The sequence below is a fragment of the Mytilus californianus genome, unplaced genomic scaffold (assembly GCF_021869535.1).
Source record: "Mytilus californianus isolate M0D057914Y unplaced genomic scaffold, xbMytCali1.0.p SCAF_1, whole genome shotgun sequence".
Taxonomy (NCBI): Eukaryota; Metazoa; Mollusca; class Bivalvia; order Mytilida; family Mytilidae; genus Mytilus; species Mytilus californianus.
Window position 1 is genome coordinate 34,930,558 of NW_026262581.1, and position 124,359 is coordinate 35,054,916.

Below are 124,359 nucleotides of genomic sequence, written 5' to 3' on the forward strand. Positions count from 1 at the left end.
AATTTTATTACACAAGGAAAACGTGTTTCAGAGTAATGAAATGTTTCTGAAAGTAATCCGACATGCATGTATTAATTAAGAAAAGGTATTTAGGAATAAAGAATGCAATGACTGTGCCAACACGTTTCTACATTAAGAAACACTTGATTCTTTTGCAATTCACCTGAATAATTAAAAGAAATACCAGGTGCTAGTTTCTATAATTAAATAAAAATAAGGTCTATACATTTTATATGTTTCTATGAAGCCTAATATGTTTTGTCTTGATATATAAGTGAACAATTTATCTCACCAGTGGCGGATCCAGGGGGAGTTGATGGCGTAAGCGCCCCTTTTTAGTCGCAAAAAAATAATTATATCATGTTTTTTCACGATTTATATGATTTTATAGCATAAAATAGTCCAATTAAAAAAAAAATCTAATGTTTTTTTTTTTAATTACGCCCCTTTCACAAATCTTGGATCCGTCCTGGCATTATTGAATGGGATATTAAAGAAGTGCAAAGTTGAATACAACTTTATTTTGAATCAAAACAAGGTCAGGTAAGGTGTTGCTGAAAAAGTATAGGAATAGTTTAACTGGACTTCAGATTGGGATCAGGGGCAGATTCAGGCGGGGGCGAGGCGGCTGTGCGCCCCCTATAATTTGTAAAGCATGGGTTGTCCTCAGCTTAATAAAGAATATTTCGATAATTTTACCTCAAAAAAATTTTCGCCTCGATTCCGCTCGGTCAAAATTGAAGTTTGCGCCCCCCCCCCCCTAACCTAAAATCCTGGATCCGCCCCTGGGGATGGGAACAAGATTGAATTTGTTTTTGATATCCTCGCCGGACGGGGCGTTAAGTGTTATCCTTATCCGTCTTCCGTAGTAAGTAGGTCCCAAAATTAGTTTCAGTTCTCTAACTTTAGTTTGCCTCAACCAAATGTTATGAAACTTATATACAATGCTTATTACCACAAAACATAGATCAAGTTCGAATTTGGGTTGTGTAACTTTTACAGTTCTCTAGATATGTCCCTGTATAACATAATATGAAAGTGGGGGCATCATCTGTGTCCCAATGACACATTCTCAATTAATTTTTCAAATGTTAAATAGTGCCAGTTTAGAAATTGGAACCACAAGGCCTAGGTTAGTGGATATATATATATATATATTTGAATAATTTAATTTTATTGATTTTTCATTTCTTAGGGTTTTTTTTCAGTATACAGATATGGATCGTAAACTGGTCATAGTAAACATACACGCACCTGTCCTAAGTCAGGAAGCCTGTTGTTCAGTGGTTGTCGTTTGTTGGTGTGTTTCATAAGTGATTCTTGTTTCTCGTTTTTTTTTCTTCATAAGATTAGACCGTTGGTTTTCCTGTTTGAATTGTTTTGCACTAGTCATTTTGGGGCCCTTTATAGCTGTTCAGTGTGAGCCAAGGCTCCGTGTTGAAGGCCGTTCTTTGACCTATAATTGTTTACTTTTTACACATTGTGACTTGGATGGAGAGTTGTCTCATCGGCACTCAAACCACATCTTCTTATTTATAAGTATTGGTGCCAACGTCAACAAGTTAATCCAAATACCCACAAAATACGAAAAAAACAAATAAAATTACAATTATCAAAAAAATATATATCTGTTAACCTTAGTCCTTATGGTCTAACCCGAGATAAATATATTAATGTCAATATATACTGACTGACTTTAAAAACGCAACACTCATTTTGTTGATTTTTTTTTACCAAATCATGGTTGACCCTCATACAGCTACTATTAATACTTAAAATACTTCCTTCTCTTAAGAAAAAATCAACATCTGACTTACCTGTGGTTATTGAACATACCGGATTTTTGAAGTCGCACGAATTTCTTAAAGCGAAATTTGGAACCCATAAAAGATTTTTTCAGTTTGTTTTGCTTCGTGAAACAGTTCTTTCAATCCTGGGCCACACTTAAATCAGTTTAAAAATGTTGCATCTCCATATTGCCAAGACTGAGGAATAAAAAACTTATCAGCCCATAAGAATACTGCAAACAGGAAAACGTGAACGTGCTGCAACCATACAGTTTGACTTCAGAAACTCGTCTTACTGTCCTTCCGACAACGATACAGATAGACGGGATTTGTTACTGACCATCAATGACCAGATCAACATGTAGTGACAATGCAACGTCAATAGAATTTGATTACGCAACGTCATTTGCGAGACGTGTTTACGGCCACAACGTCAACTGCTTATCAAATTGCTGAATGCCATTGCGCACAGATTCATGCCATAAACGTTTCCCATAAACTGAACTGCCAAAGAATCGACTGTCGGACTGAAGAAAAACATTTAAAGCCTTGAAGTTTCCACTGCATAATTGCCAAAACCCATTGTAATAAGAAGGTGTAAAACAGAACCCAAAACATGTGGAACAGAATTGGTTGATCTTTCTTACAATCATTTTTGCGTTTGTTACAGGCAGTCATTGCTTTTGACGGTCCCACATTCATTAAAAGATTTAAAAAGAATAATCTAGTATTGCGTTTCTAAAGTCGGTCAGTATATTAATATGCCTCAGGTCTTATTGAGTGTGTATAGCATGCATTCAACTAAATCAGAATTTATAACAAAGGTTAATAGTCATACTTGTGTTGATGAGTTGCAAGTATTGTTGATATATAACCCACACCGCCTTCTATGTTGTGGCCATGGAAGGAGAAACAACAATATTTTAAAATTGGTATGAATCACTTCATGCAGACTTGTCATTACAAATTATAGTTATTTCCCTTTTTCCATTAATGAAAACACGAGTAAACATTCAAAAATTAACTTGCCTGCTTTACAGAATATGAATAAAATTTTTACGTTGAAAGTCTTTGGAATCAAGATATCAATCAATGGTATCGCATAAAACTTAACATTTATCAATTATCAATGAAAATGAAACCCTATATGTAGTGTTATATGACCACCTTACAATGATTGTAAATGCCAAATACAGTGATGGGCTCTGTGGCAGAGTGATCTAAGTAGTCGAACTATTTGATCACTAGTCTGTCAATACTGAGGTTGTGAGTTCGAGCCCAGCATGTGGCAGATGCGTTCGACTCCAATTCTTAATCATCTAGAATAGTCAGTTTGAAAAGTGACCTTCAAAGAAAACTTGATGAATGAACGAACCATGAAAATGAGGTTAAAGTCAGATGAACCATGTTAGATGGACATGTTAACCTAAAAATCTTTCAAATGACCATTATTTATAAGAACTGGGAGCTGACCTAACCAATAAAAATTTCATGCTGAAAAAAAAATTTTCTTTCAGCAATGATATGTGCACTCTGACAGCTATGTTGCTCCTCAGATCTCTCAATTTTCACTTTCTGTTGTAGAAATCAACCTTCCACATGCTTAGAAGCTCTCTTTTTTAATTGTTAAGATCCATGTCAATTTACCTTTTGGCATTTTTGTCATATAGCTCTTTAATTGTTTCGGTACTTATACATCCCTCGGATTTCAAATGTTTGGCATTGAGCGTTCTTGATGAAGGTAAATCCAGAAAAGCGTTTCGGACGCATGAAATTATTAAACGTGTTTTTTTCAATTTTTTACCAAGGCACATTAATTATTCTGACTTTTTGCAAACTAGTCCTTGCTTCTACTCCTATATGCCACATGCTTAGCAGAGAAGCAGTTAATACCATTTTCAAAATTTAGTTTGACCAGCCACAGAACCAATCAAGGACCTCCTGCACTGAAAATGAGGACACTAATATGAGACCACTGAGGTAGTTCCTGCTAATCAGGCAATATATTAACAATAACAAAAAAATATTGCACATTTATTCATATACTACCACATCACATTTGAAAAAAAAAGTCATAACTTAAATATCTTATAATAAAGTATTATAAGAAAGTTCAGTAGGAAATCGCCTTAAAAAACAAGAGCTATTTGTCAAGCCATCTGGACTATGAGATGATCTTTGTTGTTGGTACAGCTATTTACATAAAGTACCAGTATTCGTTTCTTGGTGGTTGATGTGGTTTGTTGTACTGTCAACTATTTTTGATAATCATCTGTTATCCTTTTCATGTACCAATGAAAGAACCTTAGTGAGCGCGCTCACATACCCCACGTCCCCACATTGTCATTGGAGAAATAAAATAAGTGTAAGAAAAAAAATTGTATCAGAAAAAAAAATTGAATCATAATTTCCTGTAAATATGCACATCTACGTAGTATGCCCTTATTATCTGAAAAGGTTTCATGAAATTCTGTTGTGTGGTTTGAGAGGAGTTGCGATGACAAAAGGTTGCAGTAGTATATTGGGCAAATAAGTTCAAAGGGGCGTAACTCCTAGAAAAAAAATTGAATCGTAATTTCCTGTCAATATGCATAACTACATAGTATGTCCTTATTATCTAAAAAGGTTTCGTGAAATTCTGTTGTGTGGTTTGAGAGGAGTTGCGATGACAAGAAATAGGACTGACGGACGGACAGACGGACGGACGGACGGACAGACGGGTCAAAAACATTATACCCTCCGCAACTCGTTGCGTGGGGTATAAAAATATATTAAAGTATTATTCCATATTGGTATTATTTTAGTAGATTTTTCTATATGAATTAGATTTTGAATATCATCTTACGAGGAGTGACATTGACTGCGCTAAATGTCACATGCTTTTACATGTATTATCATGGTAAATTGTTTGATGTTCAATTTGTTTTGGTAAATAATTGTCATTGAAAACATTTTTTTTCTGGGATATGGAATAAACCATTAATTGTATAATATTCAATCTAAGGTCACTTACAGAGATGTTTTGTTTAGGGTTGTGGTTTTTACTACTGTGATTGTCTTGGTGTCATTTGGGGATTTTGACACTGGCTCTCAACTTTAAAGTGAACTTGTTATTTCAAAATAAAGGATTAAAGATCTGTTGAAATAGATAAGAATGAAAATATTAATAATTTTTTTTTAAGTACATTAAAAAATCAGGTGGAATGAAACCCTAAGCACATAGAAAGAAAGAAAATTAAATAATTCACAAATATTATGTTAGGCAATGGCATAATAAAAAAAACTTTTATGGCACGGCCTGAAAAAGTATTTGAAAAAAAATTCTCAATCAAAAACAATTATCACATGGATATGAGACATATCTTTTTTCCCTCCATTTGTTCCAAGTGATTTGTAAAGATCTTTCAAACTTACATTAAAAAATGACATGTCCCCCCCTCCACCCCATCATATACTGCACATTTGAAATGCCTCAATATTGAGCATATCCATATGGCTGTGTCTGGTATATCTGACTGGTATATGGTTGTGTCTGGTACCCAGGTCTTGCACTAGGATATCTTGAACTTCCAGAACTTGTACTCCTTTGTCGAGGATTAGACCGGGCTATATGCTGTTGTAGGACAGGTAGTCCTCCATCTTTGACCAGCTGTTGTAAAGCTTGAAAGTGAAGCTTCGTGATTATCTGCAACTCTTCGAAAACTGAAAAGTAACAAAAAGCTCTTTACACATATACAAATTGTTCATTGCATTTATGCTCTACAGGAGAAATATATTATTCAGAAATGTTTAAAGTTATTGAGTATGTCATAAAAACTTTTAAGATTCAGTTAATACGTAAACAACAATGAAAGTTTGATAACTCATAATATGCATCCCTTATAGGGAAGGTTGAGCTCTCACAGTACATGCATCTTTGCTAGACAAGGGTTATGATCCAGTCCCCTCCTCTCCACCTTTGGCGGATTAAGCGAACATTTGTGAATACAATGCTGCGCCACCTACTGGTAGATAAAAGTCACGCCCATTCCGATTACATTATTTTTTACCAATGGCAGCACTTGAACTCTCTTCATTGTGGAGGTTTTAAAAATTGTTGTTTCTAGTGTTTACGAATATAGTGAAGCAGGAACTAAAAACATACATTGACCTTTCAACATTTATGTGAGAAACATACCCTAGGAACTCCAATTAGTTGATTGACAACTTTAAACTTGTCACTAAATATCGTCCTATGAAAAAGAAGAAGATGTTTTTGGACAATCAGCACGTGGTGATTGTTTATTAAAGTTTTCTACATTTACACGTGATAATGTTAAAGGTGCTTTTTGATTGGATGCAACCAGTTACAACTGCGACAAATGGAAATCATTACCTCCTGGATCTGATATTCTATCTTAATCCGCCAAGGGTGGAGAGGAGGGGTCTTGATCGTAACCCTTGGGGCTTGGCTAGCGAAGATGGAGTACATGTTTAACTGCCACATTCTTTATGGGTTTGTCCAAATCCAGGAGCCTGGTATTCCAGTGGCAGATTGGTCTCTGCTATTATTTTGTTTGGTTTAATGTTATGAGAGTAAATCAGGCTGTTCGCTTTCTCTTTTCAATTGTTTCATATTTTGTTATGCCAGGACCTTTTATTTCTTACTGTATGTAAAGGGTTTGCTAATTGTTGAAGCCCATACAGTTAAGTGTAGTTGTTAACACTCATGTCCTTTGGTCTTTGGTGAAGAGTTGTCTCATTGCTAATCATAACATATCTGCTTATTTTTATACTGTAAATTGAGAATATTTTGCAAAAATTGAGACAGGATATATAGGTTTCTCAAAAAATAAAAACTCTGAATTTCAAATTTTTTGACAGTATTATTTGTATGTACCATTTTTTTGAAATTCCTGAATTAGATTCGCATTCTAGTCCATCCACCAACAATCTCACTAATAAATGCATGTACAAATTTGTGAACTTACATAAGGCAATTCACCTAAGCACAAACCCGTTTATTTACTGACAATCTATGTAAAACATCACTCATACATGTTGTAAAGTAAATAAAAATCAAGTCAATGCAATGAATCTAGTACTTTGTATAAAATAATAATTTTTTTTTGCTTTATAAAAAACATACTAATCTGAAAATGTCATATTACCTTTGTAAGTTTATTATTATATAGTAAAGAGTTAATAAGTCAGGGATGGATGGATGGCAGTTTTACATCCAGTGGCAAATCAAATGCATATTTAGGATGAGAACAAATTAGTGCCATATGAATATGAACTTTGCTTTGTAATAGACCGACAAGCCTGCAAATACCAATTTCACATAGTTTGGTTTCACCAGGCTGCAAACCAACGACCTTACAGACTCCAGGTGAACACAATACCACGAGACCGCTGAGGCGGTTATAATAAGTCAGAGAAAGCAATGCGTAAATGTTGCACCTTACCTTTACTAGCATATACTTTCTCATCCTGTGTATGTAATACTATGTTCTGTAAGCAGTGAACCATGGCACCAGTAGCAATGACTCGATCTTGTAATGATAAAGTGGTAAAATAGTCAAAATCTACCTCAAATGGGTTCATAGGTGATGGGTAGGTACACAGCTTGACAAGTTCTGCTATAATATCCCAGATATGTATGTCTGTAAAAGAAAGAAATCCAAAAAGATTAACTGGATCTGCTATTAGGTCCAAGATGTGTATGTCTGTACTTTAATTTAGGAGAGACTTATGGCAATGCATGTTGTACTCAAGAATAGGGACAGGGATACAGTTCTTTGACAACTTTTGCATAAAATATGTCAGATAGATATTTTACTTAGAGGAAAATACCTGCTAAGATTTGTTCTAGAACTGACTGAAAACATCAGCTATGTATGCCAGAAAAGGACAACAGAATAAGTAGGTAGTTGAGTATTTTCACACATTCTGTTATAACTCAGATATGATTTCAAAAGGAAAAGAGGACAGGGAAGCAGTCTGGTTATCTCAGATATTTATGCTGTATTCTAGTATCACAAAAAGGATAAACATATATTCTTCAAACTCTGAATGATTTTGGTAATCTTCAATTACTTCTTTTACAAAGATGTCTATGAATAAACAAGCAATTTTGGTTAAATTATTGATGTTTTACATGGAAATGTCATATTTATGTTATCATGGTAACTATCTAATGAGACTGTGTTTATATTATTGTTCTTTTATATATAAAAAAGATTGAAAGTAAGTAAAGGCACTCAAAAAGTAAAATATAAAGCCTAGAGGTTAAAAAATTTACCATAGGAATTCCATTTGTTTGTTGATTTCAGACGTAATGGGCTGTCTTTCTCTTGTGTGGAATCATTGGTCAATCTGATAAGTCTTTGATGGTTAGATCTGACCCAAACATATGGACAACTGTATCTAGCATAACCAGCTATCAAAAATAAGGTTGTGTCACTCTGGAAAGAAAATTTGCAGTTAATTTCATGGAAGATGACTAAATAAAATTGTTTAAACCGTTTAAATTATCTCTATATTATGCTAACACTATGCCATCTCCTTAATCTCCTTCCATGGTCATGAGGTAGAGTACTAGCCTCTATCAGAAGGTTGTAATCTCAATCCCTAAAATTTGCTGCTTCTTATAAAAACCTTGACATATCAATATAAATTAAAGCAAAAGCTGGTAGGCTAGGAGCAGAATAATGTGTCGGAGTAGATAAATTTGTCTTCCAAATAGCTTACCTTATTCGATAGTATGTCAAAAACCTGACAAAGTGTGTCAGTCTAGTACAAAGCAGGGTAAATTCATATCTCAATAAAATGTTCATTCTTATGTTGTGCTGTAACACCACAGTCCCAGGTTAATAGGGGGAGGGTTGAACGCTCACAAACATGTTTAATCCAACCACATTCATGTCCTGTCCCAAGTCAAGAGCCTGTAATTCAGTGTTTGTCCTTGGTTCATGTCTGTTATATTTGTTTTTAGTTTATTGAATTGTATAAATTAGGTCGTTAGTTTTCTTGTTTGAATTGTTTCATATTTTTCATGTCGTGGCCTTTTATTGCTGTTTATACGGTATGGGTTTTTCTCTTTGTTGAAGGCTGTATGGTGAACTATAATTGCTTTTATCTTCATCATAAGAACTCTGGTGACACTGAGTAGTTGTCTCATTGGATGTCATACTACATCCGTTTTTTTTTACACTGTAATATCATCTTACATCAACATTGCTCTCTTTATCACTAGGTGAGGCTGGCGGTAATCCAATCCCTTTTGGTGCATTTAAATTCAGGTTCATCTGAGATCTAAGGGATATCAACAAGGAACGTCTGAAAATATCAATCTTATTTAGTCTTGCTATTTTTTTTTGTTCTCTAATCAAATCTTATTTTAGCATGCTATGGATTCATTTATTTTTGTGGGTACCATATTTTGTGGATAGAGGGAAAACATTATTTTCATGAATATTTGATTTCTTGGTTTTGCCAAAGTCTGCATACAAGTTTATGAAAAATTTTTATTTCATTGAAGAATTATATTCATGGTTCACCACTGTGTATCATCGCCACCGGAAATTGGGTACTAACGAAGCGGAGAGAAATGGAAAAAAAAAGTAAACAAGGTAAGAATTCATTCAATTTAAAGCATTTCTACTGATTTGACGAGGGTACCGCTTAAGAAATGATTTTCTGATATATAATTCTTTAAATTATTAGGCCAATAAGTACAAAATTAAGACAATATTTTGTGTTATACTCCAAAGCTTGCCACTTAGTACCTGAAAATTTCGAGGTCGATTGTCCTCTGTCGCCCCATTGGCAAGATATTCAACTGTTTTTCATTATTTTTCCAGACACGTTTTTAGATTATGATAGTGTGACATCATATTGACTGAAATTTGTTGTCATAAAGATGTTTTTAAAGAATATGGACCAAAACATTGTTTGTTTATTGTACGGCGAATTGCAGGACGTTGTACGGCGAATTGCAAAATAACAACTTTTGTCTGTACGGCGTCTTGCAATATATTGTAATTTAAAGATGAAATTAATCATTGTTTAGATAATATCAAGTGACTATATTTTGGCTGTATCAAAGCTTTACCGGCTTAGAAATATACAAAATAAACTACTTATCAAATATTATAAAATATATGCCGTTAATTTCGTTCAGAAGTCGTCGTTGCGTACCTCTATTTGACTTTGTGTTTTTAAAGACAAATAGGTTTTTTTCAACCATATTATCCTAAATACATTCATATATTGTTATAATGCTAACGACTGTTGTCTTATTTGTTGTCAGGGTGAAATTTTGTAAGTTCAATAAAAAAAAAAACGACCATTCATCCTTTGTTGGTGCTGTTTTTTTTTTAAATATAAACAGTGGAGATGTTGTATGATTGAAAATAAGATAACTATCCACCAGGGTCAAATAAAGTGTATGTTAGAAATTATATGCTATTGTTTGGCCGTCAACAACGAAAAATCGTACCTTATAGTCGGCTATAAAAAAAACAGACATGAAAATTGTGGAAGGATTCAACAAGAAAACTAATGGCCTAACTCATAACAAAACAATTTAAGAAAAACAACAAATATGATAGAGATGAACCAACGACAACCACCAAACTACAGGCTCGTGACCTTGGACAGACACATAAAGAATGTGCTGGGTTAAATAGATCTAGGAAGATGTGGTATGAGTGCCAATGAGACAACTCTCCATCCAAGTCACAATTTATAAAAGTAAACCATTATAGGTCAAGGTACGGTCTTCAACATTGTTTATTGTTTATTTTTTAAATTTCTGAAATGAATAATTTGTTAAAAGAAAAGTGAGGAAAATACTTGGTTTTCATTGAAAATTAGGAGAAATAAATCATGAATTGTGTTTCGAATTAATTTTCTTGTTTCTTATTGAAAATAAGATTGTACTTTTTTTTTAGTTTAAGTAAATTCAATTAATCTTTTTATTTACAGGGAAAAAATAATAAAAGACTGTTGCTAAGGCTGTTTGGCCTAAACTTAAATGAGTAGATGGAGGGGTAGTGAAAAGGAGTGAATTCGTCCAAATTTTCATTGTTACAGTAGTACATTTTCATGATTACTATGTATAATATTTCTCAGTAAATTTTAATGTGATATTGTGCCAATTAAAATTATATAATTAATACAAGTAAGATTTGCATTTGCCTTAAAAGATATAGCAGTACGTGATTATTTGTTTTCAAACACACCTTCTCTGTTTTGAAACTTATAAAGGTATGGATCTCAGCCTATCTGTTTGGTTGAATATAAATGTGAATTCATAGAGTTTCAAAATCAACAGTAAGCCCTATTTTTTTGTGTGTGTAAATAATCTAATCTTTAGATAGATGCTAAAATTAAAATCATTTTTCTTAATAAGAAGAAAAAAGTGCAACTTAAGCACGCCTGAATGTAAAAAGGTGTACCCGACTTATTCGTTCACGATAAGAATTTACCAATTTCGGTATTTTAACAAAACTGTTTAGGAGGGCAAATAAATTAAATGCTATCAAATCAACATTTAAATTTACGTGGATTTTTCCAAAAGAATTTATGAGTATGCACCATCAGGATTCAAAAATATTTCAACCTGTCCTTATTAGATTGATTGATGGTTGGTTGCTTAACGTCCAGTGGCAAATATTTCATGCATATTCAGGACGATGTCCTTATTAGATGTTATTTCATTATAATTCTTTAAACTTACAAGTCGAAGATGCTACCTTTTGTGAATTGTATTAATAAGTATATAATATTAAGATGACAACCAAAAAACTTCATACAAGGTCATCTTTATTCTCAAGTAGAAAGTTTATATAAATAGTTTATGCCGTAGCCACAGCCGGATTTGTATCCCTTGTATCAGATTCTTCTTTCATTCTTTCCAAAAATGATTAATCTAAGGTTAATATTTTTTTTAAATTCAAACAGTGTTAGCCGTCGAGCTTGTTCATATCTAACTATATAGAGATGAAGTTTTTTTTTTGGAAAATTTATTCTAATATATTGGCTGTATCTGCCTTTTACAAATAAGACGATAACATTAATTGAAAAAGGAGACGTGGAATGGTTTTCACTGAGAGGACTTTCAAACAAAGTCCAAATGAAATAGATTTGACCAACTATTGGTTACTATACACTTCACAATGAACAAAACCCATACCGTATCAAAATTGCTGATTTATGACAAAATCATAAACAAATATGTCAGGCAGCAACTTACGACAGCCGCTATATTACATGTTCCTGACCAGGGACAGACACATATATATATTGAGGCGGGGTTAAACATGTTTGTGAGCACTCAAACCTCCCTTAACATGGTGCCGTGGTGTAGCAATACAACATTTTTTTTGCAGAGAATGATAATTCATTTATATTTCATTTTATCTGAAAGTTGAAAGAGAATTCATTCACTTTAAGGGTTCTAAATATTCAATGCGGAAAAATTCTCCTGCCCTTACCTCCTTCCTTCCCTCCACCCACAACCCATCCCTGAAATGTTCATCACTTATATGCAAATGCTGACTAATGTTGTACGGTTAAAACATTTGGTTGAGAACAGAAACGACAGCTTTAGCTTTTTTCATTTATAAAAGGGCACAACTCAAGAACGGTAACAGTGACGCTACCCAATTTATAACTTGATCTGTGTTTTGTGGTGATTAGCATTTCGTGTAAGTTTTAAAACATTTGGTTATGGCATACTAAAGTTAGAGGACGGAAACCAATTTTTGGGACTTTCTGGACGGACGGAAGAGAAGGATCGGACGGACATGGGTAACATTTAACGCTACGTCAGGGGCAAAACAACAGGTCAGTAAAACAGTGACATGCCTTTCCGAAAGTTACAACATTTGCCAGCTTTTGTATATGCCGTATTCATATTGTATACATCAGGTATGTAAAAGATGTAATAGGACTGTGTTCAAGCCTTATATTGTGTATACATCTTAAATGGTGTCAAGCGAATTGTATTTTATCAAATGCATAATTAGATATTTGAACCTAATACTTTATTTTCTTTAAAAAGACGGCAAATAAATATTTTGAAATTAGCAAGTTGCTATACAGTTGAAAAGTTGCCATACAGTAAATTTGTCAACATGAGCAAGTTGCCGTACCCTAGACTTTATTTTTTATGGTCTATATTCTTTAAAAACCATCATTTTGACAACAAATTTCAGTAAATATGATGCCACACTATAATAATCTAAAAAAGTGTCTGGAAAAATAATGAAAAACAGTTGAATATCTTGCCAATGGGGCGACAGAGGACGATCGAACTCGTAATTTTCAGGTACTAAGTGGCAAGTTCTTGAGTATAACACAAAATCTTGTCTTAATTTTGTACTTATCGGCCTAATAATTTAAAGAATTATATATCAGAAAATCATTTCTTAAGCGGTACCCTCGTCAAATCAGTAGAAATGCTTTAAATTGAATGAATTCTTACCTTGTTTACTTTTTTTTTCCATTTCTCTCCGCTTCGTTAGTACCCAATTTCCGGTGGCGATGATACACAGTGTTCACATACCCATGAAAATCAGTATCCACGAATAATAAAGAATCCACAGTACCTTATAATGCTGATTCTTTTATTGCACAAGTAAAATATTCTATTGTTCTCTATTCCTATCTGATTGAAATACAAATATTGTGTCCATGTCTGTTTTCCGATACTGTGCTACTCTTTATAAATTAAAACCTTTGGTGAGCAAGCTCACATACCATGGCCCCCGTGTAAATTATGATTTTTACCTCAAAATCAAATATGGATCTTCCTCTCATTAAATGTGAATATATATGTTAGTAAAGTTGTTATCTTATTTTTAGAATTTGATTAGGCATCAGAAAACCCTTTTTTTGCACAAATTTGGTCTACTTTTAGTCATTATGAACCTCAACCTTAGACTGAATGACCTTAAAATTAAAAGGGATCATTCCTATTGTATGTGACTATATATCTGAGTAATGTTGCAATCCCATTAGAAGCTTTTGATTGAACATCCAGAAACAACTTTTTTGCACAAATTTCTTTCTACTTTTAGTAACTTTGATCTTCTACTTAGAGGTGGTAATCTCAAAATCAATAGAGATGTATTCCTCTCATCATATGTGAAATATATACAAGTAGTTGCAATCCAATATGAAGTTTTTAATTTAACATCCAGAAATAAATGTTTTGCACAAATTTCAGTCTACATTCAGTAACTTGAACCTTGACCTTGTAGGTGGTAGCATCAAAATCAAAGGGATCTTCATCTCATTATATAACCATATATTCAAGTAACATTGCAATCCAGTATATATGTAGTTTTTTATTAAACATCTGGAAGGACTTTTGGTCTAATTTAAGTAGCATTGACCTTGACCTCAAAATCTGTATGGATCTTCCTCTTATTACATGTGACTACATATTCAAATTAGGTTGCAATCAGATTTGAAATATTTGAATATTAACATCCAGAAACAAAAATGAAACACTTAACTGGTCAAACCTATATACCCCTGCATGAGGTATACATAAAGATCTTGAATCAACATTTTTCCCACCTTGTAAGCTTAGCTTGGACAAAGGATCTGCATTTAAATCAGATTGTCTCTATTCTACCATATATAACAAAACAACTATGAAATGACAAATCATATTTTGAAAGACACTTATAAATGCAGCCAAGAGCTTCACAAATCTAACATAACTTCTTGGTTCTCATTTGTTAAAAAATTATTAGAAGTTTTTGAAATTAAACAAGAAGTAAAACATTTTGGACAATATAAATTTTTAAATATATCTACCAAATTAATTCACACTAAATATATAAACAATTGTATGGATAGCCAAAAAAATGCTTCTGATGGAAAATTGTTCAATTATTTGAAATTTAAACAAAATTTTGGCCATGAAAATTATCTCTCTTTGATTAAGAACTTTGATTTTAGAAGAGCTATTTGTAAATTACGTATATCTGCTCATCAGCTTCAAATAGAATTTTGCCGTTTTTCAAATATTCCACGAAATGAAAGAATTTGGAAAAAATGCTCCTCTGGCTGTATTGAAGATGAAATCCATTTTTTAACTTCATGTGAAAAATTTAACTCTGATAGAGATGCTCTCTTTGACTTTGTATGCCATAAAATGCCAAACTTTACTTTACTGGACAACCAGCAAAAATTCATATATTTATTGAGCTGTGAAGACAATCAGGTACTTAATGCTGTTGGAAAATTTATTCAAGTCAATATGAGTTAGATGTATTTATTTCTCATATAAATATATTATATACTTTAAACCAAGGGCTTTTTTACAGTCTAATTGTATTGTAATTGTGTATTTAAATTCTATGTATCTATGCTAATCAATGTTCTTTTTCCTTATACATGTATTCTCTATATGCCCCTTGTGGGCCCTTAATTGGTAATAAAATATATCTTATCTTATCTTATCTATATTCTACCATAACAAAACAAACATGAAATGGCAAATCATCATGATCATATTGTTCAGTTAATATTAAATCCTGAAAAGTAGGTGACTTAGAAAAACCAAACATGATTTGTTCATTATTCTTTTTGTTTATCTTTAATGTCATAAATGTTTAGCCTGTAGTTGGCTGTCAAAATTAATTTAAATGTAAATGCTGTGCACTGCACAGAACGTTGTGATGTTATGGAGGTTAGATACTTATAACATATTGTTACTAATGCCTGGATGAGGTATATAAATATGTCACTTATTCCTTTCAGCTTTCAAATTTATTAAATGTAAACAAAACTTATGAGTTATTTTAAGCCAGTGATATGCACAGTTTGACAAAAAGCAATTCAGTTCAAGGATATTATACAGCTAATTAAAAAAATAAATGTAATTTAACATAAACAAATTTTTCAATGAAGAGTTATTTCCCTTTCTACATATTTTATGATTAAATTGAAAACAATGATTTTGTTTAATATAACATCTTTTTTTCAAATAGTTCAGTCGTGAAAATCATTAAATAAAAATGAATAGCCTTAGATATAAGAAGATGTGGTATGAGTGCCAATGAGACAAATCTCCATCCAAGTCACAATTTATAAAAGTAAACCATTATAGGTCAAAGTACGGTCTTCAATACGTAGCCTTGGCTCACACCGCACAACAAGCTATAAAGGGCCCCAAAAATTACTCATATTTTTTTCAAGGAGCATGTATATCTAAATTTTGATTTAATCTTCAGTTTCCTAGTATACCTTTTGACTGCAAAGACATTTGGCTTGAACAGTTAATGGAAATACCAGGATAATTAAGTAGCACAAAAGTTTGACAGAATGATTCAGACATTTTTAAGAAGAGACTCAGCTCATAGGATTTTGGGTATTCCAGATATAAAATTTATGCTGGACCAAAAAATAACAGAATAAAGGACTTGTAACTAAATATATCATTTAATTTCATTTCCCTGCAAGATTTACCTAGAAATGGCTGTTTGGGGAGAATTTTTCTGTTCAAACATTAGTCTACTATTTTCTATTGAAATTTTTTATTTGTTTATGAAAGAAAAAAAGGATTAAAAAATGGATTTTTTTCCAAGAATTTAAGTTATTTTTAATTTTTAAGGGGGTGGGGGAGGTTCATTAACCCTGTATAAATTCTGTTAATGCATTGTCTTTTGCAACTTTATCATATCATTAATATGACTGATACAATTATTTAAGTCATGTCAAAAGTGGCAAACCACCAGTTCATTCTCCTAGATCAAAAACGCTTCTCATCATTATCCTTAATTAATCAAGACATTTTACTAATATATTAATTGAGAACCACACTTACTTCAAAGAATAAAGTATGTAGTTCATAATAAGACAAACCATTCACACCCAGATAACAAGAAATATTCTCAATGAAACAGTAGCCTGTAAGACAAATGACCGCAGCTGACCTTTATAACTATGATCCATCAATTAAAATGGCACATCATAACTACCTTAAAAGAGATCCAAAAAATTTCATCCTTGTCACCCTGCCACATTCTTTATGTGCCTGACCCAAGCCAGGAGCCTGTAGTTCAGTGGTTGTTGTTGGTTCAATTTTTGTCATATTTGTTTTTTGTAAATCGTTTTTTATTAATTAGTTAGTTTTCTGGGTTGAATTGTTCACATTTTTCATGTGGGGCATTTTAAAGCAGTCTATATGGTATGGGTTTTTCTCATTGCTGAAGGCGGTATGGTTGTCTATAACTGCTTACATCCACTTCATTTGAACTCTGGTGGATAGTTGTCTCATTGGCAATTATACCACATCTCCTTATTTTTATATAACATCAATTATATGTAGCTAAATTGATTTTATGGACATATGTTCAACTGTTGAAAAATGTCTAACATATTATAATAAACTCTTTAATATTCAAATTCCACTAAGGTTTTAACTGTTTTCTGATGTTTACCCAATGAGTAAAACAAAAAAATATAGAATATTGGACCTGTATCTATTTCATGCATTCATACAGCCATTTAATGCACATTACCAAGGGCATGCACATATTTCAAGAACAGAATATAAAATTCACATTATGGATATTTGTCTCTGAATGACAATCAAGCTAATTGTTGGTTATTGTGGGTGTTGCACTTTAAAATCTCTCTCATGGTGTGTGATATTCAATACAGAGTAAAACATCTGAATATAATTGTAACATAAAAATCACCAACAATAAACTAAATGAATGAAGGTCATACTGTATCATAGAGATTCCCTCATTTCCAATTTTGAAAGGGGGGACATAATTTCTGAAAATGGAATATATACAGGAAACATAAAGAAATGTGCACGATTTTATGCAAACAATTGATTTTTTTTCCATCGAAGGGGGGCAAACACCCAGTATGACCCTCCTTCCCCATGAATCTGCCACTGGAGTAATTAATTACTAAAACACTTTGTGTGTACCTTAGAACCATTGTGTAATCAATCACTGAATCAGCATGAGTTAATTACTGATCTTATCATCTATTACTCTGATCTATTGTTAAGGGGTCTCATTGTGGAATTCTGTAATCATGTAGAGTATTTACCATGTTATCAAAAGACACCAATCACAGTCAGAAAGGATCCTCATGGGTACAATTATGTGTATGGATAACCATAGAAATATAAGCTTTATGGCTTTTATACCTAGGGGATAACTGACCAACATATTAAAGTACATCATGAATTTAGCAAAGATGACAAATTGCCAAAGCTGACCAAGATGTTTTGAATATTTTGTAGGTTCTTTTTTTTTCAATATTCTGTAATACTGCAATGAAAAACCATGTATAATTGATTAACAGAGTACTTCAAAGGTTTAAGTTAAATAGCATTTGTCATATATTACAATGTTACTTCAAGGGGAAATATAACAAATTATCATAGCCAAATTATATCTAAATTGGAAATTCCAAACTTATACAAAAGAAATCATTCAAATTTGATGTCACAAATCATGTAATCTTCTGTTAGATCTTGATTATCATGTTGGTCATCTAGACTCCAGCATGTTTAAATTCTTTTACAATTGTCAAAATTAATAAATATAATTGGCGTTCATTTTGTTCATTTCGTCTCCTACTAAAAGTCAGTTTAAACTGTGGATGAGAAAGATATGGGAAAAAGATTACTTCTACAAAACATTTCACTGTGAAAATAAGATAGGCGTCTTGCAAACTATATTCTTCATCAAGGAAAATACTTTTTTTCAAATAAAGTTTAACAATATACTAAAAAAATTATATAAACAAGGCCATTTCAGTATATAGTTCTTCCCTTTTATCTTGTCAAAAATTACAAAAGTAAACTTTAAAACTCTTTGATGGCTTACTGCTTTTTCTAATAAACACAGTCAGATGATATTCATTAATTCGGATCAAGTCTTTTATGTATTGTAATATTAGCACATTAGAATCATTGAAGTAAAAGGTTCTAGCAGACCTTTAAAAATGTTTATTATTTCAAACTTATACAATTTACTCCAACTGTGAACCAATTGTTATCGCATCACCAGTTTGATAACATTATTTGCAGTTGTCTATTTTTTTTTGCAGTGATTACATAATATAGTAGACATTCTCACCTGTGTTAAACCTTAGTGAGGGCAAACTTATTTAAGTTTTGTATGGGTTTTTTGTTTTTTTTCTATAATCATATACATGTATACTATGACTGCAGTTTCTTGACATTATTTGGCATTTAACTACTGGTGTGGTTTCTTTTAAGAGAGAGATTTTATGTTAGGAAAAATTAGCAGCTTTTAACATTTTGATGATCAATTCTATTCATAAAATAATTTCTGTGCAGAACTTTAATTAATGTGGCAAAAAAAGGACCCCAACTCCTCATTCAAAGTAAGGGAAAAATAGGAAGTAGGTGTCTGGCATTTTGAAAAGGGCTCACACATTACTTCTAATCACTTTTGAGTGGTTGAATTCTTCCTGTAAAGAAGTTTTTGAGAAAAGTTCATTCAACATATTCAAAAACTCAAAGTGTCTGCAAACAGGAAGTAGGTATCTGATATATTTGAAAAGTGTTCACTACTTTCAACTGATCACTGTTGAACTGCTGACCAAGTCTAGGTTAGTCTATAAAAAGGTATATACTATGAAATTTAGAGCGAGGGCGAGAAGTTGTAAGTATGTGCTAAATATGAATAAACTCATCATAGATACGGATTAAAAAGCGAGGACGAGAAGTTGTAAGTATGTGCTAAATATGAATAAACTCATCATTATATAAGATACGGATTAAAATTTTGTATGCCACACCAAGTTTCATCTACAAAAGACTCATCAGTGACGCTCAAATAAAACAAGAGTGCACACGCTGTAATGTCTTGCCTGCTTTACTGATCATTGATTTTATGTTGATTGTCCTAAATATAAAGCTTTACTTCAAGTATCACATAAACTTAACATGATCCAAGAAAATGAGGCCAAGGTCAGATAAACCAAAACCAGAAATACATTTACTCCTTACAATCATTCCATACACAAAATATAGTTGACCTATTGCTTATAGTTTCTAAGAAACAAACTGAACAAGGAAAATTTAACATTGACCAATGAACCATGAAAATGAGGTCAAGGTCAGATGAACCATGCCAGACAGACATGTACACCTTACAATCAATTTATGCATTAAATATAGTTGACCTATTGCTTACAGTATCTAAGAAACAAACTTAACTATGAAAATGAGGGCAAGGTCAGATGATACCTGCCAGACAGACATATACACCTTACAATCATTCAATACACCAAATATAGTTGACCTATTGCTTATAGTTTAAGAAAAAACAGACCAAAACACAAAAACGTAACACTGAGCAATGAACTGTGAAAATGAGGTCAAGGTCAAATAAAACCTGCCAGACTGACATGTACATCATAAAATATTTCCATACACCAAATATAGTTGACCTGTTGGATATAGTATTAGAAAATAAATAGGGAATGTGTCCATGGGACACAGATGATGCCCCGGCAGTTATAAAGGGACATTACTGAAGAAAAGTAAAAGTGATGCTACCCAAATTTGTACTTGATCTGAGTTTTGTGGTAATAAGTATTGTGTATAAGTCTCATAACATTTGGTTGTGGCTAACTTAAGTTAGAGAACAGAAACGAAAAATTCAGCAAATTTTCCATTTGTAAATAGGCATAACTCAAGAACGGTAAAAGTGATACCACCAAAATTCAAACTTGATCTGTATTTTATGGTAATAAGCATTGTGTAAGTTTCCTAACATTTGGTAGAGGCAAACTAAAGTTAGAGATTGGAAACCAAAAATTCAGCAATTTTTATGTTTAGAAAGGGGCATAACTCAAGAACGGTATAAGTGACGACACCCAATTTCGAACTTGGTCTGCATTATGTGGTAATTAGCATTCTGTTTAACTTTCATAACATTTTGGTTGAGGCAAACTAAATTTAGAGAACGGGAACGAAAAAAATCAGTAATTTTTATGTTTAGAAAGGGGCATAACTCAACAACGGTAAAAGTGATGCCACCCAATTTTGAACTTGATCTGTATAATGTGGTAATAAGCATTGTGTATAAGTTTCATAACATTTGATTGAGGCAAACTAAAGTTAGAGAACGGAAACGAAAAATTCAGCAATTTTTATGTTTAGAAAGGGGCAAAACTCAAGAACGGTAAAAGTGACGCCACCTAATTTCAAACTTGATCTGTATTCTATGGTAATAAGCATTGTGTATAAGTTTCATAACATTTGGTGGAGGCAAACTAAAGTAAGAGAACGGAAACGAAAAATTCAGCAACTTTTATGTTTAGAAAGGGGCATAACTCAAGAACGGTAAAAATGACGCCACCCAATTTCAAACTTGATCTGTATTTTATAGTAATGAGCATTGTGTATAAGTTTCATAACATTTGGTTGAGGCAAACTAAAGTTAAAGAACGGAAACCAACTTTGGGACGTACGGAGGGACAGACGTACAGATGGACAAGGGTAAAACTTAATGCCCCCTCCGCTACGACATGGGCATAAAAAGACCAAAACACAAAAACTTAACTTTAACCACTGAACCATGAAAATGAGGTCAAGGTCAGATGACACCTGCCAGTTGGACATGTACACCTTACAATCAATCCATACACCAAACATAATGGACCTATTGCTTATAGTATCTGATATATGGACTTGACCATGAAAACTTAACCTTGCTCACTGATCCATAAAATGAGGTCGAGGTCAGATGAAAACTGTCTGACAGGCATGAGGACATTGCAAAGGTACGCGCATACTTAATATAGTTATCCTATTACTCATAATAAGAGAGAAATTAACATTACAAAAAATTAACTTTTTTTCAAGATATATAAGTCACTGAAACTTGAAAATGAGGTCAAGGACAATGGACATATGACAGATGGAAACTTCATAACATAAGGCATCTATATACAAAGTATGAAGCATCCAAGTCTTCCAGCTTCTAAAATATAAAGCTTTTAAGTAGTTAGTTTACGATGCCGCTGCCATTGCTGCATGAACGAGGGGATTGCTATATAGCCCCAACTTTTAAAGATTATTTACCATATATTGGTGCAAAATCAAAATATTATTTTCCTTTACCTTATACCTATCAATAAAAATTAGTACACGTAGAAAAATTATTGCACTTAACTAAAGAAAAACATTTCTTCTTCATTTCAACACTGATTAGTCTTTTGTAGATGACACACTGGACTGGCATACAAAATTATAAGCCTGGTATCATTGATTAGTGTTTTCACCCATGCTGATTTTAAGAATATGTGATTATTTTCAGAATTAATAAAAGAACAGAATTCCAATGTCCCCTGTGTTTCCAAGGGGCATAACTCTTTTAAAAATATTTCATTGGCACTTATTTTCGAAATTATCCACAGCATTGCTGATATAAACCTTTGATATAAATTTGATAAATCTGGCAAGAATTGTACACATGAGAGCGCTAACAATTCAATTTTCCATATAATTAATATTCAAGGAGCATAACTATTTTAAAAACGATTGATCGGCACTGATTTTCCAACCTATGTTATAAGTTTTATTAAAATCTGGCAAGAATTGTTCACGTGAGAGGGCTAACAAGACTGGATGGACGGATGGATGCCAGGTATTTCTATGTTGCGCAGATGACAAAAAAAGAGGTGATCTTTTGCTCACAGAAATCTCTGCCAGCAGCAACTGAGAGATGATGATTTTGTTCAGTGGTCTAAAAAATTCCATTAAAATTTCAATTTTATTTCAAAAATGGGTTCTCTATAAAATTCAGAAGTGAAAGTGTTATAAATATCTCGAAACCAAAATATTTTGAATCAAGTACTTTAACTAAACTCTGGAACAGTAAAAGTGAAAACATCGAAAATTCCAACTTAACCGGTTAAGTCTTGTGTCATAAGTAGGTACTAAAGTCATGAGGGAAGAGTTGAATAAGGTATAATAAACTTTTTACCCACTTAAAGGTTGTAAAATAACTGGTAAACAAGCTGCACTAAAATAACCATTTACCAACCTCCTTAATAATAGTGTCCAATTCACTTCAAATGTTTAAGTCAAGATGTCTTAAAGATATTAGCTTCTCACCTTTTAATACTTTTTAATACTTTTCTTTAATTTTTTGTAACTTGTCTGGTTTTTTTCCATTGAGGCTGTTATTTATTAAAAAGATTTGGCAAGCAACGCTCATATTTCTCAAGATTTATAATGAAACTAACTGTAAAGTGGATTTGTTTGCAAGTTGTTATTGTTGTGTTTTTAATGCAGTAACTTTGCATGTAGGAATTAAATTGCCCATAGAATAATGATTGTGCCCTCCACATCAATATCATAATCTGTGTACAGTTTATTTGCCCTGGAGATATTTTAATGCATTTTATATATGTGATTGTGAATTAAGATAATTTTCAACCTATACATATCGATTCTACCACTGCAATGAGTGTGACACGATATTTATCCCATTGAGACAGTTAAATTTTCAAATTTAAAACACAAGACCTCGCAGAGCGTTTTGAATATCTAAAATTTAACTGTTGAGAGTGAATAAATATCGTATTTCACAAGATTTGGTGGTGGAATCTGTTTCTTTTATAATTCTTATACAATATGCAGGCAAACTTATTCCTTCTTTTCAAATGATCTCCAAAAAGATGTTTTCTTTCTATGTGACGTCATCAGAAAAAGAAATTCAGAGGAAAGCAAGAAAATTTATAATCGAATTTTGACCAACAAATAACTGAGATCAAACGAACCACACATTGATTAAATAAACATAATCAACAGGTCATCGCAGGAAAAGGATAAATCAGGTAAGAATTAGAGAATATACACGTGTACAGCACATCTCAAATACATTTCTGACCAAATGTTTATTGAGTTCTTGTTACTTCTGTCATTCATATGAATGTAAGCTAAAAGTAATCTAAAAGTAATCATGATTACACCTGATTTTTACATTGCAATCAATTAAATTACGATTACTTGTAATAAGAAATTGCTTGATTACTGATTACATGTGATTACATTTGTACAGTGAAAAATGTAATCGATTACAGCTGATTACGATTACCCCATGCCTGCTCCTGTGACACTTTTCATACAATATAAGATTCAATTCTACTCATACAATTTGTAAGTAAGATAATCAAGGGACATTGGTTACTGACAAATATTTCAATCTTGCATGCTTATTCTTGTTTTTAAATACTGATGATGCTTTATAATTCATTGGCTACCAAAAAAGACTTCATTTGTAAAAATATCTTTATTTTAATTTTCAACAGCAAACTTTCATCTAGTTTAAATCATTTTAAATGTTTGAGTCAGGGTGGTTTCATTACAAAACAGCCTAAATGGTTATAGCATCTCTGATCTAGACATCCTTAATGTCTTTTGAAAAACTGTGTTATGTTTGACAACGAAAAATTTCTTCAAACTTTTATTGATGTATTAATAGGTACTTCAATGAGCTGCATGATCATCTTCATTTATTTCCTTACTTTGATTTTTCTGTTTTCTTTAACATCATAATGTTTTGGGTGTAGTTTAGTTGTTTCAATTAGATGTGCAACAGCTGAAGATGAGGCTGTCTTTATTGATTTCAAACATGTTGAAATGAATATAACATATAAAATTAAAGAACCTTAGTGAGCCCCGCTCACATACCCCACGTCCCCACATTGTCATTGGAGAAATAAAATATGTGTAAGAAAAAAAAATTGTATAAGAGAAAAAAAGGAATCATAATTTCCTGTCAATATGCACATCTACATAGTATGTCCTCATTATCTACAAAGTTTCATGAAATTATGTTGTGTGGTTTCAGAGGAGTTGCGATGACAAACTATTGCAGAAGTACATTGAAGCAAAATTGTTCAAAGTGGCGTAACTCCTAGAAAAAAAATTGAACCGTAATTTCCTGTCGATATGCACATCTACATAGTATGTCCTTATTATCTAAAAAGGTTTCATGAAATTCTGTTGTGTGGTATCTGAGGAGTTGCGATGACAAACTGTTGCAGTAGTACATTGAAGCACATAAGTTCAAAGGGGCGTAACTCCTAGAAAAAAAATTGAACCGTAATTTCCTGTCGATATGCACATCTACATAGTTTGTCCTTATTATCTAAAAAGGTTTCATGAAATTCTGTTGTGTGGTATCTGAGGAGTTGCGATGACAAACTGTTGCAGTAGTACATTGAAGCACATAAGTTCAAAGGGACGTAACTCCTAGAAAAAAAATTGAACCGTAATTTCCTGTCGATATGCACATCTACATAGTATGTCCTTATTATCTAAAAAGGTTTCATGAAATTCTGTTGTGTGGTATCAGAGGAGTTGCGATGACAAACTGTTGCAGTAGTACATTGAAGCAAATAAGTTCAAAGGGGCGTAACTCCTAGAAAAAAAATTGAACCGTAATTTCCTGTCGATATGCACATCTACATAGTATGTCCTTATTATCTAAAAATTTTCATGAAATTCTGTTGTGTGGTATCAGAGGACTTGCGATGACAAACTGTTGCAGTAGTACATTAAAGTAAATAAGTTCAAAGGGGTGTAACTCCTAGAAAAAAAATTGAATCACAATTTTCTGTCGATATGCACAACTACATAGTATGTCCTTATTATCTAAAAAGGTTTCGTGAAATTCTGTTGTGTGGTTTGAGAGGAGTTGCGATGACAAGAAACAGGACTGACGGACTGACGGACTGACGGACTGACAGACTGACGGACTGACGGACGGATGGGTCAAAAACATTATACCCACCGCAACTCGTTGCGTGGGGTATAATTAAGCTTTATATAGAGTAGACTTTTTATATCACAAACATCTGTATTGTTTGTGTTAGAAAAACACACAAAAATGAAATTTTGATATTGTATGTTGACCTCCAGATATCTTTTTTGTTTTTGGGTAGCTGTCTCATTGATGTATACCCCATATCTATTCATATGTTTAAAAAATATTCATTATAGACATTTTGTGCAGGAGTTAAATCTGTGCTTCCAACAATAAGAAACTAATTCTGAAACTATTGATGAGGGGGATATTTGGAGAATTTTAAGTGATGCTGAAATAAACGAAAATTAACCCCCACCCCACACACACAAGTTTTTCTTCACTCGGGGGGTGAGGAGGCACTTCCTATATACAAGGTGATAGGATGTGCTGCTGGAATAGGTCACAATATCCAGCTTGCAAATATGTGAATAGGTAGGGAAAACTATCAGAAATATATAATAAGGTCAATAAAGTTCCCATTACTTATATGAAAAGCCCTGTAATTTCTTCACAGCCGAAAGTTTCGCTGTAAGTAAACATTAATAAGGAATCTGAGACTCAGATCTGAGCTCTGAACAAAGGTGATATTGTCTCGATTTTGCCAGAATATGATTCTAGTTCGCTCCTGGACCCAGAAACCTAACCAATATGGGAAAAGGTTACATTTTTACCTACACAATATTTGAAAAGGTATACATTTTTAAAATCTGAATTATATGAAAAGGGTGGGGTAACAGAACCCCAGTGGCACCCCCTATCAATTGAGTATTGAAGTGATATCTAGCTACAATGTACTTATTTCATTTTACAAGTAGAATTTTTTAGATTAAATTATGGCAAGAAACAAAAGAATCTCAACCTAATTTAAAATAATGATTTTTTATTGTGGCATAGAGAGTAAATTAACACAATAGCTATTGATATGATTGTTCTTTCATTGCTCAGACATCAAAATGAAATTAAAACATCATGATACATGATATTTCTTTTAAATCCCCCTTTGGTATACTTCCTACTGATTAGACACCCTGGATAATTAACCAATTCATTTGATTCTGAAATAACAAACTTTACTTCCTGGTTGGCTTCTCCATCAGGAAACAAATAAAACAACATTTAATAGAAGCTGGCAGAGAATACAGTAGCCAATGACAATCAATAGAAATAAGACAATTTAAAGTATGATGTAGAATTAAAGCAAACATTGGTAAAACATTAAGAAATAAAGGTCTGATTGAAACACAGAAGCAGCAGCTTAGTTAATAAAAGATTTCATCTGATACATATTACATATTAGTAGTTAGAAACTATATGGTATTGATTATTGAGTAGAACATGTAAGTCTATGTCTATCCTTAACAATCAACAATGTTCAAAAATTTCCCCATTGGGTGTTTGTTAAACATGGCAGTTGATTCAAAATGAAGTATTTACAGTTGAAAAGGGGGCAAGCCCAGGTGAAATTTTTTTTTCTAACAGACCTTTTGAAAAAGTGTTCAGAGTCTAATGGACTTTTATGTTTTTTTAAACAGGTAATTTTAAAATGCTCTCTTCTTTTTCCCTATTTCCTTCACATTATAAACAGATAATAAATCTTTTAACTTTTAACTTCATACAATAAATGTAACAGCTAAAATATTTTTTATACTTCATTACAGTAATTTTATATGATACTAGTAATGTATGATGTGTGCAATTGAACCTAGCAGTGACAGTTAGATGATCTCTGTCTGATACACTGGTCCTATTTTTTGAAGAAAAAAAATATTCACATCTAACTTTTTATGCTTTTAAATCTCAATTACTTCCTAACTACTTGAACTATATTAGTTAAGTATTGCTGAATGCATTCATCTTTCAAACTCTATACAAATTTATAAAACTTAATGGTTAGGCCAAAAAAAAACCAAAATGGTTCTTCTATGTTAAACTCATTGAATGCCACGTAGAAATGGTACAAAGCAGAACATCAACAAAAAAAAGCATCTGACAGCTAGAGATGAACTGTCTAACAGATGATAAAATTTATACACTGATATGTTACCTCAAATCAATGCTGCTTGAAAGACAACAATTTACATGTAATACATACACACAAAACTAATGAACTAACTTTAGGAACAAATTTATGATGGAAGTAAAGAGCTGTTGAAAATTGTTGAAATCTATTGAAGCTGATCAGCAAATTCTGATGGGGACCAGTGGAAATCTGGAGTAATATATAAAGTACTTAAATGAGAAAAATGTTGTATCAGTAACAGGGTACAACAAACCCTACACAAATTTCAATAGCTCTGATATGATTTGAAGCAGTATGATAGTGAATTTTCACAAATTTATTCCTCACACACACACAGCTTTTGACAATGTTCATAATACCAAAGATTCTTAATACAAGTATTACTGAGAACAAAAATCTTCCATCAAGTTATGTACTTGTTATTACATGAATACCTTACAAGATTTTAATGATAAAGGTTTTCTTAACATCTTGTAATGAGTAACACTCATGCCAAGTATCATTGATATACATCAAGTGGATCAAAAGTTATGATTGTCTGAAGACAGTTATTTTACCTTGTCAGAATATGATGAAACTATACATTGGACACACCCAATGGAGATGTGTATCAACAATAATGCTAATGAAAATTTGAAAAAAAGACTGAATATTTGGTTGAGTTGTAATGGACAAAAACAAATAAAAGAACGGTCAGAGTGACTCTACCCAAATTTGTACTTGATCTGAGTTTTGTGGTGATAAGTATTGTGTATAAGTTTCATAACATTTGGTTGAGGCAAACTTAAGTTAGAGGACGGAAACGAAAAATTCAGTAATTTTTCCCTTTGTAAAGGGGCATAACTCTAGAACCGTAAAATTGACACCACCAAAATTCAAACTTGATCTGTATTTTGTAGTAATACGAATTGTGTATAAGTTTCATAGCATTTGGTTGAGGCTAACTTTAGTAAAAGAACGGAAACAAAAAAATCAGCAATTTTCCCATTTGTGAAGGGGCATAACTCTAGAACAGTTAAAGTGACACCACCAAAATTCAAATCGGTATTTTGTGGTAATAATCATTGTGTAAAAGTTTCATAGCATTTAGTTGAGGCTAACTTAAGTAAAAGAACGGAAACAAAAAATTCAGCAATTTTTCCATTGTAAAGGGGCATAACTCTAGAACGGTTGAAGTGACACCACCAAAATTCAAACTTGATCTGTATTTTGTGGTAATAAGCATTGTGTATAAGTTTCATAACATTTGGTTGAGGCAAACTAAAGTTAGAGAACAGAAACGAAAAATTCAGCAATTTTTCCATTTGTAAAGGGGCGATTACTCTAGAACGGTTAAAGGGGCGATTACTCTAGAATGGTTTAAGTGACGCCACCAAAATTCAAACTTGATCTGTGTTTTGTGGTAATAAGCATTTTCTATAAGTTTCATAACATTTGGTTGAGGCAAACTAAAGTTAGAGAACGGAATAAAAAATTCAGCAATTTTTCCATTGTAAAGGGGCATAACTCTAGAACGGTTGAAGTGACACCACCAAAATTCAAACTTGATCTGTGTTTTGTGGTAATAAGCATTGTGTATAAGTTTCATAACATTTGGTTGAGGCAAACTAAAGTTAGAGAACGGAATAAAAAATTCAGCAATTTTTCCATACGTAAAGGGGCGATTACTCTAGAACGGTTTAAGTGACGCCACCAAAATTCAAACTTGATCTGTGTTTTGTGGTAATAAGCATTTTCTATAAGTTTCATAACATTTGGTTGAGGCAAACTAAAGTTAGAGAACGGAAACCAACTTTTGGACGTACGTAAGTATGGACGGACAAGGGTAAAACTTAATGCCCCCTCCACTACAGCTGGGGCTTAAAAATAAATATGTTGTAACAGGACAGAGTTGTTAAAGAAAACAGTCTGTTGAGTCCCTTAAACACAACACATTTTTCTTTTGACCTATTTTTTTTTATTGTCCTTCCTTAACTGGTACTCAACTATATTCTTTATTTTATTTCACAGTACAAAAGTCAAAACCAAGTTGTTTAGAAAACTGTCCTATTTGGGAAAAATAAATAGGGAATGTGTCCATGGGACACAAATGGTGCCCCCGCTTGCATATAACGGTATAAAGGTACATAACTCAAGAACGGTAAAAGTGACACTACCCAAATTTGTACTTGATCTGAGTTTTCTGATTATAAGCATTGTGTATAAGTTTCGTAACATTTGGTTGAGGCAAACTAAAGTTAGACAACAGAAACAAAAAATTCAACAATTATTCCATTTGTAAATGGGCATAACTCTAGAACGGTAAAAGTGATGCCACCAAAATTCAAACTTCATCTGTGTTATACGTTTCATGACATTTGGTTGAGGCAAACTCAAGTTAGAGAACGGAAATAAAAATTCAGCATTTTTTTCATTTGTAAAGGGGCATAACTCTAGAATGGTAAAAGTGACACCACCAAAACTCAAACTTAGTCTGTGTTTTGTGGTAATAAGCATTTTGTATAAGTTTCATGACATTTGGTTGAGGCAAACTTAAGTTAAAGAACGAAAACGAAGAAAATTCAGCAATTTTTCCATTTGTAAAGGGGCATAACACTAGAACGGTAAAAGTGACGCCACCAAAATTCAAACTTAATCTGTGTCTTGTGGTAATAAGCATTGTGTATAAGTTTCATAACATTTGGTTGAGGCAAACTTAAGTTAGAGAACAGATCCCTACTTTGGAACGTATGGACGTACAGACGGACAAGGGTAAAACTTAATGCCCCCTCCAATACGGTGGGGGCATAAAAATTACATAGGCAAATCATATAAATGATGGGTTTCTATTTTTATATACTTCTAGTAAACAGCAAACACAAGACATACACACACAATGTTACAAAATGAAGGAAAACAATTCACCATTTCAGAATCTAATGCATTCTGGGTAATATTTTCAAACATGTACACTAAATCATTATGATTGGTTGAAAACATCCAAAACAATGGAAATTCAACCAATGAGTTTACCCATAGTCGTTTAGATTCTGAAACATTTAGATTGCAACATTAAAACCTTACTTGTCATAAGGTAGTTGTTGAGAGGTAAAACTTCTACTTGGATCTGCAACTTGATCCTCCATCACACTATTTCTTCGAGAATCTGTGTTATATACACGGTGTTGAGTCTGAAAGGAAAATCAAATTGATTATGAGCACTGAGAGGGTTGAAAAATTGCTTTCATTTTACATCATGAACTTATAATTGAAAATTGTATTGTGTTAAGTTCATAAGATACAGTAGCAAGAGCAGATAATGCATCCAAATTTTATGCGTTGTTTCCATGATGTTGCTGTTGATAATAAGAATAAAAAATTCACGGAAAATCACTAATGTCTTCAAATTGGCTATGTGAATTTTAAATTTTGTTACTATTTACAAAGGAAAACAAACATGCTGTATATTTAAGGATGTTCGCTCCTCTTGTTTTTGAATTTTTGCAAGATATTCGGAATCCTCTAGTTTTATCCATGTAAAGCCATTAAAAAATTTTGCCCGCTAACCACACTTTTCTTTTCAAAATTTGATTCATACATATTGTTTAAAATGCCATATTTGAAAATATTATAAAATCCTGGTTATGTTTTTGCTTAGTTTTTGAAAGAAAAAAGGTGCCAATGTTAAATGCATGAAAAATCTAGAGAGAATCATTTCCCACCAAATTTTCTAGGTCTTATATCTCGAAAACAAGCACACACAGACCCTTCATTTTTTTATGCTTTTTTAGTTCATTTATTTATATACTATCAATTTATAACAGTCTTTTTAAAAGCTTGTTATTTTGAAATAAAGTAGCAAACATCCTTAAGCACAACAAACCTACTGTAGGGCATAAAATTTAAAGCAAATGAATACTGTTAACTTTTTTATCGTCAATAAATTTGATATACAGCAGGATATCTGCATAACAATTTTGCATTAGGAATATATTCTGACATAATGTTTCACCATAAAGGGAAATTGTGTCTCTGGCATTTACAAACAAGGTTTTCCAGGCTATTTCTTGCTAAAAAAAAGCTCCTTCAGGTGCAGCTTGATACGACCGCAGAGGTCAACCCTGAACACTTCAACAGGTGGGGCAATTACAGACTCTACATTCAAGCTTGATACAGCTCTGACCTTGGATTGTGATTTAATATTTGATACAGCATAGGTTTCTGACACAGAATGAATGTGGTTAAAAAACTGAAATTGGACTTGTTCCTATTATGGTCCAATATCCAAAATCTAAATACTTGGTTAGATTCAGCATATCCAAGTACACCAAGAATTTAATTATATTTATTGAATATTTATTCATTTATAAATATACAATAATAGCTAAGTTTTCAAAGGGGTTTGCTTCATCAAAAAAAATATATATAGCATTCTGAAAATTAATCAATACAGAATAACAAACAAACCTACAACAAAGTTCTTAAAAAAATGAAAAATAAATTTCCAAAATATCATCGTTCCTCATTAATACAAAGTCTTTAAAAAATCTATAAAACTTACCTCTAATTATTTTTCAAAATATCTAATAATGAACAGTAAATTTCAAACTATATTTATACATAATTTCTTCTCTAAAATTAGATTTGATGCTGTATCTACTTTTAACTATGACTCAACTTACAATTTCTATTAATTGTGCAATACATCTCTTGAATTTGGATTCTGTTTAATATTTGACATAGCATAGTTTCTGACAAAGAATGGATGTGGTCTAAGTACTGAAATAATTTGAAATTGGACATGTACCTATTATGGTCCAATATCCAACATCTAAATACATAGATTACATAGAATCAGCATATCAAAGAACCCCAATTGCAAGATTTCAATTTTTGATGAAATCTACCCTTCCCTAGATTTTCCATCAAACATGATGGAATTTTGTGATGGAAAAAATGCCATCACATTCCATCATGTTGATGGAGTATTGGAACAACTTTCCATCAACTTTCCATCAATGCTGGAAAATGGTTGATGGAAAAGGTTTGATGGAATTTGTGTTCATGATGATGGAAAATTGATGGCATAATTTCCATCTGATGGAGAATTGATGGTATTTTTGCCATCTGATGGATAATTGATGGTATTTTTGCCATCTGATGGAAAACTGATGGTAATTTTGCTATCAGATGGAAAACCAATGGAATGTTTCCATTACATGTAAAATGCATGGAAACTTGATGGAGAATTGACCATCAGATGGAATTTGATGGATGAGTAAGGAGAATGTCTTTAGAAAATCTTTCCATTTATGGCATTTTCTGTGATTTAATAAAACAATATTTGTTCTCTGTCGTCTATAGGTAGTCCTGTTACATGTGTGTATCTTTTCGTTCATTGTCCCATTGAACTTGCTGTCCTTAAAGTTGAATTTGTTGATGGCAAATTCTGCAAAATAAAAGTAAAAGAATTTGTACAGATATAAAGTTAGTTAGTTACATTTGTTGTCAATTCTGAAATTATGAAATGAAAATAACACTTTTTGAAAAGATTTGTATTAATGTGTCACTTGCAGGGTCAATTTCTAAGAGTGTCAAATCCTTCTAGAAATTTAATATTCAGAGGTGGATTAAGGAAAGGGGGGCTCCCCCTTTCTGAGCTTTAGAGCTACATAACTTATTGCATAGAAGTTTTATAAGTCTTACTCCTAATGTTGACTTAATTGCCACCCTGGTTCAGCAGCTGATATATAACTGTACAATACATTAAACCTCATGTCAGTACTAAATTATCATCATTATAATTTTTTGTTTAATATTTGTTTTTCATAATCATTGTACTATAACATAATGGGTCTTGCCCCTGTTTTATATCATACTTTTGGTGGGTAGTGTATATACTATACATGTATATATAAAGATATATTATTTTACCATTTGTGGATATATAAATGTCATATTGTCACTGTCAGTCACACCACAGATCTCTAATTTTATAGCAAAATTACTTTTTCAGAAGTACTATCATGACTATTTTATTAAAAAAATAATGTTTTAAAATGATACAAAATATGACTCATGTCCTACACAATTTTATGATATGTATATGCATATTTTTTGTGTCATTTGGTCTCTTGTGGAGAGTTGTCTCATTGGCAAGCATACCACATCTTCTTATTAATACTTTTTATAAATCTATGACCTTCTTTTTTTCTTGACTCTTAAAAGTTAATAAAACACTTTAAATGTCACTACTTTGAACTAAAAGAGCATGCACATATATTCAAAATTGTGGAAATTCTAATACATTGTACTTACCAAAAGATATAATCCAAAATATGTTTACACCCGAGATGTCCCAAAAATATATATAGGCGGTGCTCCTATCATTGGCGGTAACACTACACAGTTTTGTACATACACATGGCGACACGAAACACAATCGGAAATCCATTTTACGATATCAAATGTTTCAAAACGGAGTGGAAAATATCGTGCGCCACGTGCATGACGTGGGCGCTTACATTTGTCACTCTATGCGCCATTTCTGGTCGAAAAGGGCAATTGGCACAAGGCGGACGTCCTTCCCGATCACTGTGTTTAATAGCTTATTTAAATGGCTGTCAAGTTCCCATTAAAAAAAATTGACTTGTATTTATTTTAATGTCAGATCCTTAAACTCCCATCAAAATTAGATACTAGTACTTACTACTAGCAAATTTGTTGGCCATTTTTAATGGCTGCTTAGATTGTTAAATTACCAATCAAAATGGTTCCCTTCCCCACCCCCTCCTCCTCATGTTCACTAATACCCTTAAGCATTTCATTGTCTTATTTCAATAATTGTATTTAGATACACATTGTTCACCATGGCTTAACGATTCTCGCTGTTCAGTTTCAAATATTATAAGGCCTAAAATAAAATATTGTCTGTTTCCCCAATCCTTAACGACCCTGCAAAAAAGGGTCCGACTCATAAAATTTTATTGTCAAAACTAAGACTAAGTCAAATATTATTTTATTCAGTTCCAATTTTCAGGCTTGCCAGATCGACTGATATTGTTCCAGCTTTTTGGAAAAAATAAAATTATTTCCCTACCTACCTACCCACACCTGGCTTGGCGGTGTCGGGATTGGGGAAACAAACAATATATTAATTTTGGCTTAATAAAAATCAGATATAAAGGATACATGTTAAGTTCTTCTCCTTTCTGTAATTAAATTTGCTGTCTCTGTACTTCCAACTAGTACTGCTGAGTAAAGGTAACTGGAATCTGCATGAAATCTGTTTACTATCAAAGTTGGCAGCTCCATTTTAAAATCATTAAATCCCCTAAAAGTAAAAAAAAAATCCACAAAGAATCGATTGTTCAAGACGTTTTGAAGCAATAAATTCAATAGAAATATTATTGCATGTTTATACAGTACATTGGAAGCCATTTGGAATCAAATTAATTACCCTCCCCCTTTTTTTTTCCCCTGAAGATTAAAAACCGGCGACTTATTATTTTCACCAAATAACCATTCACACAACTCAATATTTTTTTACATGTCTACCAGTTATGCCTGTTATGTGACAAGATTATTCATTGTCAAAAACTCATGTTAAAAATAAATATATCATTTTCAGTTTATGATTTCAGACTTTCTGATGTTGATTTGCTCAAATAAAAACAATAAAAAAATCATAGTTCCTCAATAAATTATAATTTATAATCATAATATACACATTTTGAATTAAATTTTTAATGCACTTATCTGAAAACATCTGCATCTGATTTTCCAGCATCGGACTTTCAAGTTTGATCTCCATATCAGCGTAATCACATTTTAATGACGTATTTCTCAAGTGCGCTAACGTCGAAGTGACAATCTCGCCCCATGTTATATCGACCAGAAGTTGATCCGTTCCCGTACCGGTATTATGAAATTAGATCAAGGGTGTCGCATAAAAATATTACAACTGGCCAGTTTTAAATAAAACAAAAAAAACAACGTTAATCTAATCAGCACAGGGTGCATGCGGATGAATTATTGGCCGCATTATCGAGAACGGTATTTTCTAGGGTCGAACTGTTCAGTACAATTACAAAAAACATGTGGTCATGATTTGCTTACATTTTACACAAGTTGAGAAACCTATGTTTCACGATGTCGATCATTGATCTGATAATTAATAGAAACGCACTTATGTGAACTTGGGAGAAAATCAGAAACGCCCCAGCTTGTCTGGCAAAACAGTCGTTGGCGTTTCTCGAGTTCCCTGCCGTTTATATCGCGAAAATCTCGGCATTTTTCTTACTTTGAAATACGATCAAACTGAAATTCGTAATTCTTCCATGAACAGGAAGTTCAGCTAGCTGTGTAAACTGTAAAATTAAGTGACCCATTAAGTGCATGGCTTCACCTGACAGCTTTGGTGTCAAACACATTGTTAATTAAACACCAATAATCTTTGCTTTATGTCAAAAACAATTTGTCTATTTCAAAAATGTTTGCCAAAAAAAAAAAATGAGTTACTTCCCCTATTTTATCACCTTTTCACAATATATTTCGTTAATTTATGGGTTTTTTTCCGTAATTAAATAAATATAAAACAAATTGAATGCAAATGCATATTAGAATATTTCTTTGAATTATTTTTAACCTGAAAACACTTAAAATATAAATATTTTGGAAATTGTTTTTTTCATCTTCACCTCCATTCATTGATCTATCAAGTGCATTAAAATAATAATTCAAATTGGTTTATTGTAAGTTTGCATAAAATACCAAAGATGAGTAACTAACAGGATAAAGATAAAAAAAAAAGTAACTAACAGGAAAACTTATATGAAATTCATAAGCCACTAAATATTTCATTTCTGCTGCAGTGTGAACATGTTATTAGTCACTATTAATGACCCCGAGATTTTTATAAAGCTAAACATAAAAAATTGTGCCAAAAGTTTAGAATTTAATTACTCCCCTTCAACTGAAACTTGATTTTACCTTAGTTCCTGAGTTTTATTTTAGTTTAATTGCCCTTTTTTCAATAACATTTTACGAATAAAATTGTCATTTTTCTGACTAGAGCACCCTGCCCTGTTTAAATATGGCTAGAACACTATCTTCATGTGAATGTGAATATATATATATATTTAACAAACAATAGTTAATTTCAGTCCCAAAGATTTTCTTTTTTATTTGGTTGAATTTGTAATACAGATTATATTTTTTCTTAAGACCCAATACCAGGAATCATCCAGGACTTTTTTTTTTTTTTTTTTCCATACAGATAGAATTTGTAAATGTCCTGAAAGTTGGATGAATGATGATCGAAAAGTCCTGATATATTCTGGTTTATATAATATGATTTTTGAAAGTCTTGAGATATCCTGAGAATTCACCCAGTTTTAAGCTGCTTGATTTGAAAGTCCTGACATTTTCTGGAATTCTCCCATTAAGTTTTTTCCTAAAAAAAGGACTTATAGCCTAACAGGATATTTTCAGAGATATCCTTATTATAAAAGTTGTCAGGATTTATTTCTGCAAGGGTTGTATACATCATTTGATGGAAAATGTAAAAATAAAAGTATTGGTTACAGAACAGTCATATAAATAGTGACAAAAAGTAATTTTAACAAAAAATAATATGTCACACTTAATAAGTTTACACTGGTTGAAATAAAAACCAAAGTATTCTTGAAATCCTTTTTGAAATAATTGTTTCAATATATCATAAGTGTATTGCACAGTTTAGGAAATTGTTTGTTGCAACTTTCTAGCAAACAAACTCTTTCTTGCAACATTGCAGCAAAATACTGCAACTTTCTCACGAACAAATATTATTGCAGTAACATTGAGAGATTATGTTACAGGTTACAGCTGCAACAACATGTAACTTTCTTGCTAGTACTTCTTGTAAACAAACTTGTTTGCTCCAATATAATAGAAAACTTTTTACTTCAGTAAGGGATGTTAAATTTTCAGACACAATTTTGCTGAAATTTTCTAAGTTTTTTTCCATCAAGCAAAATGACAGAGTTTAAATACCATCACACTTTCCATCAACAAAATATTCTAAGTCCAAATTCCATCTCACTTTCCATCAAAGAAAATGTTAAAGTCCAATTTCCATCAAACTTCCTTCATTTCCATCCTATTTTCCATCATATGGAATAAATGCCATCAGATTTTCCATCAGAGGGTAAAAATGCCATCCAATTTTCCATCAGGGGTTAAAGATGCCATCAATTTTTCCATTTAAAGAATGCGGATGGAAATAAAATTCCTAATTTCCATCATCCTTTGATGGATTATTTTGGTTTAGGATGGAATTCCATCAAGTATCACCAACTTTCCATCAATTGTCCATCAAGTGTTGATGGAAAATGAAGAAATTGATGGAAGATCTAGGGAAGGGAAACAAAGTTTAATTTTGGACCCTTTGGACCTCAATGTGAATCAATTTTGAAACAGAGCCCAAAATCAAAAATCTAATTACACTGTTAGATTCAGCATACCAAAGAACCCCATATATTCAATTTGTGTTGAAATCAAACACAGTTTAATTTTGGACACCGATTTGGACCATCTTGAAAACTGGGCCCAAAAATTAAAAATCTAAATACATGTTTAGATTCAGCATATCAAAGAACCCCTTGAATTTAATTTTTGTTATAATCAAACTTAGTTGGACCCTTTGGGCCTCATTGGGGACCAATTTGAAAACCGATCCCAAAATCGAAATTCTAAATACACTGTTAGTTTCAGCATATAAAAGATCTTAGGCCTAAGAATTCATTTTTTTTTTTTAATCAAACAAAATTTAATTTTGGACCCTTTGGACCATAATGTGAACCAATTTGAAAACAGGCCCCACAATTAAATATCTAAATACACAATTAGATTCGGCATATCAAAGAACCCACATAATTCAATTTTTCATGAAATCAAACAAAGTTTAATTTTAGACCCTTTGGACCTCAATATGTACCACTCCAAAGAGGGGCCCCAAATTCCAAAAACGTGGTTAGATTCAGCATATTAAAGAACCCCAAGAATTCAAGACTTTGAATTAAACCACATAGAAGTAGGTCAAGAAATAAGCAATTTATACAAAGTATTAGAAAAGTATTGTTTTTGGTCCCTTTTTCCTAGACAGTTAGGGCCATAATCCCCAAAATCAATCCTTACCTTCCTTATTTTGGTATGGAACCTTGTTGTACAATTTCATAGAAATCCATAAACTGATACTCAAGTTATTGTCCGGAAACCAGAAAATCATAATTTTTTGTGCCCCTTTTTGGTCCCTATAATTCATAAACGAATTGGGCCATGACCCCCAAAAACAATCCCAACATTTCTTTTGAGGTATGGAACTTTGTGGTACAACTTCATAGAGATCCATACACTTATACACAAGTTATTGTCCTGAAACAAGAAAAAAACTTGTTTTTGGCCCCTTTTTTGGCCCTTAATTCCTTTACAGTTAGAACAACAACCCCCAAAATCAATCCCAACCTTCCTTTTGTGGTATGGAACCTTGTGGTAACATTTCATAGAGATCCATACACTTATTCTCAAGTTATTGTCTGGAAATCAACTGCCTTCTGACAAGGACGATAACGCCATAACATAATAAAAATTTTGCGGCCGTAAAAAATGAGCAAATATACCCCATTTTTTCATTCGCAATCGACTTAATGTACTACTTTAAGAATGTTACACAAAATATCAAAAATAGAAGGAAAAAACCAACGATTCAATTTTTTATATGCATTTGTAATAACAATAACATTGTTTTAATACAGGTTTTTATTGCAAATAATTTGATGATTACACACACATTTTATATCATTCAGCCTTCATTTCAGTGACTTAGGCTGAGTGAAAATATCTCTTTCCATTTGAAAGTTGTCTTATTTTTTGGAATAGTGTTGAATAAACTGTTGACACAGAGATATGTCTCGACTGTTGCATTTGGCAAAAGATTAAGGAAAAGACAGCAACATTACTAATTAATTCAAAGTTGCTGGACAATGACAAAGAGGGCACACGTCAAAATGATCTTCAAACTGAGATGTTCTAATATTGATGCAACATTGTAGAAAATATCATTGTCTATCATAAGTAGTTCCTATCAAACTACCAAAAAGCAGAAAACTAAACACTGAAAATTGGTAGTTAATTGAAAGTCACTGGACCATGACCTACAATGTATGTGGGTAGGATTGGACTAGGTCCTCAAAAATTTTGTATGTACTGATAGTAATGCAACTCTATAGAAAATATCATTGATCTAGCACAAGTAGTTCCTATTAAACTGACTTAAGCAGAAAACTTAACATTGAAAATTTGCTAATTAATTCAAAGTCCATGACCTAGTGATATGTGTTGTGTTGTGAGCATGAACATGAAATCATATTTTTTCTCTATGCATGATAAGAGAATATTAATTTTTTTGTTGAATAAAAAGCCTTGTCTATCAACTTGTACTTGATAATAAATAAAGTTAGAGTGCTATTATCATTATTGTTTTTGGACAAAGACAAAAACAGGTAGATATTTAAAAAATAAATGGGGAATGTGTCCATGGGACACAGATGATGCCCCCGCTTGCATATCATATAAAGTTATAAAGGGACATAACTGAAGAACGGTAAAAGTGACGCTACCCAAATCTGTTATTGATCTGAGTTTTTTAGTAATAAGTATTGTGTATAAATTTCATAACATTTAGTTGAGGCAAACTTAAGTTTGAGAACGGAAACAAAAAATTCAGCAACTTTTCCTTTTGTAAAGGGGCATAACTCTAGAACAGTAAAAGTGACACCACCAAAAATCAAACTTGATCTGTATTTTGTGGTAATAAGCATTGTGTATAATTTACATAACATTCGGTTGAGGCAAACTTAAGTTAGGGAACGAATACGTAAATTCAGCAATTTTTCCTTTTGTAAAGGGGCATAACACTAGAACCGTTAAAGTGACACTACCAAAATTCAAACTTGATCTGTGTTTTGTGGTAATAACGTACGTACGGACGGACAAGGGTAAATCTTAATGCCCCCTCCGCTACGGCGGGGGCATAAAAAAGTAAATGCTTTTTGAATAGAATAAATTGCTTCGCTGAGCACAGCTGGATATGACCACAGAGGTCCAACCCTGAACAGTTGAGGCAAAAATGGACACAATATTCGTGCTTGATACAGGTCTGAATTTGGATTGTAATTAAATATTTGACACATAATAGGTTTCTGACACAGAATAACTGTAGTCAAAGAACTTAGAATTGGTTATATGATTTGAATTTATATTTAATTTTTTGCTTTTGTGCAATACACTTTGCTGTTGCGAATTGCCCCCCCCCCCCCCCCCAAAATAAATAAAAATTACCCCCCCTTTTTTTTTGCTTTAGTGCAATACACTATGCCGTTGCGTATTGACCCCCCCACTTTTTTTTTGCAAAAAAAATAATATTTGAAGAATTTTTCTTTTTTATTTCGAAATCTGAAATGAGAAAAAATTGACCCCCCAACAATTTCTTTTTACCCCCCCCCCATTTTTTTTCTTCACCTCTCCCCCCCTCTTTTTCCCCCCCAAAAAATTCTTTCCCTCAAGATATGGTCATAATCTCAATTCAAATTTCCAATAGAGTTTGCAACCATAATTACCCATTTAAATACATCATAAAAGTCTTAAAATAGAAAATGACATACATAATCATGGCTAAAATTAATATTCCTTAATAGTAACTTCTAAAAATAAATTGACAGCTAATCATCTCAAGACAATACAACATTTCTTTATACATAATTTAAAAGCAGTGTAAGGGAGGTAATCAAAAGATTGTGTTTGGATTACCTCCCTTACACTGCTTTTAAATTGTCTTTAGTAATTGTCCATTAACCAGGAAACCCTTGTTTTTCACCCTTTTTTGCCCCTAATTCCTAATCGGTTTGAGCCATAACCCCCCAAAGCAAATCCTAACCATCACTTTGTGGTATGGAAACTATTGGTATAATTTCAGAGAGATCCATACACCGTTCCACCAGTTATTGTCTGGAAACTAGAAAAATGCTTATTTGGGCCCCTTTTGGCCCCTCATTCCTAAACTGTTAGGACCATAACCCCCAAAATCAATCCCAACCTTCCTTTTGTTGTTATAAACCATGTGTTTAAATTTCATAGATTTCTTTTTAATTATACTAAAGTTATTGTCCGGAAACCAAATGTCTTCGTACGACGCTGACAACGATGACGAAGACGTGATACCAATATACGACCGCAGTCGTATAAAAATATGACTATGGAAAAAGAGGTTTATAATCATTTACAGATTGGTGTTGATTGCTGTTAATTCAAACATTTAATATAATACATTTCTGTACTCTTTGTAAGCTTCACATCATAACTAACAAGCCAGACACGATACTATTTGAGGACAATATTCTTAAGTTAAATTTGATCCATTTAACAGAGATAAAACTAACCATACAACACAGACCTAATCTTCAAGGCAAAATGACAATATAAGTCGTCAAACATTTTAATATTGCTAAAACTTTGCAGGCCACACAGACTTCCTAACCAAGTGATGCATGTTGCCATCAAAATTGTATTGGCATACAATCTGACAATGTTCATTAACAGCTGGACTTTTTTTAAATGCAAAATATATCAGTTATTTTGACCATTAAATTAGTTCAAATAAAAGCAAACCTTGAACATTTTATTGGAGCCTTGACTTAAAAATTTGATTTTTTTTTCAAACAGCTGACACAATATAAGGACAACATCCTAAAATCTATTTAGGCCAACTTTACTATCTTGAACATCAAGTATGAACTAATGAGAAGAAATAATCTGATAATAAATCTTCAGCAGTTTGCAATTGGTTTAAAAATAAAATAATTTCATATTTATTCATCTTTTATTTAGATGTATATACAACAACAAAAAACATGATATTTAAAAACGTTTAATCTGTCATTTTTTCCAATTATTTATATATCATACAAAAATTCATTTGAGTCATCTTCTTTTCAATTTCATTTACTAAATTGGGAAACTTGATATGAACAGTGAAAATGTCTCTCAAGAGACTGCTCATTTACTGGGTCAGAAATCTGACATTTATAAGAGAAATTCTGACATATTATTGTTTGCTGCAAATCTGCAACAGATGTGAATGAAAAAAAAGACAATTGAATATGCTGTACATCTGCAACATATAAGAATATGAAACTACAAAAAAATCAAAATCCTATATCCTAGATGGTTTATTTTGTACACTGAAAACCCTTATTTTTTCCCCTAAACATCATTCCAATGTAACAATAAAGTAGTCTGGGATTGTGTTACTATAATTGAATCATAGGTTTAACTAGTCGTGGATCAATGATACCTATGCCTGATTTGTATAAATACATGTACAGAACAAATAAGGTGTTTGATAAAAATCACTCTTGCTGGCAGCTGGTGTTGAGTGAATCACTATTACAGAGGATGCATATAATCGTTGGTGGTTCGGAGCGAAAAAAAACTCCATAACAGCATTCAAATACAAAACTAAATACCATAAATTGGAATTTTTTTGTTTATTCGGCTGTTTGGCACCTGAGACATGTGAGACAAAAGTGCCAAAATTAAACACACCAAAATTAAAAAAACATTCATCAAAATAATCAGCTTAATGAGGCCACAATTAAAAATATTTCAGTTTGCCCAAACCCGACCCATGATGACTGGGTGTGGGTAGGTAGGTAGGCAAATTCTTTTTTTTATATCAGAATTTGCATGAAAATACTAAAACAGTATATCTTTTTTTCCCATCAAACCTTTGTAGAGACAATCAAAAGCCATGAAAAACTGTCTGCCATTTTCACATGTTTTACTTCTTTACAGGGATGTCACTAGGTTTTGAAGTAGCAGGATTAATAATTAAAGTAGCAGGCAAGGATTGCAGACGTAATAGACGTCCGGTGCGACGAGCTTGATCGTCACCCATCACGGCGAGGGTTTTTTTTTCTAAAATGGTGCAAAAATCCTGCATTCTGGGGGCTCCTGAACTCTAATTTAGTCCTAATCAAACACCATTTTTTTTTTAATGATGATAAGGTCATGAAGGTAAATGAGCAGCAAGATGGTCATATTTTCTATAAAGTTGATCACATAAATATTATTATCACTATAACAAGACTTTCAGCTAACAAGTAGTTGAAGTTGTTTGAGGAAAATGATGAAGGCATGACTCTGTAAGACATGGTGATCATTCAGGAAAAGATTCAAATTTGATCTTATTAGTTGAAAATATTTTTAGTTTAACTGTAGACATGCAATTATTCAAATAATTCGAACCCATAGACAACATTTTTTTTAATTTCTCAGTATTAATAATTTCACATACTTATTACAATAAATCAAATGATGAATTGGACTGTTGCAGGCAAAAAGGTGAGTCTTTAAGGATGTACTTTGGTGAAATTAGAAAAATGTAGAATTTAAAATTGATACTATAAGTAAGAAGACTTCAAGAGCATTTAAGTTAAGAAGCAAACTAATGGAAAGGGAAGAAATCTACAATCTGCTTAAATTTTGGTATATGACCTTTTATGAGTTATTAATTGAAGTATTATATATGGAAAAAAAATGGGGGTCATGGGGCAAAATATTTTACCCTGTATCGTAGGAAAAAACCAGAGTCCAAACATCTGACAGAAATTCCAAAACCTGACCTAAGTACATCCTTAAATGCATAATCATGCAGGGCTCACACTACTTCAGAATCATAGGGAGAAGTGACTTCTCTTTTTGAAACTGATAGGGAGAAGTGGTGAGATTTGAAAGAGAAGTGCTCCTTTGCACACTGTGCTACAATGTTTGGTTTTTACTACCTATAGTACAAAGGGTCATATGTAAATAATGTTCTTTTTATATTGTTCAATTCATATCTGAGTATACAATTAAAGTAAAAGTTCAAATTCAAAGTTGTTTAAGTTTAGGTTCTTGCGAGAAACTACCAACTAAAAAGATTTTTTTTTATGACAAAAAGATAAAGAAATTATGATATATAAATCACAATTCAATTAAAAAACTATCTTGTTTATCATGTTTATGAAATTCAGTGTTTCTCATCAAAAGATATACAAAGTTAAGCTGGGCCATATATATTGATATTAGTATTATAGTCCCAGAGTTAATTAAGCAAGTTTAATCAATATTTTGAAACAATCCATATATATGGAATTATATACATTAATCAAGTAAATCTAACAAATAGTCTGTTAATGCGTGTGGAATGCGTAATTTTTCCATTTGGGACCAATTTCCTTGTCAGCTGTTCCATTCATGTGTACGTAGTTATTATTGTAAAAATACGGATTTCGGTCATAGCTGGTCCGTTTCCGCTCCGTAGTTAGAAAACAGTTAATGGCGGACGAAGAAAATTTACAAAAATAAACGAAGTAACAAACTTATTTTGTCGCCGAAAGTTAGATTGATGTACGATCTCGTGTAACAAGTACCGGAAGTGAATGAAGTGATAAAAAGTTGTCTTTTTATTAAATAATCTGCTTCACACTATAAAGTCAATGCTTAAATCTCTGTTCTTCAGAAAATGAATCGTTTATGTCTGAATTTCTTTAATTATCAATGTTTCATCGACTTGGTAAAAAATGAAAACTTTGTGAAAATATTATTTTTGACAATTTTGAAGTAGCCGGCGCCAAAGCAGAACCGTTCGTTAAATCAGAAGATAAAAACCGAGAACATCGAATATCGATTAACTGCGTCTCTTACACGCTTTCTTTTAATCTTATTCACAGTTACTTTCAAACGCAAAAACGACGAACATTAAGTTTTATACGATGACGGAGCGGACACGAAAAAGTTCCGAAAAAAAAAAATCTTCAAAAAAAACGGCAAAAAAGGAATTTGAGTCGGCGGTTTTTTTTTGGGTCGGTCGCGTTTGGGAAAACATACAATATTTTTATTTTGGCCCGATTATAGCAAATGAAAATTAAAATATGAGATTGACACAAAAAGCCAAAATTTGGAACACAAAAAGTTGCTAACTAATGTTTTGTTCAAAACTGCTTAATTATCCTTACAACAAAATATACCAATTGATAGCAGAAGGTGTATAATTTAATTGTTTAAAGGTATTCAATGGTTGAGGAGGTGTTACAATCACACAATGCCTACCCTTTTTAGTAGAAAAGGTAGGGTCAATGTTTGCTATGTGAAACCTGATCAAGAACTTTTCAGATTCATAATCAAAATAACAGCTACACAGTGGCATTATATAAGGAATATACTGTGATTTTTTTTAACACTTAAAATCAGTTAGTAATTAATGAGGAGTTATCAAAACCAAATTGATTGCTTGATTTTTGGTTGCTTAATGTCCAGTGGCAAATATTTCAGGCATGTTTGAGACGAAAAGAAGTTAACAATAAATACAATAGGTAGGTCCTGTAATAGAGGCTATCTGGGATGAAGGTCAGGGAAATTTGGACTGCCACTAAAAATATGGTATATTGGATGGGGTCAGAAATTTTGCATTGCAACAGGCCACCTACCAACCCCTCAATGAGTTGTTATAAGAGTTCTTAACATGCAGAGCATGTCACTCTCTTTACATGAGGCATTGGATTTAATGTCCCCATCCTGACTGGACGTTGCTGTGTACTTGTACATCCTGCACAGCCAAAAATACGCCCAACTTTGGTAACAGTTTAACTGCCGTTCGGAAGACAACTAAAGTGAACACATTTCTATTGCCCAGTCACCTTTAAGGGCCAAAACAAGATGCTTATCCAAGCCTTTTTATGGGAAAGTCTAACTACATGCTCCAAGGAGAATGCATCTCTCACCTGATATCTATGCATATACTGTAAATTCAGAAATTATTGCGTGCATTTATTATTGTGATTTTGTCATTTTAGACTAAAATGAATTCTAATTTTTGCGATATTGAGAAATATCTTGTTTAATTCATATAAAAAATTTCAAAATGCGAGTTTAAATTATTGCGATTATAACCCTGTCGCATTTTTCGCAATAATAAAAACATCGCAATAATTTCTGAATTTACAGTAGTGATATTTTTAACAATTAAACATGTGAGATGGATTTAATTTTGATAAAATTTTAAAAGATATCTCACTATGGTGGCAGACAAAGTTATGTTAAGAAAGATAATAAAATGCTCCGCAGGGCACAGCTTGATACGACCGCAGAGGTCGAACCCTGAACAGTTGGGGCAAGTATGGACACAATATTCAAGCTTGATACAGCTCTGAATTTGGATTGTGATTAAATATTTGACACAGCAGAGGTTTCTGACACAGAATGAATGTGGTCTAAGAACTTAAAAATTTTAAATTGGACATTCACCTTTTATGGTCCAATATCCAAAATCTAAATACATGGTTAGATTCAGCATATCAAAGAACCCAAAGAATTCAATTTTTGATGAAATCAAACAAAGTTTAATTTTGGACCCTTATGACCTCAATGTGGACAAAGTTGATAACGGGGACCAAAAATCAAAAATCTAAATGCATGGTTAGATTCAGCATATCAAAGAACCCCATATATTCAATTTTTGTTGAAATCAAACAAAGTTTAATTTTGGACCCCGATTTGGACCAACTTGAAAACTGGGCCCATAATCAAATATCTAAATACATGTTTAGATTCAGCATATCAAAGAACCCTAAAAATTAAATTTTTGTTAAAATCAAACTAAGTTGAATTTTGGACCCTTTGGACCTTAATGTAGACCAATTTGAAAACGGAACCAAAAATTAAGAATCTAAATACACGGTTAGATTCGGCATATCAAAGAACCCCAATAATTAAATTTTTGATGAAATCAAACAAAGTTAAATTTTGGACCCTTTGAACCTCAATGTGGACCAATTTAAAAACGGGGCCCAAAATCCAAAAACTTAATACACGATTAGATTCAGCATATTAAAGAACCCCAAGAATTCAAGAATAAAACCCCATTGAAATTGATCAAGAAATAAGCAATTTATACGAAGTATCTTCTTTTGCACAATACTGTGCAATTGAATATTTCTTGCTATTGCGCAATACTGTACAATTGACAATTTCTTGCTATTGCGCAATATTGTGCTATTGGATATTTCTTGCTATTGCGCAATACTGTGCAATTGAAGATTTCTTGTTATTGCGCAATACTGTGCAATTGAAGATTTCTTGCTATTGTGCAATACTGTGCAATTGAAAATTTCTTGCTATTGCACAATACTTATTATATAATAATTTACACATCCTGTTTGGTGTGTATCTCCTACCATATCATTATTATTTGCTTTTAAATATTAATCAGAAATAACCAACTTAAAATGGAAAATTTTAAAAGAAAAAAAAAAAGGAAAAAAAAAAAAAAAAAGAAAAAAAAAATCCCCCCCCAATTTTTTTGAACCCCCTTATGATTCATCACCCCCTAACTCAATCCCAGCCTTCACTTTGTGTTATGGTACCTTGCAGTACAATTTCAGAGAGATCCATACACTTGAACACAAGTTATTGTCTGGAAACTAGAAAAATGCTTATTTTTGGCCCCTTTTTGGCCCCCAATTCCTAAACGTTTCGGGCAATTACCCCCAAACTCAATTCCAGCTTTCCCTTTGTGATATGGAACCTTGTAGTACAATTTCAGAAATATCCAAACACTTACACACAAGTTATTGTCATGAAACTAGAAAAATGCTTGTTTTTTGCCCCTTTTTTGGCCCCTAATTCCTAAAATTTTGAGGCAATTACCCCCAAAATCAATAACAGCCTTCCCTTTGTGATAAGGAACCTTGTGGTACAATGTCAGAGAGATCCATACACTTACACACAAGTTATTGTCTGGAAGTTACAAAAATGCTTATTTTTGGCCCCTAATTCCTTAACTGTTGGTACCATAACCCCCAAAATCCCAACCTTCCTTTCGTGGTATTGAACCTTATGGTAAAATTTCATGGAGATCCATTCACTTAAACTAAAGTTAGAGTGCGAAAACCAATGTGTCTTCGGACGACGCCAGACGACGACGCCAACGTCATACCAATATACGACCAAAAAATTTTTAATTTTTGCGGTCGTATAAAAAGGGAAGAAATAAACATGATAAACTGCACAAAAGTTGAATAATAAAAACTGATATATCAATATCATAAATATTAGAAATCTAATATGTCTGAAATTAATCCTATTGAGAGGAAATGAGAAAAAGTACTACATGTACATTTACTGAAAAAACAAGCATCATGACATGATGCTTGTTTTTTCAGTAAATGTTTAGCATGTACCATGAACATATATATATCAAACAACTTTGTATTCAAATTTGTATTATCAAATTCAGTAATGATCAAATAATTCAATAAAAAACAATTTGTCAATGTGGCATGTTTAAGAGTTGTAAATAGGATACTTGGTGAAAAGATATATATCTTTATAAGTTCAAAAGTTTGGTAAATATGTAATGATTTAACAGATAAACATTTTTATTTGATTATAACAATTTTATATCCTCTGACCTTCATTTTTTTGACTTTATCCAGATTGAATTATTTGTGCAAATAATAAAAATAAAAAAGACTTTAATTAAAATTTACTGTTATTAATTTTCAATATCATCAAAATATAAAAGAATAAAGGATCTGAATGAGAGTAACAAAACTCATTTATATAAAATCCTAGACATAATCTTAAATGGGAAAATTTTATCTTAATCACAACATTTTTTATTCAAAAAAAATATTAACAAAATTCAGAATGAGTAAACACATCCTATAAATACTTTGTTTATTAATCAAGCTTCAGGTGCTCTAATGATGGATATAGACATAATAAATGTAGAGGACCATCATGGTAGACATTTATCAAAGTATGTCCCAGGCTGTACTTTATAATGTTTATCATGTTTTTAACTGTATTTATTTACAATTTGGCTAGGCTATGATCATGACCAAATTGTGAAAAAATTAAACAAACATCAAAGGAGTTCCAACACCAACACCATACATTTGTATTCCTTAAGCATGTAATATATGTGACAAATAACATTGATATAAGTGTCTAAATTGTTATATGTACCTGTGGTTCATTTACAATGCTTATAACCATTTCTTCTTTCCCTCTCAAGTATGTGGCTAAGTGTTTAAAACCCTTCACAGTACCCATCCTCAACAGCTCTTGTAGAAAACATTGTAGTTTTTTCTTTAAGTGTGCCTCTTGACTCTAAAAGTACAAATATATGCATGTACGTAAGCAAAAAGTGTCTGAAAAAGTTAAACTAAGCTTTCCTAAATCATGGTTTGCATATTAAAACTTTTACTTAATAAATATTTAGCATTTGAAACTACATGTTATATTGTACATGTAAAGGTATTTTCTACATTTTCAAAGATATTTAGTCCAAGTATTTTTTTGTTTACTGCAGCTAGTACAGAGGACATTTTAAAGGATTAAAAAGAAGAATAACTTCTTTGATGGATATATACATTTGTATATAGAAACCATTCAAAGTACCTACATGTACATTGTAGTAAGACAATGTTCCCTACCAATGCACCAATGCACACATAAATTTAAAAAAAAATTTAAAACAAGAAATTTTACCAAATATATATACAACTTTGACCATGGTCATGATGGTAGCTCCTCAGATCTAAAATTAATTTTCATTTCCTATACATCTTGTACCTGAGTATGTTTGGCATGGTTAGGAAAAATAAAGGCCTTATTGGCTCTGCTCCTTTTGAAAAATGTTAATATAAACCTTTGTAAACATGGTACAGGGCCCTGGAAAATTTCAAGGTCAAATTTACTTCAAAATTACATGTACATAACCAAGGTGCATTCTGTTTTAAGTATGCATACGTCGTTTGGCAGATAACATCAACAGAAAATATGAAAAAATAATGGAATCCATCCAAACAAAAGGCCTATCAGTATGCCTAAGACTGCCATGAACATCATGTAGAAAAGCAATTGAATTAGGGACCAATATACAGCCTAACGACCTTCAAATGGAAGAAAATTGCAAAAATTCATAAAAAAACATATCTGACTCAATCAAACAATCAAACACAAATCAACAATGAGATGTCTGAACAACAAGAGTCTTTGTTTGGTAAGGCTTATGATAAATCAAGTCATCGATCAACAGGTTCAAAGTAACAAAGGTGGTAACCTTGTGGAACCAGAGTTTACATACAAAGCAGGCAAAGATTTTATGATAATGACAGCCTAAGTTTCTGAAGTCAATTAGGAAGTTTAAAGAAAAGAACAGCAAATCAGACTTTCCAAAGTAAACAGATTGTCCAGGATCTGATAGGAGAGAGCTCAGACTCAAAAGTAAGTCATATTTACAGATGGCTCTTGTCAAGGTAACCTATGACTACATTATGTGGAGCAGGAGCAGTACATAAAATATATACTTGGAACAGACATACATTTGTAAACAAGCCTAAAAAGACCAGTGGCCACTGACCTAGTACGTAGCTATCCTAAGGGAACTTCTGTATCAGTGTATAGTCACAATCAAAGACCAGTTCACTGAGGTGAAAATACATTCAGATAGCCAGACATCTGTTGGCATCCAGAATCTCAATTGGTTATCAACTATCCACATTGACACAATTACACAATTACAGATATTAAGGAAAGCATTGGAACACACTTGAGATGCAGCATACCCATAATTCCTATCTTGGATCGAAGGCGAAATTAGCAGACTAGTTGGCAAAGATGCAGCAAAAGAATGAGTTTATGGCAAATTAGATGGACCATAAGTGAAACTGGGAGACAATTGAATACACATGTACCTATCGTTGGGTAAGGTTGTCCAATTTGACTAACCAAATCCTGAAATAAGGAGTTTTTTGTCAGAATTTAATATTTTATTCCAAACCAAAATAATGGCGACAGCAAAAACCTTGATTTATTGCAGGAGAATATACATGTATAGCGACAACAGAGTGGTTTCCTTATCTAAAAAGCCGTAAACGCCTATTGTGTGCTGAAAAAAATGTATACCAAAGTACCATGAAATACTACTTGGAAAAATAGAGTTACTGAGTACCAGACAAGGATGCAAAAAATAGTACAATGAGACAAGTCATGTCAAAGTGTTGACCTTAGGATCAGGATTATGTATGATTTATTGATTTACTTAAAAATTACTTTAAAAACAAAATTTCACTTCTTCTTAGATTCTGACTTGTTAAGTTGTTTATGCCTCTGAAAATTGACAGGACTCGAATTGAGGTTTAGAAGTAAAAAAATACGTACAGTTGCATCCATATATACTTTTTAGTGTTGCACAATTCTTATAAACCAACATAAATATCAAACAAAATATTTTTTCAACTAAAATTGCCTCAAATCGGAAATTGTCCTGATCTTATAATAAATAATCGAATGCGAACTAAAATTTATTTCCGGATTTTACAGTCTGGGAATGCAGGTAGAAAAATAGTTTTGAAAGACGATAAAAATATATGTTATATATACATATTATATTCATATTGAGGTGTAATCCTAATTTGCGGTGAAAGGGGGATAAAAAGGGGGCAATACAAAAAAACAAAACATAAACATGCAACACCATGGCAAAAGAAAAAGGATACCTGCAGCATGCCGGTAATCAGTAATGATGGAAATTTGCTCTCACTATACAAATCCTTGTCAACAAGACACTGCACAAAAATGTGCGCAGTCACTGTCATAGAGCCGAGAAGGGCGGGACAAGAGGCCAATGACCCCTACTTTTTCGCAAAACAAATAATAATTGATTCTGATGCCTATTTGCTGATGACAGAGGGGGCGGACAGGGGGTACCTTTCTCCTTTCTCCCGCCCCTTACTCCTTTCTCCCGCCCCTCTTCTCCTTTCTCCCACCCCTTTCTTTTGTCTCCCGCTCTAAAATATGAAACGCTAATGTATATCATGTATATAGGAAGCTCATTTTAAACAAATGGATCAAATGTCTTGTTATTCTATGGCTCGTCCCCGACTTGTCCTTTCACAGGATAGAAGTGTCGTTTCTTCTGCTTCAAGAACCTCAATAACTTCTTTACTGGCTGTTAAGCTGTCTGTTTGCATCGAATTTGTAAGTCTGATGCACGCCGTTTCCCGATGATTTTTTTTAAACTAGAAATCCGAATTATAGAATCGCAGGATAATGTGTGAAAATAAGGAAAATGCCGTTAGTGCCACAATTAGTGCAATTTCGGTAAGAAACCCATTCGTTTTAAAATGGTTGCTGAAAAAACTGCTTGCAAAATAGAATCAAAGTACTGAAGTACTGAACATCTGATGACCGCAAGTTCTTGTGGATGGTCACAAGCACTTGTCTCAGAAAAAAAATGACATCTGTATACCTGAAAGTGAGATTAATGTACAAAGATATATTTTTTTCTGAGACAAGTTTGTGCGTGGAAGATGAATAAATGACAGGGAATTCAACATCACCGTAAAAACTATTATATTGTAGTGATAGAAATCAGTATACTCTGGTTTGTTGTTATATTAGTATATTATATTAATGTTTGTATTTAACAGTTACATGTATATATAATTTTCATCCATTTGTATATCATTCTATTTTACTATTCTAATAATAGTGCAATGCAACTTCCAAGAACATCATTGTACATGGTGGACATTTTTCTGTAATAATTCGATTTTTCTAATAGATTGGATTTGAGCAGGCATTCATATTTCAAGTCCCGCAAAACGTTCTTGAGATATTCTTAAACACTATTTTTCTGTACGTGTTTATAGATATTATCAATGATTTTTTACTTATATATATATTTTTAACGACAAAACATTTTCATATTATTAATTTATGTTCTAAACAAAAATATTGTTATGAGTAAAATTGAGAATGGAAATGGGGAATGTGTCAAAGAGACAACAACCCAGCCAAAGAGCAGATAACAGCCAAAGGCCACCAATGGGTCTTCAATGCATGCAGCGAGAAAATCCCGCATCCGGAGGCGTGCTTCAGCTGGCCCCGAAACAAAAATGTATACTAGTTCAGTGATATTGGACGTCATACTAAAATTTAAACTCCGAAAGATATAAAAGAAACTAAAATTAAAAAGCATACAAGACTAACAAAGGCCAGAGGCTCCTGACTTGGGACAGGCGCAAAAATGCGGCGGGGTTAAATATGTTTTTTGAGATCTCAACCCTCCTTCTATACCTCTAGCCAATGTAGAAAAAACAAACACACAACAATACGCACAGTAAAACTCCGTTTAAAAGAAGTCCGAGTCCCATGTCAGAATAGGTAACAAAAGAAACTAAACAAAATGACAATGATACATATATTAACAAAGGACTACTAACAGTTACTGACATGCCAGCTCCAGACCTCAATTAAACTGATTGAAAGATTGTGTCTTCATCATATGAATATGAAGCACAATCCCTCCCGTTAGGGGTTTAGTATTATACCATCATACAATATACGAGAAGAACATAACCCGTATCATGCCAACAACTGGTTTTAGAATAAATGTGTTTATTTCCAATGCAAAGACCCTATAAGTGAATCAATATTAAAGCCAAAACAGTATCGTAACTATATCCCTTTTTAAAAGGTCTGTGTAAAGGTTTTGTTAGCTTTTGAGGTGAATGCCGACATTTTTGTGCTTTGTAAAGAATATTACCATAAAAAATTAGATGTGAAATACCTGAACGTATAAGATGTCTGCATGTTGAATTATATTTACGAATGATGTCCTTGTACCGATGATAAATTTTAATAAATATTTTGACTAGTTTGTATTATCGAAAATCCTAGTGTAATGATTTTTCAGTAACACATAAATTTCTCTAAAATCTAATACGTTGTTACATACACGAGCGAATCGTACAAGTTGAGATATATAAACACCATAAGATGGTGACAATGAGTATTCATTTAAGAAATGAATGTATAACAAGCGATAAGGAATGTTATTTTGCACTCGATAATGTCCGCGTATTTATAGACGGTTACCAGTCAAACACGACAGTTACGTAAGTGGAAATCTCGTCTGCAACAATACATCGGAATGCCCTCACGGTCATCGCGTTGTAAAAATAAAATTCATTTTGAAAAGAATACGGACATAATTTAGCCAAAATGCATAGTAGAAGCAGCTTGCCTGGAAACTCAGGCAGAAAATGGTTTGTTGGAATGGAATTAACAAAAAAGAATAATTGTCTCTGAACTTGGTTATTTTGCCGCAGAACTTTCCCTATGTTCCAAGTGTAACCAGTTTCTGAACATTATTGGACTGAACAGAAAATATGGTTCCGGAAGCTTGTAAACAAAGGCTTGACATTTTGGGATGTCAACACTTAATGTGCACCCGGTGGGACTAACTAAAATTATATCAATTCAGATCCCGTTACATATTTTTCTTTCAATTCCGTATTTCAAAACAAATTATTTCTTGAAATTATCAATCACACGATTCATTAAAAAAACAGTGGCCAAAAATAAATGAATAATCGGTGCTTTGATGAAGGTAAAACAAAAAAAGCGCTCCGAACGCAAAAAAAAGTTTTAATGAGATATTTTTGTTTACCTAAAGTCTGCAACTACCGTACAACTAACACGTTTACGTCATAGAGAGTATATTACTATATTAAAAAATATGTATTATTTTATCTATCACTTTTACAACTGACAAAATGTTTTTTTTTTATAAATAACATTTTTTGATGGCTCCATTAAATGTGTCTTTTAGATAGAACTATATCAAATTGCATTGTATCGTTCTGAACATGCCTGAAATATTTGCCATCGGACATTTTGCAACCTCAAATTAATAAATTAAAATTGCACTTTATCCATACATGGAAGTAGCGGTAGCATTACCTTTGTCTAGTTTGGTAGGGTAAAGTTGAAGATATCTTTTTTCCTAAGCTAAAAGTGCACCCAGTTAGGTCGAAATAAAATAAAAATCAGTAGAATTGGTAGGAAATTTACGAAACCGGACAGTGGAAATGAAAACAAAGTGACAAACGCCATTCAGATCCCGTTACATATTTTTTCAATACCTCTCAGTAAAAACAACGTTGCTCTACATTCAGTAACGTCATCCCTTTTCTGCTTAATTCTTTGCATATTGGTCAATTTTGGAGCAATTAATCTTAAAAAAAAAAAGAATAGTGACTGACATGTGTCTCTATACATATCAAAAATGAAGATGTGGTGTGATTTCCAATGAGACAAATCTTCACAAGAGACCAAATGACACAGAAATTAACAACTATAGGTCATCGAATGGCTTCAACAATGAGCAAAGCCCATACTACATGCATAGTCAGCTATAAAAGCCGGCCAAAAATGACAAATTCAAAACACTTTAAACGAGAAAACTAACGGCCTAATTTATGTTAAAAAACGAAAAACAAATATGTAACACAGCAACAAACGACAACCACTGAATTACAGGCTCCTGACTTGGGTCAAGCACATACATTCAGAATGTGGCAATTTTAAACATGTTAGTGGGACCCCAACGCTCCCCTTACCTGCGACAGTGGTGTAACAGTACAACATAAGAACCAACTAGCAAAATCAGTTGAAAAAGGCTTAACTCGTCAGATGGAAACAAATAGAAATACACATAACAAAAACACAGAGTGGACGTGGCCGGGTACTTGTACATCCCAACAAAACAAATACACTAACTTTAAGTACAGATCTGAGAGTACTCGCAGTTACTGACAGCTAGTTCAAAGCCACTAGCAACTAATAAAAATAATCATGCATATAAGACTAAATTATCGATCAGTACACATCCAACATCTAATGGATTTGGTGTAGAGACGTTATAAACAGCAGAGAAAAACATGACCTTGTGCAATGCCAAGATACAGGTATCGACAAATTGTAGATCCATGCAAGGACTCAGTATAAAATTCTTGAAATTGTTAGTTTTCAGTCTTTCTCCATATATAAGAGATCATAATGAATTAATGACGACACTCAGAGTATTTAATGAGGTTGCTTTTGTTACTTGAGATTTATTAGCACTTTCTTGAAGCTTTTTATTTTCAATTTAATAAAATAATTGTTTTCCAGCTCACTTTTATTAATTTTTATATAAATTTTTGTCTCCCTTTTCTATGCCTTTTCTCCTTTCTCCTGCCCCTTATCTCCTTTCTCCCGCCCTTCTCTCCTTTCTCCCGCCCCCTTTCTCCTTTCTCCCACCCCTCTCTCCCTGTCTCCCTTTACCCTGTCCGCCCCCTCATGACACCAAGATCTTCAGAGTAATAAAGAATCAGAATGACAGAGAAATTCTACAAGAAGACCTATATAAGATGGAAATATGGAGTGACAAATGGCTACCCAAATTTCACCCTGAAAAATGTAAATACATTAAAATATGTAAGAAATCAAATAACAGTGCCACTGACCACTCAACTAATTACAGTCTACTAAATCATACAGTAGCAAAGGTTAAAGAGGAAAAAGATTTAGGAGTCCTAATTGACTCAGAACTCACTTTTGAAAATAACATAAGCGAAAAAGCAAATTATGGCCAACTCAATATTTGCAGTTCTCAGAAGAACTTTTAAATACTTGGGTACTGAGACATTCGTAGCATTGTATAAAACCATGGTCAGAACTCATTTGGACTATGCTAGTTCAGTCTCGTCTCCATACAAGAAAAAAGCCCATGATATTGACAAAATAGAAGAGTCCAAAGAAGGGTAACAAAACAACTACCAGGTCTCAAAGACATGAGCTATCCAGAGGGACTTAAAAACTAGGCTTACCTACACTATCATATAGGAGAATACGAGGGGATATGATTGAAACCTTCAAAACTATCAATGGCTACTATCATAAGGAAGTAATCCCTTTTTTTTTAAATGGCAGATGTTTCACAACATAGAACCAGTAGCAGGACAAATAGCAACAAAGTCATCCATCAAAGATTTCAATCTAATATCCGCAAACACTCATTCTCTGTTAGAATTGCTAAAACCTGGAACAAACTACCAGATAAAATCACTAGAAGCCACAGACGACGGTTATACCCTACTAGAAGATTTGAATGCATTGAAAACGTGTGTGAAACACTGGCAAATCGCTTTGAATTCTGTAAAATGTACCACCATCCATATTGCCAAATAGAAACTTTAATGAACTTTCTCTCTTTTTTCCTGGCTAAAGACTATGAAGATAGATACGGGCGGTAAATAAATTTGGGTTTACATACATCACCCATTTTTCACCATCATGGTGCGATCACTCTGACATTACAACAGTCAAAAACCTTAAGAACAGTAAGGCACAGCCTTGGAAAGTAAAGTCACAGGCATTTACACTTTTAGTCCCGACATAATTAGAATATGTCTCATTATCTTTGTTCCCATATGCCATTATCCGACCGACTAATTTAATAACTCGAAAATGTATAGCGACAGGTAGCAATATATGCTATAGATATGAATGTGCCCTCCATCAATTACGCTCATGGGAATCGTTAAAACACCAGACAATGTGTAGAAAGAACACAAAACAGCGTTCAGGAAAAAATCTCGTCCTTCACTTACTTAGGGGACGACCAATCAATTTCCTGTAAGGGGGGGGGGGGGGGGGATGGAGAGAATTTTGAGAATGAATATCGGCCTGGCCTGGTTAGAGCTTCAAAAATAAATACCCTAGCATAAGGGTACTAAAATGAGATGAAAAAATAAGCCTGCATAGAAACCGATGAAAATAAAAAGTCCATCCACAAAAATCCTCCTGCCCCACCACCCCCGAATATCAAATGGTTGTTCCACTTGTAACTCTTGTAATAAGATCAGATTCACACAAATAAACACTAGAATTGAATTGACGTACATAAATTATAATTAATTCCGACGACAATGAAAAAATTTGGAGCACTTTACGGCCCCCTCCTTTACCACATCAAATGTAGAAGACTACCAACCAAGGACATCTTCCATCACCACATACAGACCTTTTATGTGGCTGGACCCATTAAACAGAATGTAGACTCAACTCCAGATTTTGGCTTTATACAAAAATTTTACGACATACCACTATGGGACACAGTCGTGAATGAGGGAACGACCATTTAACTTCAAAAGGGGGGGTGTTATGGTTTTTTCCTGAAAAAATATTCTTATCCCAAATTTGATGAAAAAAATATCCTAGTCAAGCAGATGACAAAAAAAATATTCTGAATCCATATTTTCCCCATACCTTATAGTGTTAAATTTAGAAAAAAATAATTTGATTGATAGCGTCGAAAAACTAAATAAAAGCGCAAAAAAAAAATTCTGCCTCAGAAAAAAAAACCATACCCCCCCCCCCCCCTCCCTTACAACTTTAAGCTAAAAGGTCAATTAGTACAGGAGATACTAAAATTGTGATCAAAAGTTTTAACATATTTTATGCAATATATATCCCCACTCGAAACGTTTTCTATTAAAATTGGTAACAAAAGTGTTATGTTCACTGAAATGCGAGACGTTCCTGTACTGTTTAAAATTCGCCAGCCAACAGATGAAACTTGACGACTGACGATGCAAACAAACAACGGAATTTTGGCAGCTACATGCATTTAACCGGTTTATGTTCTAATTCGTTCTCAATTAAAAGAACATAAAATATATATCAATATTATTTGACTAAATGAACTCTCATATATGAAGACTTTATAACCATAAACATTGTTTACGGCAAAAACAACAAGCTAAATATAGTACAACTGGCAGGTTTTCATATACCAAACAACTTTAAAAAGGACCTATCAATAGTAGACCACTGTCACTTTTCTTGGAATCTATAACGAAACCAAACAACATATAAATATATATTACAGAACCACACCCTTAACTTAACAACTGTTGACAAATAAACTCTAAACTAACCACACTATCAACATTCCTATCATCATCAACTTGTCATACAACGACCTTTAATACATGTAATTCGACTGAGACAAGCATGGCGAGATACGGCATGGGAAACTGATAGCAGTAAATTAAAAATCTAATATGTTATTACAAATTTGAACATAAATGTATAAACCATATAAATTACAAATTATCACATCTGAACACACTTATCATAAAATGATACCAATTTCAATTACAGTTTATCTAGATTTTGACGGTTTTTGGTGAGAAGTGCCTTATTATATTCATTGATATATTTGCACCAATGATTCCAAAATATCAACTACAGTATATTTAGGCACAGTGGTGAGTCTAGTCTTTTTTCAACTCAGATTTTGACAGTTTGTTCATATGTTGTGGTATTACATCATTGTCACATAAAAAGGGGAGATGTGGTATGATTGCCAATGAGACAACTATCCACACAAGTTCAAATGAAGTGGATGTAGGCAATTATAGGCAACCATACGGCATTCAACAATGAGAAAAACCCGTACAGTCGGCTATAAAAGGCCCCGACATGAAAAGAGGAAGCAATTCAATTGAGAAAACTAACTGCCTAATTTATAACAAAACAAATTTACGAAAAACAAATATGACAGACATGAACCAACGATAAACACTGAACTACAGGCTCCTGACTTGGGACAGGCACATACAGAATGTGGCAGTCTGTATATATATATATATGTGCATGTCCGAAGTCATGAGCCTGTAATTCAGTTGTTGCCGTTGGTCGCTGTACGTGTTATTTGTCCTTCGTTAATTGCTTTGTACATAAACCAGGCTGTTCGTTTTCTTGTTTGAATTGTTTTAGATTCTGTCATGTCGGGGACTTTTATAGCTTACTTTACGGTATTGGTTTGGCTCGTCGTTGAAGGCCATAGTGACATTTTGTTACTTACAGGGGCGGATCCAGGATTTTGGAAAGGGGGGGCGTAGTATGTAATATTTGCCGAGCGGAGCGAGGCGAAAATTTTTTGGACCTTTTTTTTTGGCTACAAAACATAAAATAAGTGTAAAATGCACATTTTTAGTGACGGTTCCTAACGTGGGGTATGTATATTTTATAGTTAAAGTGCCGGTAAGCTTGGTGCCGCATTCTCCCCATTAGTTGTCTATTATAAAATGATTGAATGGATCTAAAGCTATGTACTAATATATTTGATGTGAGATTTGTCAGTAAAAAATGGACATGGAAAATTCTCGTTTGTTGTATGGTTAGTTAGCATAACCTCACAGATTACTTGTTGTAAACATGATATACGGCTATTCAATGAAGTTTATAATACGACCGACACGAACAAAGACAAAGAAGCAATTTTTATCCAAATGTTTGGTGAAATGTTTCACTCAACAAGGGAAGTGAGGGGTTCCAAATCAACCAACGGCTACGAATGAGTCTGAAAATCAAATGACAACGAAGTTGTGAATGACGGTCGACAAATGGAGACATAAAGGCCACACCCAGCAGGCAGGTTGCAGTTGGGCCTTGAAAAAAGTATTCAGTATATCAGTTCGGCGAAACAGACATTCCGGTCAGATATGGGATTTACATGCAACCCCCCCCCCCCCTCCAAAAAAAAAAAGAATTTTTGTTTAAGGCAAAAATCAGGGTAAGAATTTTTTCTCTAAAATATCTCAGACTGCCCTATCAAATCAAATGGTCCGTACCTTTATTCAGCAATGTTATTAATTGGCTGGGGCGTGTGGGGTTAAACATATTTTCGTAGATAAATAATATTGCCGTGGAACTTTTTTTTTCATGAGAGTGTAATAGAGTATTACTTTCTGTTGAGTGGAAATATGAAATAGAAGTCAATACGTTCTTGCTCAATCCTTTGTCGCTTTGAAGGCGTCATGCTTGTCATCCTCCGCCTAAGCAATGTGTTACTGTAATTTGAATTTCAAAATGACTGAGTGACGTTTCGAAAGTACAGATCAACTCCACCGTAGCGAAACATATGACTGACATAATCAATAATATATTACAGTAAATACGAGCGAAAAATATCTTTATAAGTAAAGAATTGTCGCATAAAAATTAAATACACGACCGGGAAATGGCAAAGTTCACGAAGTCTAGTCTGATTCATCATTTTACAAAAAAAAAAAAAAAAAGTTCAAGCAAAGGGGGGCGTACGCCCTCTACGCCCCCCTCTGGATCCGCCACTGACTTAAATCCGTTTCATTTGAACTCTGTTGATTATTTATCTCATTGGCAATCATACCACATTTCCTTATGATATATATATATACATCCATGTCATTTTGTCTCAGGTGGAAAGTTTTTATTTTTATTATAGCCCCATAATATCAAAATAAAAAGAGACAGATATATAAGACTTCATATGTCGTAATTGTACAAACAATATCAATAATAAAAAAATTACATCCCATTTCCTTTGTTCTAACAGGGGTGATCTGAGTCGGATCACCCCTACCAGATCACCCTACCTTGAGTTTCTTTGTTCTGCATGCTTTCTTTTGTTCTGTAACATTTTGGCGGGAATGTCGAACACACGATTTATACCCCTACACCGGGACGACTCGATACAAATGACTGTCAATTTAACATATTTAAACGTTGTATCCGGGGCTTAAAAAGGGTATATACTATATAGTAATATATAAAGTATATTATAATTATTGTATGGCATTCTGAACTAGATGTTATGAAGCGTAAATGTTATTTCATATAGTCTAGAAGAGCTGGGATGTAAAATAGTTATCCCACTCGGACTAGGTGTGTCCGGCCGTCGGGGTGATCTTACACTGACACATCGCGTCCTCATGGGATAACTATTACGGAAAGAGTAATTATAACAAGCTCAATAAATATTTCGGATACTTAACATATATCCTTCATCAGTATGATGTAAAATGAATCGTATCAATCTAATCTGATTTTACTAAAACAATCTTCAACGTAATACAACTCACCCAACTGACCACGCTTGTATAATTGAAAATTTCAAAGTGACTTCAAAGTTCACGCAGGTTAAGTATTTACAACAGTTTGCGTAGAAATGTATTCAAAATGAAAAGGCCTTGAGCGATTTGAACTTGTATAATTCTAAAGTTTCAAAATGACGAAGGTTAAGTAATAACAATAGAGACTGCCGCGGTAGATGTGCATTCAAAATTAAATATTCATTCTCGGCGTTGTGCGATTTTAACCTGCATAATTCTAAAATTTCAGAGTTGGTGAAGGTTAAGTATTTACAACATGCAGAGACTGAATATAGAACCTTCATGAAATGAAAATGTCAATAATTGTTCTGTGCCAGTGGTCCCTTTTCGCCTGAATTCTCTGGAGAAGTAAAATTTTCAGGATGATACCATATCACATGGTTAAAACATGACAGTTAAATTAGTGATATTAATTAATCACTTTATAATATTCACAATCTCTGAGATATTGTCTTTTCGTTCGTGCAAGTGTAATATAATTGGGATCAAAATGAACGTTGAAGGCAATACTCAAATTGCTCCAGGGATTGCCATATAATCAATTCCAGTTAAAATGTATCTTTTGCTGACAGAATGTCGATTCCTTTAGGTTTGATGCAAATGAAGTCAGGTCAACTTATATAAGGCATACTACATTAATAAAACTGATACGACGCTTTTTTGATAAAAGCTTTTTGAAAAAATGGAAATTGGTGTGTAACCCACAATATCAACCTTCAAGTAATTGTTTCTTCGACAGGGAAAGATTGATAAGAAGTGAAGTTAAGTGTTAATTTAAGTATACAAATATATAAATTGTAGTTACGTATACATTCCATATTTTTCCATTTAAAAACAAGATGACTGCATATAGAGAACCAGTATTTTATGCATGGACGTATATACCAAAGTGTTGTCTTTCTTTTATTGAAATAAAAATGTCTTTTTCTTTCAAATGAAATTAGAAACTCGTTAATAAGTCTTATAAGTAATTTAATTGAGCGTTTGACATAAAATAACTTACGAAGAGAAAGAAGCATAAAGAATGACGACATACGATTTTTTAAACCTCGAGTACATGGGTGGACACTGTTGGTACAAATATAAGAGCGAGACACGACAGACAATTCCTATTTCCACACTGCAGTATAATACCCATTGTTAATATTTCATAATTTGAATTTATGGCAAATTAGTATAGGCAGTAAAACCCTTGCTAATGTAGGGCGACTCTATGGCTGTGCGGGATGTATATATACACAGCTACGTTCGATCTGAATTTTCCAGTGGCAGTCGAAACTTCCCGTCCTTTAACCTTGCAGAACATACTTAGTTATTATATATTTTTTTTCTCCTTCTGACTATCCATGAAATAATTGCCAAGGGGCGTTTAGCAGAAAATAATCTATTCATATTTCTATTATCTATAAGGTCCTTATGTAAATTTTACATAAAGGGGAGGGGGTCATAGTCGTCTAAAAAACTCTAAAAGTATTCTATACTAGTATTTCATTCGAACATTGTCCCTTAGAAGCGTAGAGATTCTGAGAAGTAGACGTAGCCACTCCCTAAAAAAGACCGGGTGTACAGGGGGTATCTGATTCCCTTTTCCCTATCACAACTCTAACTTCCCTCCCCTTACTCCCAATCCCCCCCTTCTACTCCCACTTTCCTCCTTCTGACTCCCAGACATAAACTGGTGGTCAATAACATTTACCCAGAATATCCTTAATTTTACTCCCCTTCTTCCCCCTGTTCCCGCCTCCTGACTCCCACTTCACTCTCCCTGACTCCCACTTCAAGTCTTGCCCCTCGTTCCCTTGTGCCCTTACCCATGCCTACCCCTCTTAAAATGAAATGTCAAGAATTAAACATCCAAAGAAAAATCCTCGATCATTCCGCTGTCCTTTAACGTATGAAGGGTCTAAATTTTAGCTTGAAAGCCTATAAGGCTATATATGATAGTAAGACTATTTCCTCGACCCCGGCTATTTCTCAGCTGAAAATCGTAAATAATTTGAAATTCTCTTGCACCTTAGACATGTAGTAAACATATCCCGCTGCCAACACACGTACACACGGGTCAATATGATCTGTACCGACTAAAGTTTAATTGCTTCTTAAAGGACAGTCTACCTGTTCTTATCAGATTTTTAAAATGAGACATATAGGATCATATTTCTGTCATATAAACATTTAGAGAGACTGATTCATTTTTCATTCTGTACGGCCCCTGTTTTTAAAGTAACCAAATACCTTTCAGTAAAATTATTTTAGACTGACATGTGAAACAGGCATACATTAAACTTAATAGTGATAGTGATATGGTTACAGAAAAGACTCGAGTTATTATGTGTATAAAAAGTCTTTAAAATTGTAATCCGGGAAACTTTTTTAAAAATATTTAAATAAGTTAATGCTATTTATCAATTCCGACAAGGCGCGGATCATTTCTGAAACATTCCAAGGACTAAATCGATAAATAGTATTTTTGTCATTGACTGGCTGTTTCTTAATATAATTATAAGCATAGCCTTGAATCCAATCAACCGTATCGTGTGAAAATATGGTATAATCAATCAGTAAATAACAGTGAGGAATACTGTCATAAATTATTTTTTTCAATAACAATTGCCAAAAGGCACATATTACTATTATTTATAATAGTTAAATCGATCCGGGGGACAGACGTACAATAATTGCTTGTCTCTGCCGCATTCACTTGTCTAAATTTACACTCTTCATCAGTTTCGCTTCACACGCACACGACGATGGCTGACTTCGGATTTTATGCTTTCGTTTTTCTTATAATTCAACTCATTTTATTGGAGGTATCAGAAAGTTGTATAACTAAAAATGATTCAATTAATATCAATCCCGAGGAAATGGTAGCTAGGTCTAAATATGTGTTATATGGAGAGGTAGTTAAAAAAATAACACCGGACCCAAGGACACCAAACATTGGTACTTCATATGGAGTGGAATTTATGATTAAATGTATTTACAAAGGAAACCCAAACACAGATGAGAAGTTAAAAAATAAAGAAACTGTAATTATTGCCGGCGCAGGTAAGAAATTAAAATCATGCATTATAATTAATGTGTTTGTACTAGTGCACGTGTGATTTTACAGTTCAATGCTAGACGTTCCCCTTTATTTGATTGCTAAACACCGAGTTAAAAGTCAGGGCTGATACCACACATAAATTAATATGTACATTTATATATGTTCAAAGTAAAAATAAATTTTGTTTGTGAATATGACCAGTCGTTTATGAAATTAGATACATGTAAAAGGGACATTAAATATGACATTTGTGAATTATGGTGACAATAATACCCTCGTGACATGCAAGTTTTGACTTATATCTTATCACTACTCATATTGTTACTGATAAACTTTAAACTGTACTTGATAAATTTTATCTCTTTTCTTTTATTATAACTTTATACACAAAAGTATCAGAAAATAACAAAACCAAACAATCTTTGCTTTGTGTAGAAAACGACAATTTTATTATAAAGCTTGAGCGACAGATGGCCCTGAAAATCAATAAGTCGCAATGTGCTCTTGAAATTCGTCATTCAAGCAAGAAATTTTAATTCATATTCATCTAAATCGACAGTTACATAAAAATGACTTTGACGCCTCGTATAATGAACGGCCGATCTCCCCAGTTCATTTGCATGAAATACGACATTTGGGAGACTAAGTGGCGGATGTAGTCAATTTCTGTAAGATTACAAAGGACAATTGAAATGCCAGTTTAGTAATGCAACATATATAGATATAATTTAGTTGGATGTATCATAAATCTAATAATATTTCATAGGAATGACCATTTACGACTATCATAACTATAATGTTCACATAGATCAATAAAACTTTATGACTTGTCTTAATCAATAGATAACTATTTGTCCCATGACTATATCTCTCAACATGTTGGCGTATATTATAACGTCCTATAAACGCTGATGTTGCATACTTATTGCACTTTATTACAATATTGTGTCGCCATAGTAACGAAATATTCATCTTCTTGTATAATGACTATGATGGAAAATGAAACTAATTTTTGGAATGTTCACAAAACTGTACATTATTATTTCTAGCATCTATTTATCATCCTTGTTACTTCAGAAGAAAGATCAGTCCATTGATTTACTAGTGTCACTCAGCGACCGATAAAGCATAACTTCATCAATTTCTCAAAACAAGAAACGAGTTTGCTGATCAATTTAGATATATACTAAGAGTATATATATATACATTCCATAGAATTGATGTAATTTGACATTTAATAGCGGTATTTTAATTGCCAGATATACTATGTAACTACTGGAGACCTACTTTTTTCATAAGAAATCGTGACTGACTCTGCGACTCCCAACAGAGATTAAAAACTGTTTATATAAATGCATTTTTATGCATCTGTATACACTTGTATTCAGTTGAATGGACCCGAAATTAGTAAAATACGTTTCGTCCTACCAAGTACACTACAGAGAAAGCATTTTGTTGTTTAATATTTTGGGGAAAAAAATCAGTTCTCTAATTTACGAATGTTATTCATCTGATGCTTGGGAAGAAATTTAAATAATGCAAAGAATGTCGATTTTTTTCAATTACAAACAAATTTTAAACGTAAAAGGTCAGAGAAGCTATCAAACAATACAGTCATAGCGGCGTGAAATATGACTATACAGACATGTGTGTGGTATTTGATTGCTACGGACACAGGACAACGCCCGTGTTGTAATATTAACACGTTTGTACTGCAGTTCTGCCAGGTATTGTCCACAGATAACAGAATAATATCTATTTTTCTGTGTTATGATAAGAGATAGTTATTAGTTGAATGAGAAACAGATGCATTTTGGCGTGCATTGCGTTTTTCCTTTGCCTTTAGGCACGACATGAATGATATCTTCTCCATTCTACAAATATCATGTAACTGCATAAAGATTTGAAGAAAAAGGAAGTTCATGATACATAGATAATCATCTTTACATCTGGAGCTGACAAAAATTATTGCTATTTGCAGAATGCATTGTCAGAAAATTAAGGTTTTAATTAACATACACGACTCTTCTACATGACTGCGATAGAACATAAGCCATAATTCGCGAAACTCATGCATGGACCCTAGATCAGCTGATTTTGAAGATTCAGTTTCAACCAACATTACATTTTGAAATAAACCTTTCCGGTAGACAACTCTCTGAGAAAAGTAGTAATTTAAGTGCAGAATATCATTCTGGTGTGTTCTTGTGCTTTTACTGGGTCATTTTGGTCGATTTTCAAACATATGTCCATCAAGGTTTACCATTGGTATTAGTTTTAACGTGTTTAAAAAAAATTTCATTCTTTTTCGTTAAAATTGATTTTACACTCTGGTCAAGGCTAACAATGTACAGGAGACAAGACTCAATGATTTGAACAATTAAATCGACGTGTTAAATCAAAGGACACATAATAAGTTTCGGTGTTTAATTGGGCTGCATGCTAATGAAAGATTGTGCATGTATGTTGTTTTTATTTGTCTTGCCTGCGACCATAGTCTCTGAAGCGAGACTAAGAGGTACAGTTCACGGCGTCGGCGTCGGCATAAAGTGTTTAGTATAAATAAGAAGATGTGGTATGAGTGCCAATGAGATAACTATGCATCCAAGTCACAATGTGTAAAAAGTAAACAATTATAGGCCAAAGCACGGCCCCAACACGGAGCCCCGGCTCACACCGAACAGCAAGCCACAAAGGGCCCCAAAAAGACTAGTGTAAATCAATTCAAACAGGAAAACCAACGGTCCAATCTATATAAGAACGAGAAACACCCACGAACCACACCAACAAACGACAACCACTGAACAACAGGTCCCTACCCAGGACAGGTGCACAAAAACGCAGCGGGTCCAAACACCTCAACAGGCGCCAACCCTCACCCCAACCCGAAACAGCGGCACAACACCATAACACAAAAAGACACACAACAAAATATCATTTGAAATGGCTCAACTCGACCAAAAAGACAATACACAAAAACAAGTAAATATACACTGAACGAATAAGTTTGATCTATGACATAATATAAATAAAAAAGATGTTTCAAGTCAAAAAGACAACTTTAACCTAGGACAAAATGATGTTAAATAAAGTAACGTACATAGGTAAATTTAAATATAATTATTTTGTTGATAGTACAGAAACATTTTTAACCGGATTTTCGAAAGAAAAATCGATTATTTACCAAATAAATTTGTTATTCACCGTACCAGTACAGAAGCGAAAATTTATTTCCGTCATACTAAATACTTGATAAACATTGAAAAACAGAAATGCATTACAAATTATGTCAACAGGTCAAATTAACACGAAAGAACGATTTGAGAGTACTCGCAGTTACCGAAAGCTAGTTGAAAGCCAAAAACAATTAATAATAAAAAATCATGCATCAGAGACTAAAATCAATTAAAACACATCCCAGGCAGGGATTTAGCGTTTCAACGTCATGGACAGTCAAAGAAGACATGACTTGTGCAATGCCAAAATAAAAGTAACGACAGGCAGTAGGATAGTTAGGATTTAACCTTATAATAAATATGTACGATGTTATGTATAGACAAAACAATTTCTAAATAGAACATAAACGTGGATGTGTATATATATGTCGTGTACATGTTATTACCTTTTATACTGCACTCGTTCTATTTGAGCAGTCAAAATGCGTTGACCGTATATTTCTATGTCATATACAGTCACTGACCTGATATCACTTTTCCTCATGAATATTTAAATAGAAATTGCCGAAATTATAATTAATTATTCATACGACCTATTCAACCTGTTCTTGTTTCCAATGTATACAACGACTCAAACTTATTTCTTTTGCAATTTTTAGAAAAAAAAACATATTTCACTTGTTAATATTTTTGGTTTGCAAACTATAAATCATTATGTTTTATGCTTATTGTTGATATTTTAGTTCATTCTCAAACAAATTCGTTCACCATCGACTGCGGGTTTCAACAGGTAATGTACATTTCATTGTTATGTATATTTCCCCGCCTGCATGATATGAGGCGTTTTTATAAAAGGGGGAAGTTTCCCAATATTTAAATCAAATAATAACATTAACACATTAAACAACAATTGAAAATGTTTTTTTTAGATTGCAGTATAAAGACAATAATAGTGCATTGACTTGACATATCAACGATATAAGGATTCGACCCGAAACGGGGGAAAAAGCTCGGCAGAGCCTCGCATTTCCCCGTTTCTAAGCCTCATCCTTATATCGTTGATATGTCAAGTCAATGCACTATTATTGTCTATGTACAAGCCATTCACACTCACAAAAAACCCGTACACGCAATCACCTGTACGATGCAATCATACAAGTTATTACCTGTACAAACATTGTACAAGCAATCACTTGTACAATTTCCGTTGAGGAAATGATAACAAGTTGTACAACTCACTATCTTTGAGTTATATAAGTTTTTAGGTTTGTTACTATTTTACACCTTCGTAGTAGTAGTTGAGTTTTGCTTGCTTATATTTGGTGAATAGGCGCAAATATAAGTGTCAGTAGGGAAAATTTACACACACACCTCATCTCATTCTATACCTCAAACCATTATATTAGTACTAGCTAACCGAGTGCTTACCTTGTCTATTGTACAGCAATGGTGAAACTGTCTATAGCAAACGCTTTACGGATTTCAAGAGTTATCTCCTGAAGTAATATAGAAAATCTTGAAGGAACTAAACTGGTATTTTAATGACTGTTCACACTAAGGTCATTTATCAGGACATCCCATATTGTCAATTGCAACTGCATCAGATTAATGGGAGACTTTATATGATACTTCTGGTGTCGTTTATAGTGATTAAACAAAATTCTAAACGTTATGAGATAAAGAGATGTGGTATGATATGGAATTTATAAATGTGAAAATATCCATCAAACTACTTTGGATGGTTGGTCGATCACAAACATCATTCTTTGTACAGATTCCTGTCCCGAGCCAGAAGCCTGTTTTCAAAAGCTTGGTTGTCGTTGTTTATCTGTCGTAGTTGTTTGTGTAAAAGGTTAAATAAAAGCTTTATATGATGATGACAATTTTCTTTTGAGTTGTTGATATCCCGGGCTTCTTTTTTTTTTTACTTGCTATTCGGTATGGGTCGTTTAACTCATTGTAGAAGGCCTAACCTCCTTGTTTTAATAAAGAATATAGTACATGTAGTTGCATTTGATGACCTCACCAGAAGGTGTCGGTATCGACTAAAAATGTGGGGAATTTTTTAATTTAGTTACTGGATCTTTCTCACCTGTAACATCATATTTTCATCAGACACCATTTATAGTAAATCAATAGGTTGTCATAAAGAAACATGAACGCCATATTGTGTTGTTGATGATGGCTTGCAAAGTCATTCAGTGATGATTCAATTATTGATTAATTAATACCAACATTCTATTACTCTGCTCCAGTTGATTATTGATTACATTACGGTGTTGTAGTTCACACGTCGTGTCGATTAATACATGTAATATAGATGGGCTAAATATTTGCACGTGGCCTTTAAAAACAGACTCGGTTAGGTGGGATGTTTCTGTATACGGACATGGATACTATACTGCACATTGCTGAAGTAAACATAAATAAATAAATAAATAAATAAATAAATAATCATACAAATCTTGGTGCCAACTTCAAAAATGTAATACAATTAAACCAAATGTCAAAATTAAGATAAAGATTTTGGACTGAATACTTTGAAAATAAAGTTAACGTAAAACTCTGTTTGTCGATTTAAATAAAACTATCGAGGCTCATAAATTATTCAAAAGCAGCATCACAAAATTAAAGGCGCTTTTGGACGCACTGATAGATCTCTTTTTCCCTAATTTTCATATACCAAATCTAAAACTCAGATGAAGAACATTTGATGGACAATAGATTCAAATTAAGCATGAATAAAATACTTCACGTACAGGGGTTCAGCTGGCAACCTGTTATCCAGTGTTTATGTTGTTATCCAGTGTTTATATTGTTGTTATCCGCCTTATTTGTATTTATTTCATGAATAAAATACTTCACGTATAGGGGTTCAACTGGCAACCTGTTATCCAGTGTTTATGCTGTTATCCAGTGTTTATATTGTTGTTATCCGCCTTATTTGTATTTATTTCCTGAATAAAATACTTCACGAATAGGGGTTCAGCTGGCAATCTGTTATCCAGTGTTTATGTTGTTATCCAGTGTTTATGCTGTTATCCAGTGTTTATATTGTTGTTATCCGCCTTATTTGTATTTATTTCATAGATGCAGTATACATCAGCTCGTTTGTTTTCTCTTTTGAATTGTTCCACATTTTGTCATACCGGGACCTTTTATAGCCTACTTTATCGTTTGGGTTTTGCTCATTGCTGAAGGCCATATACGATGACCTGTAAATGATAAAATCTTTGTCCTTGCCAATCACATCATACCAAATCTCCTTTATATTTAGTTGGATTAAAATCTCATTTAACTATCATTTTTGAACAATTACTGATTAGTACAGTCAGGCACTCTGAATAATGTTTATTTGAAAATTTGGTACCGGCAATATCCAATTTCCGAGAATGAAAACTTGTTCTTTACAGAAGAACTAGAAGCAATTGAACGAAGACCGTCAACTGCAAATATCTTTTAAATTATACCTTCGAATATTTAAAAGTACTGAAAATGGCAAATTCTTTATGTTCATAAATTATTGTTGAGATACTTCAAAACATCACTCAAAACGCTTTCGTTTTTGCCTTTGAATATGAAAACGAATGACTAGAAGATCAGTACATTTTGGTTTGTATTACTGATACAAGTATACAAGTATATACCCAACTCAATAAAGATATATTATGTCGCCAAACTTTAACACACTAGAAAAATATATTTTTCAGGTATCGTGAGACCAAACTGTTATTCATTTGAAGTAAAACCAAAAGAAGATGTCACCAATTATGTTGTTTTTCTCCAAGATGATGGAAACCATTTAGTGCCATCGTATGGTGCACCTGATAATATCGCATACCAAGATCTTTATGAATTGATTCTTGTTTGTGATCTGGATCCTGTTGGACCAAGTGGTTAGTATTTTTGTCTTATATGTGTCCGTCCGTCCGATCTTGTTAGCGCTCTCACGTTTACAATTCTGGTCAGATTTTAATGAAACTTATATCATAGGTTTATATCAGCAATGTCTTGGACGAGTTCAAAAATCAGTGCCAATCAATTATTTAAAAAAAAAGTTACCCCTTTGAAACAGTAATTATATGGAAAATTGCCATCGTTAGCGCTCTCATTTGTACAATTCTTGCCAGATTTTTATGAAACTTATTTCATAGGTTTATATCAGCAATGTCTTGGACGAGCTCGAAAATCAGTGCTGATTAATTATTTTTTAAATTATGCCCCTTGGAAACATTATTTATATGGAAAATTGCATCGTTAGGGGACGACCATTTGATATTCTGGGGGGGGGGGGGGGGGGGGGGCAGGAGGATTTGTTTAGGATGGGTTATTTATTTTTGAGGACCAAAAGGACAGATTATTTATTTTCTGCACTGTTGAAGCATGATTTTTCATTTTCATTAAAACAAGGGACTGATTATCTATTTTCACAATTATATTTATAATATTTGAAAACATACAATTTTTAAATTCTTAAATAAATAACATACCGTAGTCAATTAAGTCAATCAGAATTAATCATCATCCTCTGGAAGTTAATCTTCTGAATTGCAAACTGCATATATTGCATACGTACAAGGTATTAAAGCTGGGCTGTAACTAGCCTCTTTTAAAAGTTGTCAAACATTTTTGCAGAGCGGAGCGAGGCGAAAAAAAAATCAGCGAAGAGTCTGGGGTTCGCTGAAGGCCCCAAGAAGCTATAGAAAAAATCGCGCAAAATCATGCATTATGCGCGTTTCCCAGACCCTTTCTTAATCTGAAACGCAAGTTCTGTTTTAATTTTTTGACAATATTCTGGTCTCAAAGCAAAATATATAGATTCAGTGTAAGACTTTTAGTTTTTAGAGACAACATCAAAAGACCAATATGTAGGACAAAGCAAAAAATGTTTCAGTTTGCAGAAAAACCTTTTATACCTGTCAATTATGTTTTTTTTTCAAATTAAGTTAAGAGGGGGTTGATTATCATTGATATAACTATGTCAAGTCAGTTTTTATAACACATTTCAATTACAACTTGATGTAGTTCCTAATTGGGATACAATTTAAAGTTGTCTGTTATAGACAAAATTTAAAGGTCCTTAAATATAATAAAACTCAAGTTTAAAACATAATTACTAAATTACAAATAGAATGCAACACTAAGAGAATAGTCATAAAGAAGGGCAATCAATGAACAAAAGACAAACCCGGGAACAGATAAAACACAAAACGACACACATTATAGACAATCAACACTGAAAAATAAAAATAAATGAGAAATATGGATCTCAAAAAACAGAGGCTACGTCAGAGGGTGAACAGAACTTGCTTCTTGCAAGACACTTGCCGTGAAAACAATTTGATATGAAGACAAGCTTTTGTTTTGAAATTTCCAACATGAGACATTTGCCTCAATGTAGTTACGGCCCTGTAATAAAAGTGAGGTAAATGTTCACGAGACAATATACCTCAAGTGAAATGAAACCAATTTTCAAACATTTCAAATACATTAATATTTATATTATTAAAAGATTTTGGAAGTTTTTCCCGGCGAAAAAAATATGAACAAGACGAATTTTGGAAGAATCTGGTGCCATCTCATACTTCAGAATAGCATTTATAAAATGGCTTAAAAGACCTACCAAGTTATTTTCAATACATTTTAAGTCAGGTTATTTATTTTCAAACTACCACAGAACAAACCATTCATTTTTGTTATTATCAAGGCTGATATTATTGCGTACTGTTGTACGTTTGTTTTTTCTACATTGGCTAAAGGTATAGGGGGAGGGTTGAGATCTCAAAAAACATGTTTAACCCCGCCGCATTTTTGCGCCTGTCCCAAGTCAGGAGCCTCTGGCATTTGTTAGTCTTGTATCATTTTTAATTTTAGTTTCTTGTGTATAATTTGGAGTTTAGTATGACGTTCATTATCACTGAACTAGTATACATAATTGTTTAGGGGCCAGATGAAGGACGCCTCCGGGTGCGGGAGTTTCTCGCTGCATTGAAGACCCATTGGTGGCCTTCGACTGTTGTCTGCTCTATGGTCGGGTTGTTGTCTCTTTGACACATTCTCCATTTCCAGTCTCAATTTAATGAGTTATTTATTTTCAAAATCCTCCTTGGAATTATTGATTATATGAATAATTGCATTGTAAGCGCTCTCATTTGTTCAGTTCTTGCTAGAATTTTATGAAACTTATATCATAGGTTTGTTTATATCAGAAATGTCTTTGACACTTTCGAAAATTAGTTCTGATAAAATATTTTTAACGAGTTATGCCCCTTGGAAATATGAATTATAATGGAAATCACATTGCATTTGCTCTAAAGCTTTTATTTCTCTTAAGATATTAATTAACAGATCTGAAGAACAAAAAAAGTGCATTTTTTAGTTATTGCCCTTGTACCTTGGATAGATAAAAGATGTGCAACGCAGGGGAGACAATTACCATTAATGTCAATCTATTATTGCCTCTTAAAAGAACCATCATCCAATGTATATGCCAATAATCTTCTATACTACTCAGCTATTCTGTCAACTGTCAACTGTCTAGGTCTACAGACACACCCTGTTGGCTATGTGTCACAAATGTAGTAAGGGGAAGTACATTAGAATATTTTTTTTTGGAGGGGGCGGGGGTGAGGTTTGTCAAAATATTTCACAGATGGAGATGATACAGATAAGATAAGATATTTTTTATTCCAATTAAAGGGCCTATGAAGAGCAAAGTAAATTTATTACAAGGATTTTAATAATTGACACAATAATTTAGATATTTATATGTTAATATGAATTATTTTAATAATTTCAATTCTAAGATTTTAAACCAAAGCCATACCAGAGCCATAAGCATATAAGTCAAAAAGCATAACAGTTTTAAATTCAATTCTCCTTTGTTAGAGAGAACTATTTAACCTTTACACATACTGATGATTGAAAAATTCTCACAAAATTGAGATTGAGTAATCATAAATTAAGAATTGAAACTGGCAGTCACATGAATGCAGGTTCAACTCTTCAGGTAAATTGGAATATATTCCAAGATATGAAAGACTTTGTAATTATTGCACTTTGAATGTGATTGAGGATGAGCTCCATTTTGTATTGGAATGTCCTTTATATGCAGCATCAAGAAAAGTTTTACTAGATAGTCTATTTATTAAATATCCAAAGGAGAAGGTTCACGAAGGATTAAAATTGGCCCTAAATTTTTGATGTTTTTTTAAATTGGGTTAAAAAATTACAAATTTCCCATAGAAATACTTATGATAATACTATTAAGACAAAAATATATTTTTTTGGCACCTTCCTTTAAAATTTATTAAGTTATGACCCCTTAAATAAACATTATTTGTATTTAAAGGTCAATTTTGGTAAATTTTTTCCATAATTTTAATTGTTTTTGGCATAATTAATCCAGGCCGCCATCCACGATCCAAAAAGTTTTTATATTGATGAATCCTATATCAAAATTGGAATCTTTCGGTTACAAAACATTTTGGATCGTAGGTGGCGGCCAAGGTTTTTCTAAAGCTTTTAGGTCTGCAATTTTGCCCAAAATCATCATATTTTGACAAAATGTCCTAAATGACTATTACTTTTTAGAATATTATGTACTTTTATTTAGCATAAAGGCTTTTGAAATAGACCCAATTACGAACTATTTTGTGACCTTTTTGGTGTTTTATGATAAAGTTGATATTTTAGGCCATTTTGAGCCATAAGTGAACCTTGTCCTTTGAGGATACTAAACTTAGAGAATTTATTCATTTGGATTATGTCAAATAACAACAAAAGTTTTATAACATCTTTATGCAAATACCTGAACATAAGTTTTGAAACTAGAAAACTAAAAATTGGAAAATAAATTTACCAAGTTGACACATGTACACCTAAAGGAGCAACCATTTAACTTCAAAGGGGGGGGGGGGTGTTATGGTTTTTTTGTCTGAGTCAGAAAATTTTTTTTGCAAACATTTTTTTTTAGTTTTTTTTCAACGCTATCAATCAAATTATTTTTTTCAAAATTAAACACATAGTGGTGTACTGATTGATATGATGTGCTGGGTAAAGCATGGTTTATTTTATAGTTGGATTGGGCTTTGAACAAGCTTTCATTAAGTACAACTATATACCGTCTTAGATTAGTATTATGTGTCTTTTGTTAAGTATCAATCTGATGACAGTCAAACAGTGGCCTTCATTTCCAACTTATTTTTACAGTCTGCATTGTATTGTTACACGACTGTCCAAGGGGAGGGTAGAGGTTGAGCACTCAAAACCCTTGCTGGTTACCTCTGTCTCAGTGTATATGGCTCTTCCAAACCAGGAAAGAGCCTGTAATCAATAGGTTTTCATTGGTTGTTGACTTGCTGTCTGCTATATTTGTCTTTTGTTTATTGTTGAAGCATAATCAGTTTTCTCTTTAAATTTTTTTTTACAATTCTCATCCTGGGATCTTTTACAGCAAACTGTAATTGTATCATTGCTCATTGTTGAAGCTTGTTTAGTGACATGTAGTTAATCACAGCTTTGTCCTTTGGTCCTTTGGTCTTTTGTGAATAGTTGTATGTCTTGAATTATTTCTCATATCCTTTCTTATGTCAGCTAATGATTAGCCTTCTTTTAATACTGGAGCATGCTATATTGTTTATTTCATACTATAGGTGGAGCACTAAAAGATGATTGTCCTAGAAGTGAACCACCAGATTGTGTAAGATACAAATTCCCAACTACCCCTAAGCCTGTAACAGTTGAAGTGGAAAAACCACAGCTACTAACTACACCAGGTAAGACACTTTTTTTAGGTATATCATAAAAGTTTGAAAAACAAATTAATAGAATTCAGAATGGAACGGTGAATGTGTCAAAGATACAATAACCTGACCAAAGAGCAGAAAACAGCCCAAAACATTCTTTCGGAGAAACTTTTTAAAAATAATATTAAATATATTGAAATAAAGCTAAATTGTAAGAAAAATATATATCAGAGTTCCAATTCCGGTGCCTTCTGTGATCTTTGCTATCATATGTGCAACTCATCATTTGCTGGTGAAGGTGCATCAGGATATATGAAGGTCATCGAGGTATAAGAATGACAGAATTTTTTTAATAATTAGCCAAAATGTATATAGCCTATTTTGTCTTAATATAATATAAGTTATAGTTCACTGAATGTTTTTTCAAGATACAGGTTTTGAAAAATGGACACATGTGGTAAGGCTTGTACAAAATAAAAATCATTATTATCCTGATGAATAGAAGGAAAACTGAATTCCTTTATAAAATTAAATTATCTGAGTTATTGCCCCTTTTTGATTGAGTTCATATTTTTTTCAATCAACCAAAACAAATCTGTATTTGTAAAAACAATCCTCATAATAAGATGAAATCACACAATTTTCAAACATCTTACAAATAAATTGCAAAATGCCTAACATCCTCATGTCTCATTAAAAATCAACACTGATTACATTCTGATTTTACTATCTAAGATACCAGTTTTCAGAATCTGAGCACCACATCTCTTTCAAACATGTTGAAGTTACTTCCATCACCCATGGAAAGGAATGATTTAAATTACATTAAATATTCATATTTTTCATAAAACAATCATCAGGGATTTTTTTTACTGTATATGCATATTAGTTTGAAGTAAACTATTTTCTTTTGTTATTAACTCTGTGGATACTACACTATCATTTGTGTTGTTCATTACACAGGAAATTTGAAGTAAGCAATTTTCTTTTGATATTAACTCCATGGATACTATTAGCTATCATGTGTGTTGTGGAAATGAACAAGGATATTCTTATCTTTTCAGCACCGGAACCAGAACCCAAACCTAAACCAGAACCAAAAGAGCCTGTTAAAGGGGACACAAAAGGCCAAGAGACAAACGATGGAGGTGGAGGAAAAAATGGCACAGCTGCTATCCCTAAACTTACAGTTTTTAGTATATTTCTAGGTTTACTAAGTGCTTTATATGTGTCTTAAACTGGACATTCCATATGGTCTGAAGGCTTAATCAAATAATAATCAAATAATTTATTTAAATTTTTGTAAGGCTGGTTGTACCAGCTGTAAATATTCTGAAACGACTCTCTAGATAGTGTATGACCTAATATGCAAAAGAATGCAGATGTCATGTTTCATTTCTTCAACGACATTTTTCTGGAAAATATTGATTCTGATATATGGGATTAATTTTATGCAACATGTTGAACAAATATATAAATTAGAGTATGAAAATAATGCAAAACAAAAGTATGGGTCATGGAAGAGCTTGCATGGAAACAGGAATCAGAAATGTTCAAATCTACAAGTAATGATAGCCTTATTGTCTGGAAACCATGGATTGTGACTCAGTTTGAGATTCTTTAGAAAATTTCACAAGTCACCTGCTGACGTCATTTGAGTGTCCTATTTGTTGTGAAAGAACACAATTTTAAAATATTTTTTATTTTTGAAATTCTGTTTGTGAATTTAAATTTTAGCCACCATTATTTGATATATGATGTAAAAAAAAAAACACACGTCTGGGCTCTCAGTCATAACACTTTACTCAATACTCAGAGTACAAAAATTTGTGCTCGAAACACCAAATCCAGTGTTTTGATTGGTTGATTTCTGAGTCTGTGTATGATAATCGTGCTTGAAAGTTTTATGACCGTAAGCCCTGATGTTAGACCAATAGTTGTTTGTGTTTTGATCAATTTGAATCTAAGATTATTGAAAAATAGTAAAAGAGATTCTGTTTAAAAAAAAGTAAACCTCCCGTCAAGTTTGTATCTAAAGGGAAAATGACCCTCCATTAGAACATACAAAGGACATCAAATCCAATTGATGTGGCTTAAAAGTATGAGTTGATGCATTCCGTAGAGCTTCCATTATAGGTAGTTCTGTAGGAAAAGATGTAAATTTATTATATATTTTATCTGAATTAATACTTATATCAATTCCCTAATAAAAAAAGTTCGTTTTTGGAATCACACAATTTCTACGAACAATCCAATCGAAACATGTGATAGACACCTGTAGTTTATAGATACTATAGTATATAAATTACCCTAGAGCCACTGCTGCAGATTGTGAATAAATTGAAGTATTTTCCATTTTTGAAATTTTCATATTGCATAATCTACAATTTATTTCACAAATTACTCGCTTAAAGATAAAAGTGGGAGTGAATATTTTGTCTATATGAAGCATTCTATGAATGTGAATTAGTTTATTTTTCATCTTTTTTTAATTTATATTGCTAGATTAAAACATCATTAAGCATAACTTTTAAACAGCAAACTGTTGCAAGAATGTTATATTACAAACATAGGTTAGACAAGAGTAGAAAGTGCTTATTACAAGTGTTAGATTTTTACATTGATATATTTGTTGTAAAAAGGTTGTTTTAATCATTTTAATGAGATATGAAACAAGTTTTTATGACTGTTGAGTGAATCAACCTTTATCTTTACCACTTTTATGATTGAAATTGATCAACTCAATTATTAAATTTGAATTTAAGCAAAATATTTAGGAGTATGATTTAGTATTCTCCTTGTTTTGGTAACTTCGACTGCAATATTTAAAAAAAAATATCTACCTCAGTTTGGAGAAAGATTGCAGTGAAAATTGATACCTAGTGTATCTTAATGAAACTGAAAATCTAACCAATTTTCTTAGTATCCTTGATATAAGTATAATATACTCTTAACGTTTATAATAATCAAGACTTTACAGTGACAATGTGCCAATATTCGTTGTCTAACATACTTATACATGTACATCTTATATATGCGCAGCTATATGACTCTGTTGTTCAAGGGTATGCAATATTTAATTACATTAATACTCTTATTTACTAATATTTGCAGCAAAGATTGTTTCTTGATGTAAAACATCCATTTTGTTTATTTATGACCTTCAGGTACTTAGTATTTTTGCTTCTATTGGCTCATTTTAATAGTATGATACATAACCAACTTCTGTGGTAATAAGTGTATTTATGTATACTTAAAATATGTAACTATTATTTGTATGTGTTCCAGACGATTTTATTTTGGTTACTGGTAATTAGATTTACCCATCCTACATAATGATGAGTAGATGAATACCGGTAATTATAAGATGTTTTTAGCATGATTAGTCTTCCAACACATTTGTTTATAGAAATATAAAAATAGCAGTGGTAGATTCAGGATTTCAAGTTAGAGGAAGTAAAACACTATATTCTAAGAATACTGTCAACAGTGTAAGTGAGGTGTGAATTTTGCTAAAAAATTATACCCCTCCTCCTTTTTTTAATCTAAAAATCTTAGGTTTAAAATATTTTTATGCAAAATTTAAGGAGATGACTTTGGGGGTTGGTTAACTCTGAAAGAATTGATATTATTCACTTAGTTCTTGCATGCTGATAGCTTATATGACTGTTTTTCATTTTTATCATTTATGATTCCCTTTTCATTTGCATTCCATGATAACTTTTTTTTTTGTAAATAATTAGTTTATAATGGCACACTCAGGATTACTGGTATACAAATTGCTTTGCTTACAGTTAAATTTATGAGTTTAATTGGTCCTCTGTGAATCCCAATTAAACACTTGAATTGGTTACAATAGAATGAGAAGTAAAATGGAGCAGGCAGTATTGCCCATTTTTTTTATGCATTTACACACATACAAATAAGATCAGTGGTAGAAAAAAAACGAACTGTTCAATCATAAGTTTTAGGATACTGATTTCGACAAAGAAAACAAATTCTTTATGAAACAAACAAACATTACTTGTGGCTGTATCTACTTATAGGGTGCTTATAAATGTGGTCATTGTACAAGCACCAATATCTAAGTATTGTTCTAAAAAGTAAATTCTGTTTTACCTCAAGCATTCCATCAAATTTAAGTAAACAAAAATTGGCACTGAGACATATAATTCATAAGTTTAACACTGAAAGCAAGAAAGAGAAAATTCTCTAATTGAATTGTTTATTTTAGACTAGCACTTGTACCCAATAATCAATAATATAATTTTTTAGTATTATTTTAGAATAAATAGCTGTTTAAAACTGCAGTGTGTTTAAATCTAGTGAAAACTCATTCGGAATTTCTTCATTAATGGTCTTGTGTACATATAAGAATGTAAAATTGAATTTTCATTATGAATGATTGTATCAGGTACGTGTATATTACCGGTACAATGTATTTGTAATCATTCTTTATTAGTGTGATCCAAGAGAGACAACCCAAAATAAAAATATAGTAAATTTTATAATGTTTTACAATTTCTGTTGCAGTATTTATTTATAAGCTTAACCTGGGACATAATTATAATAGTCCCAGGCTTAATTGAAAAAAAAATGTCAATAAATACTTGCTATTTTAACTTTCAGATTCTCTTTTTCTTAATGAACAGTTTTGATTTATTATGTTTTCTCTGCCTTAGATGTTTTTTCAGCTAATTTTTTCATCATCTTTTTATCTTAATTCATATTTATTCTATTGACAAATTTTAATATTATAAGTTATCATTCATCTTATCAGTAACCTAGGAGAAATAAATCCCAGATTAAAGTATTTAAATGTTTGTATATTAGTTTAGAAATATATCTCCTAACATAACCCAGTTTATTGTGGCATGACATGTATGGGACTTTCAACATTTTAGAAATGGAAAAGAAGAAAATAAATACTTCAATTCTGGTCCTTGCCCTCTTTTTGAATTAAAATGTGTTTATGAATATTGTGTGTGCCATCCTTCGTACATAGTCATGTTTTTTTTTAATCAGTGGAGTCACAGTGGGGCTTATGTCCTTCTGACTCTTTGTGGTTGTTTGAACATTATTTAACCCACCTGACGTGTATAGTCCTTTTACTACAGTGAATATAGTACAAAATGTATATATTAGGTGGATTAAGGAAGGTCTATTCCAAAACCCTTGGGTTGATTTTTTTAACAACTAAAAACCTTCAATGTATAGTTCGGGATATTTCAGTGTGGATTTAAAATTTGATTAAAAAGAAAACAATTTAGGAAAAAATTCTTATACAGTAGTCGTTGAAATAAATTTCATGAAAATACATGGATACATCTACATTATCTGTAAATAGAGAAACATGTTATAATGTAGGTGGACACAGTGTATGATCCTTTGACAACAATGACGTTAGGAGAATATTTAGATATAGTGCCTTCTATGTTGTATAGTTTTGTTGTAATATTTAACTGATATAAATCCAGGGTACACTTGTATTAAAATGTGTCAAATATGTGTGTACACTGCCAATCATCTGTTTGTAAGATGCATCATAGTGCTCTGCTTTGAATGTGTGTGGAAACTTTGTCTAATTTCTCCATGCCAAAAAGAGATTGACATTTATGATATATGCATATATGGTTTCACCAATTTTAATTTGATGTGCAATGTATATGAAAAGAAATATTTTTAAATGATCAAGATAACACTTTTTTATTCATACGAAAAAATCTGTTTTATAAAAGATAAGTAGGTATTATAATGTTAATACAGAAAAATCATTTTTAAATGGAAAAATACCCAATATTTTTATTTAGGAGTTCGAATTCATAATTAACTTTTATCTATAAAATATTTTTTTTAATGGACTTAAAAAACTTGACGATAGGTCTGCTTGAATCTTCATGTAGTATTACTTGAAAAGGTCCAAACTTCTGGATGAGTTTATGGATAAGAATTCAGTAATGTCTATCTTTGTATAGAATTTCAAGTATACAAGAACCAAAATGTCAAAGATTTGTTTACAAATTGATTGTGAGGACTTGATATTAAAATGAAAGTCCAAATAATATTCAGATCAAGTTTCATTTAATAACACCGTTTATTCAAAAGATGAAAACACTTTGAATTTGAGAACAAAAAATCATATTGTAAAAAGACATCTTAAACAGTTTACTGGGATTAAGTCAGCTAGCCTCTTTAGTAAGCTAAATGCATGCATAAGATCAATCAGATCTATTATTTCAAATTCAAAACTTTTTAGAAACTTTTTAATAAATATACTTTTTTATGTAGCAGATTTATGTTTATTCATACATTTAAAGAAGAAGGAAGTAAACTGAAATGTATACCCAGCAATGATCATATTAATGTTTATTTTTAAACATTTCTGTGTTTCTCATATATTCAGAACATTAATTTAAACTGCTTGATATTTTTTACAATGATGACATTGTTAATAATAAAGTAAGTTGTGCTCCATGAAGGAATCTGATATTGATGATAAGAAGAAACGTGGATATTTTATAACCATGGTTTCTCTAAAAGAAACTTTCTTTTGATATGCAATTAAACAAACATGATTTATATTTATTTAATGTATGTATTTAAAATTTCAAGCATTACAAGTATGCACACAAAGAGTATTTTTTAGAGATGTTTCACTTTCTGTGATATTCTTAACAGGTGTGTCATAAAAAAAAAAGGTTTATGAAAAAAAGGCTACACAAAAGGGTTTATTTTAAATCTCCTTATATTGTATTTTGGATATAATGAAATAAAATATGGGGCTATTTTTGTAAGATTTGAACAAATAGTTAAATTTGGTCCTTTTTTCAGTTTTTTCATGTATATAAACAGGGTAAAACATTTCAATCATACAGAGTCTGTTGCACTATTGTACAAAATAATCAAGATAATACAAAAGGGGCACTTTTGGAATCCTTTATTTTCTATTAAAGTTTTTGCCCAAATTATACAGCCCCTTATTATGATCCTGTACTTATAAGAACATTGAAATATTACCTTATTTGAAACTCATTTGTACAAAGTTGCTTATATTAGATTTTAATATCTGAAATCAATTGAATAACAGCTGGGATTTTTGTCTAACATCTGTTGCTGTCTGTCTGATTTTCATATAGACCAGTACAAACATACTGAAATCTAATAATCATAATCAATTCTAAAATTAATATGTTTGAAAAAACTTTACAAATAGAAATTAGAGCTGTTACATAATATAGCAAGCAACTGTGCAATAAGATTATCATTAAACCATTGATAATTAGTGTGCAACTGTGTATCTTATATATATATGTGTATAATTGATTTATGTTATGTTCAGCTCAATTTGTATTTTTTGAATTTAATATACAAATATTAATAAAAAGATTGAAGTTGTATGCTTAATGGTTTTGATGTTTTTCTTTTATATAATTTGCAAAACATCCAATTCCAATTATTACCTTGCCTGCTGGAAAAGACTTGTATGACATGTTTCCATGACTTGGCCCCTGTAAAGACAAAAATAAGAAGATGTGGTATAATGATTGCCAATTAGACAACTCTCCACCAGAGACCAAATGACATAGTTGTTAACAACTATAGGTCACCGTACGGGCTTCAACAATGAGCAAAACCCATACCACATAGTTAGCTATAACAGCCCCCAAAATTACAAATGTAAAACAATTCAAATGAGAAAGGTACACATTTTCGTCAATTGCTAATTCAACTACATGTCAAATATGGGCCAACTTGGTAAGGATAATCTATTGATGCATATGGCCCATTTAATTTTTTTTTATTTTAACCAATACGTTATTAAATATGCCACCAGGTCAGAGTCAATTAATTCATGATTCGCATTAGTCAATTATTAATTCTCTGAAACAACAACTGCAACTCTTCTCAAACTTCATAGGAATGAATTATGAAAATCCTGGACGAAGAATTGCGTCAATAAAGTTACATAGTTCCAATTGAACTGTTAAGACAATTTCGTTTTCCTCAATCTGACATTGGATGCAAGTTTCTTTATATCTTGTTTGTTACAATCTGGCAAAATATGACTAGATGTCAGAAGCAATTCTTTGTCCTACTTATTACTTGTCCGATGTTTTCGCTGTGAATACAAATCCAAATCATATATTACTTTAAGGTACGACTCTTTTTGTCGGGTGCATGATGGCTATGGTGCTAAACATTTTTTAGTTACAACCAATATGAAATTAAATCTTGAACTCTTCAACATGATTTCTAATCTGAGCTACAATTATCAGGAATAATGTATGAAGCGTTCTCTTCTGACAAAACAAATCAAACATTTCACTACAAAAGTCTAAAAGTCTGAAAAGACCAGTTTTTGTCTTAATTTGCATGAACTTTTACTCGACATTCTCCAAAAGTATGACTTGTGTCTTAATTTTTCTTGACAAATTCTCATTTATATTAAATTTGTATGAAATTTACTCGACATATTCTCGACATTCTGAATATGGTCTTAAAATTTCTTGACATTTGAATACTGTCTTGAAATTTCTCGACATATTCTCGACATTCTTATTTTTTCTCAGTATGGCTTGACATATTCTGAACATTTTGAATTGTGTCTTAAATTTACTTGACAGTTCTGAGTTTTACAAATCATGACCAATATTTATGATATAACTTTAATCTTTATTTCTCTTTATATGATATACTGTTGTTTCAAGTTACACTTCTTTACAACAAAAATAAAAGTTGGGCATGTAAAATAATTGAAAATTTGGGTATATAAATATTTTTACAAATGCAAATATGGCTATGAAATCTAAAGTATAAAATAATTCAAATGTGGGTGTGTTGAAATAAAACAATTTCAATGTGGGTTTTTAAATAATTACAAATTTCGATTCCTAAATCTTATAAATTAAATGATTCAAACCAATCATACTGTAGACATATTTCATTCTACATTCATAATATTCAATGTTGATATGGTAAATAATTATTATACCAAAATGTGGTTTATATAAATAGCAAATTATGATGATATACAATTTTAAATCATTCATTTAACAGAAGAAAAATTTGTGTAATGTCATCTGTTGGAATATATTAAGTATTACACATGGACAGGATGTACTCCATAAAATTAAGGTATTCCACACCCCAGAGTACAAGCAACTGTCAAATAGAAGTTATTGCTTTACCTGTAATCAGCCATACAACTTATCAGTTGACCGACCATGCCACTACAATTTAAAAAGTTTGTTGATAGATGAAAATGAAAATCATCATTTTGATGAAAAAAAATTGAATTGAAATGGATTTTCTTCATCAAAATTATGAAGTTAATTATTTTAACATAAAAACAAATTGAATAATTCCCAAAGATTAAAAGAAAATTATTATCTACTCCAGGAATAATAAAAAAAATGTATTTATAATGGGTCCCATCAATGATTTCTATAGAAATCATCGGTCTTATGAAATGGTTCTCAAACAGACATGCATAATATAGATCTAAACATTTTTTTCTTTTCAGGAAGGAGTTATCACAAATATTTATTTTTGATAAAAAATTATAATATTCAACACTCAAATTTGAATAAAAAATGTTTTTGGGTTGTTCTAAAAAATGAATAAGGTTTTTAAATCAAGATGGGAACAAATTCTTTGACTTAAACGAAAGCCCCCCCCCCTCTTTTATAGCCACACAAACCCAAAAGATGAATTGTGGGGTCCAAAAGAGATACAAGACACCTATTTTAGTAAAGCAAATTTGACTGGCAGTTTTGCGAACGGTAAAAATCTAAATGCTGTTTGTCAATACCTTCGACTTATATTCCAAGTGAAAACAATTACTTAAATGTTTAATAAAAATAAATCAAAATTAAACTACATGGGGGATTATTCAGGGTATTCCAACTTAGTTGCACCAAAAGGGTATCTTACTATACCAAATTAATCCTTGATTCTTCAAAGTTTAGTTTAGCCATAATAAAAAGGAGTATATAACAGCAATAGAATGTCATAAACAGTGCAGAATAAGTCTGTTCACATTTCAGGCGAAATAATACTGTTGAGATAGTGTCAAGACATATTTAAGACTGTCAAGAACGTGTCGAGACATATTCAGACATTATTAAGAATGTCAAGAATATGTCGAGACATATTCAGACATTATTAAGAATGTCAAGAATATGTCAAGACAGATCGAGACAAATTTAAGACAGTCAAGAATTGGTCGAGACTAATCCAGACTCTTATCAGATGATACAGGAAGTGTCGAGAAATTTTAAGACAATGTTCATACTGTCAAGACACTTGTCAAGAACCTTATTAGACAAATTCATACTATGTCAAGAATTTTTAAAAATTATTCAGACAAATTAAGAATGTCGAGTAAAAATTCATGCAAATTCAGACAAAAACTGGTCTTTTCAGACTTTTTGACTTTTGTAGTGTTTGATGATCAGGAGAACAAGTCCGATCCTTAACATAGAAGTTTCATTCTGAGACTAATAGTTTCATTGCAGCTGATTGGATTGTATGGATGCATGGCGACACAAGTTCCTCGTAGGTACAGGTTCCCATTTATAACCAGTAGAATTAACACCCTTATATTCTCGAAACTACATGACCAATTTGACCAAACATACCAGGATTAATGTATGAAATGACTTTTATCAATGTCCTAATTAGCCCGAAGTAGAGGGACACTGCACCTGTCCACTCAGTCAGTGCCTCTGAAAGAATTAAGTGTATTTTCATTGATTTTGTTTGTAACTAGAACTTTAGAGCATGCCCATCTGATAGACAGAAAACTTTATTATAGACACATTAAAGTGCATCGGTTGGGACAAATAAATGATATAGTTTGAAACTGTATTTTAGCTCACTTGGCCTAAAAGGGCATGTGAGCTTTTTTCCATCACTTGGCGTCCATCGTCCTAAACTTTAACAAATAACTTCTCTGAAACTACTGTGCCAAATTTTACCACATTTTACCTGAATGTTACTTGGGGGTATCTAGTTCAAAATGTGTATGCGGATTGGATCTATCAACAAATATGGCCACTGTAGCTAAACATAGAACTTAAAATGTTGCTTTTGGCTTGTATATCTAAAGCAGTAAGAGCAAAACTGACGGTTAACATGATTTATGGGATATAATACTTTTTGAAAAATAGGACAACCCATTTTGGAGTTATTGTCCCAGAAATGTAAACTTTTAGAAAATTTCAGTTTTGGCTCATATCTCAAAAACTGAAATAGTATGGGCAAATTTGACATGAGTTTAAATTATCAGCAGATCTATCTCGAATGTAAATTTTAGCTAATAATGATTGCATGGTTCAGCTAGCAAGCAAGCTTACCAGAGATATTACCTTTACCTACACACTCAAGTCATTGTGCTGTATGTAACATGCATTGCAAAATGGTCAGATTCCTCGTATCATTCATTGCTCGAAAATGACAATTTTTTACTAATTTTTCTAATATTGCCAATTATCTCGTAAAAAAAAAATCATAGGTAGGTATACACTTTAAACAGTAAAAGTGTTTTTTAAAACAAGATCTATAAAAATATCATAAATAAGATTTGCAAAAAGACAAACATAACTGATTGCAGTACATGTAAAAATAAATATCAAAATGACATATTTTTTACCAAGTGAGCGATTGAGGCTCTTGTGTTTTATTTAGAAGACTTATTACTTGTCTTGTGAGTATTCATTCATGGCATGATTGTCTTATGGAACCACCATTTAAATCTTGACTTCTACAATGGATCAATGAAATCATTTGGTAACAACAAAAGCATACCGATAAGCAATCCAAAATTGAATACATCTGCCAAATTAATGCAATTGTCCTACAAACATCTTCCCAATTGACCCACAAAGAATTTTGGCTTATACAATGTTAATGACTGAGTGTAAGCCACCCCTTCCTTTCAGTCGACATTTGAGACCCCCTGGCCACACTAAGGCAGATCTTAATCGACCGACTATTACCATCATTATCCACAACACTGCTTAGTCTAGGGTGGAGAGAATCACTCGGGGAAAGATTTTGGATATGAAAATTTAAAACGTTTGCACCAAATGGGATTAATGAACAGGCGTAGTTTAAACCGGTTTAAATCGTACAGTGCTATTCATTTTGGGTGCATATCTACGCATAATTCTTAACATTCGTCAAATTTGAAATTTTTGAATTATACAAGCGTGGTTCGGTTTTTAGTTTGTATAATTACGTTCAAGATCGTTTTAGAAAATACGAATAGATTGATATGATTCATTTTACATTGTACTGATGAAGGATATCTGTTATTCGAAATATTTATTGATAAATGTATCACTACTGTTTCCTTTTTTTAGTATTGGTGTTATTTTGTACACCTTTAAGGCCGTATATATATATATATATATATATGAGTCTAAAAGATTGTGTAACAATACCGATAAATAGATGGAAAACAAAACACTAAAAAGTGTTGAATATCATCGCACAAAGATGGAAAAACTGAACAGATGATATAAATTATACAATAATTGCAAATATTTCGGCTCAACAAACATCTTTGTGCGATGATATTCAACACTTTTTAGTGTTTTGTTTTCCATCTATTTATCGGTATTGTTACACAATCTTTTAGACTCATATAATTTTCCCTGTATAAATGTAAAATGTTGTTTGTGCTGTATTTAGACCCCTCTACCAAGATATTTGTTTTGCATGCACACGTAAAAAAATTGCGGTTTTTATCCAACGCAATCATAGGTTTGAACGTTGTTTTCAATTTATACTTGTTTATATTTTTTCGTTTGGGCTTGTATTATATTTGCCTTCGGGTTTATATAATTCGTTCATCCTATTTCGACTCTTCAAAATTCAAGAGTCAATCAATTGAGGTAAACTGAAATTTGTTTTGCATGCAAACGTATAAAAATTGCGGTTTTTATCGTTGTTTAACGTTGCATGTTTTCAATATATATAAACAAGTCTAAATTGAAAACAACGTTCAAACCTATGATTGCGTTAGATAAAAACCGCAATTTTTATACGTGTGCATGAAAACAAATTTCTTGGTAAAGGGGTCTAAATGCAGCACACACAACATTTCCCATAAGACCTAAAAAGTGAAAAAGTATATATATATTTTAACAAAACGCATTTGACTAGCAGGTCGAACAACGGATGTTCTTAAACCCTGCTGACTGCCATTAGCGATTGCCAAATAAACGGATCACCATATGTAACAAAATGGATCTTAACCATTAATTTAATACCAAACAGAAAACAATAAACTTGCGGAAAAGATGGTATACCGCAAACAAAAGGTGCAAAAATTAGTACACCATATCCGGATCTCGACAATTAATGTCTCTTGGAATCGAAACGGTATTTGGAAGGCCATATAATTTACCTCAATTTAGGATAGACTCTTGAATTTTGAAGAGTCGAAATAGGATGAACGGATCATATAAACCCAAAGGCAAATATAATGCAAGCCAAAACGTAAAAATATAACCAAGTCTAAATTGAAAACAACGTTCAAACCTATGATTGCGTTGGATAAAAACCGCACTTCACTGGTGATCCAATGGATGGATCTGTCCTAGAGTTAGACAGATATATCGCCCCTTAATCGTACACGTGCATTTTAGCAAAAACGTATACCAATACTATCCAAAATGCACCTCGTAGGCGATTAACGGACTATATCTGACTTAAATTAAGTCCCTATGCACTCGGCACGTTAAAGAGCCTTTTCATCTCAACGATTTTTGCTAACTTCGATATTTGTTCACCTCCGGAGGAAAGAAAAAGTTAAAAAATCGAGTTCTTCTACTTCTACCATATGCAGTGACCACCTTCAACAAAATGAAAATTATGTCAAAACAGTTATTTAAAACGAGACCTAGATGAATTATGTACAAATTAAAATAGAGGCAAACTATTCTCTCTCTCTCTCTCTCTCTCTCTCTCTCTCTCTCTCTCTCTCTCTCTCTCTCTCTCTCTCTCATAAAACTGCAAGTAGTCTCTAAATTTTTTTGTTCATATATTGTACAAACATTTCATAACATACTATTGGCACCGATACAGTTTATCTCAGCATTATGTTTTTTTTCTTTTCAAATGGACGTTCAAACTGATGACCGAATTAGTGTTATAGGAAGCAAGGTGACAATCTCAGTCCTGGCTTATTCAAGAAATTCATAAATGATTTGCCCATATATTTGTCAAAGACTCTAGACCCAGTTAATGTCAATGACAAAGATCTGCATTGTTTAATGTATGCCGATGATATTGTTTTATTATCTACATCAGCTGAAGGACTACAAGAAAAGCTGAAAATGCTTGATAAATTTTGCAAAGATTGGTGTCTCAATGTGAACACTAATAAGACAAAGGTTCCGATTTTCAACAAAGCATGCAGGCAGACATGTAAAGCAGATATTCACATTTCAGAATATAAATCTGGAATGTGTTTCAAAATACAAATACTTAGGTTTATATTTAAGCTCATCTGGTTCATTTAATATGCTCAAAATGAACTATACAAGAAATCCTTGAAAGCTTATTCTAAAGTAAGGAAAGTTTTTCTATCACCTAATCCTTACGTAAAAACAAGTATTCATGTTTTTGATCACACTATAAAACCTATTTATTATATGGTAGAGAAATATGGGGATGTTTAATTCTCTTTCATCTAAATGTTTAGTTTAAATTAGTTTATCTCAAACCAGAAGCAATACAGCTTATAGGTATATCATAAATATATACATGTATATCATAACAGAACATTTTATATACAATCGGAGGCAAGACTACATAGTATAAATCATTCAGAGGATTGTCATGAAAATTTTATATCTGTGGCGTATTTCAAATATTTTCCTAAATTATACAATTCCGATAATTCTTTGTTGACAATAACTGAACTAATCTAAAACAGATGCATTTGTATAATAATACTTTTAATATACAATTTTCTTCTATTGTCATATTTTGGACGTTTTAAAATAAAATGAAACTCATCCTCGATATCACAATGGTTACATTAAATACATAATCTTTCATTTCTTGCTCTTTTTATGAATCTACCATATGCAATATTTAATTTGTGTGAACACAGTCTATACTTAGTTAAAAATCTAATGCATTGTGGACTTAAGTTTTTTGTCAAATAAAACTGCAATTGAAAATTATGCACAAGATGTTTATAAATAGTACATTTTGATGATGAATCGAAAAAAATATTTCTTTCCTGAAGAAAATGGCCAATAAGCCTTTGTTTGAATAAAATTAAAAATACTTCTTCGCATACAACATTCTGTGCATACCAAACATGTCCAAAACCTAAGCTAAGTAACATACATTTAACATTATTAACCCATGATGACTTATTTCCTGATTCACACTCATCATACATGTCATTATATATAGCACTAAGAATACAATTTCTCGTCCATAATAGACGAATCCAATATTTATCATTCTTACTTTACGAGAAATCAATAAAGGAAATCTTCCCAACTCAGAATAAACCATTGCAGTAGCAATGGATTTCTTAACATTCAAAGTATTTTTTACAAAATTCTATATGAAGTTTTTCTATATCAGATGGAGTATGAAAACCCCATATTTCACTTCCATATAATAAAACAGGTGATATTTAAACATCAAATAAATACAATTTTGTTTGTACATTTAAACACATATGTTTTATTTTACCATACAACATTGATAAACATTTTCTTCCTTTGGCAGCAATATTTAACTGAGTTTGATTAAACTTTCCATTGTAATGCAACATAACACCCCGATACAAATAATGATCAGCAACTTCAATAATTTCGCCATTATACAACCATTTTTTCAACGCTTCTTAATTTACCACCATTTCTGAAAACAACCACCTTAGTTTTGCTTGTGTTTACAATAAGTTTCCACTTTTTACAATAATTATGTAGTGAATTCAACATATTTTGCAACCAATCAATTATTATAGTCTCAGAAAATATAACAGTGTCATCTGCATACATCAATAAAAACAATGAAAGTTCTTTTATGTCTACTGGCAGACATAAGCTATTAATAAACTCATGTTTAAAATCATTTAAAAACATTGAAAATAGTATGGGTGATAATGGTTCCCCTTGTCATACCCCTTTTCTACAGAGAAAATGTCAGAAAATTCACCTTTAAACTTTACACAACTCACAGAATTATCATGTAAAGATTTAATAACTGAAAATAGCTTACCACTAATACCTCATTTTGCAAGCTTATAATATAGAAAATTTCTATTCAAGTTGTCAAAAGCACTTTTATAATCTATAAAACAACAATAAAGTTTTTTCTTCAATCCCAAATATTTGTTAATGATTGATTGTAAGGCAAAAATAGCATTAGTTGTACCATGACCGGATCGGAACTCAAACTAAAATTAAGTTAAAATGTCATTTTTGTTAGCCCACAATGTGAGCCTTTCATTAATAATAGTAGTAAAAAGTTTGCAGAAACAACTACTTATAGTGTTATACCTCTATAATTATCAGTAACATTTACAATTTTTTTTTTATGCACAGGAATAAGTATTCCCTTTCACCACTGTTTCGGCATATATCCAGTTTCAAAAATAACATTAAACGATTGTACAATTAAAGGCACAAGAATGTCTTTAAAATGTATAAAATACTCATTTAACAAATTGTCAGTACCAGGCAATTTGTTACATTTTAACTTCAACAAAACTTTACACACTTCTTCTGGAGTAATAGACGTATCAAGCTCGTTATACAAACATTCTTGGTTACCAGCTTCAAAATCATCGGTTATATTAGGACTGGTTTCAGCAGTTAGGTTTTTGAAATGATTATAAAAATCTGACGACTTTAAATTACAATTAGTGTTCTTCTTTCCTTTTTTAAAGACATCAAAAAACTGTTTCGGATTATGTTTTCGCCAATAGTCAATTTGATTTCCTTCATATCTCAAGTAATTTCGTTTAACGCAATTTTCATACGATTTGTAGTTCTTTTTTGACTCTATCAGAATTTGGCGATTCAAATTATTTCTGTTCCTATTGAAACGCCTAATCTTACATTGATATATATATAGTACAGTTCCTTGCATCTGTCGTCGAACCACGGTTTATCTGGTAGTGAATTTTTATTGCTGTTAATGTTCGTATCATTCCTTTTAATACAATAACGTTTTTCACAAAACGGTTTGAAGACAGTATTCAGTGTTTCAGTAAGTTTTATAACAGTATTCTCAATACTTTGTTCTGTACACACCATTTGCTCAATGCTCAACATTACTGCTCATTGTGTCCATATGACCAACCAAACTATTTTTTATTTCTGCAATTTTGTCCGATCTGTATGTGCTATGAAAAAAATTATCATCATTTAAATTGTATGTATTTAGACCAGAATCGGCTATTTCAAGCGTTAAACGAACCGGTGCATGATCCGACCACATATCAAAGTCCATAACAACAAAATCATTTACAAGATTTGAATAGTTTTTATGTATCAATGCATAATCAATAACACTAGATCCTAAGTGGTTATACAACGTTAATTTTCTTATTTTGTCACTTACTGATCGACCATTATATACACGGAGTCCAGTAAATTGGCAAAGACGTAAAAGTTTCCTTCCAAACTTATTTACTGTTTTATCTTCAGAAAATCGAATCAGTTCTTCGTCATCACTATCATAGCTGATAAAATTATCAATGGTATATTTCACCGTAATGTTAAGTTCGTCGTTTTTTATAAAATCTGGTTTAATACATATTCGACTGTTCCAATCATCAATAGCAGCAACAGGGCCTAAACTACTGTAACTTGCAATGTCTTCAGTCAGACAATCATAAATATCAACATCATATTTGTCATAAAAAATGTTATTTTCATGGGGTACATATACAAAACATATAAATAAACATCATTGCTTTTATCAATAAATAAAGTGCTGTCCACCTTTACCCATATAACAGTCTCATGAGAAACCTTCAATATTTCTATATGATTGTACAATGATTTGTTGTACAAGAGGACCATTCACCACCTTTTCCTTTTTTACCTGGATAACAATTGATTAAAAATTTATTACCAAAAATTTCATCATTTATATCAGTATTTACATCAATCCAACATTCAGACAAGAAAACAAAATCATTCTTTACAAAATTTTGAACAAAATCTGCATTTTCAAGCTTATTTTTTAATGATCTATTTACATTTCATGAGACAATATTAAGTTTAAGTCTTACCTCCTTTGCATCCTATGATTCAACAATCCCTCTTGGTTTGTACAAAACATTGTTCATATAGAGTTTATTATAAACCGTTCTAACACTTTGTCCCTCATCTTTATTTTTCTTGAAAATAGGATACAGTGTTTTCCTTTCAGCAATAATTTCCGGTGGGTACTGTACGTTTATATAGAAATGTGTGTCCTTTAAGTTTGGAGCCATAAACCTCACTTTCTCTCTTTGCTTATACTCGGCAAATTTGGCAATTATAGGTCGCGGTTTTTTTTCTCTAATGGGCCTGTGCGGTGAACACGGTCAAATTTGATCACACCTGCATCCTCTTGGGACATCTTTAAATCATTCACCAAAAATTCACGAAGAATCGCTTATAAGAAGGAAGATATATCTTTTGAAAAATTATATTCAGGTTTACCCTGTGAGAAACTTCATATAAAATTTTGTAAATTTATACTCGGCGTACACAAGAAAACAACAAATGATGCAGTGTTATCTGAACTTGGAAGATTTCCAATATATTTTAATATTATAAAAGGAATGTTATTGTACTGGTATAGATTAGACTATACTTTTTTGTCCTTTTTGGCGTATAGCTCTTCATCTTTTTAATAAGCTTTGGATTTTCAAATATTTTGACCTCGAGCATCACTGAAGAGACATTGATTGTCGAAATGCGCATCTGGTGCAAAAAAATTGGTACCGTTTATGTTATTACTACCACTGGGTCGATGCCTCTGCTGGTGGACTGATAGTCCCCGAGGGTATCACCAGCCCAGCAGCCAGTACTTCGGTACTGGCATGAAAATACGGATTAAGTGTTATTGAAATTTCCAGTTACAAAATGTTTGAAATTATTTAAAACTAAGAAATGTATCTCCCTCATGCTAAGCTCTGATTCCCTGCCCGGCTTTGGCTATACTTTTTTGTTCTTTTTGGCTTATAGCTCTTCATCTTTTTAATAAGCTTTGGATTTTCAAATATTTTGACCTCGAGCATCACTGAAGAGACATTGATTGTCGAAATGCGCATCTGGTGCAAAAACATTGGTACCGTTTATGTTATTAGAGAATTTAGGTAATAATTTTCCTCTATTAGAAGAGCCATATATACAATCTAAGACACTACATCAGATGAATAAAACATCATGGTATGGTTCAATAAATGTTATTTTAAAGCTACTTGGAATTGACTATACAAATGCTATAAATGCCCCATTTTATGCATCCTTATACAAATTTAAGAAGTATGTACAAACCATATTGTTCATTAGCTTTTGGAAATAACAACTAGATAAATTTTCAGACAGTAAACTGAAAACCTACCATTTATATAAAACAAACTTTGGTTTTGAAAAATATCTAACATTGATCAAGAATATTGTTCTGTTATATCCTTAAGGCATCGTCCCCTGGTATCAACTGCATTCAAGTTACCTATGATGCTACCTTGTTTGCTTTTGATACAGGTAGGAACGAGACATTTACACATATTTGACATGCCTATAGTCCATAAGGTATCACCCCCCTGGTGTCAGCTGCCATAATGCTTTCCTATTTGCTGCTGACACAGGATGGCCCGTAGACATGCTTAACTTTTTTTGGCTAGTTGATTATATGTTTATCTAAACTAATTATGTGCTATATATATATATATATATATATATACATGAATATCTATTTTTGGCTGTTTGTTTGTTATCTATATCAACCACACTTGCATTATAATGCATTATATATTTAAAATTATAGGTTCTTTATCTATATATTACTTTAAGAACTTATTTTGTTCTTTATTTTGTTTTTTTTTGTTTTTTATCTCATGTTTGTATTGTATTGTGAAAATTATCGATGTTGTAATGTTTATGCCCTTTGGGGCCCATAATTGGAAATAAAATATTCTTCTTCTTCTTTTTTTTCTGCGATAAGTAGACAGCTGCAATTGAACGATATATCTTATCGATTTTTCGTGCAATACATATCGCAATCTCTGCGAATGATCTTGTATTGTTTGTACATCCAATACTATTCGAGCTTTCAAATCGATTTAAGACAAGAATTTAAGTTATTTTATGCTATCTTTGCAAGGAATTGTAGATTTAAAAGGAATTGACGTTTTATAAAAAGGGTGACACAAGTTTTCAATATGAATTTTTTCTTGGACTATTTGACTTATTGAAATAAAATCTCATACGTGGACCGTCTATGCTGTTGACTTTTATCCATACAGACTATTATCATGGTATCTGTGTTTTGGTGTGTGTGTGGTCAGGGGGGAGGGGGGGGGACCAATAGTGAGCTGCTTCATCATTGTTTTCATTGACACTTGGAGCGGGTTTTAATATAACTGTACCCTTTCCACTTTGTTTTGAAAATTTTCGTGATTTTGGCATAATGTTTGATTTTCTCATATGTTTGAAGCGCCAATCTCTGAATATAATAATACTTTATTCCAAAAGCAATACAGCTTATAGGATACATACACATAATAATAATAACTTTATATTATTTTAAAAACAAGCTAAATCTAAATAACATTTACAGAACATGATTCCATTGAATCGGTTATTAGTTATCATGAAAGATATCCAAAATATTGTCCAAAATGTAAAAGATTGGATTTTTGACCTCCCTCCCTTTGACCTTAAATCCCAATTTTAAAAAATCTGCACCACTTATGATCTTTACGACAGGCTTTAATCTCAGAGCATTACTTGTATATCTTCAAATAAAATCAAAATCAGCCATGTAGGTCGATCCACTATTTTATTTTCAATTTACCCTTCTTGTCAGTGTAGTGTTTTGCCTTAAACAAAAGAAGTTGAAACCCTTTGTTAATCATTATTCAATCAACACACATCGTTTATGTATGTCATATTTGTTTTTCGTAAATTGTTTTGTTATAAATTAGGCCTTTAGTTTTCTCGTTTGAATTGTTTCACATTTTTCATGTCGGAGCCTTTTATAGCCGACTATACGGTATGAGTTTTATTCATTGTTGAAGCCGTACGGTTGTCTATAATTGCTTATTATACATCCACTTCATTAGAACTCTGGTGGATAGTTTTCTCATTGGCAATCATTCACATCTCCTTATTTTTATGACCAAATAGGCAAACAAAGTACGCAGATAAAAAATGAGAAACGTTTTTCCTTTTTTCTGCATGGTAATTTTACCTTATAATAGGTACTTATATGTTATATAAGTAATGTTTATACATAGCTCAATTTTCATTACACTCAGTAGTCATTATTTTAGGATTTTCCCAGGATGTGTGTTTTCTTTACTATTGAGATGAAACAGATTATTATCATATCTCAATCAGTTAGATGTGAAGTTTATCACATGTTCTTAGCAGGAGGTTTAATTACATCAGTTCCAATACAAATATACATGTCTTGTTAATTAGTGACCACTTGTGGCATTTGGCTTCCTTTGTCCTTTGTTTCTTTATACATAAACCTGGGTGCAGTTTTAGCTCCTCCCACTTCGGAGTATCCCATTAAGAAGTTGTGTATCAAAAACCTGTGTATCTGCCTTGAGTATCCAGTTATTCAAATGCAGATTTAGCAGTTATAAGACTAATCTTTGCTCTAATAGTGTTTTAGCTAAAAACTTGAACTTTCAGTGTTTGGATTACTTTACTAAAGCAATTATACAGTTTTTAAACAATTAAATATAATTCAGACTAATTTAACTGGAGAAATAAACATTATTTTGGAATAACTGACAACAAAATGTCTGGCAGAAGAAAAGGTGTGCGAAGGAAGACTAGGAGTTCTCCGTATGAGACCCAATGGAATTCTAATAACCCATCTCACTGGACTATAAACAAACTGAAAGAAGAACTTAACAAAAAGGGAATTAGGACACCTACTGGAATGACAAAACAAGTGTTAAAACAACTTTACATGGAGAATAGTAGTGAAGGAGTAACACCTATAGAGACACAACAAACAGAGAACTTTGGTGATAATGAGATTAACACAGATTCCTCACCAGAGAGCATTGTTCCGATTACCTTGGCAGAATCAGTGCATCAACACAGAAGCAGTGTATCAAATGGTGAAAATGAACAAGACTGCAGAATCACAAAACATAGCTCAGTGTTTTGCAGGACTTCAAGAGTCTTTAAAATAGTTGATTAACAGAGACAAGACTCATGACATGAATAGAGAATTCAACCTACAACAGTGGTATAACCATGCAGGGATTGGCAATAGGAGTGAAACCTACACATCTAACAGGGGAAATTACCAAGAACACAGCTTACAGGGAAATACAGAGATGGCATCTTTCATCTCAGGAACACAAATTGGAAATTTTTCATTTGGAGTGCGTTCTGATGAATCCTCTAATGTGGACATAATATCTCCATCTATCCAGAAGCAAATTATTGACGGTAAGGATGTTAATTTGGCATCTCTTCTTATCCCAAATTATGAAAGTCCCCAAGTTCAATCTGTTGCAGCTAATGGATTAGAATTAAATATCTCTAGGAAGCCAGATCCCCGTCTAAATAGGTAACTCACAATTCAAGAATTCATTAAGGCATTTGGCAAGTTTAAACGGGTTATGTCATCAGCTTATCCTGATCGTAGAGCAGAGCTGGATGCTTATGAAGATGAGATTATAAATATCAGTAATTTTTATTGTGATAGATTTTATGATTATCACAAATTGTTTTCTGCACAATCAGCAGCTTTTTTAAGAGAGAGAAGGATTAAGGTTGACTGGAGTAAAAGAGATAGGGATCTTCTTTCCTTAATAGTTGCTGGTGGAAATGTAAATGTTTGCAAAATTTGTAATTTGGTTGATCACACTACAGCTTTTTGTCCTATGCAGAAATTCATGGGGTATCAAGACTACCCAGATAAAGTATCACGGCAGGTAGACAATACTGATAAGTTAGGTAGAAAGAAGGTTTATCATTCTGGGAGGGAGGTGTGCAATAATTTTAATACCAGTAGGGGTTGTACAGTTTTCACACATCTGTAGTAGATGTAAAGTCGCTGGTGATACCCTATTAGCTTGTCAAAAAGTTTTTCCCTCTCAAGTTAGGACTGAAGTACAATCTAAGCCACATACAGTTAACTCTTCACAAAAGTTTGAGAAAATACCAACAAATAAGCAAGGGCAATGACTACATGATTTTCCATATCAGGCACTACTCCAATTAATGTAATTAAACTTGCAGAAGAATTAGTATCTCATCCTGACAAAAAACTTGTTAATTATTTATGCAATGGCTTAGAGAAAGGTTTTGATACTTTGGTAGCAACAACAGATTTACCTACAAAAGAATGTAGGAATAGTTTATCTGCTAGGACACAACCAGAAGTGGTTTCTGAGTTGATAGATAAAGAAGTATTTAAAGGTTTCTTGTATGGGACCTTTTAGGATCCCCCTTTTCAAAAATATAGGGTAAACCCCATTGGTATTGCAGAAGGGAAATATTCTGGTAAAAAGCGCTTAATATTGGATTATCTTCACCACATAATGATGACAACCATCTAAGCATTAATGATCTTATTGACAAACAGGATTGCTCAATGTCTTATGTAAGAATAGATGACGCCATTGATGTTATTTTGAAATTCCTGGCTTTGCAAGTTCGACATATCCGACGCGTTTAAAAATTCTCCAATTATACCAAGTCAGTGGCCTCTTTTTTGCATAAAATGGGAAAAAATGTATCATTTTTATGTCCGTTTAACTTTTGGATGTCGTTCAAGCCCCAAAATGTTTGACCATTTATCTTAAGATTTGTGTCATATTGCAGAAAACAATTACAAAGTTAATAGCATTTTGCATTTATTGGATGATTTCCTAACCATAGATCCACCAGGTGCTGATGGTGAGAGGTCTATGGCTATAATGATAAAAAACTGAACATTCCTATAGCTAAACATAAGACAATAGGTCCTGTAAAATGTTTAGAATATTTGGGTATAATTCTAGATTCTGAAAAAATGGAAGCTCGACTGCCCCTTAATAAAGTCAATCGCATTTGTGAATTCATCAAAAAATTATACAGGAGAAAATCATGTACAAAAAGGAAATTGTTGCAGCTTTTGGGCCACTTAAACTTTGCTTCAAGTGTCATTTTACCTGGTAGATCCTTTGTTTCATACCTCATAGGGCTGTCCACTACTGTCAATGATTTGCATCACTATGTTAAATTAGATAAGGAATGCCGTGTTGACCTAGAATTTTGGTTGCTTTTTTTGAGCAGCTGGAATGGTGTGAACATGTTTTACAGTAGACAATTTAATTCAAGTTATGATATGGAACTTTTCACTGATGCCTCAACAACGAAAGGATTTGGTGGATATTTCAAAGGAAAATAGTTTTATTCATCATGGCCATCAAACATTGCTTATCCTGACAAAAAATATTCAATGGCTTTTCTTGAATTATACCCTATTGCAGTATCCGCAATACTGTGGGGCTCACAGTGGACAACAAAACGCATTCTTTTCTGGTGTGACAATAAATCTACAGTAGCTATAGTAAAAAAGGGCCGTTCAAAGTGTTTACAAATTATGAAATTAATGAGGAAACTTACATGGTGTGCTTGTAAATACAACTTTCATTTTAGTGCGAAAAATTTTCCAGGATATCAGAATTACATAAGTGATGCTCTATCTCGTTTTCAGATAGACAGATTCCGCAAACTAGCTCACAGTGCAGCACAACATCCAATGAAGTGCCCAAGCAGCTCAGATGTAATGTGGTCTTAAAACAAGCAGTGAATGAACTTTGGAACAGTGCTATTGCTAAGAACTGTTTATGAGACCGGGTTCAGAAAGTTTGAGACTTTTATGTTATTGAATTGTTTTCAATTTACTAGTTTACCTCCTATTTCTGAGGATATTTTAATTTATTTCATAGCCCACTGCTTTAAAATTCTGAGTTTACAATACTCTACCATTAAACTATATTTATGTGGAATAAGGTATAAGTATGTACAGGGTAATCATAATGATCCCTTGCAATCTGCTAATAATACACCTTTAAATAGGCTTGATTATGTTTTTAATTCTGTAAAAAGACAGCAAAAAACAAAAAATTACATAAGATTACCAATAACTTTTGAAATTTTGGAGAAAATTGAAAATTGTGTGAGAAAAGGTTTTTGTTCCAAGTTTACTGATTTAATGTTAAGAACTGCATGCATTGTCGCATTTTATGGATTTTTGAGATGTGGCGAGTTTACAGTGTCAAAGGCCTCACAATTTGATCCAGCTATAAATCTATGTATTGAAGATGTTGTATTTCACACAGACTTAGTAGTTTTGAAATTAAAACAATCAAAAACTGATCCTTTTAGAAAAGGCATAAACATACAGCTACATAAATTAGGGCGGCTTATCTGCCCTTACAAAATTTTGTAGAATATATACAAGTAAGGAAGGAATTTTCTCCTATTAATCAAACTGATCCACTTTTCATAACCATTGATAAGAAACCTCTGGAGGGACAATATTTCCTCACCTGTATTAAAAAAGTACTGGATATATGTGGCTTCAACTCAAGTCATTATAATGGTCATAGTTTTAGAATTGGAGCAGCTACTATTGCTGGTAAGGCAAAAATAGAAGATCACTTGATAAAAACATGAGGGCGCTGGTCTTCAGATAGTTACATCAGATATATTAGGGTAACGCCAGCATATATTAAAACAGCTCAAAGTAGGTTAGGTAGAATTTAAGGGCTGCTCATTTTCAAAGTTTCATATGCATGTTTTCACAAAGTTTCTGTATGATATTGTTTTTGTTTGACAAATGATTTTAATAATGTGTTATTATGTGATTATTTTTAGCTTTTCTTTTATGATATTATTATTTTTTTTGTTTTGGATTTTTTTTTGTTTTTTGTTTTTTGTTTTTTTTCATGGCTTTATTGAAGGTACCCCCTCCATTACTTCACAAATCCTTGGGGACACTCAGCTGTTACCATCTGTGTTATGGACATTTATGAAATTTTATCACTGGTTGTTTCAAAAATTTCACTCATCCCCCAAGAATTTCTGGGGATAAACTGTCAAATTTCATACAAATTCATTCCAACACCAATTCAACATCAGCACTACTAGGCTTTCTCATAGCCTCCTTATAGGCTTCCTCATTGCCTCATTATAGGCTTCCTCATAGCTTCATAGGCTTCCTGATAGCCTCACGCATTTATTTGAAACCATCGTTCCAATTGGATTGGTGTGATGTCAAGCCAGGCGTCTATACTTTGCTACTTTTCGGTATGCACATAGCTAGGCTCTTGGTTAAGGCATGGAGCAAAAATTTTAATTTTTAGCTGAGTAGATTCCCCAAAGGCCAAAAATTAGTGCTGAATATATATAAAATAAAAGTTTTATTTCACTTATGATATATGTTTCATTCAAACATGGATTTGAATTGTTTCACATTTTTCATGTCGACTCTTCGGTATGGGTTTTACTCATTGTTGAAGCCGTACGGTTGTCTATAATTGCTTATTATACATCCACTTCATTTAAACTCTGGTGGATAGTTTTCTCATTGGCAATCATTCACATCTCCTTATTTTTATGACCAAATAGGCAAACAAAGTACGCAGATAAAAAATGAGAAACGTTTTTCCTTTTTTCTGCATGGTAATTTTACCTTATAAATGTATTTACTTGTATATCATCTTTTAAATTATTTATTTAAACCCGAACCTGATTTTTTTAAATTGATTTATTCTCCGTACCTTAACGTCTCAAAATTGAACTACATAATAAATGACACAGAATTATTTTTAATTTTTTGTTGACGCATAGCCCAAAAATATTCTATGTTGGACTTGATAGAAAAAGAAGATCGTAAGCATAATTTAACTATTTTGTAAAGTAAAGATTTCAAATTTAATTTAAATCACCTCTTTATTCAATTTTAATATATGATTTTAATTATTTGTACTTTCGTTTACATTTCACATTTGTACTTTCACGGTTTTGAAAAGGACATTGGTGAATATTCAAAATGAATAGAAGGAGGAATAGGACATATATCAAAGATCTACTAAATAAGTTTATACAAACGTGAACAAATGTGAACCCATATTTCTACAGTGAAGCCGTTAATTTGTAACAATAATAGTATGAAAATGTTCACCAATTTGTGTTTACAACGATGTAAAGTTGTTTTTCCATTAAAATCTAAGACGTGCATATCGAATAAATTGAGAAATAAACAAGAAGGAGCAAACGGAACATCACCATTACGGAAGAAAAAGTCTACGATGATTTGATTTTGATTTAAATAACTCTTACATCTAAGACGAATAAAATACAACGATTTTAATGTTGATTTTAATAAAACAAAATTCAGTCGGTTAATTTTAATTTGTAAGATATCAAGTAGTTCTTAAGATATCAAGATACTCAGGTGGTCCAAACCTGGGACATAATATATTGTTTAGATCTATATGTATATTAGTCCCAGTCTAAACTAACTGCTGTCTAATATCATTTCTCTATAATTGCCTGTGTCTTTTTATATGGTGAATATGTCATTCGACATGTTTTGTTTTGACTTTAACACAACCTGATAAAAGTAAATCCAGAACGTTTTATCTCGAGGAAGCTAATTTTTTTTTTGAATTTTCATTCATTCATAGAATATTTGAGGACATTATGTGTTGACTATTTTTCGGGAGAACATATAACATTAATTCGTGTTTATTTATTGTATTTGGTTCGTTGTTCATTTTTGTTTCCACTGGTGAATTAATGAAACAATAATACAAAGAGTATAGTTTCAAAGTAGCCCACTTAAACACAGAACTGTTATGTATTTTCCATTTTATTCATATAGATTTGAACCATAACGTTCCAAAATTGACCTACATAATAAATGACACAGAATTATTTTTTTTTTTTTTGGCGCATAGCCCAATATTCAATGTAAAAAAAAAATAAGATCGTAAGCATAATTTAACTATTTTGTAATGTAATCTTATAGATTTAAAAGTTTGGTTTCAGAAATATCATGGTTCATTGGTTGATTGCTTTTCTGTCTGATTCGAAATGTTATTAATCAGTATTTTGTAAATATGAAATGTATGAAATAATCAGTGAGACCTTTATCCGATTTTTTTTATTGACGAAAAACTTTTATTTCAGAAAGTACGAAATGACGTTTTATTTTCTCTATTTGAGTATTAGCCTGTATACACTCATAACTATTGGTGCAGAAGCAGACGAAAGTAAGTTTTGTTTTTCTTTTCAACTGTCTTCTTTGTATTTAATTTTAAACAAGCTTAAGCTAAACCTGTCTGTCAAGATCTGATTGCGAAAACAAAAATATGTGTAATGAATTTGCCGAAACTATCATAAAGAACTATTTGGATGGATTAAGAATTGTGCGCTAAGAGAGGGTATTAAATGATAGGCGAGGGTTCCAGGAATGAGTCCAATAGAGCTAATACCCACGGGAAGTGATATACATGTTGTTTACTTTACGTATTCCCTTTTCATTTATTCTCTTTGTTTCTATTTTGTTTTGTACTTGCAACCCCATTCTATGGCAGTTTTGTTATAGTTGAGGGGAATGACACGCTTTTGGGGTGTGGGATAAAGGGGGAAAAAATGAGGGAACTGGGAAAAAGAAGGAAGACAATGAGAATTGGGAATAGATTACAAAAAAACGGAATTTGGTAAATGAACACTCCCGTGTCATCCCCTCTAGAGTTGCACGCCACGCCTAGACCAATCCCATGGCTACGATGACTGCTTTTGCAATACGAAAATTAAAACATTATTATCAGAGATACTCGCAATGTACGGAATATATCGTTTTGGCCAATTTATAACTATGGGAATTATATGAACTTGAAAACAGATGCTCTAGAAAGTGATATTTAATCATTTCGCGAGACACATTCCTATACATGCAATTGATAGAAAACATGAACAGAAAATTAACAGTTTATTATGAGGATTAGGATTTTTCTGAAATAGCTTGTCACCTTGGGATTAAAAATTAACAAAACAATAAAGATTCATAGGTATTATATGATAATTCAAACATGGAAATCCATAGATCAAGCAGGTGCGGATCCAGCCATTTTGAGGAGAAGGGCGTTCTCACACCCGGAACACCATGAAACGTTCACATAATTAAGAAAAAATCGAAAAATGGGGTTTCCGCACCCCCCCCCCCCCCCCTCCTTGGATCCGTTTTTTGGGAAGGATGTATACACGAAACTTCATTATGAGTTTTTGTGATATTACTATATACCAAATGTGTAAGTTTACTTATTAAGGCATTACATAAAAAAAATGATAATTTTAAGCAATTTTCTTTGTCCAAGTGCTTCATCTTTTGCAAAAAAATATCTGATGGGGGAAAGAATCTCTAATCTAATCTGTATCTTCTTATGATATGACTATATTACAAGTATCTAATGAATAAGAATGAAGCACTACAGAGAAAAGTATGTTAAACTGTAGAATGATACACATTTTTACATTTTAAGCGGATTCAAAATGGCAGGATCACTTTGTCGATTGTCGACAAGCGAAAAATGAAAAGAAAATGCAAGTAATATTCGAGTTAAAGAGTGTACTTACATGATTAACACGTATATATTTTAGCGTTGTATTTAAATGGATTTTAATCAAATCTGCCTTGATGGAAAGATATACTGAATACCATTTATTTAAGTAATAATCTATTTAATTAGAGCTGTTTGATTTTATTTTAGTGCTGTCCTTATTTAATTGACATATTTGGCAAAATTCCAAATTTAATTAGGCTTTAAAAGTATTGACAATGTATTGTTTATTCCACACACAATACAATATGATAACAATGCATTATGATAATATATATTGAAGTAAAATGTGTAAATTTTATAGTGTTTTAAATACCGTATTTAAACAAAATATAATAACTCGATTGGTTGATTGAATGGTGTTTAACGCCACTTTCAGCACTATTGGCTATTTCGTGGCGGTCAGTTTTTAACTAGTGGAAGAAGCTGGAGTACCTGGAAAGAACCACCGACCTTAGGCGGGATAACATAACAACTCAGTATTGTTTTTATATGTGTGTGACTGTCTTGAAGTATTACTGGTGTGCATTTTTAAACTATCCTCATACAAATACTCTTACCAAAGCGGCGAAAAACATTTCTATAACCTTTTAATATCATTGATCAGTTTTGCTTTAATATAAAAATAAGGAGATGTGGCATGATTGCTAATGAGAAAACTATTCACCAAAGTTCAAATGAAGTGAATGTAAGCAATTACAGGCAACCGTACGGCCTTCAACAATGAGAAAAACCCATACCATATAGTCGGCTATAAAAGGCCCAGACATGAAAAATATGAAACAATTAAACTAACGACCTAATTTATAACAAAACAATTTACGAAAAACAAATATGACAGACACGAACCAACAACAACCATGCACTGAACTACAGACTACTGACTTGGGACAGGCACATAAAGAATGTGGCGGGGTTAAACATGTTTGTGAGAGTTGTTTTAACATAATCAGTGTGACTTGTTTATAAATACACTTACTTTATACCTATTCTATGTTCATCCCCTTTATTACAGTCTAATTTACTTTTATTACGTTAGATTGTTTTATAATTTGTTTGTTTCTAACTTTTGGCACGGTGTCACAGTTGTATTTGATATGACAGCAATATTGTACATGTTGTAATAAAAGAATTTATGCAAATCAGAGAAATTCCACTGCACGATTCAGCTTTTGAATGTCATGCTCGATTCAGATAAAAGCCGTTATTCAATCGCACATTAATGTTTTTTGGAATGATGCATTGATGCATTTTTTTTGATAGAGATAGTTGAAAACAAAAATGAAAACGAAAAGTCTGAACGAATTTGTATCTTGCTTTTGCGATTGTTATTGTGTTTTTTTAAAAATCAGACAACCATTTGTATCAAAATTTAAAATGCAAATGTCCATAGTGTAAAACACTTATATATCATAATAAAACCATTTAGTTTCTGTGCGCATTTAAGAAAATACTTTTCGTTAAAGTAAATCAAAATATTGAAATTTATTTTTTTAAACTTTTTTGCAGTTTTCTGGGAAGTACTAAATCCGCCAATAAGGTTTGGAAGTAATGTACAACTTAAATGCAACATCAAATGCTGTCTGCGGAATGTTACAACTGCAGCATCTTGGGAACTAAAATGGCCAAATAAAACACATGAAACGATTTCCTTTGACGAACTGTCACTGAAACCTTCTAAATACGATATTCTTGTTGGAAAGGACGGATGCATACTAGTAATAAAAAACTTTGTTATGATGGACGTACCACCTACATACATTTGTCGCTTTAAATTCAATAATTTTAGTAAAAGCTTAAATTTGCACAACGAAAAATTTGAAAGTGAGTATTTTTGTTCACCTTATCAGTCGTATACCTATTCATTGCGTTTCAAGTCGCACTAAAAGACACGTTTTGAAGTCGCTTCTGAAAATTGATATATCGAAGTTAATCTTTTTACAATATATGCGTATTTCGACCTTTCGAAAATTAATAATTCGTCAGTGGTGCTCGAGGCAAAATATTGGAAACCCAAAAGTATCTATACATTGAACAGCAACTACACACAAGACTGGTAGACCCAAAGACATTTCCGACTTAAACATGTATAAAAAGCAAAGTAACCATGTGAATAATGAGACCAAAGACCAAAATAACTTAAATATTAACAATTTATCGGGTGAAAATTCTAAACTTTATTTGTCTTTTATGAAAATATAGGTAAAGGTATTAGGTACCACTACACACATTAGTCAATTGAATTGAAAATGACGAAAAAGTCAATGACAATTATAAAATTATGATGAAGCATGTTTACTAAATTTCTGCTTTTGTTCTATATCTCAGATAGATGATAGCAATGATAGGCACCCACACGTTGTAGCTAGAACAAATAAATAATGTTTTTTTTATTATATCACCCCAGATCAAGTATGTGATATAGAATTTGAAACTATCATCCGTACGTCCGTTGAAATATAAAACATCACTGCAAAAGAGCGTATCTATCTAAAAGAAAAAAATATGCACTACATTTTTTTATAATAGAATATTTGTTTAAATCTTATGTATTATAGTGTTACCAACACCTTCTACCATGAAGATCGTTACAGAAACAGATGGAGGATTTTACAATATTATCGTGAATTTTTTTAAGGTTTATCCAAGACCAATGTGTAATGCCAGAATTAAAGTAGGTATCAACCAAATTTTGAGCTTTTTCAGGATTGATTGTTTGGTTGGCAGACTAGTTATAATTGTATAATATGTAATATTTAGACCTCCCGGTACCGATGCCAAGTATTTTTCGTTTTTTGAAAATGGTTTCAAAGTTACGTCTTATTGTCTAATATAACATATGGTGTAGCATTCTCCTGTTTTCATTGGACATCACGATCACGTATTTCAAAAGTTATTTTATGTATCCGAAGCCTTGTTTCTATTTTGATGTATATTGACGCTATGTTTCTATTTATTTAAGGAATGACTGTAATATTTTTTCTGTCTATGAAGAAATAACATCAAAAATGTGGTGCACACTGAATAACCCGCGTAGCGGGTTATTTTAAAGTGTGCACCACATTATTTTTGTGTTTTCGAATAGACAGAAAAATATTACAGTCATTTCTTATAATTTAATTCTAAATTCCATTTTAAACCGGAGTAAACCATGAAAAAACGTTGATGACGTCACGGTCACATGACAAAATTGTGTCTATGAGCTGATAAACAAAACAACGTCAGCCAATCAGAAGACGCGTTACATCCAAAATTAAATTATATGTATATTGGCGGTCAATATAAAAAATCTTGCTAAATTTAGATTTATGACGTCATGACGTCACACATAACAACCATGGAGGAAGCGCCACAGCAGACGATTCGAAAAGAAAATTTGCAAGTTTATCAGAAGGAGATATCAAGAACTTTATGTTAATACAGACGCTAAGGATACAAGAAAGCTAACGCAACAAGCTATGAAGTTGTACAAAGAATATTGATATTTTCAATAACATGTTAAAATTCTTGCAAAATACAATTTAAAAATACACAGAAAGAACATTGAACGCCATTTTCCGAATACATTATTTACATATGTAATATATAAATTAAGGACTTTCATTCAGTTAATACGTTATATATGGACCTGTTAGATTATATTGACACTCGGACTTCGTCATCGGTCAGTATAATCTGAACAGGTCTATATATAACGTATTGACCTCGTCAAAAGTCCATAATTGATAAATACACATTAAACAACGTAAAAACTGAAAACTGTAATTTATTTTTTACCTTATTTACTATACTACGTTTCCTAGGCCGAATAGGTAGGAATTAACCCCTTATTTTGCCAAGAAAAGAACAAATCATTGATTTCTAAAACTGTATCGTTTTCTTATAATTTGCGAAATTCTGCTCAGATATTTCTTAAATTATAACTGCGATGATTGGTGTAAGATTGAAATGGTTTGACTTCGGAATGCATTGAATGAATGTTTCGAATAACTTAAAGAAGAACGAAGAATGTGCGCCAACGCGTCGATCAAGAAACGTGAAACTTCACGATGACTTTTTATTATATTCCCTTTTTGCAACTCTTAAGTCATATTTACACTGCAATGCAAGTTAAATGTAAGTATAATCACATGACTTAAAATAAGAAAATCAGCAAGCGTCTATATATATATCCGTATTCTCCAGTTGTTCCAAAATGGCTCATACTATAATCAACTCGATTCTTACATTTTTCGAAGAGTAAATCGACAAAGATGTATTTTTTCACAGCTTTGTCTCCCCTGCTATATAAAAGGATGGTGTATGATAAGAGCTATTAGTTGGCCCCTGAAATTGAAAAAATAGTAAAATTACTAAAGCCTTTCAAAACTATGTTAATTTTATTGCTGAATGTACAGGTTAGTATACACTGGACACTTTAGTACAAAAACTCACTTGTGGTGTCATTGTGATTTCATATACATTTTGAAATACAAAACGTAGACATATTTGACCTAAAATGTCCTGACAGTTTCGGACAAAATAAATATGAACAGCAGTCTTCTCAAAAAAGACAGAATTTTGTCTTACGAACATCCGAAGGTTATTTGGTAGATAATTCATTGTTTTGAATTTCGAATTCCAAGTAGAGGGTACCCACCCAACTGAAAGCATCCTTATCATAGTTACTTGCTCCTTTGCAGCAAGAGGAACAGTTCACGCAAATGACAGTCCTATTAGTTTTCGAAGGTGCAAGACATTTGATTTCTTCCTTTTAGAAAAAGAATTACCTCTGTCATGAACAATATTACGATCTCATGTAAAAACATTGTCAAATGGATTATATCAGATCCTTATTATTTTTACTTATGTCAACTTCAGATTTAAATGCGCTTAATTATGATCAGTAAGGCCCTTGTGAAGCTAGCGTAAGACAATAAACAGTTTTTGAGTCTATGATGAAAGTATGGATACATATGTTAATGAACAAAACAATAATCGAAGATTCTTGGTGAATTGATTAATCAAGGCTTTAATACATTTGACTCTCAACAAATTCTGTTCCTGATCTTCTCGTCTGCCGATTTGATGAAACAACTTATTACAAAAACTTTAAAATTAGTAGTTTCATAATAAAAGGGGGGTAAACTTAATGGTATTCGTATATATATCATTGAACAATGATGTTTTAGATTGTGTTTAAACAGAAGATAGAATTTTGGAGGTTTTTTATGCAAGAAAGTTTACTTTGATAACTTTGACTTTTAATATTAGTTCTTTTGCTTATCCATTTTCCAAGTAATTTATTTTGAAACCATGATATATTAGAAACTCCCTAAAAAAAAACTAAAAACCAACAAAAAGACCCAACCCAAATAACAATATAGAGTTCATTTAAAGATTTACATAAGATTAATTTAGACACTCTTAAACAGCATATTGTTTTCAAATATTTGGAAGCGGTTCAGGTGCTATAATTTATGTTTTTGCAACTCAACTTCTCTCAACTACACATTGAGGTTTAGATTATGCTTTATGAAAGTGCTGCTCATTTGAGTGCTTAATTTCATGATTATCCAATAGGCGCTTGGGGATTACAAATTAAGTTAGTAAAAACAAGTTAAAATATTACAGAATATTTACTAATTTCAAATTAAAACGTAAAAAGAATATTTAGAAAAAAGGTGGTCTATTTTCAAGCGCCTGTGCATTTCCCAAGTATTTCGATTGGAACGAGGGGTGACAGAAGTGTCCTTGCTTTTTATGCATTATATGAATTTTAAAAAGAGGATAACTTCATTAGTATTTTTAATGCTCAATTTAGGTCTAGATATAGCGTTAATGTTTGAGATATGTTTTGGTAGACATGTATAACCGCTAAGGCAAAGCTATGCCAAAGTGTTTTTTTTTCTGTTTTGTCAAAACATAATGGTACGGTGGAAGAAATATATGTTTAAAGAATAGAATATTGCGTTAACTTAAAGATATATGTCAGATAGCTTGATAAATGAAACAAAATAATATAACAAACCTGTCATGTAAAGCCCGACGTAGACAAGACAATCTACAATACGAACATTTAACCTGGGACATAACATATTGACATTAGTTTAATAGTCCCAGATTTAACCAGATTTAACCAATTACAGGAAATACATAAAGTAAATGTCAGAAAAGAATGAAACCATAGATATTTGAAAAAAAAATGAAAAGAAAAAAAAAGATCAAAATAACCATATGACAGCACAACGATTTGATTGAAAACAATATTGTTTGTTTATTTTACAGGATAGAAACATAACTTCGCAAATTAAAGAACAAGTTATTGAGGAAGAGTTTTTCTACAAAGGAAATTATTCATTAAGTCTTCAAATCATTAGTGGATTATTAACCATGGTCTGCAAGATTGGTGAATCTAATTTTACTATCAAGGAAATCGAATTCGTCTTGTTTTTTAGGGAGAAAGGTTTGCATTTAATTTAAAATATAAGAACAATCAGTGTTAATAAGTGAGAGGAGATACCAATACCAAAGGGGTAATCGAATATCACATCCAAAGAAAACAGAAAACACCATGAACAAAAATACAACGACTAAAAGAACAAACAACAACAACAGCAAAACATTATACAGAAAACCAAAAGACATTAACAACACGAACCCTACAAAAAATCAGGGAGTGAACGCATGTGCTCCGGAAGAGTTAGAAATTCTGCTACAAATGTGGCACTTGTCATGTTCCTCATGCAAGTACAAATCCGATGATAATTCTTTATTCGGTAATGTAGAAATAGAAGAAAAGGTAATTCATATTAACATCGTAAATGGTTAACTAAGATCTGAAAAAAAAATTCTTATAGAATGGTCCCAAACAGGTAGCTACAAATTCATAACATGTCTTTTAAGTAGGATTTATCTTAATAATTTTTGGACGTAAATCAAAGAGTTTTTTTCAGACGACCGTGTTGTATGGATTCAGAGAGAGATCAATGTTGTGCTATCATCTGCAATCGTCATTCTATGCTCAGTTGTGATCTTTATAGTCGTGACATGCTGGGAGAAAGATTTTAGATATTTCAGAGGTTGGCTTGTCTTACTGTACTTTGTATTGTTAGAAATAAATCCTTTGCCTGGAGGAAAAAAGGGTTTTTTGTCTAATGAGTATCCAAAACAAATAGAAAAATGCGCGAAGAGCTACGCAAACGAAGCGTCTGAAATTTTGCCACTGCTGGCGAAAAAAGATAATATTGTGTGAATTGGGTCCTTAACTAATGTGAAGAGATGTCATAAAATACAATGCTATAAAGGAGTAATTTCTGAAGAATTTACTTGCCTGAAAAAGGATACTAGTATATCGAGCATACACGGAACAACATTCCAAAGATAATGAACTTTTATTTATTACTTAGTAAACAAAATCTGTAATCAACTTTATAAAAAATTATTAACTTAAAATTGTTTATACTTTTTCGTATTTGGGTTTCATTTTCAAATATAATTGTACATTTTTTATACCAAATACAAACTTGTAGATCAAGCCCAAAAGGCAGTTTTATATTTACAAAATTATACGAAATGAACCAATACCTACGGATCTACAATTTAGCTTTTTGATTCTATGAAAGAACCTATATTACAGTATAGTTTGGAAGTTTGGGGCTTTGAAAAGTTGAAAATTATTGAAAAGACTCACTTGAAATTTTGCAAAAGAGCCCTGAAAGTTAGAAACGCTATGCCTAATTTTATGGTAAATAGAGAATTAGGTTGATAAGGTGAAAGTTAAAATGATTTTGTATTGGTGTAAAATTATCAATAATGAATCAAAGCTATGTAGTTTATTGTATAGATTGATGATTGACTTAAAGCCTAAATCTCAATACATCTTTAAATTGGTCAATTTTGTGGAAGCAATATCAAACAGTACTGGCATTGGATATATTTTTGCCAATAAAACGGCTAATGTGATAAAATGTATTTAAGGTTCATGTGGATCCTTTGGCTAAAATGGCTACATTTTCACCTCAAAATTTACTCTGAGTACAGACAAACCTGTGTATCTGGAAAAGTTGTAAGGTCATAGCATGCCCTAGATAAATAAAATTCAAATATATTTTATGTTTTAGAAAAAATTAAAAACTTAACAGGATTTTGCAGTGCACTTTTTTTCATTTCTCCAGAAGGTGCCAAAATAAACTAAGTTGTGAAAGAGGTTTGAGAACTTCCCCACAGGTAATAATTGAAGTGAACTGTATTGATTGACATGGACAATAGAAGGACAATAGATACCTGAAAATAATTGGTGATTTAAACTGTGTACCTGAGTGGACCATATCAAGTGAAACTCATCGGTTTGTTAATTTTATCATCTTCTGCAGGGACGAAAAAAAGTGCACTGCAAAATCCAGTTAAGTTTTAAATTTTCTAACACATACAATGCATTTGAAATTTATTTATCTAGGGCTATGCCTTTAAACTTTTCCAGATGCACAGGTTTGTCTGTACTCAGAGTAAATTTTGAGGTGAAAACGCAGCCATTTTAGCCAAAGGGTCCACATGACCTTAAAACAAACACTTTTGTGATCAGTTTGTACAACAGTGGTCTAGTGATATTAAAAACTCATCATGAGCACAATTTTACTAAATTTTTAAAAAAGAGATTACTTTAGAAACATACCTTCTTAAACTTCCTGAATATTGCAGGCTTTGGATTTCACATTTAAGTGTTCAAATTTTCCTCTGCCTATTGCAAAAGAAGATGGCAATAATTATATTCCAAGGCATGATAGAATATGTACTTTATGTAGGAGCAATATAGGTGATATATTTCAATTGTTATTTAAATATACTTACCAAAATATTGTTGATTGAAAGGAAAACGTTTCTACCGAGCTACTACATAATGTATCCTAATTAAAAAAAATGGAGGTCTTCTTTCAATATGTAATTTACAACTGTATAAACGATTTTCTGTTTTCACCCCAAAAACAATTACCAATATGTTTTGAAATGATGGAATATATATTTATGTATTATTGTATTTCTACATGCTATATGTACTAATACATTATTGTTGATACCACATGTTTATGTAATGCCATTAACTATGATCTCATGTTACAAATGTAGCTGTGTCTGTGGGTTCAAATAAAATCTTATAATTTCCTCCCTCATGCTGATTGAAATATTGCATCCGCTAGAGTTCCATATGGCACCCATGTCATACTAAATGAACACTATAGCATATTACAGTTTTTCCAGGGGGAAAGGGGGGGGGCATATGGAATTATTTCCCGAAAGCGGTGGTAAGTAAGAAAAATACTATAAAAACGTTTATTTAGGGTATTTGGAGTATGAGAAATATTTCGTTATTTGTGGATGACAATAGATACCATTATTTTCATAACTTCGAATTCTGAATATGAAATTACCAATTGAAACTGGCGTGTGTTGGTGGTTTGTGCCACAGGATTGTGTATGCGTCTAGTGTGGGTTGGAGCCATAGGCTCTTACACCACCGCTGGCTAGCCTGCTTTGCAAGTGAAAAGAAAGCCGAGTGAGTAAGTCTTTTTGCCAGTACATAGCCTCTACACTATTCAAGACTTCTGCAATGCCTCCTCGCGACAGCACACGGTAACTAGGCTCCAGCATCCTAGGCAAAATTGTAGAGGATCTCGGAGCAGCAAGGGCCCCAGAGATGCAGTGTGTAGGGCCACCGGCGCGTGGACATGCCCTTGCACTCATCAACCTTGCCCCAGCTATGGGAAAATAGCCGGATAGATGAGAGTCGTAAGCCAAGAAAGGCAACCCATCTAGGAGAAGGAACAACTCCAAAATCAAACCGGTTAGATAAGGCTCGTAAGTCATGGCAGACAGCTTATCTAGAGGAAGGATACCTCGAGAACAAAATTCCTGGCCCTCCAGGTTGGGGGTTGAGCGCAAGACCAACTATCTTGCCTTGTAAAATAATTCACAGTTACAGAAACATTGACGAACAGAAATACATTTACCGACTCGGTAGAGAGGGTCTCTTTAACAACAAGACATATGACGCATTGCAGGGAAAGCGGAAACGAAGCTGCAAAGCCGATCAACCTTCTGACACCTAAGTCAACCTCCATACTTGGGACCTGGAATGTAAGAACCATGTACCAAAGTGGCAAAGCAGCGATCATAGCCAATGAAATGAAAAAGTACAAAATAGAAATACTGGGATTGAGCGAGACTCGATGGATTTCAACTGGTAAGACAACGCTTGCTACTGGTGAGACTGTTTTATATTCTGGACACCAAGGGGATGGTAGTCCACATACAGAAGGAGTTGCCATAATGATGTCAAAGGAAGCTAATAGGGCACTTATATCTTGGGAACCTATAAGTTCAAGAATAATGACAGCAACCTTTCGAACAAAGCACAAGCGAATAAGAGCAAACTTTATACAGTGCTATGCACCAACAAATAATGCCGATGAAAATGACAAGGATAATTTTTACAACACCTTAAATGGAATTCTAAACCAGCAAAAAGACAAAGATCTAACAGTACTGATGGGAGATTTCAATGCCAAAATAGGAAACAGCAATATGGGGTATGAACAATCAATGGGAAAACATGGACTAGGCCAAATGAATGAAAATGGAGAAAGATTTGCAGAATTATGTGCCAACAATAAATTTGTCATTGGAGGGAGTATATTTCCACACAAACACATCCACAAGGCAACATGGATATCACCAGACCATGTCACAGAAAACCAAATTGACCATTTCTGCATCAGCAACAAATTTAGGAGATCACTTCAAGATGTTTGTGTAAAAAGGGGAGCAGATGCTGCATCAGACCATCACCTCCTGATTCAAAAAGTAAGAATGAAGCTAAGGAAAGTATACACCATGAAAAACTCATCAAGGGTGAAATACAATGTTAATTTTTTGAGAGAAAAGACGGAGAAAGAACAGTTTAACATAACACTTTCAAACAAATTCCAGCTGCTAGAAGAACTTGATAACATTGAAGACCAGTGGAGTCAGATAAAGGAGATAATAAACAGCACATGTGAAGAAACTCTTGGTAGAAAATCACACACCCAAAAAGAGTGGATTACACCAGCCACTCTTAGAAAAGTAAATGAGAAAAAACAGAAAAAAGACAAATTGAATAGAAGCAAAACCAGAAAATCAAAAGCTGCTGCTCAAACTGACTACAACAAAACTCACAAGGAAGTTAGACTATGTGTAAGAAAAGATAAAAGAGCATATATTGAAAATCTTGCCTCACAAGCGGAAGAAGCTGCAAACATGAGAAATATGAAAGATCTGTACGATACCACCAAAAAACTTGCTGGCAAATTTAGACAAACAGGTCAACAAGTTAAAGACAAAAATGGGAAGGTCCTTACCACTAAAGAAGAACAGATTGCTAGATGGGCCGAAGACTTTAAATAACTTCTAAATAGACCACCTCCAGCTGATACACCAGTTATCAACAAAGCAAATGAAGAGCTTCACATAAACCTTAACCTACCAACAAAAGTAGAAATAAAACAAGCAGTAAAAAAGTTGAAGTCAGGCAAGGCAGCAGGTTCAGACAACATTCCACCAGAAGCCCTTAAGGCCAGCCCTGACCTAACAGCTAACCTCTTACATAAGCTATTCAGTGATATATGGCAGCAAGAAGAAATGCCTCAAGAATGGAACGAGGGTCACCTAATCAAACTACCGAAGAAAGGCAACATTAAAGAATGCAAAAATTACAGAGGAATTGCATTACTATCAGTGGCAGCAAAGGTACTAAACAGAATCCTCCTTACACGACTTCTTAAGGCTGTAGATGAAAAACTACGAGAACAGCAAGCAGGATTTAGGAAAGACCGATCATGCATAGACCAGATAGCCACACTACGCATAATAATAGAACAGTCCTTAGAGTGGAACACCTCCCTACTGATTAACTTTGTAGACTTTGAAAAGACATTTGACAGCTTGGACAGAGAACCCTTTGGAACATCATGGCTCATTATGGAATACCACAATCATTCATAAACATCATCAGGAACTCTTATAACAACATGAAATACAGAGTTATACATGAAGGCAATCTCAGCGAGAGTTTTGATGTCAAAACTGGAGTAAAACAAGCTTCCTGCTATCACCTTTTCTTTTCCTCTTGGCAATAGACTACATCATGAAAGAAGCAACTGAAGGGAAAAGAAATGGAATCCAATGGACAATGTGGCAACAACTAGAAGACTTGGATTTTGCGGATGATATAGCCCTTATATCCAGTACACAACAACAAATGCAAGAAAAAACATCCCTTCTCTCTTCAACATCTATAAAGCTCGGACTCAAACCAAACGAAGAAAAGACAAAAGTAATGAAGATCAATACCAAAAGTAAACAACCAATAAAGATGAACAACACTAATATAGAAGAACTAGAGGAGTTTACTTATCTAGGAAGCATTGTCAACATAGAAGGGGGTACAGACGCTGATGTAAAAGCAAGAATCAACAAAGCCAGAGTCATCTTTAACATTCTAGGGAAAGTATGGAGTGCCAAGAACATCTCAAGAAGCACTAAAATGAAAATTTTCAACTCCAACGTAAAATCGGTGCTCTTGTATGGATCAGAAACATGGAGAACAACTAAAACAATGTCGTCTAGACTCCAAAGATTCATCAACTACTGCCTAAGGAGAATCATGAACATCAGATGGTTCGACAAAGTAAGAAATGAAGACCTATGGAAAAGAGCTGACCAAGAACCTATTGACATCCAAATCAAGAAAAGAAAATGGGTATGGATAGGCCACACACTGCGAAAACCAACAAGCAGTATTACAAGGCAGGCACTTAAGTGGAATCCTCAGGGAAAAAGAAACAGAGGACGACCAAGAAACACCTGGCGTAGGGACACAGAAATGGAAATAAAGCAGCAAGGATACAACTTGAACACTTTAGAAAAGCTGGCGCTAAATCGAGTTAGATGGAGGGAGTTCGTCAATGGCCTATGCTCCCCGGAGGAGCCAAGGGACTAAGTAAGTAAAAGTAAGTAATTGAAACTGGCAGATGGCAAAATTTAGAAAGAGAAACAGAAAATGTGTATTGTGCAATTTAGATGATATTGGTAATGAATACCATTACATTTTTTATTGTAGAAAACAATGTATTAAATTTTATTATAGCAATAGACCTAACACTATGAGTTTCATGATTTATTGAATTCCAAAACATGTTCAGAACTAAATGATATGTGAAAAATAATTAAGAAGATCAACAAAAAATTGATTTTTTCAGGGAAAATAACTGTAATTGTCTCTATCTACTTCGTGCGTTATTTATGTAATTGTATTGAAATAAGTATAGTTATTTCTATACTTTTTTAATTTGGTTTGAGAGAATAAATATATAAATAGAAATTTTGGAAGCAATCAAAGAGTTGAATACAATAAGGCCGTAGGATTGGGCATTCTATTGAACAAGTCTCTTAAAAACTCGCCATAATATACGATTTCTAATCTTGCCTTAAATACAGGAATTATACATGAGGATTCTGACGGGAAGTTAAGCATAGTTTGTTTTCTTTAAAAAAAATAAATACGGCAATGAGTGTAAAACAATGTCTTGTTCATGTATGGTATTGAAAAAAGAAGTATTATTTTTGAATAAAGATCACAAAATATTTGTTCTAAGAACGAAACACAGGTCCCCCACACAGAAGATGATTACTTGGAACCTTATAATTGTGCATTTAGGTAAATTAATATACTAGTAATCTTGTATAATAACTTTAATTGTTCTGTATGAAACTAGAGGCTATTTAATTTTCTTTGTCGCTCACCTGGATCTATGTGCATCTTTAACCTCTCTTTTTTTTATTATTCTTGTATTGCTGAATAAATTTTGCTGTTTTCAGTTTCTCTCAATCTACTATAGTTTTTGGCCAAAACGTAAAAACGGGTAAAACAAAATCGCCGTTTAACTCCTAAAAGGAGTAGACGAACAATTTTGGCCATACAATTGAGATCTGGTCTTGCTTATTTACGTTTTTCTATATCTTCTTGCCAAAAACGCCAAAAAAAAAATGGTAAAAATCGTGGTTTTGACAAACATGTTACACCATCACTTTCTCCTTGTGGCTGTGCCAAGTCAGAAGCATTTAATTCAGTGGTTGCCTGCCTCGTTTCTTGACCTACATCTAGAAATTGACAATGAGGGTTGGTTGAAATCGACAAAAGAGATTATTTCAGCTACCCAATTGTGAACTTTCCATTTTTATGTTGCAATATTCCAGCATCGCCTGCATATGGAGAATATATCTTCTGGAGATTGCATTTTCTATCATGATGTCGTTGCTATAGAAGGTTGCTGCATACAAGGAAGCTATTTAACTAAGAGTTCAAATAAGTGAAGTTGAATTCGTCCCTTCTAAACTTTACGGACGCCATTGCGAGTTGGTTATAAACCGTTATGGAATATCTGATTCACAGATGACGACATATTTGTCACACAATCCCGTCCTCTTTTCCTCGAATGTGACCTACCGAATAAGGCTTATCACTGTGTTGTACTTACACGAGCAACATGACGGGTACCACATGTGGAGCAAGATCCGCTTATCCTTCTGAAACACCTGATATCGCCCCTAGTATTGTTTTAAAGGGGTTCATGTTGTTTTTGTTTTTGTTTTAGTTTTAAATGTAGTTTTTTTTTGTGCTTTTTTCAATGTCTGTATTGATTATACTGGTAATTGTCTTGTAAATTTCGTTATTTCACATTCGGTCATGTTTCGGGTTTTTCAAATTTACATTGTCAGTTTCTTTTCTACTTATGAGTTTGACAATCCCTTTGGTATCGTTTGCCACTCTTTTGTCGTTTTTTTTTGCTGTATATCATATTTGTTTTTCGTTTGTTGTTTTGTACATAATCAAGCCGTTGGAGCTCTCGTTTGAATTATTTTACAATTTGTCATGTCGGAGCCTTTTATAGCTTGCTATGCTGTATGGGTTTTTCTAGTTGTTGAAGGTGACCGTACAGTGACCTTTCGTTGCTAAAATCTACGTCGATTGGTCTCTGGTGGATAGTTGTCTCACTGGCAATTGTACCACATCTCCATATTTTTTATATTTAAAGACAATAACTCCTATAAGGAATGGACTGACAATTACAGATATGTTGACCTATTTGTACGTCTTGCTAATGATTTTTACTGTGTACAGCTTTTCTCTATCTTCTTAAGTTATAGCCCAAGATGTAACAAATGGGTAAACATCATAACTTAAAGGCAATAACTCTTATAAGGAACCGACTGACGATTTTGTCTGTGTTCCTATTTGTAGATCTTGTTTTGCTTATAATTTTTGCTGCTTGCATTTTCTCTCCACTATATATTTTCCAAAAAAAAAAAAAAAAATGAGTTAATCGTCATTTCAGGGAAATAACGTCTGTAAGAAAGTATAATAAAATACCGAACTGCAAGGTAAATTCAAAAAGGGAAAGTCAACAAAAACTGACATAATCAAATGTTATCAATCAACGGAACGAGGAAAAACAACTGTCATGTTCCTGACCTGGTACAACATTTTCCGAAGAAAAATAGTGGATTAAACTTGGTTTATAGCTAGCTAAACCTCATACTTGTATGACAGTTGTTTATAGTTCCGTTATATTGACAAATTCGAAAATTAAGTGCCAGTCTTTGTAAGAATCAGGCAATTTAGAAGAATATCAAAACATGGCCGAAAAAAAACCCGCCGACCTAACTATCCTATTTTGAAGTTACCCTCATCCTGAGTTAGAAATGGTAGGTCTTTCGTGTTTGCGTGTCTGGTAATTCCAGAAATCTCTTAACTTTTGTTTAGAATGGTAGCAAATTATGGAGTTAGTTCCTCTTAATTGTTAACTTCTAGTGCATTTCAACAATATATCTTGAAATACCAGAACAGGAAAAGAAAACAAATGTTATATGCATGCACTATTATACATTTAGAACTTAAATTAATGTAAACTTGAACAGGTAAAGAAATAGATACAGTTAAGTTTGGAGCAGGATCTGCTTACCAATCCGGAGCACCTGAGATAACCCCCAGTTTCGTGTTGGGTTCGTGTTGCTCAGTCTTCAGTTTTCTATGTTGTGTTTTGTGTACAATTGTTTTTCTGTTTGTCTTTTTCATTTTTGTCATGTTTTCACCACTGCCTAATTCTTCGACAGATTGCCACTGAAGAACTCCACTGAAATGTCCGTTTTGTTTACTTATTGGTAAACCGTGTCGATATGATCATTTTTGTTGTATGGATATTCTCTACATCTTCTGTAGTTTTTGCCCGAACAGCAAACAATTAGTAATAATTAATAAAGAGCAATCACTTTTATAGGGGGTCAACTGACGATTTTGGCCATTTCACACATTGGGTGATCTTTTCTCACTGATCTTTTTGCTATTCAAGGTTTCTCCCGTATATTACAGTGTTCAAGATAATAAATGAATATGAATAATGGTAATACTCGTCATTTAAGGTCAATAACTCCTAATAGATGTTGATGGAAAATTTCTGCTATGTCGATTTATTTGTAGTTCTTGTCATGCTAATCATTATTTGTGTCTAAAGTTTCTTTTTATCTATTATTGTTTTTAGAATTATAGCCAATAACGAACAGTTGGTAAAATCATGCTTACAGGGCAAGAACACGTATAAGGAGTCAACTGACGATTTTGGTCATTTGACTTATTTGTAGATATTGCCTTGCTGATAACGTTTAAAATGTGTGTTATTTCTGATCGGGTCCGATTTTGTGGTCTCAAATAATACCTGTAAGGACTTAGATTACCTTAGCCGTATTTGGCACAACATTTTGGAATTTTGGGTCCTCAATGCTCTTCAACTTTGTACTTGTTTGGCTTTATAACTATTTTGATCTGAGCGTCACTGATGAGTCTTATGTAGACGAAACGCGCGTCTGGCGTATTAAATTATAGTCCTGGTACCTTTGATAACTAATTAGATAAAAGTTGCAAATTATTAAAGTAC

General features: G+C 32.5%; 3 protein-coding genes and 1 pseudogene across 5 annotated transcripts; 3 read left to right on the plus strand and 1 right to left on the minus strand.

The window, feature by feature from the left end:
• Nucleotides 1-3,809: 3,809 nt before the first annotated feature.
• On the minus strand, nucleotides 3,810-70,949 carry LOC127719798 (uncharacterized). Of its 3 annotated transcripts, none has more exons than XM_052226079.1 (7): nucleotides 70,845-70,949; nucleotides 49,722-49,865; nucleotides 30,699-30,805; nucleotides 8,999-9,107; nucleotides 8,071-8,233; nucleotides 7,235-7,432; nucleotides 3,810-5,489 (listed from the first exon to the last, which is right to left on the minus strand). In XM_052226079.1, exons 1-7 carry the CDS (start codon nucleotides 70,872-70,874, stop codon nucleotides 5,260-5,262), a joined length of 981 nt encoding a protein of 326 aa, XP_052082039.1. In that variant the 5' UTR covers nucleotides 70,875-70,949; the 3' UTR covers nucleotides 3,810-5,259. The 3 variants fall into 3 exon arrangements, with proteins under 3 accessions (XP_052082039.1, XP_052082060.1, XP_052082049.1); XM_052226100.1 differs by lacking the exon at nucleotides 70,845-70,949 and adding an exon at nucleotides 70,181-70,454; XM_052226089.1 differs by lacking the exon at nucleotides 70,845-70,949 and adding an exon at nucleotides 51,921-52,021.
• LOC127719823 (uncharacterized) lies at nucleotides 64,804-84,903 on the plus strand. The gene is made up of 4 exons (XM_052226137.1): nucleotides 64,804-65,578; nucleotides 72,463-72,648; nucleotides 77,407-77,529; nucleotides 78,564-84,903. Exons 1-4 carry the CDS (start codon nucleotides 65,281-65,283, stop codon nucleotides 78,734-78,736), a joined length of 780 nt encoding a protein of 259 aa, XP_052082097.1. The 5' UTR covers nucleotides 64,804-65,280; the 3' UTR covers nucleotides 78,737-84,903.
• A 17,697-nt stretch (nucleotides 84,904-102,600) lies between these two features.
• On the plus strand, nucleotides 102,601-104,097 carry LOC127719675 (uncharacterized; annotated as a pseudogene).
• Nucleotides 104,098-104,558: 461 nt separating this feature from the next.
• On the plus strand, nucleotides 104,559-114,787 carry LOC127719805 (uncharacterized). Its single transcript, XM_052226114.1, has 6 exons — nucleotides 104,559-104,618; nucleotides 105,921-106,003; nucleotides 108,863-109,177; nucleotides 109,912-110,027; nucleotides 113,621-113,798; nucleotides 114,289-114,787. Exons 2-6 carry the CDS (start codon nucleotides 105,931-105,933, stop codon nucleotides 114,585-114,587), a joined length of 981 nt encoding a protein of 326 aa, XP_052082074.1. The 5' UTR covers nucleotides 104,559-104,618; nucleotides 105,921-105,930; the 3' UTR covers nucleotides 114,588-114,787.
• Nucleotides 114,788-124,359: the final 9,572 nt, after the last annotated feature.

Coding starts and splice junctions, on each gene's coding strand:
- LOC127719798 (XM_052226079.1), bottom strand. CDS start 70,874: ATGGTGTCTGATGAAAATATGATGTTACAG. Junction 30,806..49,721: donor GCATTGTAAATGAACCACAG/GTACATATAACA, acceptor TTTTCCTTTCAG/ACTCAACACCGTGTATATAA. Junction 5,490..7,234: donor GAAAGTATATGCTAGTAAAG/GTAAGGTGCAAC, acceptor GTTACTTTTCAG/TTTTCGAAGAGTTGCAGATA.
- LOC127719823 (XM_052226137.1), top strand. CDS start 65,281: ATGGCTGACTTCGGATTTTATGCTTTCGTTTTTCTTATAATTCAACTC. Junction 65,579..72,462: donor TGTAATTATTGCCGGCGCAG/GTAAGAAATTAA, acceptor TATATTTTTCAG/GTATCGTGAGACCAAACTGT. Junction 72,649..77,406: donor GGATCCTGTTGGACCAAGTG/GTTAGTATTTTT, acceptor TTCATACTATAG/GTGGAGCACTAAAAGATGAT.
- LOC127719805 (XM_052226114.1), top strand. CDS start 105,931: ATGACGTTTTATTTTCTCTATTTGAGTATTAGCCTGTATACACTCATA. Junction 109,178..109,911: donor GCACAACGAAAAATTTGAAA/GTGAGTATTTTT, acceptor TATGTATTATAG/TGTTACCAACACCTTCTACC. Junction 113,799..114,288: donor CTTGTTTTTTAGGGAGAAAG/GTTTGCATTTAA, acceptor AGTTTTTTTCAG/ACGACCGTGTTGTATGGATT.